Genomic DNA, 122,435 nt, shown 5'->3' with positions numbered 1-122,435 from the left:
GTATCCTTGTGATACTGGATGAAGCTGAACTCACTAAAAAATATCAAGCGCTGAACTTACAACTTACCCACCCACCACTTTGCACATTGTGTTTGATTTGTTTAACCTACTTTACAAAATTTCAGTTTTGCTTACTAATAAAACAACCATACTATTATTAATAAGATGGAATTTTCTTTGTTTGCAATTTTAACCTGAATATGAGTTACATCTTTATCTTTGGTTGCATACTATTCCTTTATACAAATGATAGGTATTGAAATGATATTTTATGTTGGTTTTCATGCCAAGATATTGCAACCAATCAGTTTTCTTGTGGCAAGAAGGCTTGTTCATATAGTTCCTCATTAAACTGATCCAGATTTGCTAAGATTTTAGTGTGCCTTTATAATTCTGTTGTGGACGAAAGTTAGAAATTGATTATGAATAAAAAGTTGGACAGTTTCTTACCTTCATTATTGATGGAACACAAAATATCTTGTCATTTTATGCAGGCTAGTCCAAGTATCAAAATAAAATAACAATGGATTTTTCAACACCAAAAGTCTGACAAATTGTTGCTTAGCGTGCAAAATAATATTGATACAATGTTGGGCCCCTGTCATCTTTATCTTACAAGAACTCAAGGCAGAATTGTGTGAGGACTGAATCATCAGAATTTTTAGTGAGGAGATTTTAGATGTACATCATTTTCAAGTCAAAGGGGTGAAAAACCAAATGAAGCAATGGAGTCATATTGGAAAAAAAAAACAAATTCCAGGTTTTAATTTATTATTGAAGACAATAATAGATGTTTTTACTGGCTAAAATCATGGAAGAAGGCTTCAAATAAGGATTGAAGTGGATCCCAAAGGAAGATGAGATGGAGGCTCGATCAGTAAAAGAAAATAGAAAGTGGACAATGCAGGCATGATAATCAAGTGTCACAGTGAATGCTTCTGAGGCAACCATGGGACCTGGAGAAACCTTGCCAACATTATGTCACAATGTAAGGCAATAGTCAAGTTGAATCCTGGTTGAAAGAATGAAAAACATAGCAAGAGTGTCTACAAAGAGTCATGTCTCTGATATATTATACAGTGTAGCTGGTTCTGAAAAACCATGTCTTTAATCACTATCAGGATAGAAGTCACCATGTTTCTTTACCACCCCACTGCAAATTATTTCATATTACTATACTTACAATCAAGGTCCGCAATCTTGGTATCAGTACCTTATTGATTTGGTATAGTACGATACCTCTATACTAAAATAACTCTCTAAGCATTTTTTTCAATTTTTATTTTAGTACGGATCAGTACGCACTTTGGTGCACCTCGGTAGAGGTTGGTACGTCTTGATATAAGCGGTCCGGAGCTTGTACCGACTTGATAACTTTCATACTTATTTTCTTCCGATATAGCTCCGTACTAGGTGGTACAGTAGACCATACTTACTACTACACTATCTCATTTTCCACTGAAATTACAGTATACACTAAGGAACTTATCGAAAGCTACAAGCACCTCTAAAAAAATTTTCATTAGATTTCCATGACACAATGAAAACTTAGATATCACTTTTCATTGTGCTGCTATCACGCTAAAATGATCTCTATACAACGGCTGTCAAAAATGCTTGAGCGAAGTGACCAAAGCATACTCTTTTGTATGCTGGGTCGTTCGCACTCTTAACACCAATATCAAATCTAAAACGTTGTTCCACATCCTGCCACTGCACCCAGTATAATAGTAATTCATCCTCCAGGAAGTATTAGTTTAAAAGTAAGCCAATTAGTGATTTCAAGTCATATGAAAACATTTGTGAGTTTTAAAGCTTCACTAGCAATAATATTTGATGCCCTGGAAGCTTCAAGCTTTATTTTCAAAATCAACATACTTCTAGCGAGGTTTTCGCCATGATTACCTTGGGTCTCAGAATTATAGGAAGCATAAACTCTTGGTGTTTTGATTTGATTCTTCTGTCTCAACAGTTCCACATACATACTTGATAATCTCATATCTGACCACATTTGCATGCTTTCCATCCTTCTGCGTCCTCATCTGTAAGTTTAAATCAGGTTCCCTCTCTTAAAGAACTCATTCAAGAAAGTTATTGAACCAGAAAATGCAGTTATAAACCCATATCTAACAACTAATTTAATAGCTTAACAGCATTCCCAATTCCTTCCATACATAATTCACCAGGCAACATGTTACAAATCACAGTATTGATTGTCAACCTTTTCTTGTCATATCTTTAAATCTACAAAACTTGTTACTAAAGAATCATAAGTGAAAAATCAGATTTAATATTTTTCCAAGATCAGGACCTTCAACCAATTAGATCCTCCATGATACCAGATTGAAAATACCATCAATCAATACCACACAGAGAATCACTGACAAAACCTGTCATATAAAGCCTATCAAAAAAAAAAAAAAAAAAAACTCACTATCTCAATTCTTTTTCTGAGCAATCTGAAAGCCTCATAGGCTTTGCCCTTGCCAGAAAGCATACTGATCAACAAATAATATGTTTAAGACATTAGGAGAGGATTTTTTATTTTCCTCAAGAAATTCCATTGTAGTAGTATATGATTCATCTTTATGATAACTCTCATGCTTGGCATGAAAATAGTTTAACATGTATTTAATTGATAATTCATTCTCATATTACATGCTCACAATCTCTGTATTTTTTCCATGCTGATTGTTTGAAAACAACTGCAATGAACCAGCCAGATGCCCAAACAGTTGCTGCTTAAACTGCTCATAAGCATAACAGGAGCAAGAACGATCATTGGTAGACTATTGAGGCATTCTGATACTAAACAAAGCCCTTGTGTAAGGTAACTTGATTGGAGGATGTGAATGATCTGAGCAGAGAAGGAAATTGTTCAGGCTTTAGTGAGAATTTGAATCAGAGAGATACCTATCATGAGGACAATCAAGCAGAAAACATACCGGCAACTAGAGTAACAGTTCGAATCTTTCGTAGTGAGCATACCTCTGCTGCTGAAGACAAACAATTCTACGTTTTTATTTCAAATGCCTCTTTAACTTTTACCACGTCCATCTTCCGATCATAAAAAAACTGCTGAAGCTGCAGCTCTTCTAAGGCAGAAATCTGCCTCTGAGGTTGTGATTTGATCATCGTGCCTAATCACTCTTATCCACCTGCAGTTTCTATTAAAAGAAAAAAATCATCAAGGTGAGCTCCTGTTATTAGGATGCAGCTTAAATTTGCACAGAGAAAAGCAAACAAAATCACTGATTGATGGCATATGAACTCTTCGCAAAATGTCATACTGCAAAAATACCAGGTTAGTCAAAGCAAGTAACAAAGTTCCATGTCATGTCACCTGTCTAACTCTGCTGTAAGATTAAATCTCTACATCAGCTTCACCATTTGATGGTAAGATTCTTTAACTACAATAGTGGGACAGTTGAGGTTTGTTATCATAGTTTGACCTTTTCTGGTAATTTTTCAAGTTTCAACAAGACTAAGCTAATCTCAGTCTGCCTAAATAGCTTGCTGACTATTAAAAAAACAAAGGATCTATCATATATTGTTTGTATAAAATGGAAACAGAGAACACTAGTCAGAAGACCTTCAAAGAGTACTGATATGCTGCATAATTTGGGCAAACCATGAAACCTATAACAGTATGTTAAATTGATAAGGTATTCTAAAATTATTAGTAGAAAAAAACTTAATGAAAAATAAGATGAAATTCTGTGATGGAAAAAACAATTAAAGACACAAAAGATGATCATTAAAAGAACGACAAGTCACCCAAAAGTTATGTCAGGATTAGTTAACTCTTCCAGTAGCAGCTAGAAATCCACCTACAATGTCCATTACTAGTCAATTAGTAACCAGTACAATATCACCTTCTAAGCATGCATCCTGAAGAGTATAACATTTGATATAGTTTTTCAGGATTTACTCAGTCCTTTAACCCATTATTCCAATCGTATTTAGCCAAACGGTCACTTGAGCACCCATGTTATATCTAGAGGGCAAAACAAGCGTTTCTTCAAAAGTTGGTACCCAGTAAATGCTCATGTTTTTCTTAGCCTACTTACCCCACTTAAAAGAAATAACTTGATCCTTGGAAAAATATAACCATCCATTCTTGAGATGCCTACTAGTGTAGTTGGTAAAGTCTTCCAGAGCTTGTACCAAGAACCTGGGTTTGAGTCCCTGACACCCTGATTTTCACTGGAATTTCTCCCATCCTACTTCTTAAAAAGGAAAGGAAAAAGTAATTTCCACACAAAAATCCCGCTAACCTGACATTTTTATTCCTGAACCAAACACAGCTGAAATGAATAAAGGCCTTGGATATTTATGTTGCACTGATCTGATAGGTCTGATTTAGTCTGAATATTTTCACTACTTTTACTCTGGTTGATGATAATAAATTGGGAGAGGAAGGAAAGAAGAATGTTTCATAGGCTGAAAACAAAAGAAAGGGCAAGCTTAAGGTAAAAAGAACCCAATCCTCCGTAAAGAAACTACTTTCAAAGTAAACCCAAAACCATACAAAAGGTTGTCACTCTTCATGCACCTCCCATTGTAGACAGCTAATCAACCATAGAATGATATCTTCTAATCTTAGGATTCCAGACCTAGTTATGATGGAACTAAGATTAATCAACTAAAAACTAAGAAATCCTACTGATGACTTGCAACTCCTTATGCCAAGAAACACAATCCTACAAAGCTCCAAGAGTACTGAAAATACATTGAAAAAGAAATCCAAAAATATATTATAGAACCAAAACTCTTCTTTCCTTTTTTCTATTTTTCTACGAAGTTCTTTGAGACCATCTAGCAATATCAGCTGCTCAAAGAAAAGATTATAACTAATCCCTTGTGCTAATTAGTTGCAACCAGCATATACAAAACAATTTTCTAATGGTGCATGAATTGGATGACTCTAATCAATATCACAACTCATTTCCCTTGTAAGTTCTAAAAGATTTCGATAATTTTGTGGAAGAACCAGGAGTTGGACCATGAAAGGGTGGACCAGAGCATCAAAGTAGATACTTCAAAAATATCGTTGAGCTTAGAAAACTTATATAGCTAAAATGTGCTAAAATGCCAATCTTATAGATACCTGCTCGAGCTTTTAAAAGCACATTACAAGAATGCCCAAAGTTTGAAACATCATGCACCTAAAATACTGAATAGTCATAGATGGAAACCAGAATCTTAATTCGGTCAAATTGGTTAACTAATCCAAAATGTGGAAGTAAGTCATTATGAGTCTGTGACAGTTGTAGGTTTACCAATCTGGTTTCATGAGAATCTCATAGAAATTTGCTAACGTTTTGGAGCTTCCGAATATTTATAAGCCCACTGGCCAAGCATACACAAGAACAGCAGGATGTTTCATGGAAATGCTGTGAGGGTCATGTAGAATGATCTGAAAATGGATGAACGGCAATCTGCAACATATCAAACTGTTAGAACTCAACTATGCTTCATAAAAAATGACTCTAGATTATGAGGATGTTTGAAAAATGCTCTGTTGATATGCTCCTAGAACTGGATTTTGATCTACAATGTAAGATGAAGGCTTCAGCCTGGAAAGAATAAAGTCTGATGTGCTTATAAAGTAGGGCAAGACCCAAAATAGGACAGTTTGTCAACTTTATTATAGTTACAATAAATGGGTTATGGTTGCATGGGAGGACACAGATAAGTGAGTCTGTTCAGATTTGTATAAGTGGTCATATCAAGAACTAGATCTGATAATTGTATATTCCACATCTGAAAGGGAATATAGACATTTTATTTTCAAACTTTATAAGATAAATAACAAAGAAGCATCTAGTTGTTCCCCAAAAGAAATGAGTTAGCATAGAGTTCAAATCTTAGGTTCCTAAGAATGTTTTGATTGGTTTCATTTTCAATGGCTTGTTAAGCCAGTATAACAACAAATCTGTTCCGACAAACAGCAACATAGGAAGGTATGAAGTAGTTTGAGTTTGAGAGATGGGGGAAAAAGAAAGAGATTCAAAGAAAAGATAAAACCTTTCTGCAGAAGCACAGCTATAATTTGAAAATTCCTATATGATAGTCTTGCCCAAGGGTTCAAATCCCAGTATTGATACCTGTCCCAATCTGGTCCTGGTTCAGCATGGTACTAGGACACTCCTATTCCAACACTCGGTGCTCTTTATATAACAATGGAATGTCCTCACTTTCTATTTCCTTTATTGCTGTATTGTTTTTTAAAGAACTTTTAAATAGTTTTAGGCCCTCAAATAGGCTTTCTCAGCCAATGGAATGTCCTCACTTTCTATTTCCTTTATTGCTCTATTGTTTTTTAAAGAACTTTTAGATAGCTTTAGGCCCTCAAATAGGCTTTCTCAGCCGATGGCTTGGATTTATGGTTCCAGTGCCACTACCCGCACCTAACATTTGAACAAAATTTTAAAAAAAATAAAATAAATGGAACCAAAAATATCAATCATACGATTAATTTGGATAATTTACATTTACATGTAAATTACACTTTTTTCAAATTTTTAAGATTTACTTTAATTTAATAATTTTAAAATAATTTTTATGCAAAAAATAATTTAAAAATTATAGAAATTTTGAAAATCAAACTTGATTCGTGCTTTTGGGGGGTACTAAGTATGTTTTCTCTAACCAAAGGAAAAGCTTTATGGTTAGGTTATTTTTACGTCTCCCAATTTGAGCACAGATTGAGGTGCTCACAAAGGTGCTCGAGTTTTATCCATATCTTGCAATAATTTAGCAATGTATGTACATTTGTAGTGCAAACATGCCACAAAATTTTCTTTCTGAAATTATTTTTTATTTTAATAAATAGTTTATTTTAAAAATATCATAATTTTATACAATAAAATACACATCAAAAAAATAAAAAAATGTGTCTTAGGTTAATACCTACCCTACAATTTATCCGAAATTTTTTCATGATTTTTCTTACTTTCTTATTTTTTGACCACATAAATGGTAAAAAAAAGTGAGCGGACAAGCTAACCAGATTTCCACAACTGTTCCAATGTTCAAGAGGCCAAATTTGAGAAAGATAAGGCTAGATCTAAGCACCTCCTCCCTCTGTTCTCGCCCTTCCTCTCTTTTCTCACATTCTCTCTTTCTCTCATTTCTTATCTCCTATACAAGAACCACAACAAAAACAAAGAGACCTCTTTATTTTTCATCATGGCCTAGCTATGTTGTTAGTTGGCAATGGTTAAAATGCTACCAAACCAGTCAATCCCCACCATTAGGAACTAGGATATGCTGTAACAACCGGATTTAGAGATACTTATGGTCCTAGATGCATCCCAAGACCCTCTCTCTTCGACCCGGCACAGTACTGCAGGATAGACCAGGCTAGACTGGGTCCTTAATCATTAGTCTTTCCCCTTTATATAATAATGGGCAAAATAACATACACAAAGGACTACAAGGAAATGAAATAACATATAAAACAACTATATTCTAATATAATGAGTCAATAACTCAAACCTCACTAAGTATATGGAATAAAAGTATATATATATTTTTAAATAATCCCAAGTCGAAACATATTCCAAAAAGCAACAGAGAAACCTCATTTGGTCTATTAGCTTAATATCCTTCAATAGGGACTTGATATTAGGTAACTCCATAATAGTGTCTCTATTTCCATTGCATGGCCAAGTGATATATATGCATGACTTTAAAATTTGTTTGGAGTATAATCACTTCCAAATACATCAGCGATAGCCTATCCGCCACAATGTTACAACAATGAGCTTTAGACACCCAAAGTTTGCTATCCACTGTATCACAACTAGACAAAAGTTTATTTGCTATATCAATAGAATACCACAAACAAGCAATATTGAGGAAGCCTAATGGACTTGGAAGAGGGTTCAGGCCCAAGTCTAAAACCTTTTGGCCGACTGTCATAGCTGGCCACACTATTTATGGAATAGGGAAGAATGATTCTTAATAAACCTAAAGTCTACTGAACAACTATTATACAGATCTAACATATTGCAGCTTGCATGTGCTACATGGATCAAGATGTGTAAAGTTCGTCCTGACCAGTAAATCAAGATAAGTTCTTTGTAGGCTTTTCTTGGAGAAAATTTCAAAATGGTTATGCTTGACAATGATATTGAATCATTTGCTAACTATTGGTAACTAATCACTTTCAAGGCTCCCATGTGTAACAACTGAACTAAACAGTCAAACTGCATAATGACCTCTAATTGCCAGAAACAGGGAAAATCTGGCAAAACCAAGCTTCTTTAAAAGCTTACTACCTTTTATTTTATTATGAGAGAGAATTTATGCCAGATATGCTTCCATCTATATAAAAGAAGGAAACTGAAGACTGGTAAGACCTGAACTAGTCCACCATGGTGGCCCACCCTGTGAGAACACGGTTAGTCTAGCAAGATCTATCCATCATGTTGGTTCGGGCCCATTATAGTTAGTAGCTCCTTAAAGTGTAAATTCAGTTTTGTTGAGCATTCTAAGAATAAATCCCATGGTACACTATTACACCAAGAAGCTTTTGCCCAAAACTTAAGATGTTCTTTGCAAATGTTTTAGAGCATCTAAGTGAATGTGTACCCATTTACTTTAGATAGATGATCTCCAATGTTTGTGGTTAACTCCTAGATCTAAATTATTATCTATAGTACCAAAAAATGTAAGTCAAGTTCTGTCTTCAGGGTATGGACTCAGAGAGAAACATGTTAATCCTCCTGATATTAATACTGTATTCCTAGGATATTATCACAGTTGTGAGTGCTTTAACTTGTAAGACTCCAAGAGTAAGAGAAATGGCATGTTCAACTGTAATGTTATAATTTAAAACATGATTTTTCTTTAGAAGGTACACAAATTCTCCATAATGCTTGACAAGTTTTTGAAGGTTGAATAGCCAATGCTTCCATCACTCTTCTGCTTATTCCCTTAAGATTTCTTGCATGTGCCAATTTATCTAATAGTTGAGACATCCATCCTTATCACCAGAGAACAAACAGGACAGCCATCAAAGGCATAGACGAGATGAAAAACCAGAAAGTTCATGAGCATCTATTCAGTATTTAGTGACAAATCAGTCAACATCATAGCTCGGGAAATCAAGCTTCCTATTGCTATGTCAGAAGTAAACATACATCTAACATCATCCTAGATCTCATTCAATAACCCGATTTCAACATGTTCATGCAATCAACATGACACTTCCAGTTGATTGTATTCTAGTTTTCCTTGCTGGTTTGGAAATGGATAAAGTGATGCAGCTCTCAGATAGGGTGAAACCTGACAGGTGTACTATTTACCATTTCAAAATTGTGGAAGCTATAACATTTATTTGACAATGATCAACTTGATGGGCATTCTGTAGCCTCTGCTGTAAAAAATTAACTTAGTAGGCTCATCGAGAGGCTGTAGAAATGGGATACAACCAGGGATTAAAAAATTAAAAATGGCTTATATGAAAAAATTTTTTCCAATTCTTGCAGACTATCTCAACCAAATGGTTATATCTATTATGCCTACTAAAAGCTGACCAATGTTACAGTAATAAATCGAAAATAACTTCTCGAAAATAATCTAAACGACAAGGAGAACAAACAAGAATACTTTGAGTTTGTCATGACGATAAGCTCTGATTCCAGACATTGTCCTAGTTGCTTTGCATATTTGCATCAGGGGAACTCTCAGGTTATTGACAGAATATGGAAAACAGCTTACTGGATAAAAAGAAAAAAAATATCTATTTTAGCAAAATATAAATCAAAGACCAAAATCTAATAGCAAAGAAGTTGCTGAGCTATTATCAGTACCCTGCTACAAATATGGTGATCAACTGGCTGGATAGTCAAAAACGATCTGGTTCAAAATCATCATGTGTCCATTTTTCCAATAATGGAAATAGTGTGACAGGAAGTCTCCATCTGACTGAATGTAAATGTGATTTATATTGGTTCATATTTCCATATTCTATGATATCGCTTTCTTGATGGATGATTCTTTTATTTTCGCGCACTTAAGCTGACGGCAGAAGTTAGAAGGGAAACTATTAGTTCTGTATTTCTTCTTCTCCTTGTTCTCTTCTTTTTCCACCTTTTCTTTTCCCACTTAAATCTCAATCAGTTTGATATTTAATGGTGCATCTCTTAGTCTTTCTTTAAAGTCGTGGCTTCTCTCTTTAACATTTTATAGCACCAAAAAGCCTCCTTGAAATTTTCTAGCTTATATGCTTGTGTGCAATAATCGCCAAGATTATAATCTACAAGGATTAAGGTACTGGCAGTACCGACAAGCCCTGCCAGAACTGTCCCATTGCACTGAGAGCACAATACATGGGAGGTGTCCAAGATATAGGTTTGGACATAAAGTAGACATTCTGCTTGTCCTGCTCGAAACTGATTGAGACAGTCTGGTTCCAAGGCCAGTTCAGTAGGTAGCAGCTAGGACCCAAGTAAGTCCCTTTGTTCCCAAAAAATAGAGCCCCCCCCCCCCCCCTCCCCCAATACTCTCTTTTCTCTGATCTTCATGGGAGGGCCTCAAGATCAAAGAGAGCAAGAGACAAAGAGAGAGAGAGAGGAAAGAAGAGAAGAAAAAAAAAGAGAGGAAGGGTCAGGTACGGCTCACTCCTATATTAGGAACAAGACATGGACGTATTCAAGGCCCAGAAATACTTCACTTGGAATTGAAATTAAGTTGGATGCTATTTCATTTAAATTCATGGTTTTATTATGCATAATATGATTGATGATTGATGTTTCACTCATATTTATTTGTAATTTCTAAATTGTTCAAACCACAAATGTTGGTACTATACCCCACCATTGACTCAAAAACCACTTTTAAGAATCTCAAAATATTTAAATATTTATTGAAATTATTAAAGATAAAAGTTAATAATTGAAAAATTTTAGAAAAAGTAAAAATAATAAAAAAAATCCCAGCACAATACCATGGTGCCAGACTAGCCCAAGAGTCAGGATGGTAGCATACTCGTACCATGCTGACCTAGGACAAAAATGGTACAGTGGTCGAAACTGGAAATTAAACCCTTAATCTCTACAACATTGTTGAACTTATTTCAATCATGGAAGGTTTTACATTCAATTTCATTAGCAAAAAAGCCCCCAAAAGCAAATCAAGGATTCATCTATCATATTTGTTCTATAAGAAATATCTTCTAAAACAAAAAAAAATCACTCTAGATCATAAGGTCAAATTTCAAGATGAAAAAGAAAAATAAATAACCATATAAAATAACATCAATTGGATAAGTCATGCATAATGTGCTTAGAGGCTTTGTGGAGTAAGTATTTGATTGGAAATAATGAACATGATTACAAACCTTCTGCAAACCACGCATATTATTCCTAATTCTACTGTTGTAACAAAGTTCTTCCTGAGAACAAATGACATCTACATTTTGCTTTCCTCTTCTGGAATCTGGATGAAACCCTAATGTCCAATATACATTTTTGAAGTTTCAGCTCATAATTTTTCTTAAAATTTTCATGGAGTCAAGACTTATTTTGCCCAACATCTTTTTGATGAAACACCCATTTCCAATTCAACTTTCTGAAGTTTTAGTTCATAAATTTTTCATCACCTTTTTTCCCTTCTAGTGTCAGAATTTTTTTCTGCTGAAAATGTATGCATCATTATTACTATCATTCAAGATTTTCTCTCAACAAAGAGTGATAGGAAATGGAACACAAGTCCATAAAAGATTTCGAGGATGTCTTAATGCCACATGCAGAATTAGAACTGCTACAAATCTAGATGGTGAAACTTGAATGAAGCTTTGTTTAGGAAAACATATATAGGCTGGATATAGAGCATGCCTTTGCACTGGCATCAACAAAGATGTCAAAGAATAGTAGTAACTCATCAAGCTAAAAGCCTGTGCAAGATTGAAGTATGAGTTGGTTCTATTATCTGGGAAATAAAACATATCTTTGAGTCTCAGAAAACATAATCCTCCAGTCATAAGATGAACTGAATGCTCAGAAAAGCTGCTGATGTAAGCTAACTTCTTGAACATATTTTGCTTAGGAAAAAATGTGGCAAGCTTCTGGTGAGTTACAAGAGATTTTGGCATTATCATAAGAAATTATATAGAAAACTAGGATAAATTTGAAGATAACATGTTATGAGCAATGCTGATTTTTTTTTCTACTGAGAAGAAAGCTTTAAGACCCATCTTCAAAGATTGATAGCAACCACTTGCACCAATAACTACGTCATAGGACTCATAGCATAGTGAAATCTCATCCAACAAGATAATATCAAACCACCCTAGAAAGTGGAGTCCAAGAATTCCAGGAACACAGGGGCAAAAGACCTTATTACTGCACCAATTTTACTAACTGTTAGATAATAATTTTGGGATTTGATTTAGCCTCAGTTTGAATACAGAACTCCTACATTCTAGAACAGTTGATCTCACTCTATCTCTAAAATTAAATTCAAAAAGTAAATATTTCATTTTCTATTATGATTGTTGAAGCAACTATTGCTCCTTCATCATGAATCCAAAGTGGAAATGTTCTCGGTCAACAACTGCATGAACCTTTCAAGGATCTTAGGTGGATATCATTCAAGTCATGGGTGCTCATTCCAAGACTGAAGATAAAGTTTCTAAAGGGCTTCCTCTCTGTCTCACCATCACCAATAAAGTTCCCTTGCAGAAAAACATGTTAAGAGAGAATTTTATTAGAAAATATTTACAAAGCCTACCAAGTGCAACAATAGCCACCTTCGGTCCAAGTTCAAAATCAGCAAAACCTCATAAAATGAGGAGACATATTAATATTACAAGACTAATCAACAAAGTGAATGCATACCTTTTTGGGTCTCGTTTGCTTAAGCTTCACCTTTACATCAACCCCATGATCGATAATAGACTGAAGCACAGTCTGAATCTTCCCTTCGATTTTTTCCCCTCTCCTCGGTGTGTAGACCACATTGTAAATATCATCCTCAATCGCACGCTTTGCCAAAACCTCTCCAATGGCAGCACAAGCTGTCGCATCCTTCTTAGATGTCAGGTCAAACTTCATGTCCTTTGAAATGGAATGCGCCACAGCGACCACCTTGCAGGTGACCCGATGAACAACACAAGCACGAACAGATCCTTTCGATATATAAATATCCAGACAGAATGGCAGATGGTAAGGATCTGTCAATTGATTAAATGTGGGCGTTCTCACCTTCTTCCCCTCCATCACTGGTGCCTCAATTCGAGCTCTTTCGCTCTCCTGGTTTAAATTTTTGGGCTTCTGCTTTGAAACCTTGGTGGCATTCATCTTCTTTTCCGATTCCTTGAATTCTTTCTTTCGATCAGCTTGTGTTGGCTTCTCACGATTCCTCTTCGTCTTCTTCGATGATGTCCTCCGATGGAAGCTGAAGTTGTTCTCTTCGAATTCCTTGGAACCCTTATCCAATTTGTAGAACAACTTCTTGCGCAGCCTCAAGTCCTCGATCTCGTCGAAATCAGGGGTGTCTTCCGTCACCATCTCCGGAGAACAATCAGAAGAACCATCATCGACCAATTCCGACATGGGATTCGCCGCTTCCGGCTTCCCATCCATTCCATTCCAAGAGTAGGCCAAGCCGAAGGACACCCCCCAAAGGTCGGAATCCACGAGATCGATATTAAATCCCTTTTCCAAGGGATTCCTACCGGTTGGAATCATCGGCGGCAGTTGGATCAAATGACGGCGGTGGTTTGTCGGCGTGCTCGAACCATCGATGTCTTCGATCGATCGAAATGCCGCTGAGCAAAGACTACGCAAACTGAAAAAGTTTGATGGGGTTGTAGGGGATCGAGAGAGGAGGATGCGCCTCGCTGATAAGAAGAATTTTGCCATTTTTTTAGTCTGGAGCAAGCTTGATTGCTCTGGAGACTGGAAAATAGGATCAGGTTCGGCTCGTCATCACGGCAACAGGAGGGTGGTTGGTGGTCGATGGAGAAGTCGTAGGGATTGGGACTGGAGGAGAAGCGCCGGGATCGAGTGGATTTCGGGAGGAAGGACGAGCGGGATGCGGGGAAAGGCCAAGCGGAGACGGAGAGGGATGAACAGGGTTGCGTTCCATCAATTAGGTCTAATTCTTTGTCTTATTTCTCAGCCAGCCTCAATCATCAACCGTTTGAGATCCATACAACGGCTGATCACAATGATTGCTCGTACATGTAAATGGCTGATATACAACCTCTGTGTATATATATATATATATATATACATTATACAATGTGTATGTATAAGTACAACAACACCTTTTTAAGCTTCAGCGAGAAATATATTGCCCTCAAAAGTTAAAAAAATTTCAATTGACCTTCATTTTTTTTTTTTAATGTCAACATGGCGCAACAGCCATCCATGTATCTGGTCCTAAGTATCATACACAGGTTAAAAATGCTAAAATACTATTAATCATTTACAGATGGAAAAATATAGTGATGCTTCTTCAAATTTGGGCGAGAAATATGTTTATCCCAAAAATTTAAAAGTTTCGATTAATTCTTAAAAGTTATTTTTCATATCAATTATGATACTTAATCCTTGAAGGGGTTACGGTTCTGTTAACTATTTTGGCAATTAAAATATTGTGATTCCAATCTAATTCTTCTTTACTATTGCGATCTTCTGGTGCACTCCATCCTAATCGACATTGCATGGCATTTTTGCAATTCTAGGAGGATTCCAACTCTAATTTTTTCACCAACTAGTGTATGGTCGTGCTCAAGCAAGAAGAGACTGCGTGGAACACAAAGCACTTTATTTTGGGTAAGTGCTCTTTATTCTAAATTTGGGATTTTTATATTTCTTCCTTGATGATGGTTTGTTTTTGACAATATGGTATTTTTTATTATTTGTTTTAAAAATGTGTATAGTTTAAGTTAGGGTTTGTAATGCGATCTTCATGTTCTTTATATTTTGGTGTTCAAAATATGTACTTCATTTAAAGGGAATTTTTGTATGTGGACAAATAGTCTTTCATATGGATTGCAAAGCCTAAAGGGGTTTAGGGCTTGGTGTTAGTTTTAGAGAGAGTTTAGGACCACAATCTTTGATGTCAATTTGATATAATCCTTATCTAATGGCCTCTTACAGCCTTCCAAGCCTTATCGGCAATCCTACATGGCCTAATGTTGGCATTAAAGGGGTTTAGGGATGCTAGGCTTTAGGTAAATCCAATGTCTTGTAAGACTATATAGTTGAAACTTGGCATGTTATTTGCTTCAGTACATTTGTTTGAAAAGGCTTTAAGGCAATTCTCCATTCAAAAAGAATTTGGCTATATAAGTACAATCAACAGGCTAGGGCCATAGGTATTTTTAAGAAGAAAAGTGGATGTAAGATTCATGCTTCCCCCTTGTAAAGAGTTGAAATATACGTGATTAAAAGAGCATTTGAGCCTACACATAAATATGATACACTTTGAGAACCATAATGTCAAATCCAAATAGTTATCTCAAACCTATGTAGAAGATAATAAGTGTGATACTAATTGGAGCATTAAAGGATTCAGGGTAAGAGTGAAGAGGGATGTGAAGGTTCAGATATCTAAGGCTTAAGTCTGTAGAGCAAATAGAGAGGCTCAAATAAAAGAGTAGACCATATGGTGGGACTAGTGCTAAAAGGGTATGACCTGGAAAGGAAACTTGAATGTGCACAAGAAATGGGACTATTTCAAGAAGGGAAAAAATCAATTTAAAATCATTTACATATATTTTAAGTTTTAACTTAATCATTTTTTTAATCTAGCTAGATTTATATCCAATTTTAGGTGATGGGTAATGCAAAAGGACAAGTTGTTGTCCCATCTAATAAATTTGATATACAGCTGCACAACTGTTAGTATTACTGCAAGCAATATATTAATAGTCTCGCCATACCCAGCATCATATTACTGCAAGCATCCCAAGGGAACCCCCTTCATAGAAGAAGTTTTTAATCTTGGTAGTATATCAATGGTATAAGCCTAGTTCTACCTATTCATGTTGTATAGAAACAAAATTATACAAGGAGGGGCAACATGTCGCCACAAGATTTGAGTTATCAAGAGTAGCCTCAACTGTAACCTCCAAGAATCAGAAGGATGCAAGTTGAGTGAGCATAACCTCAACCTCTGACCAACAATTTGAAAGACCACATTGGAAAATTTGATACATCAAATACTTTGTGTTGACGCTATGTTTCAATAGATATTGTTTTTATTATCTCATCTTTAATATAATGCACCTTTTCTGATACTTTTAATTTTATGATGGCCACAATGTTTTTTGTGATGTGATCTTTCAAGTGTTTTTGGTATTTTGAGCCGCTAAATATGAATTAAATCTAGTCTTTTTGGTATTTTCAGTAATGGTATTTTGAATTGAATGTAATATATATTGAATAGTTCAAAGTTTCTAAATGCCATGAGTTAAAATTGATTAAATTGTTGTCACAAGGAATTCTTTGAGTGATTTGATTTGTATGTGGATGGTTATGCTTGGTTTAGCATTGAGTTTAAAGTTCAATTTAGTGTTGAGTTTAGTACAGCACAGTCTGATTAAATTTTCTAAAGCTTAGTGTTTAATATAGTAGAGTTGCATATGGATGACCGGTTTAGAATTGTATATACTGCTGAGTTTGTTGTATGTGTAGAGTTTAGTATAGCTGTGATTGGTTCAAAGTTATATATACAGATTTTAGTGTAGCTGAGATTGGTTTAAAGTTGTATGTACAAAGTTTAGTATAGCTGAGTTTAAAGCCTAATTTAGTGCCACTCTTGTGCCGGTCTTTACTAACAACCCCTCAATCAATCTTCTACAAATTGGAATGTGCTTAGTGACTTTATAACAATTGTTCCATCCAAATTAAGTCTTATTCAAGTGTAGCATCCAATATGTCTTCCTCAGTTGTATGGCTAAAATATCATGGCTATCCAAATTAAGTCTTGTTAAGTATCGCTAGAGCATCCAAATCAAAATGTGTCGAGTAAATCTCATATGAATAAATTGGACTTGTTATTAGCTAAAATGTGATTCTAAGATGTGATTCTAGATTATAAACATCATAAATATAAAATTATATTCCTATGTTTTCCATGGATACAAAAATCATAAACTTCATTGATCCTGGAAAAATGCAGAGACACCCCCTCAAACTTAGTACAAAAATATTTAGAAAAAGTATAAAAATTTTCCACTCTCCTCCTATTCCGGATATTGTAACCCTTATAGCTGATAGTTAGAGAAGATAATCATGCGACTGCCTTGTGATTTTTCTTCCCTTATTGCCAAAATGCAAGCTCAATTGTAATTAGAAGGAAGGGTATTTCAGAAATAGCAGAGGTATTAAATTGTCACGCAATGATCACATAATAATGATTTCTAACAATGATGGATGACCGGACCATATTGACACAAAAAAAACAACTTTTGGAGGTCAACTGAAGTTTTTTAAACTTTTAGGTCAATGTGCTTCTCGCTCAAACTTGAAAAGGTGTCGCTATATTTTTTTCATTCTTTATTTTACTTCTCGGCTAGCCTAAATCTTTAACTTTGAACAATGGTTGATTATGCAAATAAATGGCTGATATACATAATTTGTGTGCATACATATACACACATTGTACAATATGCCTATATATAATTAAACACACATAGATATATACTAGAACAAATGTTCATAGCTTGGCTCCTTCCTAATAAATGATCATGAACAAAGTTACTGTAATATTTTTTTTCTGAGATTAGAGAGTTCATGTTGGCCTATTTTACTAGTAAAGCTTCAAAATAAGGCTTGAGCTTGTCTTTTTTGAGTTGCGGATGAACAATTTTGTTCATTTGCAGTACCAATCAGAAGGCTTGGCTTAACATGGCAACATTTCTTTTTATATCTTTATGTAATTATTCATTCTCATGATCATCCTTGCCTCCCTTTGATATTGTATGAGAAAAATACTCATGTTACTAGATATTCTAACATAATTGATCTACATCGCTCATTGATTAAAACCGCAAATATTAAAAGTAGTACATTCTGAGACAATATCAGTGCATTTAGTTGGTGCAACTTGAGGCAGAATTATCACTCTTGGTGCCAAAAGTATTTCACATAACAGCTAGAATTGAAAGAATTATGAGGATTAATAGAGATTTTTCTGCACTACCAGACCAAAGCAAGGATGACCATGCCAAAACCCTTAAGAAGTTAAAACATTGTTGAATTACACCAGCGCCGGGCATGTTCAGTGGCCCTGAAGGACGATAGCAAGAAGGGAAGGTTGATGGCTCCAGTTCTCCGTTTGATAATTGCATTGAGTTACTGCTCCCTCTTATTCTTATGCAGGAGATGGACTAATGAGAATGCGCTTTTATTAGAGGAGGGTGTAAGTATTAAGTGTCTTAACAAATTGTGGCAGTGTACAAGCAAGGATAGAGCTCAAGGACCGTAGAGGAAGGCACAAAATAATTTGCCCTGTAATAAGAGTAAAAGACCAATTTTTAACTGTCCAAAGTAAAGCATGGCATCATGGTGAAGTCAGAAATAATGAAGCCATAAACAGGCATTGACTGTAGTAGGGATTGAGGTAAGAAGGTTACAAGAAAGCAAGAATCAAACATCTAAGAGACAAGGCAAAAAGAAATCAAGAGAATGAAGGACCAAAATGATTGAAAAAGGCTGAGCCAAGAAAAGAAACAATAGGGCATGATAAATTCCAAGACAAAATGATAGGAAATAAAAGCATAAATAACCATTCAAAACCAAGATGAACTTTAGTTGATGCCCAAAACTATGAAATATAGAAGAAACAGTACTATCCTAATACATATTTTGAAAAATTTAGGGCGCATTTGGATAATTCAACAGGATTAAGCTAAATTTCTTGCTGGATTTAGGAATTAAGCCATCCAATTTAGTATGGCTCTATCAACCAAATACCTCCCAGACTAAATCCCGTGAGAAGAAAAAAAAATCTCGATTGATTTTTTTTCCTTCCTGCAGCCCATAGGTTGGGATTTAGGCTGGAACTTGGATAAGCCCTTAGAAGAGGCACTGAACGGAGTAACAGATCTGATATTGCAGAATTTTCAGCCCAAATCTTTAGGTTGCTAAGGGGAAGTCCTAGCAAAGAAATGGAGAAATATTAGCACTGGATGCCCTTTCTGTGAAAATCTAACACAGACTATCAGCCAAACTCCCCTGTTGTCCCTTTGCAAAGATGATCTGGAAATCCATTAAAGGTTACTAAGAATGGAAGGGCATTGGAGGCCAGCTTCTTTTTTTTTTTTCTTTTTTAAGACCTATGAGTCACACAAATCTAATACGAATACATCCCCAAAAATCAAAAAGTAAAATATTCCAAAAAAGGAGATGGCATGACCATCCCAAAGAGAGGAAGGACATTGGAGGCCAGCTTGGCAATGCTTTATTTCTTCTAGATTGGAAATTGTTGGGCAATTCAAGCCTCTTGCTTTTGAAGCTGCCAGATTGTTTAGTTGGAGGAAGCTGAATTCTGAAATGGAAATTATAATAAGGCTCCCATTCCAACCATTTTGCTAGAAGAAATCCTATTTTGATTCTAATTCCAGAAAAAAAATAGAAAGCCCCAATCCTCCAAAACCTAATCCCAAGTCGCTCTAATATTCAAATTCCTTCCAATTCCAAACCCAGTCACGAACCAAATACATCAAAAAATATACTTATTCCAATCCATTCCGATCCCAAATGCGAACCAAATTCACTCTAAATTAGAAGGGTTTTTTTTTTGTTTGAAATTGGCTGCCTTTTCACTTTTACTTTCCTCCTTGTAGCTCCTTTTTCCTTTCTCTTGTATTTCTTCTTCGTGACATCCTATTCTCACCTACCCTCTTTATAAAACTCGATGGGTTTAACCCTCAAAAACACAGTTAACAACCAATAACAGTAACAAATTCATGAAATCATAGAGATCCTAATTCCTAAGGGCACTGGGAGAATATGCCGGAGCACCGACAGAAATTGACAGGTTAATCTTGCATGAATTATGTGTTCATTATTGGTAGTGGTAAAGGCAGCAGCAATCTGGAAACTTTTGTAACATAACGCAAATCATCTTTTAATATCTACATTGCCTTGAGCCAACTAAAAAGCAGAACAATTATACAAAACTTTAAGAGAAAACATTAATAATAATTAGCCAATTAAAGTAGGTGTGTACTCATTGGATTAGCGAAAAAATGTTTTCGGGACACTGATTCTGATTTACATAACTTGGAACGGAAAAGGTCTTGGAATATCGCTGGAGGACCAGATGTAGTAGTTTGATGCATCAACCTCACCATAAGGTGGTTATCTAGAACCATCATTTCCAAGAGACTTCTGCAACTCTGCACAATATTCAGACTATGCTTAGCTATCCGTAGAAATATTGATATCCCCGAAAGAGTCAACAAAAGAAAAACAACAAAGATGGAAAAAAAAAAAAAACAGATGCATACTGCAAGAAAGAAGAAAACATCCTTTCGACTTTTTTCCTTTTTCCCCTTTTATAAAGCTTTATGACAAATATCTTATCCATCATAAGGCATCAATGAAGCATACCTGAGGATTTAAAACATCCATTCGATTGATAATAGCTTCCTGTCATCACCGAAAAATTAATAAAAAAATTCAGTCAGATCTAATTATGAAAAGAATTAATCTAACTGAAGTTAATGTTGTAATCGTGATATGGCAACAATTATTTTCTCCAGTAGGTAAAGAGACAAAGCTAAAGTAATTATCTGCTGTACTAGAATCATCAAAATAATCACTATCAGATGCACAACCTTTTAGCAAACCATGGTCAATTGGAAGCAGCAAACATATCAGCGACTAGTTCAGTTACACTTAAGTAGCTAGAATTAGGCTACTTTACCGGACATCATCAAAATAAATTCCAATAGACCCAACACAAAAACTCAAGAAGAGTTGTAAGAGTTCATACAGGACATGGTTTGGGAATTGCCAAGCAGCTAAATCCTTTATCACATATCCAATTCATGTTTTTCCTAAATAATGTTCTAGCTTGTTGCTTCATGGTTGTCAAAAAGGTTAAAAGTTTGTTAATGCTCTTTGATCACTATGCATGAAAATGGTTCTATACATTTAAATGATCTATTAACCGGTCAAGCTGTTAGAAAAGAAAATTATCTATCATAATGACTTGACTAATACAAAGCCTAGATAACATGGATCATTCAAATCGCATTCTGTGCAAGTATCCCACTACTTGTTGGATATAGATGGGTAAAATACATCAAAAGCTAAAATATAAAAAATAAACAAGGCTTTGAATACTTCTTGGATATATTCACAGTACTTCGAAGATAATTCAAATTGCAAATGGTGCTCATATCCAACCCGTACTTGCTACATATGAATAAGATACATGTCAAATACTTACTTTAACAATCAAAGTTAAAATAAAAAATTGGATACCTACAAGATATGCCCAGAATACTTCATTGGTACTTGTGGGGATGAGGAGAGCGCTTTCTTTTTTTTATTCTCTAAATGTTGATCCCTTGATGATTAACAGTTAATTCTAGAGTTTGTAATCTTAGTGATATCATATGGAATACTTTGGTCCATGGATTCGAATGATGAGTAAGTCCTTAGTTGGATGTCAGACACATTATCCATTGGATGGAGAGTTGAGTTGTGAAGTGCTGAAGAAATGCACTGAGGAATAGAGAAGTCGAGGTTTTAGGGAGATGGGTGCATACAGGGAAAAAGGCAACTTTTTACACTAACGTGTGAAACTGCAGCGGACTCAATGTCATGAGATATGCTCCACCCAGGCCTCCTTCAACCCCCCACCCCCCATCCCCCCCCCCCCCCCCCACCCCCCCAAAAAAAAAAGAAAAAAAAGAAAAAAAAAAAGAAAAATTGAACAAATTTCATCTTTCCTCCTACTCAAACCCAAGTCCCTGTTTCATTGGACGCAACTTGAGATTGGTTCAAGTTATGGCCAACAACACTCAAAACACAACCAATAAAATCTCAATCCATAGACCTGAAAAAATAACTACTCAAACTTGAATCCAGAGTGAGTCCAAAAGTTGTTCTGAATCCAAACTCATATTGGCAGGTCAGATTAGGTCAGGTGAGTTGAGTGTGTTTAAGCAAGAATAATCTCAGGAAGGGAGTCCTTACACTAGAGAATATAAAGCACGTTCGGGCTAAGCCTAGTTAAGTTGGTTTAAGCAAGAAGAAGGTTGGGAAGGGACTCTTCATTCTACAGAATACATGGGTTTAAGTCAGGATAGAAGATCTAGAAGTGCATTCAAACCCAAATTTTGGTTAGGTCACTTACCGAAAAATTTTGGTTACTTTGAGTTTTGGTTGTTCAAGTGAGACAAAAATTAGGTTTGCTAGGGAGTTCATATTTTATAAAAGATAAACTACATATGGGTTGGGTTGGGTTAAGATCTAGAAATATAGATTACATATGGGCTGAGTTGGTTAAAAGCTCTAGAAATGTGAGCTATTCATGGATAAAGTTAGTATCTCAGTCATCAAGAATTAGGTTCAGTTCAATGTTTGTCTAGTTTCCTAAGCAAATATAACATAACCCACCTTAAAATTTGGATTAGTTTGAGTTATGGCAAACTAAGCCCAACCCAACCAACAAGATATCCGATCCAAAATTTGACCAAACTCAACAATTAGCTAACCAAACTTGAAAGCAGCATAAGTTTAAAATGTTGAGCCTAAACTAAAGTTCATTCAAGTTATGCTAATCCACACAAGATTTGACAATGGATAGCAAGGAAGTCCATATTCCATAAACTGTGAAACACATATGTGTTTGATCAGGAAGCTCTAGAATTACGAGCTAGATATGCATGAGTTGATTAGAACCATCATTGAAAATTAAGTTTGGTTCAACATGGATCCAGTTGAATCAACATATACCCCAACTTAAAATGGAATTGACATTTTATGACCAAGTTCAAAGTCAGACATACAAGTTAGGTTGGAAAGGCAGCCCCTAATCTATAGATAGATTACCTCGGGTCAAATCAAGTTAAGAGCTTTACAAATACGGGCTCGATATAGTCAGGCTAATTAGGAGCTCTAGAAAATTGGGCTAGATAAGGGGTGGAACAGTTGTTCAAATTCAAGTCATACTAATCAAATAGGGCTCCATCTTGGGCTAGATTAATCAAAAGATTAAATTGTCAGCCCTGGTCTCAATCATGTGGAAGATGATCAAGTATGTCTTTGTTACACACAAAGGTATGTATTTACATACCCAATACAAAAAGTGACTTTCTATTGCACATAGCTCTAAATGAATGTAATGTTTCAATAATCCAAAGGAGGCATATTTAGTCCCAATAACAATAATACTTAGAGATGCATTAGCTTTTCTTCAATTTTGTTTGAATGGTTTTTATACTTGCTTACAGAAAAATAACTTACCTTTTCCTGATTATAAGATTTGCAAAAAGTCATATATTGATTATAAAATGTTGGTTTTGACTAATAAAAATTGCAAGATAATATTTTTGCTGCTATTATTTAAATTTTGCCTTCTATTTTAGTTTGGAGAGAATTTTTAAACATAAATGATTACAACCTCTTGTCTTCTATTTCTTTATTTTTTTATTTTCTCAAATTTTAATTTCCTAGAGTTTAATATTCTTTTTTCTAAAAAAATCTCCCTCACATCGCATGGGTATTTTACCTGTAGTTCCATACTTGTAAAAGGAGAAATATATTCAAGAACTATGAATGTTGAGAATTAACAATTATCTGTTTTATACTTTTTAAACACGAAGGTATGTTATGCAGAAGAATTAATAATTTTTTTTATATTGCTTCTATCTGAATTTCTATACTCATATGTTTCTTTCCTACCATCACTCATGTATTAATAACAATGTTATCTCCCATATTGATCAAAAAATACCTTGGACAAAACCTATTTAATTGTTTATTATATGTATCTACTATTTCTAAATGAATATTTGAGATTAGAATGATATAATCTTTTAGCCATTTAAATATTTAACAATTGACTTATGCAAGATATCATTTAAAGGCCCAAGGATCAGGAAGTGTTACACAACCATGTGAAAATACCTCAAGTCTGTCACCTGATATAATCCCTAAGAAATTTGTGGTGACTTAAAAAAAAAAAGAAGTCATACAAAGAACAGTCCAAACCAGTAAGAAATAATATAGAAAAAGGTAATTGAATTGCCTGAGGCCCTGACTTACTAGTACTCTGGTAAACTTCTAAGTGATCCAAAAGTTCTTGATTAAAGAATTGAAACATCACAAATTTGTAACTTATAAATTTTTTAAATAGGACTAGGTTTCTTTACCTTCAGATGCAACATGGTCGTTTGATGCATGGCGGAATCCTTATCAGTCTTAGATATTATTGATTGTGATTTATGCTTCCACAAAGATACAAAAGAGATGCTTTCAGACACCTTTTTTTTATTTATTTATTTTTAAGAATCTAGTGGGATCACATGTTCTTTCAAATCTAGCTGCTTTCCAGTCTTTCTTAACATATCACATTTCAAACAGAAAGAGAGTCTTACACATGTTATCATTTGGTTATTATCAAAAGAACATACAATAGAAACACTCCCATGCATATTGCCGGTAACAAAGAATATCAACTTACAATACCATCACAACATACAAAATAAATTGGCAATTTAACGTGAACTGGGGATTGCTACAGTAATACACGCCTTTGCTTAGAGACCATAGGTTTTGGGTTCGATGCTTGAGTGGTGCATCTATAAGAACTGAATCTGGGTAATTATAGTGTGGGTGGGTCTCCATCCCTCTCTCTCAGTGGGAACACATGAATCACGTGACTTGTGTAAGGCTGCAATAGCATATATTTAACAAGATCAGCCCACAGAAAACCTGAGTGTGGGTTCATTGTGTTGTCTGTGTTCAACTGTATGCTGTGAATATAGCACTATAAAAATAGCTAGGATTTCACCCTAATTGACCACACTATTAACTTTCCAAGAACTTGACTATTTAACAACACCAGAAAAGAATCCCCAAAGAAAAGAAGGTTTACAAAAAACTTAAAAATTAAGAATACATGTTGAGAAGATTGGTCCAATAGACATGCCATACAAGTAATCATTTGACTCAAAGCCTCATATATATTATTGCGCATCATCCTGGATATGTTTGTTGCTCATAAAATTTTCAACCTAAGACGGATACTAATACATATGCAACTAACAAAATTTTATGAGTTCATAACAAATATGTCTGAATTCATAGTTTGTTTGCAGTTGCATCATCTTGACCACACCACACTTTAACCTCTACGTAGGTGACCTGTGTGTGTATATTATGAGCATCAAAGCATTATATCATCATTCATTCTAGATATGCTAATTATAACAATAATATACAGACAAAGATTCATACCTCCATGATACCAGGATTTTGCATGACAGTGCCAAGAACTCGACGTGTAAGACCCTTGTATACGATGGAGTTTGTACTGCCATCTCCATTAATCCATGGTAATATAGGTCTAGATGCATGTGAAACACAGGTGGCAGGCCATTTGCTGTCCTCAGTGTTTTTCCTTTGCACCTGAACAGCTGCACCCTGAATGATTTCACCAACCGTGCTACTACCTTCAATGTTTTGGCCTTCAATGTGAGGTACAGCAGGCTTGCTAGGCACATCAAGAATGGTTACTTTATGCCCATCACAAAGGTTCACGCTAGTCTCCTGAGAATGATCAATACTATCTCGCTTTTCTTGCAACAATTGTCGAGATGCTTCATAACAAGCTATTTGAGACTTCATGTAAGATGACAAATCATGGACTTGATTGAGATCTGCGAGCGTGCTTATAAAATACTTTGATCTATATGAAGAATCAACTATCCGGATGCTGTCATATGCATTGACCTGTGTAGATTATGTTTTAACAAAAGATTGAAATTTATCCCAAATATTTATCTACAGTACAACTTACATAAGAGCAAGCAAAAGCAAAAGCAATTTGATATGTTCTAACCTCTCTGCCCTAAACTATCAAACCATCCATCATTCTAGGGTTGATCTATATTCTAACATGACTTGCAGCATTTGACATATTGTTCCTAGCAGGCCTATGAAAGCGCTTAGGATTGTCTTGCTTTCCCATAGGCACTGAACTTAAAGTACAGCAAACAACAAAATGAATGCAGAGATCTCTGTTTGTGAAAACAATACTCGCAATATTAGACTGAACATTTCTTCACAAAGGTATGTTTCTTTACAGTTCAACTGATAAATGGGAAGTTCACTTTAATTTTTCACATAACTACGGATGTCTACTTGCACCACATGTCATCCCATCCCATACGATGGGCAAAATCAAAAAGCAAGTTCTTTTCTGCAAAAAACTAAAATATCTTTCCTGATAACTATAAATAAATGCTAATTTTATCACTTCACTGATTAAGCATGATGATGCGACACTTCTGCCTCTGGCAGATAGCTATGAAGAACTATAAATGAGTACTAACCAGTAATCAGCTAGAATCTCCAAGTAGCTTATAGAATTTCATAATTTAAAATTCACCACGCAGATCTGCAACACTTCAGCAGTTATTGCCAGCAGACAGCTGTTATAATTTGCACAAGTGAACTACATTTGCACATACAGCCAAAGAAATGTATAACACAGATCTCTTGAAGAGATAGGCAGACAATTGTGCAGCAATTACTGCTTCCCTTAGTATGTGCTTTCATCTTAGATTTCTTATTTCAAATATCAGCAACTTAAAATGCATTCTTCATCCAAAACAAGTAGCTAGCTTGGTCTTATGACAATTCTAATTTCCTAGCCTTCATGAAGAGAAAACTGCTGGTAATATGACATGGAAATAGGGCATAACCTAATTCAAAATTTTGATTCGATAAACTGAACATTACGGACATATGGCAGCAAATGAAATAGAAATATTACTATCCAAAAGAAATCACCAGCGCAAAAGTCAGGCTATTATCTTTGGTATTGGAAAATTGTCAACCAATAGAAGAGATTTGAATCAAGGTTCACTATCTCGGTACCGGATTCCAAACCGGTACCATCCTATTATAGTGTCGCCTAGTATGAGGGGCGGTGCATACCAAGTATTGGTACGTCCTTTATACCATGTACCGGTCCAGTTCGGTACGATAAGGTCGATATGCACCGATAACGACCGGTACCGCAAACCTGATTTAAATAATAATAACATTCATGAATGCTATTAATGTTACCAACTCTAACATTCTGATCCTCTAAATATGTCCAATTTTTTGATGCAAATTGATGCAATAATTCCTTATCGAGTGAAAAATAGAATAAAGATACATAAAGCTTGGTTTATGTTACCAGAAGCCATCCCCCCACCTCTTCTCTTTCAGTAGAACCGAAAAGCCTATTAGAAGAGAATGGTAGTCATCCATGTAACTCAACTAACATCTAACTAGTCAAAAATGTTCTAAACTGAAAACTGAGCTATTAAAATATGCAAGGACCAAGTATAGGGCTTGCCACTTAGGCAAAGAGGGGCGCGAAGGATAAGCAAGCAGCTGCTCAGCAGACCAAAAAAAGAAAACAAAAGACACCTGCGGCCCCCAAAAAAAGTGCGGACGAGCCAGTTCACTCAAATTCAAAGACCAGGAGCAGCAGTTCTAGTGGTCATGGATCTGTTGGCTAGGAATGGATTAGACATAAGATCATTTATAAGACAGTCACAGAGTGGTCCTCGATTTACCGATAAGTCCCGATTTATGCATACTACATAGGATAGGGACCACGGTGCATGATCTGATAAAGCCCGCGAGGCGATTGCATATTGAAGACAAGCTTCTTAAGGTCATTCAAGAGGACACAATGCAGCTGCAGATAACCTCGCACGTGGAGTAGGATCCATAAACATATCAGGTTTCGAGTCGTATACTGAATCCTATTATTTGCAGCCACAAGTAGCCTATGACCCATATGAATATAGATATGAATATGGTGCGTCTAAGACATCGTCTTCCGATAGCTACTACTCTACGCAAACCGGAGCATCTTACGGATCAGATTTTACAGCCGGCTTATTCGGATAGGCCGCTTCACAGTCATTTTATTAGCCAGCGGATACCTCTCAAAGCTAGAGCTTCAGCAAGAGATTCGAAAGTGCTTATAACCTAGAATGCATTCTTTATGGAAAAACATACAAAACTACAGCGTCGCTTGGATAGAAGGATAGCCGATGTGCCTCCTAATTATGTTAATAATCCGAAAATCTACAAGAAGCATCACCACTCGACGAGATTTTAAATATTAATATGTATATTATACTTTATATATATATAATTGATTGTATTATTTTATATTTTTCTCCTCACTAGTTGATTTTAGGATATTTCATGTTGCTTCTTGCAGCATACAACATCTCATTAATCATTGTATATTTTTATATCACTTTACAACAATAAGATGCATCATTTAGGTTAAACCAAGATCATAAAAACATCAAAAAATATCAAAAAATATATCAAATTAGACTTAAAATCATTGAAAAAATTGAAAGAGATTGATTACCAATTAATTAAAACTCAAAAATTCAAAAAAAATAGGTGTGCCAATTCCGAACTGGTACCATATCGATCCGCCAGCCAACCAGTACGGATCTCGGTACCTGTTCGGTTGACCTTGAGCCGTAGGATATTACATGGAACCAAAAACAACTTAGGGCACCTTAGAAATCCTACACGAATTTATATATGATTATGTTGCCCACAAGGAACTTGACTGAAACACCTAATAATCCTGACTGTTTTCGTAGTAAGGATAAATTGACTATCCATTGGTGTTAAAGTATGAGATAAACTGAAGAACCTTCTAGTGCCTTGGTAGACATACAAAAACGCAAGGTATTCAGAAAATATGAAAGTGAAACCATTAAATTTTCTAGAAAAAACAAAAAAAAATAACTCTTCTAGTTGTCCATAACGATCTCCTCATTTGTTTTAACCAAGAGTCCAGACAATTTTGTTGGTCAGAAATAGCTTCCGAGAGATCTAAAGCTCATGTTTTCTAGGGAAGATCACCACTGGCTAGGAAGCATAGATGCTTCACATCACATGCTGTATCTGTATTGTATAATGATACTCTATGAGATACTTCTCAGATACATATACAATACTTGTGTTAAGTATTCTATTTTTCAAGATTAAAAAAACACTATGGTTCTTCTTGGATACATTTTAGATACTTTTGTGATACCTCAAAAAATGAGTCAATTTTGTACTCTATGATATTAATTCTAAAATATTATTTATGTATTATGGTGTTTAGAATAATGACTAAATGATGAGCTTGTAACAATTAATGCTACCATATAAAGAATGGACTCTGTTATTTTGATAGCGTACTCTACTTTATGGATGACTTTTTTTATATGCATATATTTGTGTATGCATGTGTTTTATACATGCATACATATACATACATATGTATATGTACATGTGTATTCCTTGATGTATCTTTGGCTTATTGTATCCTACTTTGTCAACATTCGTCATATTGTGTTGTATCCGTACCCTCATCCATATCCATGCTTCACAGTTGATTTCTAGCTCTAGTACCATGTAATTCAAGGATCAATTTTTAGATTGTTACAATTATGCATTGCTCTAGTCATGGACTGATAGCCCAATATAGAAGAATCAATGAATCATCATTCTCCATCAAACAAACATCTAATATAATGCAAAAGCCTTTCCATATGGCGTGCATGGCCATCACCATCATCTGCATCTACATAACTATAGTTCCACCCACTTTTAACAAATACACATTCCAGACTTCAGTTATTGCTCTAAGGGGAAGAAGCAATAGAAGTTGACCAGCTATAAGTGCGAGTGTATTTATAAGTTAAATAAATAATAGCAAAAATATTTAGTAAGATGGGGATTGCAGCCACCTGCCCAATAATGGTAGACAAGCTACGTTTTTACCTCTAAAATATATTACATCCAGTCGATCTACAAGAATATATTACATCCAGTCGATCTACAAGGCAAAACTGAAATATTTGGGTTTAAGTTCTCTATGGAAGTTTGGAAGAACATGCTCTCCGAGTGCAGATGTTCTTCATGCTCATCAAGATCTATTCATCAATTTGGTCCCTCATGGAACGTTTCTCTGGAAAAGATGATCAAAATTCTTAATTCTTCATTACTAATGAGAACTAATGAAACAATTTTAAACAAGATTCACCCTGTTTGTACCATAGGGAACTCAAGCCAATGATCGGGCTATGATTTGGATATTTATAATTGAAATATCTAGAAGTTAGGGGACTAGAGCAAAGTGTGCAATTATTGAATGTACAGAGTAGAATGATGTGAAAGCACATTATATTTTTTCCCCCACTTTTCTGCTTTGTTAAAGGAACCTGTGTTCTTCAATAATTGCAACGATCTAAGTTGCTAGAGTTATCAGTGGAAAACCATCAAATCTAACAGAGAACACTCAGAAGAAAATGCCAACTAGTTTAATTTCGTAAAGTTGCCAGGAGTTGGGTGCCAGTGACCTGGGTTCATATCCTACCTTCATCCTGATTTCGCCCAAGCTTCCTCCTGCCCTAGTTCTCAGAAAGAGAGAGAGAGAGAGAGGAGAGAGAATGCTAACATCTAACCATTTGTTCAATAAGATAACTTCCTAGAGGATTCCTTAAGCCACCCAATTGTAATAGTTAAAAATTTATTAGATTAGGTATCTCACGAACACATTTATCTTCCTCAAACAGTATAACAATTTGACAATACTAGGAGAATAGAATCAATCTAGAGGACTGAGAAAAGAACTTCAAATTAAAAAACCAAGAAAAGAAAATTTTATCTTCCTCAAACAGTGTAAATGATCAATAAGTTCATCAGGTCATCTTCGGTTTCTTAAAGAGTCATGTAATATTACCTTAATAACTAACTTGAATACTTCGAGAGTGTCCACAATTGTTTCAGCCAATTGCACCCCTATACGGGAGAAAAAAGAATCTCAATAAAGTATTCTACAAATAGAATACCCAACCGCACATCTTTGAAAATTGAAATATGAAAATTCTTGCCAGGATATAAAACAGACCTTGTACTTTCGTGATTTCAGAAATTTCTTCCATCTCTAATCCTTGTTCGCCAGATTGGCAAATAGCAGAATGCACGGACTTAAAGAGCTCGTGAGAAATGGTAATTGCTTCATCCCCACCAACAAAAACTGATGACATCTGCACAGCATACGTAGCCATAGCAGCCCAAGGAAACTCATTATGGGGCACAGCTGATTGGATGATACCAACAAAATTCTGACATGAGACTGAATTTTCTGACAAAGATGGAATACCAACTGTTTCTACAGTATGGGAGTTTCCTTGATTGTTCTCATCATATGATAAAGAACAAGCAAGGTCATGCTTATCTGTAAAGCACTGAACTGCATCACCTCTTGAAAATGTTGCACGGTTGAGAATGACTCTGATGCCAGGAAACCCTTTCTCTCGACGAGAACACAAATTAGTATCTATTCTCACTTGAGTTTTCTGTTTCTTAAACTTCTCACTAGTGCTTAATTTTACTTTATCACTTTTACGTTTTAAAACTTTTGGATCATCAACCTCATTTGTGTCCTCCATTGGAAAGGAAGATGTTGAATTGTTCGGCTCATCAGCCTCACCAACTCCTTCCTTTGGCACGACTGGTGAAACAAAGAGTTCTCCTGAAGAAACAAGAGCGAACAGGCGAAAAATTTCCCCACATTGTAAATCTTCAGTAAGATTAACCCCATTCTCCCTTAGATTTTTTTCTTGCTTAGTAAGCCAACTTGAAAAATCAGCAGCCCTTTTTCCCGAGTCAATTGGAAAGGGAGAAGAAGAAGCATCATGCCAGAACTTCCGGGATAAGACAAATGGTCGAATTCCATGCCCAGCAACCTGCTCAACAGAGTAAAAGAGATGTACAAGCAATCAATGAAAGCACAATAGTCATTTTGATAAAGCCAAAACAAAAGTACCAGCACATCATTACAAGTACTGAAACTGAAAAAATAATTGAAATAACAGAAGTTCCCAAAGTCACAAGAATATTGACGATCCTTGTCATATATCAGAACTGTAATCACATCCCCAATTGTTTCAACAACCACAACAAGGCTGACATGCAATATTCTATCCTTGCTCTATAACCAAAATATTTTAGAGAATGACACAGGTACAAAGATAAAGATTATCTGATATATTAAGCCAATGAAGATTAGTAAAATGTGACATATAAGTGCAAAGGCATCATATCAAGACACAAACCATAATCCTAAAACTGAGGGAACATTAGCTAAGTATATAATAGCATTCGTAATGTCTGATTATGGGTAGCTTTTATATTCTACAGCAAATATTACATAGAATAAGTATAGTATTCCTCAAACACAAAATGTAAGATGCAGAAGCCCAATATTTGTAATGGGGATAAGTTCATGCTTATGGTGAATTGGATCTTCAATGCATGGAAGTGTGATGAGAAATATTCTTAAATAACCTTTCAGCATTAATTTGGTCCAGTTACAAGCCTAAGTTGGACAGCTTACCATGAAGTTTCTTTCTTTGAGATAGTTAAATGCTGCAAATATATCACGCTCAGAATACAGATGCAGAGTTACTGCTAATGAGTTTTGCACTTCTGGCGCTGCAGAGGCGCTTAGAAAGACCAGTTTCAGGAGCTCAACGGCATTGGCAATTGTTAATGATTCACGCACTTTCCTTCTGATGATGCCACCTCTGCTTTTCAAAATCTTGAAAAACTTTCCTCGAAAGCAATGAGAACTTGCCCCACTTCGTTTAGTTGTTGAAATAATATTGACATTTTTACATCTATCAACGTAGTCCTGATTTCCATCGCCAGGAACTGCTGCCTGCAGCTAAAAAGATATAAATTTAGAGTCCAGAATTGGGTTCAATTTCACGAGTTAAATGATAACTTACAGGTTCTTGGACGTTTGAACTTGTCCCATCAGTCTTAGGAACATCTGGCCACTCCTTTCCATGCCTAGAACCAATCCTCGTTGCATACTCCATCTTTGCTATCCTTTTGTATCGAAGGACTTCATCAACTGCGATCTTTATGTCTGGATCTTCAAAATCATCCCAAGAGTGTTGCTGGAAATTTGTCTCAAACTTATTTTCATGAGTAGAAGATAAATTTTGAGTAAGAGATCCCTTTTCCTGTGTTCTCCGTACTGTATCAAGATAGCTCGCATACCGTTCCGCCAGAAGATTACATAATCTCATCACAGCTCTCCTAATGTTTAAGTTACTATTTAGTATAGCCATTCGTCTTGCACAAGTGCCTGGAAGTGCCGGAAGATCAGAAAGTGAAGGCCAGTCAACACGATAAAATCTTGCTCCAAGGATTGCACGTTGTCTTGCATATTGCATCACTAGCTGCCTGAAAAAAGAATATTTGCACCAAACAACAACAAAAGCTTAAATAAAAAAATAAAATATATCATATATTTTTTGAAAATATTATCTTCATTAATCTCATCTAACCAATTGAAGGCCTGCAAGATAATATGTTCAAAAACTTCTTTAGAATGAAAAAAGTATACGATTAGATACACTATACCTATCCGAACTGTCAGTCCATGAGAACCTTTTCCTACGCTTGCGCTTTCTCTTTGGAATGGTACATTGGCTGATGAAAGCACATTTTATACCATCTTCCTCATGCATCTCAGAGTCTACTGTAGCATTGACATGAATATTATTTCTACCTGCTGGCAAGTGGCAATCATGGTTTCCACTAGCATCTAAAGTAAAAGTATTTCTTCCCTTGGTTTTCTCGTCAGCGATAGATGTAACAGAAATTGTTTGTCTGCTTGATTCTGTAGTTTCATTAGCATCTTGAGTATGCTTCAGAGACACATATTTTGAAGATCTCTTTCTTTTTTGACCAGATGACCCACAATTATCTATATCCATATGGTTTTCCTGCATTTTGGATCTTGATCTACTAGGATTTCTTTGAAGTCGGGATTGTCTTTTATCATAGGAGACACGAAGCACCTGCAAGAAGCAATGTTACTAAAGAAAATCCAAGTAGCCAAAAATGTAGTAACTAATCAGATTTTGAAAGGATTTCAATGAGAGATAATGATTACAGAACAAGATATACCCCTGCAAAATGATCGTAACAAGTCATATAGACATATGACTCAATGGGCAACAAAGAATCCAGATGACAATAATATCAACCAAAGACAGTAAAGCAAAAACTTTCATTTGTGAAACCCAATAAAATTAATTGACAATTTTATAAAAAAATCCTTAACATATACCGATGACAAAAAGATATCTCAAAGAGAGAGAGAGAGCCAACTTCTCTGACGAGAAGAGAATTTTGAAGATAGTAATCGTAACAAGAATGATGTACACCATTCTACTTTCTATCCTACAAATAAACAGATATGGTGGACTTTCAGATAACATGAGAGAAAGATGACACTATATTGACCAGTTATGCAATCAAGTTCAACCAGTTTGTCTTAATGTTTGGGGGTTCAACCAATGATGACATTTCTTGCTTAAGTTAATTGATAAAAAACCTTAGAACAGGAGAAAAAAGGTAACTCAGTGAAAAAAGATAACATAGATTCTATTTACTGAGAGAAAGAGAAAACACACAACAAAACAAAGAAGAGGTGAATTCAAGGAAACAAGGCATATTACACAAACTAACAGACAGAATGAAAATTATACACCAGAAGAAAGCAGTTATACATGTGGTATTCTAGTATGGGAAAATTGGTGACTTCAAATTGTTTTCTTACATTAGGCTTGAGCATTTAGCCTCCATTCACTAGTCAAAGATGGAGTGTTTTTCATTATTAATCGGAATATATGTAAAAGTAGATGATCAACGATTAATTAACGAAATAGAGTAGATATGTTTGAACCAAGGAAGTGAGGAAATTTTAAAGGTAACAACCTAAACATTAGTTGAACCAAAACAAAGTATACAGAGAGGATGTTTTATTTTTTATCCCCATTTTTTGAGAATAAGGGAGGGACACCCGCCTGCAATGTATTTACCCAGTTGTCTGAGGGTTGTACTAGGATGGACCACACAGCTTATATGTCAACTTAAAGTGATGGAGTGATTCAAAGAGATGGCTGTTGTAGTAATTAATGGTCAAAACTCAAGCCATCACACAGCTTATATGCCAACTTACAATAATATGAAAAAGGAATGAGAAAATATATGCATAGTAGCGGATTGGGGGCTGGGCCACAGCCCTCCCAACGATTCAGAACTACTTTTAGCTTTATATGAAAATGCCCAGCTCTTACAGCAAGTCTGCTCCACCCCTCTCCTCGTGATCAGTCTTACAAGGTCCTCATCTCAGATGTAATTAATTAAGATGGAGTTTCATACAAAAACGATATATTATAAGTGCCTACTGATTTGAAATTCTGTAACTCAAATTTTGAATAAGAGCTTAGATAGCAATGGTTCATCAGTTCTCACCCATTTTATGAATTCTGTTTTGTTCTCTTTCTTCCTTTCCAAACTTAGTCAACCTAAGTAAGAACCATAAAACCCAACAACTGTTTATTCCTGCACCATACTTGGTTGGGCCTTCACATGTAAGATAACGGGCTGCAGACGGCAGCCCCAGCCGACTTCAGCCCAAAGCCCTAGTGAAGAGCCGGAATAGAGGATCGCGAGCGTGATCCTCCCCGGCTTCTTCGGGCGAGATGGGAGCAGGGGCGCCGTGGCCATTCCGCGGTCACCCCCAACTACTTGAACGACCGCCAATCCTGATCAACCGCCGCGATTCTCGCAGCGATGAACAGGCCAAAACCTACTAAAGAAAAACCCCTCTTCCTTTGCCATTGACCCACCGCCGAGCTCCTTCTCCTCCCTTCTTCTCCTCCTCCGGTGGCCGATGTGCCATCCCGGCCAAGAACCACCACCGAGATTTCTCCCCCCTATTCTTCCTTTGTTTCGAGATCCACTTGGTCGCTAGAAACCCTATTCCTCTTGTTGCTCGGATCAAAGTTGATCCAGTTTGAAGACCCTGAATCGCTCCGGTACCCGGGCAGTAGACAGGCCCATTACTTTAGCCCTAACTAGATTTGACCACTTTTGATCTTCATCTGACCCGTTGAATCCTTCTGGCTCAGACCGACCATTAGCCATCCTGGCCAATAAAGACTGTTTATGTAGTTTTGCCATTAGGTTTTACAAACCGCTCGCATGCATGAGAGAAATGGAGAGCATTTTCCTAGAAAAAAGAGTGGAAAACTGAATTGTAGGTCCGTCGAGAATGAGGTGTCTTTCTTGTTCTCTGAATTTTCTCCCTCTGTTTTAGGGTCTTATTTCATTGACTTTTTTCTCCTTCAAAATTTTAATCTGCACATGTTAATTATCTCTTAGTTTTAAACAATTGGTTGTAGATTGCTTATTGTATATGCATATCAGTAGAAGCTTGAAAATAATCCATATTTTATTAATGTAATTTTTAAAATAGTGCTTGTGAGGGTGAGTCTTGGCTTAACGACAGAATTTGTCCATTGTGACCTAAAGGTCACGGATTTGAAATATATAAACAGCCTCTCCGCACGTGGGGTTAAGGCTACATGCATCTGACCCTCCCCAGACCTTCCAATGGTTGGAGCCTTGTCCACTGGAAATCCCTTTTCTAACATAGTGCTTGTATTTCTTATGATTTTAATCATACCTTGTGATGTGCAGTGTAGCCTTTTCATTATTTAGCTCCTTTGAAAAAATTTCAAGAATAATTTAATATTTTACATAAACCAAACTGATTAATTAAGTCAAGTTAGCAATATTTCTTTTTTTAGCTGATATGTCAACTGATGACACTTTCAATCAACATTTTTATGTGTTAAAGGAAAAAGAGTGACATTACTCTGATACCCGTGCAGCAGAAGTGGCTTATGCATAAATTCAATGAACTGATATTAATAAATTTAGATGGTTGAAATTCACAAAGAAAACCAGAAGTAGCCATAATAAATGTTTCATTGGATTCCAGCCATTGATTCTGAAAGCAGAGGGAGATTATTGAAGCCCTACATGGAAGCAGTGTATCAGGATCTGAGGAGGTATCCATGACATGGCTACAAGCACATGGAAAATCATACAACTACCTAACAGGAATTATAAACTCCGGAGCTTTTCATTTTCCGATCTTTAAAGAATAAGTCAAAATATAAAGTCATGCTCCAAAATTTTATATGACCTTATCGTGCTCTTCCTATATGACTAACAGAATTATGACCAGTACTTTGTAAACAAACAACTAGTTTCATTAAACCATCAATTTGTATTTTCCTAATGCGATCCCATGTAGCTGAAATCACTTCATCACATTACTAGAGAGACAATTTTCAAGAATGAATTCAAGGTACACCATCTCAATACCGGGGCCTATACCGGTGCCACCCTATCACTTTATCGGTACGCCCTATACGGGAGCCGATTCGTCGTACCGAGTGTTGGTACACCTCTCATACCATGTAATGGTACCGAATAGGCACGGTATGATACGCCCTATACCGTCGATTCGGTATAGTATAGCATACCATGAGAATAATTAAAAAAAATATAAAGTGGAATTGTGTAAATGCATGATATCAAGCATCATCAACATATACGACTCCAATAATGTGGAGGATACGTTAAATAACAAAAAAGTTAACACTGACCTGTTCTAGCGTAAGGTTCAACTCCCGAGCAATCTTTGCACAATCTTTGAATGAAATTTTCTTCCCTGGTTCAACATCTTTTACACGCTTAAGCAACTCCATGCGTTGTTCAGCACTCATAATTCGAACTGAAGCCCATGAACGGAAATGAAACAGCTGCGATTATCAAGTATTGGTTATTTTCAAAGTTGCTAAGATCACTACTCACAAGGTATAGTTCCAAAAAGTCATAATAAGTTAACAATATGCTGATAAAATACCACATATATAGGGTTCATTTCTTAGAGATGCCAATGTATTTTGAGATGCCAATAGCATTTTGAAACACAGGTGCTCTCTATGGCATTATAGCCTAAGTGTATAGTTCCCACAGACGAATATATTTAAGGATGGATCGATGAGAGTTTGTCACCCGTATGTCATTCTTTGCTCAAGTTCAGACATAGGTGTCCAAGTCCTAGGGGCTGTTATTTTCATGTATAGCACAGTGGAGGATGCTTTGCGACAAGGAGTTCCTCAAGGATTACTTGTACACCAGGGACCTTACACAAGTATCAGTCAAGCTTTGGCACAGGGTGAAGGTTAAGCCTGTGATGGTTGTTATTGCAATAAGGCTGATGTGTTCCAATAGTTGGTATCAAAACTGGTACGAACCTTTTTTCTACAGCCAAAGCATGGTCACATGTAGGGAAAGAATCATACCAACTTCCAAGGAGGCAGTTATCAAGGATCCAAGTGAAAGGTCTGAAATCTTGCAGAATGCGGGTGCAGCAGTCATCTAACAATATGGGATGTTACAACTGTGTTAATACAAAATGTTACTAAGAATTATGGTGTGTAATGCGGGGCTGTATGACATATGGGATGTTACAATGTTAATACAGCTGTGTTAATATAAAATGTTACCAGGCATTACGGTGCGCGATGCAGAGTTGTATGATGTGCAGTATGGGGTGTTACAATCAGCATTTCAAACCTTAATGAGGAATGGATGCAAATATGAACAGATGAGCTAGTCCAAGATGTCAAGGATGAACAAGACTTCAAATTAACTTCTCACATAAGAGAGTTATGATATAGGGTCGGCATGTGGAACCCAGCATAAGGTGGCCCTGTACCAGTTGCATGCTACAATGGAGACCAACTGTATTTGTGCATATATGCATTATAAAAATTGGGGCCAGATTGCAAGTGATAATGGAGATATTCGGGGGCCCATCCACAAGCAAAGAGAAGCATCATGGCTTTGCAAAAACGTTAGGCAACAATGGTGGACTACGAAAATCTTAAGATCAAGGTTTTGTTCCTCAAGAAAGAGTGGTTCGTGGAGAGTCAATATAGCCTAAGCAAGAGGGTACTCCAGTTAGGGAATAATGGAAACACATAGGATGTCAACAAAGTGGGGAATGACTCATGGCAAGGAGAAAAATACTTCCAAACCTCAAAGATGAGAAGCAAGTAAAGCGACGAAAAATGTACCTCTTAAATATGTTATGCTATATCAGTAGTAACATATAATGCAAGCTCACCCTTTGTAGCATTGAGATATGGAGCTCAACGAGTCGAAGGACCAACTCGTTCACACCTACCTCAAGGAAAGGATAGTATTGTTGTGGCATACAGGCAAAATTCAAACAAGCATAAACAATTTCATCACTATCCTCAGCATTTCTGAAGGAATGCAATGCAACCTACATAAAATGATCATGGTGTGAAAAACCAAGCTTCAACGTTGGTAGCAACCAAGAAGTCAGCTTGAGGCCAAATGCCCACAAGTGCAAGTGCATAACACATGACCAAGTGTCATGGAAAGATAGAATGCATTTCAAAGCAAGGACAAGAAGTATCAGGGACCATTCTACCGCCATACCAGAAGAGGCCAATGATGTACTAATATCAACCATGAAAAGCAAACAACAAATGAACTCAAAAGGGTTGCACAAAAGGTTAAAGTTGAATAGGTTAAGACCCGAAACTGTGTCAGCTTAGGGCAACCATCCATGATAGGAGATCCCCTAAGTTTTCAAAATAACTAAGAATTAATGTCAGCCAAGTTTTATATTCCAGCTTAGCAGGATATAATACCAATCAACGCAGAGCCTTTGGAGAAGAGTTATTCACAAATAGGCCCCTTCATACAAACTATTCTTTTTCAATATAGTTCCTCCATCTTACTCTATCCACATACGATCCAAAAGCAAACAATGACGATATCAACCTCTAAGTAACACATTGTATATTCATCTGAACCTATAACAGTAACTTGTAAGAAATTACGTTTTTCAATCAGAAACCATATAATATTTTTTTCACATGCATAGATACATGTACTTATGGTAGGTATGCATGCTTGCACGCATGCATGCATGCATTTATGGATGCATATGAAAATGTAAAAATGTAACTCCAAAACATAACCTAGTCCAATCAATCATTTGATATCACCATATATTTCATTATAAGCACCATCCAATTGGGACTGACTTCACCAACATCAAAATGGATGGGCATGCCCACGTATCTGAAGACCACTTTGAGAAGTAAATACTAATTATGTCATAAAAATGTTTGTTTCAAGAGATAGATTCAAAATTGTTGATCACAATCTAAAACACATCCCTGTGTCAACATGAACTTCCATGGCTCACATAATAAAGGAATGGCCACTTTAGCATGTTATATCTTTTTCTTTTTCAGAAACAATGATAAACACTGTTCAGTATGACAATCATGTTAGTACATGCCCAGCCTAAGCCATTGCAAGAAGTTATCACTAATCAGTAATTCCCAAAAATAAATAAATAAACAAAATTACAGACACATCCAAGTCATCAGTATGTGATAAACATAACCAAATATGTATAATAAGATCACTAAAGCTACACAGACTGATGATCATGCAATGTATAAAGTTAACCAATCCAATGATCAAGAAAGCCTTTGAAGTCTTTGACAACAACTTTCTCAGTTTAATAAAAGAATAAACTGATTGTCTTGGCTATCTAACCCTTTGTTATGCAAATCTGAAGCCTAACTATGGCCTAGCAACTTGTTGCTCCATGAAACTATTTGCAACTGCTTGACTGCTTCCTTATGGTTACCTAATACACAAAATGCTAAAAAAAAATATGCAGCTTGATCCAAACATCTCCTTTTGGGTTATGTTGCTTAACTTGATATGAACCTCGGTCCTATTAGGTCTTGACCCTTCAATTTGCCATTTTCTTGCCATTGTCCTTATGACTGTGAGAATGTCTTCTTGTCTAACAAGATAATGATCGATATTTGAATGAAACATACATAAAGCTTAATCCTATCAACTACAAGCACTCTATGATACTATTTGATAATATATGTTAGAATTTACCAACTACATGCCCAACATGAGCATGTTGTTCATGCATTTTGGTACTCTGTTCGTAGTTATGCCCACTTAATGCAGACCAGGACCAAGCTAAAAAAAGAAAGCGGTCCCACAAGGCCAAAAATAACTTAACAGAAAGCATCCTGGTATCAAATTGCATCCAGCGGCGAAACCCATACCATCAAATAGACCTTCACAGACAGAAGGATCTGACAGGCCACAGTCTTCTAGAACCCCTCCATAAGGGCATCAACATGCCCTGATCCAACCTAGACAAGTTCGAGCCAATCTGTATGCCATCCAAAGTATTCCGACAATGCCAAGATAACTGTGTGAAGTTCAAGCATCCAAGTTCGAGCCAGACAAGGGGCCACAGGACCTTAGGGCAACCCCCTCACTGTCAAATCCCATTTGACAGGAAACTAACTACTACCCAACCCATTCCGACAGCACTAGGTCCATCATCAAATCAGAACTTATTCTAGAAGCATCGATATGGTGAGCTTACCTATTCCAATAGTCTTAGGCAAGGTCCGCAATCTCGGTACCAGATATTGCACCAGTACATTACCAATTCGGTATGGTACATACTAAGAGGTATGGTACATACTAAGACGGCACCCAATAAGGTTCATTAGGATATGGTACGCACCACAGCTTTTGGGCTATTTTTCTTTCTTTTTATCTCAGTACATCTTGGTGCGGGTTGATATGCACCCTGGTTCATCTCGGTACATTAAGTATACCTTGGTATGCCTCGGTTTTACTGTACCGACCCAAATACGATTTTTGTACTACTTCCAAACCAGTATAGTACCATCCTGAATTAAGTGGTTCAAGGCGACACAACAATCTATGGTCTTAGGATTCTATTTTCATGTTTTATTCAAACTCTAAGGACACCCACTCTCATCCTTATCAATATACGTGCTCCTGAAGCCTATAAATACACATTTTTGTACCCAAATTTTCGCAATTAATCAAGCTTGTTTTATCTTGAGTCCATGTTAACTCATGGTTGCTCAAAAATTTTGTGGTGGATTTTGCACAAGCTCTAGTGGCTTCCAGGGCATCCTGGTGGATTTTGCGAATTAACGACAACATGCTTGGTGAATTCTATCAAGTCAGCATCTCCTTTGGGGCTCGTTTGGTTCGCAGAAAAAGAAGGGGAAAAAGTGTGGTCAACAGGAAAGTAATGAGATGCCTCTTGTTTAGTTAGAGTTTTCAAAAGAGAGACGAAAAATTTGTATTCCCATGGAAATATGATTCCCACATTTCATGAAAAAGTCTTTTCCATGAGAAACATGGAAAAGTTACTTTCCCATGAGGTAGAAATCACTCCATTTTTATTTTTTTCCAAAAAAACCCTTCAGCATTAAAGAAGCATTAAAAAGGCATTAAAAACCTAATTTTTATTAAGGGTATAATAGGAATTATACATAACTTTCCCAGAAAAGTGGATGGCCAACCAAACATAAGCACTTTGGAAATCTGTCACTTTCTTATGGTCAACCAAACATGCTAAAAGTACTTTCCTAGGCATCCTCTTCCTAGGAATCTACTTTCCAGGAATCATATTCCTAGGAGAGAAAATGCTTCCTGCGAACCAAACGAGACCTTGGTGGTTGGTGGATTTCGAGAAACCGTGAAGGACTTCGGTAGCAAGGTAAGCTATTAGTTATCCCTAGGCAAACTCTAGTTCTCAGATTATCTTTTTGGCTTAGATTGAAATCCATACATGCTTTCCAACTTCTAGGATTACTTTGAATTCTTGCTTAATTAGTTCACAGTGTTGCTTTTGAAGCTCATGCTAGGCCTCCCAGCATGCAACATTACTCTACAGCTTGATGCAATTTTTATTTCAAGGGACCAATGCCAAAAAACAAATCAGGAAAGCCATCAAATCAGAATCTGAAATTTGATGCAATCTATGAAGGCATATCACATATATGCTTTCCATTCACTTCTCTTCTACAATCTCCAAGCTCTAACAAATAATAACATATTAACATTGAATAACTAGTAATCATTCAGAACCCAATTCACAAGCTGTTGATCAGAGGAAGAAGCAATCCACAGGCCATGTCTTTGATACTCCTCCATTAAATACTAAGTAATCTGGTCTTTTACGAGCATAAACAGCATATAAGTAATCATAATCAACTTTCATTACCTACACAACCTCTACTCAAATAGTAAACAAGCATACTTAGCCGCAGGTGTTATGAACTACACACACGAGTTGGGTTACAGCATGATGAAGATTGCCCAACCTCGTCATTATATCGCTCACTAGCCATGTCTTTAATACACCTCCATTAAATACTAAGGCCCCATTTGGTAAAGCTTTTGGAACTCATTGGCCCTCCAAAAGCACTTTGGATAGTTATAGTGGTATTTGATAAAATTTGTGGAAGCTGTTTTGACTTTCTCAGGAAGCTGAAAATGTCTACTTTGGAAAAGCTCTATTTTAGAGCTTATCCTCAAAAGTACTTTCTGGCAGGTATCGGAAAGCTACTTTGGCTTTATGAAATTTTATTTTCTAATCAAAATGCCTACGATAAAATCACGTACTTCAGTTGTGTCCCTTGAAAACATAACGCACGAAAATAACCCTAATCATGCAAACAAAAGGAGGAGAGTTTCGTGCCGCCCTTGCTCTTGCCTTTGCCCTTGCCGTAGGGCAGGAGATTCCTTCCTCGCTGCGGGGCCGAGAGCCCTCGCGTACCGCCGACTAAAGTGCTAGCCTCTGCCGCCGAGATGGAGAGCCGTCCCTCGCCCCTGAGTTTAAGAGTGCTCAAGACCCCCCCTCCAGCCTCCCTCATCAATGTACAGAATCCCTTCTCAATGTGAGACCCCTCCTGCCTTCACACCTACATTTTTTTGATATTTGTAGTTTTTTTTTGTAGTCGAGGTCCTTAGGGCGAGACTCCTCGAGGTAAAGACCCTCCCTCATCAAAGTACAGAATCCCCTTCTCAATGTGAGACCCCTCCTGCCTTCACACCAACATTTTTTTGACATTTGTAGTTTTTTTCTTTTTGGTGCTGATCATAACATTCTCAGGAGTTCCCAACACCTCTAGCATCCCCTTCCTGCTGGGCTCAAAAGCAATCCTTGCCGTCGGGCACAATTCACCCTATTCTTCCTTCCCCAAGGCTGCCCCTAAGCATTCCCAACACCCCAAATCTCCGGCCCCAGCTGAGATCAGGCAATGCCCATACTTCCTTCTCTTTCTCTTCAAAACTGGGTTTTGCTTCATATGAAACATGACAGGAACAGTAACTGAAATTTATTTTCAGATTTGAGAAATTTTGCCTCATATGGATCATGACTGGAACAAACAGTAAACTGAAATATATTTTCAGATTTGAGAAAGTTGTGAATTTCAGATCTAATTGCTTCAGATCTCGAACACTTTTAGATCAGATTTTCATAATGGTTCTACATCATATCCAATATCTAGAAATGCAAATTATTTTTGAATCTTTTAACAGAACTCAATAATTAGAGACTGCGACAAAAGGAAAACAGCATGGTACTCAAATCCATTCTGTGAACTATCGTTTGTGCATGTCCATGTTGTTGACAGGCCAATATTTTCAGGTATTTCTTGATATTTTATCTGTGTTCTGTGAGAGTCTGAATTACGAAAGCATTTCCTTTCTTTTCTGAGTTGTGCTTACTAAAAGCACTTGAAAACATGGGCAAGCTTAATAAAAATTCTGCACAGGCTACAGCTTCAAACCCAGTTTCTTGAATGGGTTGGATGGAAATTCTGCTGTTTTTTGGCTGCAGCTTGAACGTAGTTCTGAATTTCCATTAGAATACTTCAAGCAAACACTGGAACAAAAGAGTATTATATATGTGAATGGGTCTTGTTTTTGGTCATGCTCTTTTCTTTCCTTGTCTGTTTGCTTCTTAACCATCTGGCCTTGTCACTTTAAGTTTTGAACAAGGTACATGCATTCACTGATTTCCTGACCCAATCATATTCATAATTTTGATGCTGGTAAATGCTGCATGCATTTTTTCCACATGCTCTAAATTTTGTTTTGTTGTTCTATGTTTTAGTGGGACATGATATGATATGACAAATAACCATCCCATAAGCAGTTCAACAATTCTGTGCATTACAGTTTGATCGTGTAGAGAATGCATTTCTTGCTTTCTTATCTCTATCAAGTCTCATGTGCAGCAAAGAGTCTTCTACAAGAACCAAAGAAATAAATAAAATAATGATAGTCTTTCGCAAATATATTTGTGATAGAAACTTGGAAGCCTCAAAGTCACCCCTACATCTCATCAACCTGTAGTCTTTTGAACAGAAGCAGCAAAATAAATGACCAGTGGCTATCTTTCTCAAATTTCACTCAAATCCAAACATGCCCAAAATGATGACATTCTTTCATTCATCAAAATTAAGAAAGCTTCTTATATATTTTAATGCATGTACACGTGCAGAATAACTTTTAAAAAAAGATCTGGAGCATATCTGACTTCTCTTTAGCAAGCAAGACCCAATGCAGCGGCTACGTATAATCTTATTTATACAAGAAAAATAAGCTTTTCTTGTAATTCCTCTTTCCAGATAAACTATTTCAGCCACATCCTTGCAGTTCTGGCAACCAATGCTAGTGAATATGAAAAGGTTTGTGTCGGGGCATGGATTAAAGTTGTTGGGTGTATTAACAAGCATAGAATCCCTCTCTTGCTTAATGCTCTCCTTATTTAGCATCATAATTACCAGCATCTAATCACATACCATCCAGAAAAGCATGCTATTGTTATTCTTGGTGCATGACTTCGAACTTCTTCAACAGTTCACAACTCGTCAGATAAAAAAGTGCAAAGTGAATCCTATCATAGCCAGCTGATTAACTAGGTGTTTGACCTTGAGATGTTTTATGATAATACCGATCTCACTAATAGATTAGAAACCTTGCATAATTCTTTTGAGGTTGGTGCTAAGAAAAAAATCTTTTTATCATTTGGTTTTTCCTGTTTACGTGAACGGTCGATGCAAACATATATGAGAAATTGTGTTATACGCATGGTGGCATGCACAAAAACCAGCAGGGGAAAATACAATCTCATGTATTGTGACTACATGTATTGTGTATGTAAATTCCATGCGTATGTGCGGTAATTATTGATCATGCTTGACTTGTAATGGATGTGTATGTAAATTGTTATGTAATATATGTGTATGTCTATACAAATTGTACATATTTATGTATGCTTTACAAAGTGCCTTATGATTATGGATGAAATCATGACTCATGATTGACAAAGTGTTTCATGCCTTTGTTGTTGCAATATAAAAGGAAAGAAATGCCTAAGAGCCAAAATATCCATGCCGGTCCATCATCCAAAGATAAGAAGAAAAACAAGGCTGTTTGGAATGGCAGATTGAGTTTCAGCATTATGATGAGGAGGAGGATCTACTCCCTCATCACTGTTTAGAGATTAACGAACCTCGGTAAGAATTGAATACATAGCAAAGTCAAACAATGAGTAACCATGAGATGGATGTTCTACGTGACCGTATCACTGCTCTTCTTATGACTTGTTGACTTATTTCTTTATGTAATTGTGCATGTAACACAGATTTTATGCTTCATATCTTCATATTTTATATTTGAGTAATCAAGAATGTTGCTTCTTACATTTCTGTTGCTATTAGAATCAAGAATGTAAAATAGTTCGGTGACCTTAATGCTTCATGCATATTTGAGAATCTGTTATGGACATGGTGGCATCAAATATATACTTGATATTTTGTTAAACTTGATGTCGCATGGATGTATTTTTGGGATTCAGCGATTAACTGAAACCAACTTATAGTATTTCATTGTGTATATGAAAAGCAAGAACAAAGAAAGCATTTGAAAGAAAAGAATCCTAAAATCTCATCTTTGCAAGCGGATTGTGTGCATTTGTATTATTTCCAAAAATTAGTCCATACAAAAAATTAGTCCAAAATTAATATGTAATAATATATTATTAATAATAGTGATAACTTTGTATCAGAATATTGTATTATAATTATTAACTAATATTGGATATGTTATATTATTATATTACATTACATTATATCATATCACATCATAACATATTATTATACTAGAAATATAATATGCTATTACATTATATCATAATAATGTTGTATTATATTATGTCACATTGTATTATAATAATAAATTACATTATATTACAATAATATATTACATTATATTACAATAATATATTACATTATATTATATTATAATAATATTATAAAATGTAATAATATATAAATTTATATTACATAATATTATAATGATATTATATTACATTACAATATTATATCACATTATATTATATTATATTATAATAATATAATATTATGTAATAATATTTAATATAATAATAATATGTAATATTACAATGTATTAATCTCTACTATACAATACTATGCAATGTCTTTTATTATCATCCTGTCATCCCAAAAGTAAGTACTTTTCTAATTTGGTTACCAAACACATGTTAAAGTTCTGCAGCACTTTAGAAATGTAATTGCCATACAGTAAATAGTTTTTCGTAAAAGCTCTACTTCCCAAAAGCTTTACTTCTCAAAAACTCTATTTCCAAAAGCTCCAAAAGCTCTACTACCAACAGCAATCTCAAATAGGGCCTAAGTAATCTGGTTGTTTATGAGCATAAAAAGTATATAAGTAATCAAAATCTACTTTCAATACATACACCACCTCCACTCAAAAAATAACTAGCATACTTAGCAGCAATCATTATGGACATACATACGCAATAATCATAATCAACTTTCACTACATATATCACATCTACTTGAACAATAAACTAATATACTTAGCAGCAATCATTATGGATTATACACACATACCTACAAATATATGTATTTTCACACACATATATACTAGTTATAGAACATAATCTAACGCATGTGAAAGAAAAAATAACTTAAAAATAATAATAATTGTTGAGGGAAAAATATGTCGCCACGCTTGGGTGAGCAGACCCCTCCGAGCAGGGGCCGATCGAGCAGACCCCTCCGAGCAGGGACCGACTGAGCAGACCCCTCCGAGCAGGGGCCGACCGAGCAAACCCCTCCGACCCGCGGGCAGTCGAGCCGACCCCCCTTCGGCCTGACGACACTCGGATAGCCCTACCAACCCTAGGACGTCTGACCTGCGCGCTGTGGTTACATCCTCCCGCAGCACGACCGAAAGACTACGTTTTGTCTTCGCCAACAACTAATGTGTATGAGTCCCGCGGACATCCGGTTCACTCAAACAATCAAAGCGCATGGCCCCTGCAGGCCCTCAGCCTACTCAACAATTAAAGCGTATGGCTTCCATCGCCTACGGACATCGAGCTTCTCACGACAAACCCGCATGACTATGAATGATGGCATGACTCCACGACGACTTGAGCTTCGGCCTAATCCCCTACAGCAATAGTATTGATTCACACGATCGAGCATTAATGTCCAATTGTACGATAACCCGACCCTCTCTATAAAAGGGGGAATTTCTCCACTTTAAAGGGGGGGCTGGTTTTTCGGCTCTCTCTCTCTCTCTTCCCCCATATTGACCCCTCACTGACTTAAGCATCGGAGGGCCGGCGCCGGACAGCCCGGCCACCGGCTTCTTGCAGGTCTCCGGGAGGACGTCGCCCGTCGACAAGCCGCCACCCGCCACTCAGGCAGCGGAGCCCCTCCCTTTCGGCCGACGGTCGCCCTCGGGTCCAATTTCCAGCAACAATAATAATGAATGCAAATTACAAATATTCACTGATTGATGAAAGGTAAATGCACATGAGCAAAAATTCATGACTCACATTATTAGATAATTTTCTATTAAACTAATAAAATTTACAAAAATAGGACACGATGTACAAAAAACCCTCATGCCAAATTCAAAATCTATCAAATAAAAATGGATTGGATTTAGAGAGATCATAACACGAAATGAATGATTCAATCTACATTTACTTAAATTTATATGCACCAATATTCCATGAGTCTAATACTCTTCTTATAAACAAGACACAAGTTGATCAGAACATAATTGAAAAAGAGTTTTCAGTTTCTTCTAAATAATGGGTTTCGACACAGTATCTCATACAAGGAACACTTGAATGGTAGGATACAAAGGTTCTTCATAAGGATAGCTAAGTGACATGTCATTGACTTGAATTCAGAATACTTGAATCTTGCTTAATTTAGCCAATTGCTCTCAACATAGTACCATGGTGGGATCATATTAATTTCTCACCCAAATTCATCCAGTAGATAATCTCTTGTATACTGGGGATCATGCAATCAAATATATCAGAAATGGGTAACCAATCAAAGGTGTAAGAACATTTTCCACCAATTGCTTGATTTTAAACAGTATCTCTTGAAAACTCTCATCATCCAGTGTCATAGAAGAGGTTTATTGAAAAAATATCGTTGGTTTCTTCTGTGAGTACTTGAGGGTAGTAAGAGGAGATGTGTAGCTGGGATAAAATTAATACAATAAATTCTAAAGCTAAGTTTAGGCACATGTCATGCATGTGTATGCCATGAGTTAGGAACTCATATACAAAAAAGCCAGTTGAACAAAGGATACATGTCAACTCTGCTCTCTCTTTTTGCATCAAGCTTGAAGAGGTTCTCAGAGGCTTAAGAAGGTCAAGAGAGTTGGAGTACTACTGGATGAGAGAGTGAGTTTTGCTACGACTATATGGATCTCACTTGTTAATAACTCCTAACAATTTTTCTGATCAATTACTAATGGTCGAATGAGTTATAAATGCCAGAAAAACTAATGAAAATTTTTGGAAAAATATTGGCATCATATTGTAGCTATTTTCCCTTTCACAAGAAGGCAAAGATGAAGTTTAGAATATGAAGAAATAGATTTTTTTTAAGCCTGGAGGCAAAAACATTGACCATATTGCTCTTAGCCAGAACATCTTCCTTTGAGATTTCTCTCTTCCTAGATATGTATAATTTTAAAAACACTACTTTTTGAGGAACAGTAAACACCGTTTTTTTATTGTGATTGTTTAGTCATCATTATTTTTACTATGTCAAAGAGATGGAATTTCAGTATCTGTAATCTCAAAAGACCTTTTTTTTCATCAATCGTCATTTTTTAATTGTATTTAAGGTATGTTTTAGGATGTTAGACAATAAGCTATCATATAGTAAGTTTGCTCGGAAAGAAAAAAATCTACCATAAAAATCTAAATTATAGAAATGTGTATCAGTGACAGCAGCTATAACTATATACATTACCTTAGCAAAACTTTAATAGTGGTTCACTATTGCAAAGACTCCACATGTTCGAGTTCTATCATAAGATTACTTAAAATCATAGTATGCTATGTGTGTGTGTGAGAGAGAGAGAGAGAGAACAAACGTGCGCGCGCGTGCGAGAGAGAGAGAGAGAGAGAGAGTAGTGGGTGGAGACAACTCACAGTAAGTACAATTTCAAAGCAAACTGGTTTTCCCATGATAAGTAGGACATGGCCACAGGAAGGAGTTGGGCTGTTCGGCATAAAAAGTTGTTTTCAATAATGAAGATTTCTGTCATGGCAAAGAGTATAAATAGGAAAAGAAGAAGAGATGGTGTACTGAAACGGTGATGTCCATGCTGAAAGGAGTATTTGGAGTAAGGAGTTTAAACAATGGTGAAGTAGATTGTGCTGCTGAGTGTCGACTGCCTGTTTTCTAGGAGTTTTTTGTAAGGGGGAAAGGATCAGGTAAGGGCTGGAGTATCCTAGTTATTTCCAGCCTCTCCATGGTGAGATGTGCGAGAATTTGACATATCTTCTACATTAATCATAAAGGTATTATGGAAGGAAAAAAGAATACATTTACTTTCTCTAAGGATATTCTAGGAGAGGGCTATTTTTGATAATAGAAAAGTTTTCACATCAAATATTGGAGAGAGAGAGAGAGAGAGAGAGAGAGAGAGATTTTCAATGTATACACATCAATACCCATTCATTATATGAGGCCTAGACAGTAGGGACTATATTGGATATGTATTATTTGGTAATTGCCTCACTGGAGAATTTTTTGCATTACCACATCTCAACAATAACCGCCCAAGATTTGCTGTATAGATTTATTTCCTTCTCAAAAATTACATTTGGTTTTCGATACATATATCTACAGTTGATACAGGCCAGAGAAATCCACAAGTACAATCTTGACAACAACTTTCATAGGTCTCAAAGTTCCATAGCTCAGTGGTTCAACAAGTGGATAAGAATAGAAAAGTTTCTCACGCCAAAGTATGAGGATGAAAATGGTTTTATCTTAATAAATAAAAAGGAATTAGTGCCACAAACTACATCAGGATCTCTTAATATAAATTCTCTAGAGTGAATATATTCACAACTGATATAGCAAGACTTTACAATACAAAAATAAAAATCACAAACCTCACGAACAGAAGATCCAGGGAATGCGTGTGAAGCAACAGCTGGATCAGCTGCAGCATAGAAGTACTCCAAGGTTTCCCAATATGCATCAACAGCATCTTGCTTTGAAAGGATGAAATCATGTCGAATTCTAGGACGAAGATCAACCTTGACATGTGAAGATCGGAGGGTTGTTGACCAAGGTTCTTCAATGTAAGGTTTAAGCTCCAAAGCATGTGTAAGGATAGCATGTGCAAGGGCAGTTGCATCTTTTGCAGATTCTTCTCTCACTAGTTGAATCAACTAGAAAATAGGGAGAAAAGCCTATTAGCTTTCCTGAAATGCTGTTAAAGTAGGTAATATAATATCAATGTCACAAAGGCACTAGGTACTAGGCTTCTTCATCCCTAGGCAACCCCCATAAAAATGAATATGCATCTGATTATATGCATACCAAGTGTAGGCATAGTAGCAAACAAAAATTTCCAGAAAGAAATTTCCAGCAAAATAAACAGCAAATTATCCACCAAGGCCACAAGAAAACTATCTGAGCGTCAAGCAGCAAGCGAAGGTTCCAATACTCTAAGATTTACTTGCACAAAGGAAATTTGGCAAGCAAGCACATAGATTTGACACGTTGAAGAGAAGAAAATCACTAAGGACTAACCAAAAAAACAACAGCCAGAGAGAGAGATTTAACAATGTGGATTAAGAAAAACAGAGGCAAGTGGTAAACTAGCATATTAGTAATATAGTACAAATCATAGAAACAGTAAAAGAGTGTGACTTATGCAAATAGAATTTAAATATAGTCAAAATATTATGATACAATTTCTCCATAAATAAGCGTAAAACTATCTTGTAAGAGATTGTGGATGACTCACTCCATATAGTTTGCAGAGTGGATATTAAATGAGTGAACAACCATATTACAACTGAATTCAATAAACTAACTGATAAGTCTACAGCCTTCAATCCAGAACACCAGCTTTTGAAGTTTTACAAAATAAAGTGTGGTGTTGTAGTTACTAACAAAAAATATTTAGATGCAAAGCCAGGATATTATATGCATAAAGAAAAGCACTAAAAATAAATTGTCTTGTGAAAGCCTTTGGGAGCAGTGTACGTGAAATTATTACCTTCAACCGAAGTAAAATATTAATTATACATGAGAGACGTCCAGTTGCCTGAGTATCCATCAGGTGTCTGTACTCCTGGACAGGAAGATCTGAAATCCTTAATCCAAGTCTGCATTTCTCTACCATGTTATCAATCTCTTTTGGAGACCCAACAATCTGTAAGAACAGTTCAAGCGGCATTGTCTTTACAGCTTCATCCAGAACAAACAACTGGCATGTGCTGTGAGGATTTTTTAGATCATACCCATATTTGTTAGAATTAAAAGCATTATCCCAATCAGGTAAATCACTCAAATAACCCCACAAAAATTTATGCAAAAGTTTTGCTCGGATCATCTTTGCAGGAACAAATCCGTTAGCACGTATAGCATCAAATATCACAGGTTTGTTCTCTGCACGATTTGATGGCTTCAAACTAGTTAGTGAAATGACAGATTTACCATTCTCTGATCTAGCTGACCCTTGTCCACGAACATGCTTGTCAAAATCTCTGTGTCTCTTATGAATTCGAGCCAAAATTTCTGATGATAAATTATCTACAGAAGGGTGCAAAATAACCTCTGTTAGACGAGTTCGACTGTAGTTTGTCACCCCAGGGATACTAACTTGAACACATTTACACAGCCCTTCTTGTTGAAGTTTATTCAGAATACGGGTCAGAGTTTTCCTATCCATCCTTGTGTGCTTATTCTTCTCGAATCCCTCAAGCCACCTATACAGCTCAGACATTAAAATGAACTTCTCTTTCTGCAGGGAAGCAAAGGCAGATTAGCATTCTACCCCCAAAAAAAGCAGATTAGCAGAAAAGCCTAAAATTATATAAAAGAAGTATTGACATTATGATATAGCTATCAATATGTATTTCTGTATTTTCTTACACAGGCCACTAAAAATAAGATAATATGATACTTATTAACTTAATCTGTCGTAAGCTAGAGTTGACATGCAAATGAAAATAAAAGAGTGTTTGGTATATCTTAGTTGGGCTTCACAAGAATAAAAACCAGATTTGCATATCCAACAAAGGAAATAAAATTGAAGCTTCTGGTCGAAGTACTGCCCAAAAAGATGAGTCTAAAACCACTTTGCGTCATTTCATGTGAGGAATAAATGTTGACCATATCTGTCACAGGGGTAGTAAAAAAGGAGGAAATGATATTTGTAATTGAGCTTCATATTCTGTATCAAACCAACTTGCAGAAACAACCAAAAAGAGAGCCAAAAAAAATATATAGAAGGTTTGTTAAGACTTGAAAATATTCTGGACCAATGCCTGTGTTTAAATATAAAAAGACTTCAAAAGGAAAAGATGTTGCAGATCCTAATCAGAATCTACTAGACAATGTTTATTGAGCAAAATAAATTCCCCTGGTTCTTTCAAGTTCCATGACAAGATTCATATTTCTCTCAAACCACAAAGTGACTAAACAAAGCATACATTGCAGATGGTTCTAATACGGAACAACATTCCAATATCTTTTTGTGACTAAGTCTTGCAAATTGTTCAAAGCCACACTAGGATGGATGGATGAATGGATGGATGGATTTAATAAAGGGGAGTTTACATATGGTTAGAATCCTAAACATTTCTACCAACTGGTAGGCAAAGCTAGATGAAGCAAAGGGCTCACATACTGTTTAAGCACCATGTAATGTAATAATAAGCATAAAGCATTATGATAATAGAAAGTAAGTGGCCAATAACCTTCAATCTTTTCAGTATCCTTTGTTCCCTCCTGTTGCCAACCAAAGTTGATGTAAGGCAAGGATACCTCTTTACTGCTTTCAGCTTGGACAAAATAGATGAAACTGAAACATGTTTATCTGATTGACGACCATTTAATCTGGGTGCCATACCATGCTTTGGATCATCACCTATGATTGAAATATCAAGGATTTGATTCTCACTCTCTGTGCCATGTTTAATTACCTGGGAATTCATGGTACATCCAGAACTGATGCTAGGTGGTTCTGATAAAACTGATCTACCATCAGTTTTCTCTGAGTGCAAAAACTCATCAGTGGAGTTAGTATCTTTAAATTGGACAGTTGAAGATGATTCAGCATATGGAAAAGAATCCCTTGTTTGAATAGAAATCTCAGGCTTATGAGAAAGCGCTTCGCAGTTGCCAGGATCAGCAATAGCTGAACAGTGAGGATAATTTCTGAATGTCCAAATGCGATAAAGTGGTGTCCTATCTCGAATCTCAGCCTCCCAAGGCATTTTAAACCTTCCACGCATAGCATTAACTCGGTTATATAATTTCTTAGCATTGAACCCAAGTCGTTTGCAAATCTGCATGTAGCAAAATATTTGAAGCATATTTTAGAAATGTTCAGTAATTCAAGAAGCAACAAGCATGTGAGTCAACTTGCATAATTACTTGATTCAGTGAACAAGCCAATCAATGAGCATAATTTCTATACTGATGAGAAAGCGCTTTCCTAGAAAAATAACTACTGTTGCAATAAGGAAACAGACAACTATTATTTAGATAAATGCATTACTACATAAAAAATAATGGAATTGGATATGATTAAGATTAGAACATTCAAAATCCTTTAATTAGTAAAGCTTCACATTTGTAAAAGAACCTGTCATTTCATGACTACACAACTAAGTATAAAATTAAATGAAGTGAAATGACTAAATTATTAAAACCATCATACAAGGAATATCTGCTAATACATCCTGCAATATTCACAAACTATTTACTAATACAAGCTAATTTTTGAACTTCTGATAAAAGCCATCAGAAGTACAATCTACAATAGTTTCCTCTATGACTGCAAATCTGCAATCATACCTCAAAAATGAGGAGCAAGCTTTTACACAATTTCATCGTCTCCAGATTTCAAAAGTAACAATTTCTTTCTGTGACTTCCAAATGAAGGCGACCCGAAACATTATGCTATAATCTGAGCAGGAAAAGGATATGAAATGTAAAGGTCGATCAATGTATTACAAAGTGGAAAGTGGATAGCCGGCACATAGCAGCCGGGGTGTTTCATAGCAGATATTGAATAGGTGCTGCAGGCCATTAAAACATTTTAATAGCTTTTCTTACTAATATCGAAAATTAATACTTTACATCATCTTCATGCCAAAAAAAAAGGAAAAAGGTCAAGGACAAAGCTATAAAACATCACAAAGCTAGCATCATAAGTTATATATAATAACTTATACCTTCATATATAAACATGAATTATTCTCCATAAACTATTCATATCACATGACCAGAAGACATATCACTAACAACTAACACATTAGTAAGCTTGGGCCAAGACCTTTTTCTAATGGCCATCTGCCATCTAAATGATCTACTAGCTCTTATGTATAAGAGAATCTCCCTTGAAATTTCATCTTGCAAATTTTGATCATTAAGACAGAATTTCAAAATGCACTCAATCAACCTTTTCCATAAATTATTTTCAAGTTTATTCTTATTGGCATGGAAGAATAGGGTTTCAAGAAGTACTGTAAAATGGCCCTATAAGTTTTGCATGCCATCTCGAATGAATAATTGCCCAAATTAGAAAGTACGTCTCATCTTCATTCAAATGTATCTCCCTCTTAGCACTCGTCAAACCACCCCATATATAACTCATGGCCATGCCTAAGCATTTCTACCAAGGGCTACCACAATTTCAAAGCAAATGACACATTATTCCAAAATTTAAAGCTCAGAACTAGGCCTTGGATCTTCTTTCCTTGATCTTTGTTATACCATTTCGAATTCTCTCAATCACTAACTCCATCCTCTTACTCATCATACTCTGCAAGCTCAAAAAGAATTAAGCAAATTGAATCTTTCCTGGTCTCACCAAATCCCTTTTATTCGTGAACTTTTTCATCATGCTAAGGCTGAAGGTATGCCCATATAAACTCACTTTGGCACATAGAGCTTGCTATAACCCAAAAGTGTAGTGGCTGCTATAGCAGCTTTTTACCTGCTATATCATGCAGTATAGACCAAAATGCTATAAGAGGCAACTACAGCACATAATATAGCAGTTTAGGTCCAAAACTGCTAAAGTGGCTGCTATGGCCAGTTTTTAAATCAATGATAAAGGCATGCAGATGATGATTAAATATGATCTTTTAGCCAAAGAATTGTATTTGTATACCCTCACCAATTATCCTGATTCCACAATCCCAAGCATTAGATGTTAATGAAAGCCCCCCTAGTCCCAACCAATAAAAGAACATAATAAGTTTCTCCAACACCATTACACCAAATAATCAATCTCCTCAAATGGATACCTAATGGTTAATATAGATCAAACCTTAGAAATCAGATCTAAAAAAAAGTGCTGATCTGGTTCTTTAGATAAAGCTCAAGAACAAAGAATAAAGGAAAGATTTTACCAAATCCATGATCATAGGTGCAACTCCTTAAGCTCCTGAGTGACTAAATCTAATCACAAAACTCACAACACAAGCAATATGGAAAACAATAATAAAATAGACTGAAATTTTATCAACTTGTCTTCAATTTGTTTAGGACAATCATACTCCAATATATATACATATATATATATATATTGGTGTATACATATATATACATATGTGTGTATATATATATGTGTGTGTGTGTGTGTGTATACTAGAAACACTAGTGGCTTTGATCATTACTAGCATGAAAACACTAAGGCAGTGCTCTTACTAGTATTTGCTTATCCATTTTCATCATGAGATATCACTTGGATACAAGAACACCAAATCATGCTTAACTTACGATCAATATAAAAGTTATAGAATTTTTAACAGTGATCTGTGTCATCAAGGTACAGAAATAGTTCGCCTACAAGAGTCCATGAACAGCTGCTATATATGTATTTGGCATTTATGATTTCTAAATGCCGCTCAAGTATGGCCTTCATTCTCCAAAAACCAGAGTGGACAAATACCATGCAAAATTTTAAGACCATTACATGGTACCCTTTTCCTGCGAGGTTGCCTTCCAACATTTCTCTCCTAAATTCATTTCAATACTAACTTGGCATCTTTTTAGAGTATGACTAATGGGAAAGACAGACCACTCTGCTAAAGAGAGGACTCCCAAATTTCTTACATAGCCTAGCCAATTTTCTAATGGAGTATAACAAACAATAATCAGGCACATCATTTAGTCTTTTAGTTCCTTATCTTAAACAACAATTTCTTAGCTATATACTCAGTTGAACTCCAGTTCAATTGTTCACTAATTATTCATTTATTTAGAAGTATTTATTTAGTCTTACATGACCGGTTTTACTCATGGTACAATACTACCGAAGATTGTTAATAGCACTGTCCCTTATACTACATCCAGAAGGGGAGGGTGAAGATAAGTGAAGGACTGCATCAAGTCTTTCAACTCCAATCTTCTTTGGAAACAAGTTATTACAAGGAATACAAGTGTTGTACATGAGAAATTTACAGATTAACCACCTTGAAAGATTCCAGCTCATCAGCCAATTCCTATGTCAATTCTACATTTGAATAACAGTATTAATCAGGCTTAAGGTAGCTTCTTGATCAGTAATTAGAGGCATTATGACTTTTATGAAAAGGTATCAATCAATCCAATTAGATATTAAAAATTCAAGTTGTAATAAAACCACATATTATATATCTTGGAAGAACAACCAAACATCACATGAAAACAACAAAACACCATCACAGCATGATAAACATAACAGCAGTTGAATACAGTATGACCACCAAATGTTTTCCCTAAAATGAGTATGTATGTCCAAATTTATGCAAATTCATAATTTTGACATTCTATAATTATATGTATCCCATTGTCCAACAAAATGGGTTTTCGTGCCCATGAAATTTTATTAGTAGTCAATCTGTACAAGACTGGAATGCAAGTCAGACCAAAGAATCAAAAATAAGCAACTTCAGTAACCATGTCAACTTCAGCACAAAAATTGAGAACCAGAACTTCACCAAAAAATTAATTGGCCATTGCAAATAGAGGTTGCTAGATACCTCAGCAATGGTTATTCCTTTTTGTCCTTCAGCATCCACCATATCGTATATACGATGTTCTATGGGAAGATCCACAAACTGATCGGTAATCTGGCCTCTTTTTCCATGTTTAACCAGGTGTTCAGAGTCAAAACTATCATACCCACTCATGCTTATTTTTGGCTGAAAATCTTTAGGATCAAATTTCTTTAATAAGCGTACACAGCTGACAACCTGCAAATAGTTTAAAGCAAGAACTATATGAACAGATGAAAAGACTACATTGACATAAGGATAGTAAACATTCAAGAAAGAAGGACTGACAGATATTTAATGGTTGTGAGCGAAAAGGAGAAGGTGCTGAGGAGCAAATGCAATAGAAAACCCAAAGTTAAGCAGCAGGTATGTCTTCAGAAGTTACAGAAAAAACATAACCAATAAGCCTCATGCCACACATCTGGATTTTTGATTGAGGTCTGATACTTGTTTGAGTAACTTCTACCATTCTTCCAAAATAGGGTTAAAATTCACCAATAATACAAGTTCAAGCAACTCCCTACCCCAGATCATATCAGGTGCTTGCTGCTTTTAAACTCATCACATCAGTCACATATCCAGCATTTTATACTTCTGTTCCTCAATCAAAAGATTCTACGAAATACTCTCAGCCTAATTATGAATATCTAAAACTTAAAAGTTTATTAAAGGATCTGAAATAACAGTAAGACATCTCAAAAGAAAAATCATATTCATAATTTTCCCCTTTTGTTTGGTAACATCCTCATCTATTACCCCAATCTTCTTTATAGAGAGCCAAGAAAACTTAGACATTTACTTGGAAATCTCTTTGTCAACAATTATCAGTAGAATCTCAGCATTGTAAATATTTATGCTTATATTGTATAGAATGTGCTGATTCAATAGTTTGATTAATAGCTCTTATCCTCCAAAAGTGTTTTGTGGCGATCATAATGCACTAGCACCAAAAAAAATAGTTATATATATTTGGAATTAGCCCTGCCTTTACATCAATAAGAATTTAAATTTCCTATAAGACAAATATTCATCAATAGTTCAGTGGAGTTCAGGTTAATAATGATGAAAGAGAAGAGCTTCCCTCATGTCAATAACTCTAATTTTTATTCTCAAACTGACCATATAAGCAAAATGATCGGATCAAATGAAGGTGTGGTAACATAGGCAGGCCAAACCCAAAGCTTGCAGAGTCAGGCCGTAATAAAATTGGTTGGTTCAAGCATAATCTATAGTTACAATTTGTGGAACATACCCTGTTGTTAACTTTTGCTTGAAATTCTTCAACAAGGTGAGCATCTTTCAATCTGTTCAAGGTCTGTTAGTGCATTCATGACAAACACAAGCCAGAATAAGTTTGAAACATCAAGAATGAAACTAAGACAAATTCAACATATACATAGATGCAGAATAAAAAAACTTACACTTCTCCATGCCCTGTGCCCAGGACTTTTCCTATAACCAAGAGCCAATTTGATATCTGATGCAACAAGAACCTAAAAGAAACCAATATTACATTTATTCAGTGTTCACAAGCATATTTTTGAGAATAGATATATACTACAATTATAGTTGACCTTCCCGCTTGCTTCTTCCAGTTTATCACAAATAGCTTTCATTTCTGGTAGATAGTCTTTTATGGATACATCATCATTCACACTGTCCCCAGGAGTTCCATCTCCTTTCAAAGTACTTCCATTTGCATTATCAAGACTTCCTAAAATACCTGGCTTTGTAATCACAATTTTTTGTTGAGAATTTGAATTCAAATTTCTTGCATAACGATGTAAGTGTAGTAGATTGGTGGTCACATGTTGCGTGTTTTTTGGCCCACTTTCTCCCTCATCTGCTAATTCTTTCGCCCTTAACATAGTCGATTGCCGAATAATCAGCTGCTGATATTCCAGGTTTCTCACAACATAAAAAAAATTATTCCCTTTAATCCCAAATTCTTTAGCAAGCTCAGTCTGAGTAACACCATTAGTCCTGCAGAGATCAAAATACATTAATGAGGATGTATCATAGCCAAAAGTAAATAAAGCAAGAAGCTTATGTCTTTCTTAAGAGTCAAACCACGTAGATGACATAGCAGGAGTCAAATAACAGCCAAAAGAAAGCATGCAACAATTTCTAAAGATCCTTGCAGCAGCCATAAACATAAGAAACCAGATATTCTCATGCAATGAAAATCTCTCTCTATTATTTCTAAACATCAAGTGGGATCTCGAAAGAATTATTTACAGCATTTCGAAGCAAAAAATAACTAGCTGTAGCGGTGCATTTTGTAGAATGAGAACGGAATATCCTATTAGGGCTTATGCTAACTTATAGAGTCCCGCAGAAGGATTGGCACAGTCATCGATCGAAATCAACTGTGCCCACATAACTCACAACAGAGATAAATTTTAAAACAAAAATTAGATTATTACTACCGTTCACCAATAGCAAGAGTTGAAAAGAGAGAAATTGAGAAACAAAAGAAACCTGGCAGCAGCGACCCGCTCGAGTGTGGCCCTCTGAATCTGAGAAATGTCATGGTTAGCAGCTTTGAGATCATAGATCCCCAAAAAACTATCCCTGAGGTGCTCCTCCGCGACTATCTTTACTCCCAGCTTCTCGGCTACCTCAAACGACTGGATGGAAGGATCCTGGGAGCCAATAGAAGAGCCATCGGCTTCGAAGCGAAGCCCAGGGTGGGCGAGGAGGCGATCCCATATGGCCTTCATGACGGGCTCGCAAGGATGGAGGCCGGCGGTGGAGAGGGCGTTCCGCAAGCTCGGCCACAGGTCGGGGAGGAGGATTCCGGCCGCGGCGCGGGCGCAGATCTCCTCCAACGCCGAGCAGATGATAGAATCCATGGAGATGAGAGCATTAGAGATGGTTGGGAGCGAGGGGGGAGGGGATCTAGGGCTTTAGCGTCCGTTTCCCAGAAGGTCGGGGTGAGGTCTTAGCGACGATTATGAAGTGTGGCAGGGGTTTTCGTGATTTGGGGAGCGGAGGGAGGGAGGACATCGTAGAGTGAAGTACCATGCCTAGGGCTGGAACTGGCTTCAGGCCGGCCCGGCGAGCTGAGTCGGGTGTTTGGGTCGGCCTTGGGCTCAAAGAAAGAATCCGATATCTGGCTGGAATTCGATCCCATCCATTCATTATAAAGATCAAAGCATCTTGGAAAAATTGTTAGGTAGACTCGGTCTACCAGCTTAATTGTAGATTGGGCCAATAATAACCCACCACATCAGCTAAAATTTCTATCAAATAAAATAATGATAAAAAAGCAACAAAAACTTTAATTCGCCCAACCGCATGGTTGCCTCTTCGACAAGCTCCTCACCATGAAGGAGCTCGTTTTCATGACCCACTGCTATGGCTCCAACTATGGCTTGGCTCTTCTAAAATATTGCCATTGCTTATACCACCTAGGGTTACAAAATCTACTGTGCCAACATCTTTGACCATGGGCGCTCTAACGGCATTCGCTGCTACCTAGGTGACATGGAATCTATCATTGTTGTCTCCCTCTTCTTCCTTTCCATTTGCTACAAGCATCCGTCCCTCCTAGCCTTCCTCTTCGACAAGTCCATGGGCAGCACGGCTACCCTCCTCATATACCTCCTTGGGGTCCTCAGTTGGAGGCACAATCAACTCGCCTCCCACTAGTTCTTGAGGTCTTCCCTTGATTTCTCTCTTTTTTCCTAGGGCCCCTCCTCGATCTTATCCTCTTCTAGCTCTCCATCTCCTTCCTTCAGCTCCCACTCCTCCTTCGTGACCTCCTCTGTGATCTCGGAGATTAGCAGTATGGAAGTAGAATTTGAGAAAAATGAAAAGGAATTGAAACCCTAGCATTAAAAAATCTGAGCTTTTGAAAGCCGAGCAGATTTTGAGGGGACAAGAATTTTTTGCCCCTTCTTTCAGGAACCCTAGAGGGTGGATAGTGATCGACGGGGAATTAGGAGAATAGTGGGAGGAAGCTAAGTTAATGCAATGCTAGATTATTAGTTTGGTCTACTGCTAAGCTGGTAGACTAGGTCGACCTAATAATTTCTCAGCATCTTGGGTCAATCATGCCAAGAATTTTAGGTCCATTCAGGTCGGGCCTAGGATTTTAGCCCAAATAAGCTTATTCGGATCAAGCCTGAGTAAGCTTCGAATGGGCTCAGACGCAGGCTCGACTTCGGCCACTCAAGCCAATATTTGATAAAAAGTTTGAGACTAAACTTAACATGAAGCCAAAAAAAAAAAAATCATGGCAGCTCCGACATGCATGTGGTCTCACCTACCATGGTCTAATTCTAACCCTAATTACTGCCATGTATGGTTGTAAGTAGGCTAATGTGAATATATGTTCATTAAATGCTACTTCTCCCACTATTTTACTCAGTAATTTGGTCCCCAAAAATTATGTTGGTAAGTGTTTCTTTTCCAAAGTTGGGTTTCTATTTTTTAATGGATAATGGAGGAAATAAGGCACTTCCCTATCTTTATTAAATTGAAAAGAATGTAAACAAAAAAGTATTTAAAAGAGGAATTATTTACTGAAGAGAAGGGCTTAATACCCCCATTGGGATGTTACTAGAGCTAAGTGAAAGATAGAGTTCCATTATTTCCTACGCCTTTCCAACATTCTGCCTACACAGATTTTCGCAAAACCAGAAAGCTTGGATTGATTTTTGTTGTACATTGTTGATTGAAGATTTTCTTTGGAGGAAGACATATATGTTTCATGCCAAATTTGTCAATATAGTGCCATTATCAATTGGTCCTAAGTTCTTCATATTGAAGAGTGGATCTTCCTACACCTTCAAACTATCCAAAGAGTCTACACCTTCAAGTTGAGGCGCATCATCAATGATGTCCAAATACATTTTGTGGAAGGAACTTAATAAATACATAAATAACTATCCCCTCCCTTGCATCATATAGCGAGCATCCTAAGCTAACCCTCCAACCCTTTCTAGCAAGAACCACCTCTATGTGCAGTCCATTCTTTAAAGCAGGTCATATAAACACTTTGACTTTCTCTGGCGCCACAACAATCCCAATTGCTTTGTAATAAAGACTAAGAACACCACCATTATTAATGAATGAACTTGTAATAAGTCTACCATGAAGATGCCTTTTTGTGAGCTTTCAAATAGAGACCTTAGCTGTTCATGAGGGTCGAACAGTTGAGAGTAGGTCATGCATCATGTCAAGCTACCTTGATTTATGGAGAGTGAGAGTTCCTGGCAGTCTTATTTTCTATTTCAAAGTCCTCCAATTCCATTAAAACACTCCAGAAATGTTGGTCTTGACTACACTAAGATATTATTCAACAAGAAAAAAAGCTAAAAGTATTGATTTAATATATGATTCCTCCTAGAAAGAAATGTTATCATTGTTGCTGTTGCTGGGGGTTCAAACCAAGAACGATTGGCACAGCGGTGTGAACGGGGTTCCCTTGGAATTGCTTCGGTTGCGCTCCGCCTTCCGCCGGGAAACCTGCAAGCAAGCCTCGCACCACCACCGGGGTAGTGGGGGCCCTCCGACGATCAAGTTAGGGAAGATCGAAGGAGAAGGAGAGGTAGCAGGTAAGATGATACTCTGGAAAATCTTGCTTACCCTCCCCCTTCCCCCCCAGCCGCATATATACCAGGCTGGGGGGTTTTTTTGGGGATTGGTCATCGTGTGGCGCGATGGGGTTGCCACTGACATGGTCGTTACAGGACGTCGTGGGGCAGCGCTGGGTATGGCTATGGCAGGGCGTAGTGGAGCAGGGGGCCGCGGCGTGCCTCAGGGGAACAGTCTGTTGTTGTCAGAGATTGCCGACTCGGGGTCGGATTGCTGGATCAAGGGGCAGCCGACTCGGGGTCGGGCTGCGGAGCCGAAGATATCCGACTCGGGGTCGGATCGCTGGATCAAGGGGCAGCCGACTCGGGGTCGGGCTGCGGAGCCGAAGATATCCGACCCGAGGTCGGATTGCTGGATCAAGGGGCAGCCGACTCGGGGTCGGGCTGCGGAGCCGAAGATATCCGACCCGAGGTCGGATTGCTAGATCAAGGGGCAGCCGTAGTCTTCCTGGGCGCGCATGCCGGTCACGTGGGGCATGGTGGCTAAGTTCCCCCGTAACAGTAGCCCCCCACTTCCGAGCCTGGAACCAGGAGGGGAACGGGTGAAGGGAGTGACGCTTCGAGATTGCCGCCATCCCTCGGAAAGGCGCGCGCGCTTCGAGCTCCCCGCCTTCTTTATGGCGTATGGCGGTTGTCGCTGATCTGGCGGTCTGCGGATTTCGGCGGACATCCTTCCTTAATGGCGTCGATTCGCCTTTGGGGCGCGAACGAACCTTCGGCAGCCAGGCGTCCTCTGGCGTCACCCGCCTTTCTGCCTATTTAACCGGGGGCCCTCCCCCGTCCGCCTTTCTCTTCACAGGCATCCTCGAGTTTCTCCCTTGTGCTGCTGCCGTTGCCGTCGGACTGTTCGTTCGCTCCTCCTTTGACGCCCTCGGAGCCGTTCTTCCTTCCCTTCCGGTGAGTTGCCCCACTCTACAATTTAGGGCCCTCCGTACTTTCTCCTTTCGTATTAGTGTACCCCAGTCGTTCCGGTCTCTTCTTCCCTCTTGACCCCGTCCTGACCGTAGATTCACTGGCCGTTAGGGATGGACGAAGTAAGAGCAGACCGCATTCAGTCGGAGCTGGTCCCCGGAGACCTAGATAGGTTCGTGGCCCGGTACCACCTTCCCGAAACCTGCAACGTTACGCTCCCGGGGCCTGAGGAGAGGATGTCCCATCCTCCTCCAGGGAAGGTCGCCATCAATGAGGACATCCTTCGGGCTGGGTTCCGCTTTCCCCTCTCGGACTTAGTCGTGCAGGTGCTTCGAGGTTTAAGAGTGGCGCCGACGCAACTGGTGCCAAACTCATGGCGTACCCTGACGGCCTTCCAGGTTCTCTGCCGCATGCACGAGGTTTCCGCCACCCTGAACGTCTTTTGGGAATGCTATGGCCTGAACGGCCACCCCCGGGACAGAGGGTGGTGGTGCTTTGCGGCGCGGCGAGGGTGCGGCCTCGTCAAGGAGGCTCCTTCCTCCATTCATGGCTGGAAGGAGCGTTTCTTTTTCATCGACGTAGATCCCTCTTGGGGAATCGGAACAACCTGGGAGACGCCGATGAAGTCCCCGATCGGCCTATCGAGATTGTCGAGGGAGGAGTCCGATGGCGTCGCCGTCTTGAGGGGGTTGGTTGCCGAGGGCCGGCTCCCCCCGGTGGCTAGCCTTATTTCCGAGGATGCCTTGGTGAACGTCGGTCTGAGCTCGGTCCCCGCCGACCGTGAGCCCGCCACCACTTCTTCTTTTTTAGCTCTTTTCTCCTCTTTCCTTTCTTCTTTCCATCGGTTTCTCAGTTTCTAACCATCTCGTCCTTTTTGCAGAAATCGACGACGTCATGCAGTCGGACAAGGCAATGGCTGTTAGTAGGGCGTCCCTACTGGAAGCAGTCCGGAGGAAGAAACGGACTCCTCCGAGCGGGGTCCCACCGGCGAAGAAGCCCCGCTAGCAGGCGACTCCGACGCCGACAGACGGGTCCGGGCCCACCGATCAGGGGGACGCCGCGGGCTCGGACCGACAGTTGACGCCGTATCAGCCCTCCGGTGATGAGACTATCATTTTTCCGGAGGTGTCATCCGGGCGCGCCCGAGGCGGCCGGGTCGGACGCAGTCGGTCCCCAGCCCGACCTTCGACTCGGTCGGCTTCGGATGATACGAGCAGGAGGGGCGCGCCGAGGCCCCGGCCGAGCGGGACCCTGTCGATCTCTGGCACGGCCCCTGCCCCGCGCACGGTCGGCATGACTCTCTCCCAAGCGATGGGTAAGGATAAGGCTGCAGAACCACCGTCCGGCTCTGGGGCGAAGTCGGGGTCGGCCTTCACTTTCGCCGGCGCCCGAAACCTCGTCGAGACGGTGCTGCTGGAGAGGGACCGTAGGCAGGTCCGGCAGATGAGCATCCCTGAAGTCGGAGCTGCCAGCTGCGTCTGTCTCATGTCGGTGAGTGTTCTTTTGGTCGCTTTCGTCGTTTATTGGCTCTGTTGATCCCCGTCTGACGCTCTCATTTTTTCTATCTCTTAGCTCACCCAGTACATGATCCGCCTGGAGGAGAGCCACGAGGAACAGGCGAGGCTTCTGGCGAGGACCGAGAGCCGACTGAAAGCTGTAGAGGAGGGAGGCCAGGCTGCGGCGGGGAGGATGACCAGGGACCTCGAAACGAGGCTCCAGGTGGCCGAAGAGCGGGCACTCGGCTTCGCCGTCCTCGAGAGGCAACTGTTGGATGCTCAGGAGCAACTCAAGGTTGCCTCGGGTCTCGAAAGCGAGATCAGGAAGGCGGAGGAGCGGGCCGAAAAGCAGTCCCGGAAGGCTGCCGACTTCCGGGAGAGGTGGGAGAAGGCCCAGCAGTCGGCCGACAACGCCCGCAACCGAACCCGATCTTTTGAAGCCAAGCTGGCCGAATTGGAGTCGGCCTTGGAGGGGACTCGTGCGAGCAACCAGGAGCTTCATTCGCGCCTGGAGGAGGCTGAGGCTGCTCGCGTCGCTGCCGAGGCGAGGCACATGGAGGCTCGGGCCGATCTGCTGAGGGTCTCCTCCGAGGCGGACGACCGGATTGTGGCGAAGGTCATGGAAGCGAAAGCTCAGATTACGGAGCGAGCGGAGGCTGCGCTGGCCGAGAAGAGTGCGGGAATCGGGCGTCAGGCGGTACAGGCCTATCGTCAGTCCGCCGAGTTCATCCGTGACATGTCGGACGCGGGGTTCGACTCCTTTGCCTTAGGCTTCGATGAAGGCCTGGCAAGGGTGTCCGCTAAATACCCCGGAATTGACCTGAGTGGGGTCTCCCTCCTCGACTCCCCTCCGATGCCATTGCCTGCCGATTCTCCAACCGTCTCCCTACCCTTCGTGGACGTGCTCGCCGTTCCCGACCCAGGGGTTCCTCCAAGCTGACTCTCTGTACTTTTCTTTGTTCTTTTCTTTGTATGTTGGCGTTTTGCCATGTTGTATGGGTCTCGGCCCTGATGCAACGAAAGTTAATGCAAACAAAGTGTTTCCTCATTTCACTTTCGTCCTTCCTCTTTTTAACTCTTGGTAGCGTCTCGCCGACTCCTGACTCTTGAAGTTCTTCCGGCGCTAGGCCAGGCATCCGAGGGTTAGGCCTTAGGGAATTCTTCCGGCGCTAGGCCAGGCGTCCGAGGGTTAGGCCTCAGGAAATTCTTCCGGCGCTAGGCCAGGCATCCGAGGGTTAGGCCTCAGGAAATTCTTCCGGCGCTAGGCCAGGCATCCGAGGGTTAGGCCTCAGAAAATTCTTCCGCTGGTCGGCCAAGGCTGGCGCAAGCCAAGGCGACCGGTCGGGGCTTCAGGCTAGTCTGCTCCCGGGATGATCATCGGGTTAGCCTGGCATCCGAGGGCCGAGCCTCGGGGAATTCCGCTCGTTGGTCGGCCAAGGCTGGCGCAAGCCGAGGCGACCGGTCGGGGCTTCAGGCTAGTCTGCTCCCGGGATGATCATCGGGTTAGCCTGGCATCCGAGGGCCGAGCCTCGGGGAATTCCGCTCGTTGGTCGGCCAAGGCTGGCGCAAGCCGAGGCGACCGGTCGGGGCTTCAGGCTAGTCTGCTCCCGGGATGATCATCGGGTTAGCCTGGCATCCGAGGGCCGAGCCTCGGAGAATTCCGCTCGTTGGTCGGCCAAGGCTGGCGCAAGCCGAGGCGACCGGTCGGGGCTTCAGGCTAGTCTGCTCCCGGGATGATCATCGGGTTAGCCTAGCATCCGAGGGCCGAGCCTCGGGGAATTCCGCTCGTTGGTCGGCCAAGGCTGGCGCAAGCCGAGGCGACCGGTCGGGGCTTCAGGCTAGTCTGCTCCCGGAATGATCATCGGGTTAGCCTGACATCCGAGGGCCGAGCCTCGGGGAATTCCGCTCGTTGGTCGGCCAAGCCTGGCGCAAGCCGAGGCGACCGGTCGGGGCTTCAGGCTAGTCTGCTCCCGGGATGATCATCGGGTTAGCCTGGCATCCGAGGGCCGAGCCTCGGGGAATTCCGCTCGTTGGTCGGCCAAGGCTGGCGCAAGCCGAGGCGACCGGTCGGGGCTTCAGGCTAGTCTGCTCCCAGGATGATCATCGGGTTAGCCTGGCATCCGAGGGCCGAGCCTCGGAGAATTCCGCTCGTTGGTCGGCCAAGGCTGGCGCAAGCCGAGGCGACCGGTCGGGGCTTCAGGCTAGTCTGCTCCCGGGATGATCATCGGGTTAGCCTGGCATCCGAGGGCCGAGCCTCGGGAAATTCCGCTCGTTGGTCGGCCAAGGCTGGCGCAAGCCGAGGCGTCCGGTCGGGGCTTCAGGCTAGTCTGCTCCCGGGATGATCATCGGGTTAGCCTGGCATCCGAGGGCCGAGCCTCGGGGAATTCCGCTCGTTGGCCACGCGCCTGTCACTTGCCGCTCGACGGGGTTTCTCCGTGGCCAGCTGCGATCGTGTTTCTCCTCCTCTCGAAGCGTCGCCTGGGGAACACCAGAAGGCCATTAAATGCTAATTGAGGCGTTACCTGGGAAATCGGACCGGCCAATTGCTGCTTGCGAGGAGTGCCAGTTAAGCGGCCGCGATACGCGCATTCTTCGAGGCGGATGCGGCCTGGGCGCGTGCGGAGATACGTGGGCCGCAGGATACACGCCGTTCGGAGTGTCCTGCACGAAGAATGCAATTAAGGAGAACGACGCTTAGGAGATCGTGGGGGGATAAACCTCGAGAGCCGGAACGGCTCCGGATTCGATGTGCCCGCATTTATTGGAGCCACCCGCATCGGAACGATCGGGGGGCCACAGTTTGGCTATAAATATAAGCGCAGGTGCGGTGGAGCCTGCCAAGCCGGAGCTGTTCAGGTTGCCATGGATCGTGGACCTCCTCTCCGGCGCGTGGCTGGGAAATCCCTGCCGGAGGAACGGGAGGCGCGCCCCTCGCGACTTCCACCAACTAGCCGTTTCATCTGGGATCAACGGGAAGATTCTCCCCGGTGGAACTCCGCTCTAGGCGTTTCATCCGGGATCACATCCCCCCTCTTTTCAGCCCCACCTCCCCATGGAGCTCTGCGCTAGACGCTTCATCCGGGATCACGCCTCCTCGCGCTCTTCTCCCTTATATTCCTTTCCTCCCCTTCTCCTGGGGAGGACCGGAATATCCCTTGGAGGTGGCGTTCCTCTAGAAGCAGTGTGAACTTCTTCTTCGTCCGCGCCGGCTCTTCGTCTTTTGCGTGAGGCGTCGATGGCGCCTCCGGGGGGAAGCACCCACGGCCAGTGGGATTGCAGCTGCTTCGGGCGGAGGGTTCGGGATCCCAGATCTTCAGCTCCACGGAGTCCCCACCTCTTCCTTAGTTTCTTTACTCCCCAATCCCCCTCTGGGAATTCTTTGTAATCACACGAACACGCCATTGTAACCAGGAATTATTGAAATGAAAAGAACTATATATTTTTTTGAACTGTCTTTCTGGCTTTGTCTTTCTACTGGTAATACACCCGCAGGTTAGCGGAATTCCAGCTCCTTGGAATTTCTCGACCATCTAGTGCCTCCAACTGGTAGGAGCCAGGTCGGTTTACCCAGCGAACCCTATACGGGCCTTCCCAATTTGGCGCTAGCTTCCCACCTTCCGCGGGTTGAGATGCTTTGGCCCGCCTTAGCACCAGATCTCCGATTCTGAAAAGTTTTGGTCGGACCTTGGAGTTATAATATCGGGCCACCCTCCGCTGATACATCGCCATCCGGACCTGCGCCATTTCCCTCGCTTCTTCCAAGAGGTCCAGGTTCCCTCGGAGCTGCTCCGAATTGGCCTCGGGTCGGTGCGCGGCCACCCGGGGCGAGGGGAGTCCGAGCTCCACGGGGACGACCGCTTCCGTGCCATAGGTTAGGCCGAAAGGCGTCTCCCCGGTAGGGGTCCGATGCGTGGTCCGATACGCCCAAAGGACGTTCTCGAGTTCTTCGACCCAAGCTTGCCTCGTCCGACCGATTCGCGCCTTAATTTCTTGGAGGATTGTCCGATTTGTCACCTCGGCCTCACCGTTTGTTTGGGGATGCGACACAGATGTGAACCGATGCTCGATCCCGAACTCCTCGCAGAAGTCACGGAAATGCTTGTTGTCGAACTGTCGACCATTATCCGAGATGAGGACCCGGGGTACCCCAAATCGGACAATGATGTTTTTCTTCACGAACTTCCGGACTTGCGCCTCCGTGATAGTAGCCAGCGGCTCTGCCTCCACCCACTTGGTGAAGTAGTCGATTGCAACAATCAAGAATTTCCGCTGGGCGGAAGCGACGGGGAATGGTCCGAGGATATCCATTCCCCACTGTGCGAAGGGCCAGGGTGCGGTGATTGGTGCCAAGGGGACAGAAGGGACTCTCTGGACGTTGGCGTGGCGCTGGCAGGCGTCGCATTTCCGTACGTGATCCTTTGAGTCCTCCAACAAGGTAGACCAATAATAGCCTTGCCTCATGATCTTGTGCGCCAAGGACCTAGCCCCCGAGTGCGATCCGCAGACGCCCTCGTGGACTTTGCCGAGGACGTAGGCCGCCTCCAAGGGGCGGAGGCACCTTAAGAGGGGGGCGGTGAACGAGGTCCGATACAGCCTCCCTTCATAGAGTACGTAGTGGGCGGACTTCCTGACAAGTCGCCGAGCTTGATCTTCGTCTTCAGGGAGGATCCCTTCGGCGAGGTAGGCGACGAGCGGATCCATCCAAGACGGCTCCGGATCAATCGCCATCACCGCCCCAGCCTCGCCGATGCTCGGGGCATCCAGGGTCTCCAGGTAGATTGCCCTCGACAGGTTGTGCGCCTCTGCGCCCACCAAGCGGGACAACCTGTCGGCCCTGGCATTTTTGCTTCTGGGGACCTGCTGGAGGTCGACGCTGCCGAGGTCGGGAATGAGTGCTTGCACCTTCCGGACGTAGTTCTGCATGGTCGGGCTCCGGGCCTCGAACTCCCCACGGACCTGCCCGACCACCAGCTGGGAGTCGGTGAAGACCTTCAAACGCCGGATGCCGAGCTCCCCGGTGAGTTTGAGTCCCGCGACTAGGGCCTCGTACTCCGCCTCGTTGTTGGTCACTGGAAATCCAAACCTCAAGGCATACTCGGCTATCACTCCATCAGGACTGGTAAGGACCAGCCCGGCCCCTCCACCCTCGGGGTTCGACGACCCATCGATGTGAAGCGTCCAGGTCGGGAGGTCGAGGCTGGGCGTTTCCGGCGGTCTAGGTTCCGCCACCTGCACCGTGCACTCAGCGAGGAAGTCCGCGAGCACCTGGGCCTTGATGGCGGGTCGAGGCTGGTAGTGGATGTCGAACTCACCGAGTTCTACTGCCCACTTCACCAGCCGTCCCGCATTCTCGGGGTTGCTGAGGATCTGTCGTAGTGGTTGATCAGTTAAGAGGGTGACAGAATGGGCCTGAAAATAGGGGCGGAGCCTCCTGGTCGCGGTCAGCAGCGCGAAGGCGATCTTTTCAGCCTTCGTATACTGCGCCTCGGCATCCCGTAGGACCCGGCTGATGTAGTACACGGGCTTCTGGAGCTTTGCCTCTTCCCGAACCAGCACCGCACTGACCGCGGTTGGGGAGACCGCCAGATAGAGGTAGAGCATCTCCCCTTCTTGCGGCTTGGACAGCAGGGGAGGAGACGCCAGGTATTCCTTGAGCTGGTCGAATGCTGCTTGACATTCGGCCGTCCAGAGGAAGTCTTTCGGGCGTTTTAACACCTTGAAGAATGGTTGGCAGCGTTCGGCCGATTTTGCCACAAATCGTCCGAGCGCGGCGACCCTTCCAGCGAGCTCCTGAACCTCCTTCACTTTGGTCGGAGGGGACATACCTTGGATGGCCTTGATTTTGTCCGGGTTGGCTTCGATACCCCGCTGGTTGACAATGAAACCGAGGAACCTCCCGGCCGAAGCGCCAAAGGCGCACTTCGCTGGGTTCAGCTTCATGCGAAACTTCCGCAAGGTGGTGAAAGTCTCCTCCAGATCCACGATGTGCTGGTCTGCCTGGCGGCTCTTCACCAGCATATCGTCCACGTACACCTCCATGTTTCGGCCGATTTGCTCTTTGAAGATTTTGTTGACGAGGCGCTGGTAAGTGGCGCCAGCATTCTTCAGACCGAAGGGCATTATCTTGTAGCAGTACAGCCCCCGGTCTGTTATAAAGGCAGTTTTCTCCTCGTCCTGTGGGGCCATCATTATCTGGTTGTAACCGGAGAAGGCGTCCATGAAAGACAGCAGCTGATGTCCGGAAGTCGCGTCGACCAGTTGGTCTATCCGCGGAAGCGGAAAGCTATCCTTAGGGCATGCCTTGTTCAGGTCGGTATAGTCGACGCACATCCTCCACTTCCCGCTCGCCTTCCGGACAAGTACGACATTTGCCAGCCACTCGGGGTAACTCACCTCCCTTATGAATCCTGCCTCCAAGAGTTTGTCTACCTCCTGGTCGACCACCCGGATCCGATCCGGGGCACAGTGTCTCTTCTTCTGCTTCACTGGCCGGTGGGTCGGGTCGACGTTGAGGGCGTGAGAGATGACCTCCGGGTCGATCCCAGGTACATCGGCCGCCGACCAGGCAAATACATCGGCATTGGCTCGGAGGAATTCCACCAACCGGGCCCGAGCTCCCAGGTCGAGATTGGCGCCGACCCGGACCGCCCGGTCCCGGCGGCCTTCCTCGAGGAGAACTTCGACCACACCCTCGGCCGGCTCCCCCTGCCGCAAGGCCACCTCGTCTCTGGCATCAAGGGACTCGACGCTTAGGGCTTCTGCGGGCTTCTTCCCTTTGAGGGTCGCTAAGAAACATTGCCGTGCGGTCGGTTGGTCACCTCGGACCTCCCCGATCCCGACCGTCGTGGGGAACCGCATGAGCAAGTGGTACGTGGAGACCACCGCACGAAGGGCGTTCAGCCCGGGTCGTCCGAGGATAGCGTTGTAAGCCGAGGGAACACGGACGACCAAGAACCCGAGTCGCACCGTGGCTTCTACGGGTGCGACGCCCGCAGTCACAGGCAGCTCAACGACACCTTCCACCGGGACAGCGTCACCGGTGAATCCTACGAGGGGGGTGGACATTTTGTGCAACAATTGTCTGGACAAGCCCAGCTTTTGGAAGGCCTCGTAAAACAAGATATCAGCTGAGCTTCCACTATCCACAAGAACACGCCTTACATCATAGTTTGCCATGGTGAGGGAGATCACCATGGCGTCATCGTGGGGGGTCTGAACCCCCTTTACATCCTCATCACAAAAAGTGATTACATTGCCGACCCTCTGCCTCTTTGCGACGGCCGCCCCTGACGCCTCCGTTGAGCCCCCTGCGTTCCTCACGGGCCGGGGGCAGCCCCCAGTGATAGTGTGGATCACGCCCGCAACGGGTCGATTCTGCTCCCGAGGCCCCGGAGGAGCCGGGTCGGCCGGACGCGGGTCTGCGGGGGGACGTCGGTCGCTCACATATCGACCGAGACGCCCCCGGCGGATGAGAGCCTCGATCTCGTCCCGAAGCTGGAAGCAGTCTTCTATGTCGTGGCCGTGGTCTCGGTGGTACTCACAGTACGCCCGGGAGGGCCTCTTCCCAGGGATCTTCCGCATCTGTCTCGGGGCCGGGAGGTCCTCCCGCCCCTTGATCTCCATAAGGATCTTGGCCCGGGGAGTCAGGAGAGGGGTGTACCGGTTGAAACGTCGGGGCGGAGAACGAGGGCGTGGGGCGCCGTGGTTCTTCGCCGGCGACGGGCTTCTGCGCCGACGCTGGGGCGTCGGGCTCCTCCTCTGGCGTGCCTCTTTCCGCCTTTTCTTCCCAAGCTTTGGAGGGATCTCGGCGGCCTCCTTGCTCCGGTGGGCGGCCGCCTCCTCGGCGTCCGCATACTGGTTCGCCCGGGACAACAGCTCTGGGAAGCTCCGCGGCAGGCGTTTGTCCAGGGAGAAGGTGAGTCTGCCCTTCCGGAAGCCACGCTTCAGGGCTGAAAGAGCTACCTCCTGACTCAGGCTCCGGACCTCCAGCGTAGTCCTGTTGAAGCGGGTAAGATAATCCCGCAGGCTTTCTCCCTCATTTTGCCGGACATCAAAGAGGGAGTCGGAGACCAGTCGCCGCCGGCTACTGACGGCGAAATGAGTGACGAAGAGGCGAGTGAACTGGTCGAAGGACCGGATTGAGTCAGCCTCCAGCCCGGCGAACCACGCCCTCGCCGGGCCACGGAGGGTTGCCGGGAAAGCCTTGTAGAGAAGGGGATCTGATGCTCCGTGGAGGAGCATAAGGGTCCTGAAACTCTCGACGTGATCCCGCGGGTCCGCCGCCCCGTCATAGGGCTCGATCGCCGGCATTTTGAACCTCCGCGGATTCGGGGTCCGCAGGATCCTCGAGGCAAGCGCCGGCTGGGAGGAGATCTCTAAGTCGGCGAAGGGATCTTTGGAATGGCCCTTCAGGACCTGGAGTTGTCGGTAGAGATCGTCCACCCGCCGGTCCAGGGAGCGCGACCGGTGGGTGGGAGACAAGGAGCGGCGAGAGGGGGACCGACTGGAGCGCGGGTTCCTCGAGGACTGGGGGGTCTGGGATGCTTGTTTTAGTATATAGAAGGACCTCTGCAGTTTGCAGACCTTGTGATCACCATCACAATATCTCATAATCATATTATGCTGCAATAGCAAGCAATATTCGAATGGACTTCAGCATGGCTACAGGTGAAAAGGTATCCTGATAATTAGTGCCTTCGCACTGACTATAACCTTTCGCCATTAGCCTTGCCTTATAGGTCTCTACCTAGCCATCCGAACTTAATTTTTTCTTGTAGATCCATTTACACCCAATAGGTACTATACCTTCTGGTGAATCTACTAAGGTTCAGACTTGGTTGGAATGCATGGAGTCCATCTCTAACTTCATTGCTTCCAACTCTTGCTCGGAATCGATGTCTAACATCGCCTTGTTGTAGGTATTGGGATCCTTACCTTGATCTCTATCTCCCATGAGGAACACTTCCTCTACATCCTCTGTAAGCATACCTAAGTACCTTTCAGGGGACGGAAGATCCTACTAAATTTACGAGGTGGAGGAGGTACTACGTGTATTGGCTTAATATGAATATGTTCTATAGGCACAATGGCTCGTTGTTCTTTAGAGACTTTCTCTTCGAGCTCAATTTTCCTCCCACTGTCTCTATCAAGGATAAACTATTTTCCATTAAGATAGCATGTAGGCTCACAAACACTTTGTGATCCTTTGGGACGAAAAGTCGTATCCTAATGACTCTTTAGGATATCCTATAAAACGAGCATTAATTGTCCTATCCTCTAACTTGTCCACCTGTTGTCGCTTGAGTTGAGCTGGACATTCCCAAATCTTGAGATAACCAAGACTCGGCTTCTTACCATGTCATATCTCATATGGTGTGGTAGGAACGGACTTTAGCGGGAACTCTATTCAATAAGTAAATTGCTGAAAGTAGGGCATCTCTCTAAAGAAACCAGGATAAATCAGTGAAGCTCATCATGGACCTAACCATATCCAATAGGGTTGATTCCTCCTCTCTGACACCCCGTTGAGCTGAGGTGTACCAAGAGGGGTCCATTATGAAACTATACCATTCTCTTTGAGATAATTATGAAACTCTATATTAAGGTGTTCACCTTCTCGATCCGATCGAAGAACCTTAATGAGTTTTTCTGTTTGTTTTTCTACTTCATATCTAAACTTTTTGAACCTTTCAAAAGATTTCAGATTTGTGTCTCATACACATATCCATACCAAAAGAAATCATCGGTAAATGAAGTAAAAATTACAACCCCTAGCCTGCACATCGAATGGGCCACACACATCTGTGTGTACTAGGGTAAGTATTTCAGTGCACCTCCCCCGTGTCCTACAAAGGATAATTTGGCCATCTTTCCTTGAAGGCAGGATTCACAAATCGCTTTGGGGCCCGTTGAATATCCCACATCATCTCTTGGGCCAACATGATATTATTGGAGATACTCCTACCTTTCACAAAAGCTTCTTGCTCCTGGCAGATAATGCCGAAGAGCAAGGGTTTCATCCGTTCCACCAGTATTTTTGCTACAACTTTATATAAAGTTGTGCACAAGCTGATAGGCCTAAAGTGGCTCGGTTCCGCCGTATCCTGATGCTTTAATATCAGAATGACAAAAGTGGCCTTCCATTCATCAAGCATCCTTGCCCGACTGAAGAAACATAGGACCGCTTCGACCATAGTCGTCCGGACGATGCCCCAGTATCTCCAAAAGAAGAAGGGTGGAAACCCATCTGGACCGGGAGCCTTATCCTCTCCTAGGGCTCAGTCCACCTCCAGCACCTCTTCCTCCGTCACTAGTCGAACCAGTAACGCATTCTCTATGGTGCCAACTCCCATGTCGGCCCTCGGGAGTCAGCCGACAGTGTCATCCCCTTTGTCCTTCATCCATCGAGAATGGAAGAATCAAGCAAGATCTGGCTGACTGCCGGATCTTCCTCCGCCCGGTGACCCCCCCGTCCCGCAGAGACCGAATTATATTTCTCCGCCTTCTAATTAGAGGTGGGCATTGGGCCGGGCCGCCCATGGCCTGGCACGGCCCGCTTGATACAGTAACGGGTCGTGCTAAGCACGACTCATAAAAGAGCGCCGGGTTGGGTTAAGGATTTCTGGCCCGCGGGCCAAGCCCGACATGGCCCACAAGGGCATGGGCTAGCACGATTCGTGGGCCAAGCACGGCACGGCCCGCGGGCTAGCCCAGAACGGCCCATAAGGGCTTGAACCGGGCCCGGCACGGCCCACAAGGGCCTGGGTCGGGCCAGGCACGGCTCGTCCCCCTTAAAATAAATGGAAATAAAATTTTTTATTTATAAATTTTTTTAATAAATTAATAAATATTGGAAACTAAGAATTTATTAATATAAAGCCACCTTAATGGTGGGGGGTTTGGCATAGACCCCAACCAGTTTATTAATTTAAATCAAAATGGTACATGAAGGAAGGTTTGGACTGACCTCCAGAATATAATAAGAAAGAAGAAAAAATAGAGATGACTCACTTTAACAATTAAAAAAATAAAAATATACAATTATAAAAAATTAAGAAATAAAAATAAATGATCAAAATCTTACTAATCATCAGTATTCACGATTCAGTAGTGTTTGTATCATCATTATTAGAGGATGTTGTATCATGTCCACCTTTATCTTGAAGTCTCGCCTCAGCATCCAACCAATCTTTGAAGCAGAAAAGCATCTCAACCGTTTTGCCAGTCATCCTACTTCTCTTTTCATCAAGAACACGCCGACCTGCACTAAAAGCGGATTCCGATGCTACTGTGGACATCGGCACAGCTAAAATATCGCGTGCAATTGCAGACATAACAGGATATTGATTTTTAACACTCTACCACCAAGATAATACATCTAGACTCTCTATTTGATTTTCATCATATGCAGACTGAAGATCATTTCGTAAATAAAATTCTAGTTCACTACTTAAAGATGAAGAAGATGAAGATGAACTTGAAGCATGTGTGTGTTTTCTCTGTGCAATGGATGAAAAAATAGATGACGAACGATAACTACTAGAAGAAAAAATAGAGCTTTGTACGGAGAATCTAGATCCACGAATTTTTTCATCATATATAGCATAAATATCATAAAGAAGTTGTGTTACCTCAATTTTAGCAGGTTCAGGATTTTGAATCATATTTTCACAATATGCATCAAGTAAAATTAGTACGCCATTCTATTTAACTCTTGGATCAAATACAGCAGCTAAGTTATGCATAGGACATATCTTGTCCCAATACTCATTCCATTTAGATTCTATTTGTTTAATAATAGGCATTAAAACATCATCATATCTATGTTCCGCAAATTTTTGACTAATCATATATGCTTATTGTAAAAATGAACATGAAGTTGGATAATAAATACCAGAAAGAACATTAATAGCATTATAAAAACTAACCAAAAAATCTTTCAAAATTTTTCTTTTATTCCAATCAATTTTAGTCAATGTAAAGCCTAATCCACGATCATTAATATATGCACTTAATAAGTTTTTATATGGGTATGCATCATGTATCATGCTATATGTTGAGTTCTAACGAGTAATTACATCAAGTTTAAATTTTTTAAAATGTTTTCCGTGATTTATACATAGTTCCTTAAATTCTTGAAGTCTTGATCCTGAAGCATGAATAAAAGAAACTGCATTTCTAATTTTTGAAATGACATCTTGAATCATGCCCATGCCAGCTTGAACAGAAAGATTTAAGATATGACATGCACATATCATATGCAATAAATTTCCATTTAACATGGGATGCAATGAGTCCATTAATAATGTAACAGCAGAATTATTATTAGATGCATTATCAAAAGTAATAGACATAATTTTATTATTAATATTATATGAACATGCAGTTTGATAAATGACATTTGAAATTTGTTGCCCAGAATGTGAAAAATCAAAAGCATGAAAAGCAAGAATACGTTTATTTAATTGCCAATCATTATCAATATAATGAGCAGCAATAGCAATAAAATAATTACTACCTACAGATGCTGACCAAATATCAGAAGTTAATGAAACTTTTACATTTAAAGTAGAGAGTGTTTCAATTAAACTTTGTTTCATTGCTAAAAAGTTAGTCATAGCTACTCTTCTAAATGTATGCCTACTAGTTCTTTTCTAAGCAGGTTGTAGGTTTAATTGAACATATTCTTCAAAATTAAAAGATTCACATAAACTAAAAGGTAATTCATTCTTAACTATCCATTTTACAAGTGATTTTCTTTGATTTTCATGATTATATGCAAAATTACCTACAAGTGATTCCTTTGTATATTAAGGGTACTTTGAAGGCGAGAATCACGCATCCTATGACTCTCTTGATGTCTTTTTAAATGGCTTGTTCCCCCACTACTACTACAACTATAAAGTTTGGCATATTTTTTACATTTTGCTTTTCAGACTCCATCAACCATAATTCTATCAAATTCATTCCATACAACACTAGTCCTCTTACGAGAAGAGGTTTGATTTTCACTCGGTTCACTAGTTCTAGAGGAACTAGGAATATGGGGTTGGGGATTAGTTTCTTCTCCCTCAGAAATAGGAGGAATGCCAAAATGACTTTCATCATAAGATGGCATATCTAAATTGATGAATGCAAAAAATAAAAACTAACCACAAGAAGAAATTGAGTAGAGGACCAGAGATAGAGCCGAGATTTGTGAGCTTCCTCTTGTGCTCTCAACAAGGAGTGACTTTCTCTTTCTCTTGTACTTCTAACTTCTCAACAAGAACCTCCTCTTGTGTAGCATTTGAACACTTGCTAAATGCAAACTAAAAATTAAATTGCTAGAAGCCTAAAGCACTTGCTAAATATTGCTAGAAGAGAGAAATAGTAGTAGTAGAGAAGGAGAGAAGAGTTGGTTTGGTGTGGTGAGAATGAGAGAGGAAAGGGGTATTTATAGGACTCCATTTTTTCTCCAAAATACCCCTCAAATTAGCCGTTTTATGGCTGTTGGAAGGGAAAACATGGGTAAAAAGTCACAAATAGCCGTTATGGGCCAAAAAAATAGCCGTTATGGGCCACCCATAATGGCTGTTTTTTTTTGACAGATGGGCCATGCTAGGGCCCGTCTCATGCCTGGCACGGCCTGCCACCCCACGGGCCTAGGACCGTGCCGAGCTTAGCCTTTAGGTTAAGCGGGCCATGCCAGGCACGGCTCATTTGGTCTGTGGTCCGGTGGGCCTGCCCGGCCCGATCCGATATCCATCTCTACTTCTAATGACCATGGTCCAATGAAAGAAACTAGTATTCCGATCACCCTCTCTGACCCACTGGATTCTGGACTTCAGTCTCCAATCTCATGTTGTCGCAGGATCGAGTGGTATGTGGCAAGTAGCCCCCGGAGGCCTACATGTCTGCCTCAGGGAGCACACCCACCTGATCTTCCTTTCTTTGGAGGTCGGCAATAGCGGCCTCCACATTCTCCAACTTTCTAAAAATATCGTCCACAATCTCACGGTTGCAACGGCGCAGCCGTCTCTTGGTCAACTTCAATTTGCGCGAAACCCTCTTATGGTATCACCACGAACCTGTCGGGTTACCACTGTATGCGTTGCGACAATCGCAGCGAAAACACACGCACGGGGTCATTCATCACATGAACGTCCCAAGGAAGGTAGAATTCAAAAAAATTCTGAGTTCACAAACTCAGAAAATTATGAATTGAAAGGAAAAGATTAAAATTAAAACTTGATTAATTTAATTCTATAATAAAGAATTGTAAAGATCCTATCTTTATCTTTGAGCGGGTAGATCTTCACCGCAATTTGATGATCGAAGAATTCGATTTCGCTTGAAGCCATACAAGTATCCGGCCTCTACAGGTATCTACACAAGGTACAGATCGCTCCAAGCACCTTGATCTCACTGCGGTGCTAGCTCCCTTGCAGAGATCCTCTCTTGAAGGTTGGAACTCCTCTAAGCAATCAACTCTTGATTGCTTCCAAGAGAAGGAAGAAGGAAGAAGAAGAAGAAACACTTTCTCTTTTTCTTGGAAGAAGAAGGAAGAAGAAAAGGACTCCCTTACGGCTGAAGAAGAGGAAGAGAAGGTTAAATTCAATAATCTCTAATGCATATATAGCCCTCATGCCTCCCTCCTCTTTATATAGGCATCTCATGCCTAGTTTAAACAAGAAAAAGGATTTGGAGAAATCCTTCCTTGTTTCACCCCTCCCAATCCCTTACTTAAAAAGGATTGGAGAGAATCATGGAGAGGCAACATGGCCTCTCCTTATGCCATGTGGAAGGCCAAGAAAAGAAGGAGGGGTGGACGCCCCTCCCTTGTTTCATCCGAGGAAGGAAAGGAGGGAGAGTCCCTTCCTTTCATGCTTTAGATTTCCTAATCCAATTAGGACCCAATATGTCCTCTAATTTGATTCATGTGAATTCCAATCCAATTAGGACCCAATATGTCCTCCAATTTGATTCATGTGAATTTCAATCCAATTAGGATCCAAATTGGACTTTATGAATTAAGTTCCTTATCAAATAAGGAGTTCTAATCAATTAGTACTTTCCATCCTTATCTAATAAAGTTAAGCCTAATTGATTTAGTCCAATTGAATCAATCAAATTGCAATCCAATTGAAATTATTTCTTCTTCAACTCACTAACTCTTAGTGGTTTAAACCAATTATCAATCAAATTGATAATCATAATCTATTATGATTCCAAATCATAATTCAACCGTCGGAACGATCAAAACCTCTTATGTGGATGATTCCATAGGTTCTATTTTGTCTGGTAGTAAGATATATTATGATCTCCATCACAATATCATTCAAACTTCTTTCAATGGGTTGAAACAATTTCAACTCTTATCTTCAGGGTTCACTAATTATCAAGTGAATGCCTTCGAGTCTCACAATCTACCAGTGACACCTAGCAGCATATAGTGGCAACTCAACAGAACAAATATATGAACCTCTAGGTGCAGTTAGCATATGATACAGTCCCTCTATCGTAGATTCTGATAAGACGGAGGTCATGGATAACTCGTCAAATTTCATCGTCTGTCATATGTCAAAATTTATTTGACTCAAGTTCGAGATTGAAAAACTTCTTTTCCAAAATGCCCTGGCCAAGGTCTTTGGAACTCAGTCTCATAAATTACATAAGATCTCTCCTAATCTATCAAGATCGATAGATCCTGTTGTGGTTCAAATTTGGCCCAAGGGTGACCACGCTGGGGGAGTCGAGGGAGCTGCCGGCCAGAACGGAGAAAGGAGAGCCACCTTTCATGCGACGGCATACCTGCACAAAGCCTCACCGGTGGTTCCGGTGAGGGCTCTCTAGCGCTCAAGTTAGAGTGGATCTCAGATGGATCAAAAGTTTTCTAGGTGTTACCTGATGGGGCTATTTATAGTCCTCATAGAGGTGCCCTGGTGGCAGAGATATGATCCGTCCTCATCATAGGAGGAGATAGCTTTTAGCCAGATGGCGCGTAGCTAGAGTTCATTTGAGGCACACGGCATAGGCCGTTCTTTTGAACGGTAAGGCGTTGGTAGGTGTGGTAGGGCATGATTAGAACAGCAGGACTTGGTCCATGATTGATATGTCGTGGCGTGGCTAGCAAGCAAAGTATAGTGTGGTGAGGCTACTGCAGGGCATGACCCCAGCATGTGGACGACGAGATCGATCTTCTAAGGTCGACTCGGCCTTCTAGGCTTGGCTTGGCCTTCTGAACTCGACTTTCTAGGGTTGGCCTTCTGAGGTGGGCCTTGTAAGCTCGGCCTTCTGAGCTCGGCCTTTTGCAGTGGGCCTTCTGAGCTCGGCCTTTTGGGGTCAGCCTTCTGAGGTCGGCTCGGCCTTTTGAGGTTGGCTTTCTAGGCTTGGCTCGGCCTTCTGGGGTTGGCTTTCTGAGCTCGGCTTGGCCAAAATTGGGTGACTTCATGCCGAAAATAGGACGATCCATTTTGCCTCCCATCATTGCCCCCCGACTTTCGAGTTCGAGTGGTTTGTTGGCTCAAGCGAAGAAAGTAGCCGAGTCGTTGATCGTCCTGTAATTCAGTCAAATATTTGTGAAGATATATGTGCCGAGTAGGATGTACCTCTCGTGTCGTCGAAGTTAACTGTTTTAGGCCTAGTTTTCTGAGCCGAGCTAAGCGACTCTGCTCTGAGGTCGACTTCAGCGGTCTTTTTTAGCTTGTGGTCGACTCAGCAGGGCGTTCCCACTCTGATCGAGGCGCGTTGTCGCAGAAGGCATCGAATGGCGTTGAATGTCATCGAATTGGCATCGAAATGACATGTTGTTGAACTGGCATCGAATTGGCGTCGAAATGTCATCGAATTGGCATCTAATGTCGTCGAAATGACGTCAAATGTCATCGAAATGGCGTCAAATGTCATCGAAATGGTGTCGAATGGCATCGAATTGGGGTCGAAATGGCATCGAATTGGGGTCGAAATGGCATCGAATGGTATCGAAATGGCGTCGAATTAGCGTCGAATGTCGTCAAAATGACATCGAATTGGCGTCGAATTGTCGTCGAAATGGCGTCGAATTGTCGTCGAAATGGCGTCGAATATCGTCAAAATGACGTCGAAATGGCGTCGAAATGAATGTCAAGAATGCTTTCTTATGTGGTATTTTGATAAGAATATTTATATGTTGTAGCCTCTTGGTTTTGTTTTCTCTTCTCTTCCTGAGTTTGTTTGCAATCTTAGAAAAGCTTTGTATGGTCTCACATAGGTGCCTAAAGCATTGTATGGAAAAATTACAGAATATTTTTTATTTTGTAGTTATTCTTCATCTTATGCAAACTCTAGCTTATTTATGAATAATATTAGTAAAGGTACAATAATTTTTTACCTCTATGTTGATGATTTGATTGTTACTGGTGATGACATTGATGAGGTCTATAGTATTTGTGGTCAGCTATCTATACAGTTTGAGATGAATGAACTTGGTAAATTGAGATACTTTCTGGGCATTGAAGTAGCTAAGCTTAAGAAAGGCTATTTTATTTGCCAAAGAAAATATGCTCATGATTTATTGAATAAGTATGGATTGGCTAATCGCAAGAATTTGTGGACACCAATTGAATCAAATTTAAAGTTGACTAGAGATCATGACAAACTTCTTAATGATCCTACCATGTATAGATAGGTTGTGGGCAATTTGATCTATTTGACTATCGCAAGGCTAGATATTTCTTATGTAGTTGGCATTATCAGTTGATATATTCAATGTCCTTGGTGCCACATCTTGATATGGTTTTACGAATCCTGAAGTATATTATTAAGATTATTGATTATAGCATTTTATATATAAATAATTTTTTAGTTAAGTTAGGAGGTTTTATAGATGTAGACTATGCTAGTGATGTAGACACACATAGGTCTACCACTGGTTATCTTTTTAGCTTGGGATCTATTATTGTTTAATTGTGCAATAAGAGATAGCCTACTATTGTGTTGTCTTCTACAGAGGTAGAGTATATTGTGGCTGCGATGGCAGTTCAGGAATTGACTTGGCTCATGAGATTGCTCGATGATTTAGATCATGACCCTCACTATATTGTTCCTCTTTATTGTGATAATGAGAGTGCAATTTGCCTGGCATGGAATTTGGTATTCCATGCAAGGACAAAGCACATCGAAATTCATCATTGCTTTATTAGAAAAAAAATTGTAGATGAAGAGGTTGATTTATTTTCAGTTTTTATGAAAGACCAACTAGCGGATATCTTCACCAAAGGATTGGCGGTCGAGTAGTTTGAAGATTTGCGCATCAAGCTCGATATTGTCAACATGGACTTTATAATAGAGAAGTGTTAAGAATCATTGCTTGTCCTACTTATGTTAGAATTCTATTTCTAGTTTTATTCTATTTAGTTATTCCTTCTAAAATAGTTATCGTTATCTTTTAGTGGTATTAGGTCTTATCATTTAGTGGGTGTTGGTTTTTGAATTTAGGTAGGAATCAAATATCCCATCCATATGATGCTCTATTTAAAAGGATCTTTGGTGTCTCCTTTAGTATGGTGTGAGAAAAGAGAGAGAAGAGAGTGAGAGTTGTCCTTCTTGGTGAGGAGTGAGAGAGAGCCTTTTTGTATGGTTCAATTTTTTAATAAAATATTTTTTCTTCTCTCCTACTTTTTTTTTTTCTTTTGGTGTCCTTTTCTATTATTTTTTGTTTGGTGTTTGTTTTGAATCTTGGGCCGGAACGATCGATCTACTCCACATAGCATGTTGTTTTACAAAGTATAAATATTTAGTGATGAAAGATATTTCGTTATGAAATTTATGAATTTCTAGTGATAATAAATTTTATTATGATATAGTAGAGGTTGTTATAAAAAATAATCCTCCATATGGTGAAAATTGGTGCCAAATATTAGGTGATGCTATTATTTTTGTCCCAAAAAGCAATCATAGATATTTTTCAATTTTTGTAAATGAAACTAGAATAGATGATGAAAAATTTAGGTCGCCAAAAGGATAAATGTTTAGTGTTGAAGATTTTTTGTCACAAAATTTATGAATTTTTTGTGATAATAAATTTTGTCACGATATAGTAGAGGTCATAACAAAAAGATTTTCTCCATATGGCGGAAATTGGCACCATATATTTGGTGACATAATTTTTCAATAAAAATAATTTTTGCCATGTAAAAGTCATTAACTCTAGTTGCATGATGAAAGCTATTTTTCATCACCAAAGTTATAATTATGTTGACAAAATTTCTTTAGTCATCAAAATTTTGTCATTAATAATATCTTTTGTTGTAATGGTTTCAATGCACATGGGATCTTAAGTGAATTAGGTCTTGAACTTGAACCTTGGTATTTTATCAAGCCAAGCTCATAATACTAGGCTACAAAATCAAGATCTTTTAGGTAGCACGTTATAATCATGCGCCGGTGTCTTGGCTTTCAAGAGTGCTCTAGAGAATAGCCTTAATTTTCATAGGTTGTGATACTACAACCACACTTGAGCGCTTCAAGGGTGTTTTGTGACAGACACCCTACCCTTTAGGCCTTGAACCCATTCGGAGCATAAGCTCTTCCTTTAACTGTTTTTGTTGAGCACTGATATTCTCATGCATTAGTGCTCCTAATAGTCACATTTGCAGCTTATTATTACCTATTTAATCTATTTCATTGGATCTCCACTTAGATAGATTAGGTTGCCACAACGGATGACTAATTAATTAGGTTACCAATCAAATCTATTGAATCTATTTCATGGGATTTCCAGCCTCCTCGTAGCTTGCCTAGTAAATGGATCAACCATATTTTTGGCAGACTTAATATATTCTATGGTTTCTATATCAACTTCCCCTAGATGCTTAACATGCTTACATTTGAGTCAAAAGCTACAAAAGGGTTGGGTTCACTTGGGACCCGACCTAACCTGACTTGCTTAGACTCGACTCTGACCCGATTTAAGGATCCATGGAGTCGAGTCAGGTTCCAAATTTATACCTATTCTACATTTTGGATTAGGTTTGGGTTTATTAAGTTATAACCTGACTCGACCCAATTGTTATATGTGTCTAATTTAGATCATCCGACTTATTACCTAATCCAACACAAGTTATGTGATTCTTGTGTTAGCACATAATTGAACAAACTGCAATTACGGAATTATGTAGTAGGGAAAGTAGGTTAAAAACTAAAAACCATAAATGATAGAATCTTTAATTACCTTTATTGTTAGATTCCTTGACCGTGTTCCTTATTTTACTTAATGATTTATAAAGCACTAATCAGAGAATAGGTTATGCAAGATAATTTTAATTGATGGTTTAACCCACATACAGGTCTTAGCATGTAGAAAATCAGTGAACTACATTTATAAACTTCATTTACACACAATATGGTAGAAATGAAAGCATAGTGCTTGGAAGCAATAGGAATTGTGTGCTAGAACTTGTAGAACCATTTAATGGTGGCATCCATCATCAATTAATTGGTTTGAAATGAATGGTGTCATCATCCCACCAATCCAAGCTTCTTGATTTGATTTTTTTTTGCATGACATAGGAGAGTTGTAGACTTGTAGTAAACTAGATAGCTAAGTGATATCTTTAGATGGAAAGTTTGACATTTAGATTGCATATTGATATTGCGACTGACTTGGCATTCTATCATGCTCTATTTTAGTCTATTAGATATCTTTAAATATAATAACTTGTATAATCCATTGGGGATGGTTGACTTTTAGAACTCTTTTCAATTGCTTTTTGAGCTTTGTTGAAAATATTGTCATGCTGTATGTATTATAACATGCTTCCAAAGAGCTATTCATATTTTATGATGAAGCTAGAATTACTTTTGTTCAATTTTAACTCTTTCACTTTAGAACTCCATAAATATGATTCGAATCCAACCCGAACTTGCTTTCGACTATACGTTTTGAGTTGGGACTGGATTATACATGGATCAACTCAATCTGAATGACTAGTTGGGTTAAAAATTTTAACCATGAATTCGATCTAAGCCGATCTGATCTTCTATTAGGTTGAGTCTGGATCCAATATAAGAACCTGAACAAGAAATTAGGTCAGGTTGAGGTCATTTATGATTTGGTGCAACCCAACCCTTTGTACCCCTATCTGAGTCTAATAAATCTGCTAGTTTTGTAGTTGTCCTTCTTTCTATTAACCTTAGCTACAATAGCTTGGTTGTCATAGTTACTAGGCATTGCCAAATTTGATTTAGTTAATAAATGTGTATCAATTAGAAGATTTCATAGCTATTTCGCTTCTCTACTAGCAGTCTTAAGAGCTTTTAACTCAAATTCCAAGGTGGAATGAGTAACTAGTATCTGCTTTGAGGATTTCCAAGAGATGGTAGGTCCTCTGAGAGTGAACACATATCCACTTGTAGCCTTGGTCTTATTTAGTTTGAGATCCTATTGGCATCATTGAATCCCTCAAGAACAATAAGGAAGCCTACATAATGGTGAATATAATTAATAATTTCTTTGGGGTACCTCATCAATATCTCGAGTGTGCTCTAATGACTCTCGCTAGGCCTGCAACTATACTTAGCTAATCTACCAAAAGTATAAGAAATGCCAGGTCTTGCAGTATTTGCTAGGTAGTTGAAATACCTAACTAGTCAATAATATTTAATTTGGTTAATTCCTCCTCCTTTATTCTTACTTGACTTCACATGTCAATAGTAGTAGACTGAGATTTACAATCAAAATATTTAAATATTCTTAACAAATTGTTGAACAAAATAGATTGTTTTAAAATTATGGCATTCTCATTTTTAATCAATTTAATATTAAATATGACATTAGCTACACTTAAATTTTTTATCGTAAAATTACTCGAAAAAAACTTAGTTTTATTTGTTAGATCTAGATTTATCACAAAAAATAAGATATCATCTACATACAAATACAGGATCACCACCTCAATTTCTTTTAATTTTGTATCCCTTGTTTGTTTTATTTACTACAAAACCAACGGATAACATAGTTTGATCAAATTTTTTTATGCTATTGTATAGGGACTTATTTTACTCCATACAAGAGCTTAACAATTTTAGAGATTTTGTCTTCTCGGATAGGAACCACAAATCCCTCTGGCTGTTCCATATTGATCTCCTCTCACAACTTTCTATTAAGGAAAATAGTTTTAGCATCATTAGATGGACATCGAGTCTAAATAAGGCAGCTAGTGCAACAAGCACATGGATAGTTGAAATCCTAGCCATAAGTGCCAAAGAAATCTACCACCTCTATCCATCCATACCCCTTAGCCATGAGCTTGGTCTTAAGCTTTTCAAAAGCTCCATTAAGTCTAAGCTTCTTCTTGTAGAGCCACTTACACCCTAGGAGATAGATCAATTAGTTCCCATGTATAGTTAGAGAAGATGGAATCCATCTCACTTCTAACAGCTTGCTTTCAAAAGCTAGCATCCATTGAGGATATAGCCTCTGAGAAGGTTGCGGTGGTGTCCTCAGCAATGTGCAATGAAGTTATCATCTAGATTTTTCTTTATCCTATGTCTCTTGCTTCTTCCAGGTTATTCTAGGTGTTCAGGATGTCTAGGAATTGTCAGTCTACTAAACGGTTTACCAAATAATAGAATATCCCCTATAGTTAGTTCTCTATGTTTGAAGGAAAGTTGGATTCAAAGAAGTAGCATCATGGCATTCTATAATAATGTTGGTAGACAATTCATTAATCTCAGGCTTAATAATAAAAAACTTATAGGCCATGCTATTTTGGACACTAGAATTGTATACCCAAACCACTTAAATTATTATCTGCAAAACATGGGAGAGTTGCAGTTCTGTGAAGTGCTTGGTTGCATCGCCGGGGCCATCCGAGGTAACAGGTCCCCCTCCTTTTGCTTCCTTTTTCTCTCCATCCGCCATTTTGTTCATGCTTGGCTCCATATTACCAACTATCTTTGCCTACCCTTCAATGAAGTGAATCGCAGTGTCCTCGCCACAAACGATAGTCCAGGTTGGAAAGGATTAGCCCTCAGGGTTGCCAACATCGCACTAGTGAGTTCATAGTGTTCTCCTTTTTATTTTTATTTTTATTTTTGTTATATTATATTTAAAAAAGTATAATAGATTAGCCCGAGCGATGGTTACTAGCCTATCTAGACTGGTCTTGGTTGTTTCCTCTTGGGCTGCAATTTTAGACTCTCGTTCGGAAAAAAAAAAAAAAAAATTCTTTTCGTTGGAATGCGTTTCCTAAAAAGTTGATAAAAAAATATTATATCCAAAAGTAGCTTACGTTTGGTTGAGCATCCTTTTTTTTCAAAAATTATATAAAATATTTGTTATAATTTTAATAAAAAAAATCTAACCTCATTTTATGCTTAAAAATATTTTTTTTAAAAAAATTATCTTAATTTCTATTTGATGAAAATTATTATTATTTTTTATCTTGCATCAACTAGATTTCTCTTTTTTTCGATTAATTGTATCTTTTCTCCTCCTTTTCTTGAGGACCAAGGCCCCGTTTGGGGGAGCTTTTGGAGGGCCAAAAAGCACTTTCTGGCCTCCCAAAAGTACTTTTGGATAAAAAAAATGTTTGGTAAAAATTTTGGAAAGCTATTTTAGCTTTTCTAGAAAGCTAAAAATAACTTTTTGGGAGAAGTTATATTTTCGAGCTTTTCGAAAAAGCTGTTTTGAGCTTTGTCGGAAAGCTGTTTTTTGGACCAAAATACCCTCATTTAAAAGTCCCTTTTTTCTCTCAAAATCCTCTATCCGCCTCTTCCTCTCTCACCCATCCCCCTCCCTCTCCCACTCTATCTTCTTCTTCCTCTCAATGCCGTCGCCTATTTCTTTTTTTGTTTGTTTGTTTTGGGAGGCAACACGTGGCTCCCCATGGTGGCAGTCACCACGTGGGCCGCCACCCATGGCCGAGAACCCCTCCGTAGGTCGTTGCGACGCCACCCGTGGCACGCAACCGGCCCGTGGAGCGGCTGGGCTCGACCGTGAGGTGGCTGGGCCTCCGCTAGCCGCGGGACTGGGGAGGCGAGTCGCAGCGAAGCCCCTATGGCGGCCCCCTCTCGAGCTTCCTCCCGCAGCCAGCTGCGGCGGCCGCCTCTCGAGCCCCCTCCTGGGCCTCCTCCCACGGCTGCTGCGGCCCAGCTCCCTTCCGGCACTGCCGTCCTTGCGGGAGGAGAAGAAGGGGAGAGAAGAAGGAAGGAGAAGAAGAGAAGAAAAAAGAAAAGAAAAAGAGAAAAAAAAAAAGAAGAAAAGGTAAGAAAAAAAAAGAGAAGAAAAAAAAGAAAATAAATAAATAAATAAATGCATAAATAAATATTTATATAAATGAACGAATAAATAAATAAATAAGATAATAAAATAAATATATTTCAACGAAATAAAATATTAAATAAATAACTAAATAAAATAAATAAAAAATAAAAAGAAAAATAATGAGTGTGGCAAATAATCTGATCTAAATAAATAAATAAATAAAATATAATATTTTACTCTAATAATTATAATATTTTATATCTTTATTATTGTATTATACTATAAATATTATATTATATTATATTATATCATAATACATTAATATGTTATGTTAAATAATTTAATATTATGTTATATTATAGAAAATTAATGTGTGCTAATAATTATAATATTTTGTACCTTTATTATTGTATTATATTATAAATATAATATTATATTACATTATATCATAATATATTTATATATTATGTTAAATAATTTAATATTATACAAAATAATTATGCTATAGTATAAAATGTTATATTATTATATAATAATAATATTATATTACATTATAGTAATATTATACTATATCATATATTTATATATTAATACGTGTTATATTTTATTATACTCTGTTGTATAATACTATGCTCTGCTATGTTGTATAATACTATTTCAATGTTTTTTATGGTAATTTTGTTATACAAAATTATTTTTTCAGTTTGTTTACCAAACCAACGGTATTTTAGAAATATAATTTTTAAATAATAAATAATTTTTTATAAAAATCCTACTTTAATTTTTTTTTCTTTTAGCTGCTTTATTTTAAAAAACCCTACTTCTAAACAAGGCCAAACCAATTCTTAGGTACACCAACTTCTCCAATTGCTCGGTGTATTGTTGAGAAAGGCCACCAAAATCCTCGTGGCCTTTTAGATGTTTTCAATAAAAAACTTTACTCCGACAATGATGGCCATCTCGTAAATATAAGGTAAGAGGACGGGCCTCAAACAACCTCCATCTCCTCACAGGTCCCTATCTTCCATCCGAGTTGCTGTTTTGCTATCACTTTCGAACAGCGAGGTACCTGTTGGGATCGCGGAAACCGTCCATTGACTTTGATTGCAAAAAACGTACGTCGTGGACGGTCGTGATGGAGTCAAGTATTTCCTCGCTGTTTGAAGAATAGTAGCGAACTCGTCCTCATCTCTGGGCCCTCGCAGCCATGTATATATAAATATTAACACTACACGGGTCAACAGCACCAACTCATTCCCACTAGTCTCTCTCCCTCTCTCTAAACGTTGCTACCCGGTGACGGATGAGCTTCTCGGCGACGCCTTACGACCGGCCGCCGGCGGCGTTCTGATCTCCGACGATAGCCGCTTTTCCTCAAACCGGTGAGGTTTCTCCATTTTCTTTTTGATTTCCCATTATTCTGTTTGTTTTTTTTTTGTTACTATCTTTCTGCTATTTGCCGTTTTAATTCCAAACTCATCCTTTACAATCCGCTAAGAACTACACAAGCTTTTTTTTTTTTTAACATGTTCATCCTTTAAATTATTTTTTTACCGTCTAGTTGATGACTGGTTCAGCTCGCCGGGAAGTTTCAGGGTTACTGTTGTGCCCTCCAATTTTTATTCACTTTTACTGTGGCCATTCTGACCTCTAACGCTCCAATAACCTCACCGACGGACCGTTGATGCAGTAATTTAGTAATTTTAAGAATTTACCTCGTGGTAAATCCCTTCACCAGTTATTCCCATTTTTTTATTTTATTTTATTTTATTTTATATTCTAATTTGAAATTATAGCTACGGTAGGAATTTGAAATAACATTCTTTATCTATTTCCCCAGTTTCCTTGCTCGGTACGGTAGCTTCTTTTTTTTTTTTTTTTTGTTCCCTATTTACGTCTCACTTTCGGTGTGCTTACCCCAAACCATTCTATTCGTCCTGTGACTACCATCGACCACCGGGTAAGAGTCATTTCCCATTAGCGCGTCCTTTTTTACCGTGCTGTACACGGCTAAACGCGGTATTTGAGGCTTCGGGATTCCCGCACGAGTTATCCCTTTCCTTCCCTGGTTTTTTACTATTTACCGGCCGGAAACTTTGGCCCATATCGCGTCACGTTCAATAAATGAGCCTGCTGCGTTTTTGGATCGTTGCAGGGGGGGTACAGTGACCGCTGCCGACTCCATCCCCTCTGATACGATCGATATACATCGATCTCCGCCCGAATCTTTTCCCTACGTGTCGGCTGTGGGCTCGCTTCCGGAGATGGCGACGACCGCAACGACAACGAGCTGTCACCAGCTGTGTCGGACCATCGCGTGCCCTCCTTGGCTTCAAGCGGCTCTTGCAGGTGAGCAACAGAGCTCCTTCTCCCCTCTCTCTCTCTCTTTCAGATTCCCTTTCAGATTTCTGGACGAAATCACCTAATTTACTCTCAAATGGGAATATAATAGCTTTGTCTGTATGTTGGTGAAGGAAATATGGTTGATTTTAATGCCATTTACTGAATTTTACTTGGAGAAAATAAGCCTCTTCACAGGTGAGTTGTAATAGGATTTTTCTGTTGTTTTTAATAGGAAATAGTTGTTCATCATGCCATTTAATGAGATGCAGTCATTGATGTAGCTCCGTGGTGCCTCTCTCTATTGCGGTCCCTTGCATTCATTGTTCCGTCTTGACTGGAAAGCCCGGTTTTGCTGGTGGGTCAATTCTCCATGGGACATGTTAAAGGGAAAGAGATAAAGCTGGGTTTTGTTTTATTGTTCTTTTGTTTAAAAGAGGTTTTTGTATCTTTTAAGCTTTTATATTTGAGATTTGAAATTTGAATCTTAACGAATGGTGGCCTGGGGCGGTTGAGTTCATGTCAACGTTTTAAGCCGTTATTAGCGCAAAGAAGGATGTGATGTCGTGCAAAAAAAAAAAAAAAAAAAAAAATCATAAAGAAGTAGGAGAGGGCGTGCGAGGTTTTTTTTGACTAAATTGCCCTTTAGTACCTTGGATTGCATTCATTATTTATTATTACATCCCACTCTCGCCTTTTATTGCGTTGATAAAATTATTACACCCCATCATAATGTTCCCCCTTGATTTCAGGACATTATTTTCCTTTATATTTTTGACCAAGATATAAATGTTCCTTCCTCTTATAAAGAAAAAAAAATCTTCTTTTTGGAAAGGATTAAAACTTAATTAATCAATTCCCTTAAATTTGCCCAATTAATTTACGAACCTTACCTACGAGCTATTATTGCCCCTGCTTAAATCTCGCTCTCTCTATATAAATTCTTAGGGGTATTTTGGCCATTTTACATGAATTTCAGACATCGAGCAGAGGGTGCAGGCACTCGCGGTGAGCTTACCCGATGAGGAGGAATCGCATTCGTTCGCGGAGCGGGCGGAGAACTACTACCAGAAACGGCCCCAACTCCTCGCCCTCCTCCAAGACCTCCACAACCGCTACCTCTACCTCGCCGACCGTTACTCCCAATCCCTCCTGAAACCCCTCCACCGGCGCAAGATCTCCTCCGTCCACTCCGACTTCGACTACGATGACGACCTCCGCGCCTCCGACCCCGACTCCGCCTCCTCCGACGCCGAGAGCTCCCTCTCGTTCCAACCCCTCCGGCCGGTGCCGGCGCCGGTGCTCACCGAAGATTCGCCCTCCGCCGAGGGGGCATTGGACGTGATCGTGGCGGAGCTGGTGGTGGCGGCGGTGGAGAGGGATCTGCTGGCGGCGGAGGCGGCGGAGGTGGAGCGGCGGTGGTCGGAGTCGGCGAGGAAGATCGAGCTGCAGGGGAGCTTGCTGGAGGTGCTGGAGTCGGAGAGGATGGTGCTGCTTGGGGAGAACGCGAGGCTGGGGTTCCGGGCGGCGGCGGCAGAGGAGGAGGGGCGGGCTGTGGCGGCGGAGCTGGGGTACATGCGGCGGAAGGCGGCGGAGCTGGCGCGCCTGGTGGTGAAGCTCCGGGAGGATCACCGAGTGTGCCTTCTCGGCCGGAAGATCGAGGCCCTCCAGGGTCAGATCTTCGGTTTGGAACGGCGGAGCCGGGAGTGCTTGGAGGCGATGGCGAAGAGAGAGAAGGAGAAGGGGGACGTTATGTTCGAGCTGGACCGGCTCAGGGAGGAGAACCGCCGGCTCAGGGAGGAGGCCGAGGCGGTCCGGGCGAAGCGGAGGAGGAGGAAGAAGAAGAAGGATGGGGGTTTCGGGAAGTGGTGGGACCGGGTGTGGAAGATCGAGTGGGCCCCGTGTGCGCCGCACGTGAAGGGTGGAAAGGGGTGCTTCTATCTGTAACGGGGATTCTAGCGGTAAATTGTATAGGTAAAAGTAACGTTACCATGGATTCATGGCTACAACTACTACTTATATATAGTACTGGTTGGCAGTGGAGTCGATATAGTCTATACTGTGCAGTTGCATCAGTACGGTTTAAGAGTCTTGGTTATATGGATGGTGCTTTTTGTTAATTATCAGTTTGGGAGGTATGGATTTTGGTTAATGTTATCCTTTGAGTTTTGCTATTCTGTTGTTGTACTATGATTACCAGCTTGTATATTTTTCTCTTGACGTATGATCACCTGGTTTTGCAAACTTAGATGCATGAAACATTAGAGGATTGGAAATGAGATAACCTGGTCTCGCGGCACGAAGGCATTTTGGTTTTATTAAAGGAAAATTCCATCGGCCTAGATTACTTTGGTCATCTAATGTTGGGCATTCAAATAGTAGGGATGTTTAACTATTCAGGAGATAGATAGATTTAGATATTAGTTCAGCCACTGAATGTTGCCTGAATAATCATATTTATAGGTTTAAGCAATGTTATTATTGGTTTCGTCATTTATTCGTATCCAAATGCGGATAAAGCATGCCTTGGTGTCTCCTTTACTCAGTAAAATAGACTTGAAAAATCAAGAACATGGCATATATGTACACGACTTCGTAATCTCTTTAGCTGTCTTAAACTTTTAATCTCGTTACACAGAACATATGTTCAATACCATGTGTCCTAAATAAAACTGATAGATAGATGTATCCTCTCTCCTGAGACGTTGTATTACATGTACGAATTCTTGTTTTTGATCAAAAAAATAAAAAATAGAGGATAATCAGGATCGAATTTTGGAGAATTAGGACATTTTTTTTTTTTAATTTTTTGTGAAATCAGAATGACAATGGAGCTTCTTCCAACTATGATTAGAACAGAATTCCCTCATTCCTATTTCCATTTCAATGTTCAACTATTTTTTCAACCAAACATGCCATAAATATTGAGCACATCTGATTGAATTGATCAACGGTTTGATTCAAAAATCAAGAACATTAAGAGAGAATTACTTTGAACCCAAGTCTGGAGATGCCCTGATGGTAGTATTCAAAGTTTAAAGACCCAGGTGCCGCCCAAGCTTGAGGCAGCAATGGGCTGGAACTCGCCACCACCTGCATTTCTACTCATGTAGGCAACCCATAAGTTGTCACAACTAGCCTTTGTCGGCGGGAGGAGCATCACCAACAATGTTATGATCATCCAAGAGATGATTTAGGATTTGCACCGCGCTCTGAGGCGACATTGCTTTATGGCGGTTATGCTCGACATGGAACGAGTATATGATAGAGTTAGGTAGTGTTTTCTCAGGCGGGACGCTCGGGCCCTTAAAAGGGTCCTGGAGGTGTACTGCGAGACATCTAGTCAGAGGGTGAACTTCCACAAATTGGCAACCTACTTCAGTCTAAGTATGGAGTTGCGGGTTTAGCAGGAGATCTGAGTGTTCAGCAGGAGCTGCGGGTTCAGCAGGAGGGGCCTTTGTCCTATCCATCACCGGGTGAAGACTATGGGTGTCCGAGTGTCTCTATATGGTGTAGCATGTGCAGGAGCAGCTGGAGGACTGGAGAGCGGCCTCACTCTCCATGATGGGCAGAGTGACCCTGGTTAGGTCAGTCTTGTGGTTGATGCCGGTTTACCTCATGTCTCATACCGTTATCCCGAAGACGGTACTAGTGAGGCTCGAGTGGCTTCTCTGAGGATTCCTCTGGGGTCTCCCGGGGTGGGAGGGCGGAGGGTAAATCTCGTGGCTTGGGAGTCAGTCTGCTAGCCGACCCGTACCAGTGGATTGGGGGTTTAGTCTCTCTTGACGCGGAGGGAGGCTCTAATTGCCCGACATGTGGCCCGATTCATCCTAGAGTCCCAGTGTTTTTGGAGTCAAGAAATGGCAGCTCGGTACGGTCCTGCTCGGATGAGTGAGATATCGGTGAGGAGACGGAGGTGCTCCCCTATGTGGTGGGAGATCAACAGGTATGTGCCTCTTGTGGTGTCTACTTGCATGTGGTTAATCAACAACGGGCAGAGCATGGATGTGGGGAAAGACCCTTGGGTTGATTCGCTCCCGATGAGGTGCTAGCCGACCATGGTCAATGTCGATATCCCAAGAGGTCTGCAGGTATGTGACCTCCTTTAGCCCGAAGGGGCAGGATGGGACACTACCCACTTAGCCCAGATGTTTGGAGACTAGCTTGCTGAGAGGTTGCAGTCAGTGCCAGTTTCAGGGTGTGACGGTCCTGATGTGAGGGTGTGGAGCTCGACTTGCAGATCTAAGGTCAGGGTAGACGACCTCTATGGCCTCTTACAGAGTGTGAGTCGCCCGGAGGTTAAGTGTGCTTGGGTCTGGAGATTTGGCGTGCATCCGAGGGTGGCCTTATTTCTCTGGAAGATCGTTTAGGGCCGGCTCCCAACGAGACTTGTCCTGAGTGATAGGGGCCTAGATATCCATCCCCAGTGCCCCTTGTGCTAGGTGGTTGAGTTCGTGGACTATGCATTGTTCCATTGCTAGCGTGCGAGAAGGATTTGGGAGCTGGCCATAATCCCATCCGGGGTTTAGCGTGACTCGACATCTTTTTTACGGGTGACCAGACTGTGGGCGATCACCTTCTCCGTTCTAGGTAGGAGGCCACTATGGTGACCTGTGTAGCGTATTAGATCTGGCTATCTAGGAATGCTTGGAAATTTTGAGAGAGTTGCCCCCCCACCCCCGAGGTTTGTTGTGGAGAGAGCCCGATGGGAGGCAAGATAGATGTACCTTTGACAGCTTGGGACACCTGAGGCTCCCTCTTTGCTCATGGAGCATCTTGCACGGTGTCCTTCACCTGGGAGCCTCCACCCCCGAGCTTCCTCAAGATAAACTTCGATGGACGTGTACTGGATGGAGAGAGTATGGAAAGGGCTAGCTTCATCATTAGAGGTCCGGACTCGAGGGTGATAGCAGCTGGAGGTTGCCAAATCTTCGACATTTCGGTTCTCGGGACGGAATACGAGCAACCTGGACTAGCGTGTGCTATGCGTGGCATGAGGTGCGAGCCCATGCTGTCGTGTTCAGGACGATTCAGCCATAGTTATTAGTTGGATTCAGTAGGGTGTGGGGGGTGGGCGTGTACCACCCACTACTCAGGGACATCCAGGCTATGATCAGTGGTGGGATGGGCTTGCAAGCAAAGTGCATGTATTGTGAGGCCAATAAAGTAACAGATTGGGTAGCCTTATATGTGGCTAACTACTCTGGGGAGACCCTATGGCTAGGAGAGGGGGGATTACCCGGTGTACTCCCGAACTTGTTATCTTTTGACTTTTTTTAGTGAATTTGCACCCGATATGTATGATACATCCACTTCAGCAAAAAAAATAAAAAAAAACCACAACTAGCCTGGGCTGTCTCATCATTTGGATCGAAGGGACCGGCAATGTTCACTGCTGATCAATTATTGAGGGTGTGGGGCCCAAGCAACAAAATTAGGCTTGTGAGAATTGGAAACCTTTTCATTGAGGCTTTCCCATATAACTAGGGGCGGCAAAATATGATCCGACCCGCCAACCTGACCCGTGTTCGACCCGCCGTAAACAAGTTAGGGTTTGGCTTAAACAGGTTCGGGTCGTAAACAGGTTGACCCGTTTAACTTGTTTATTAGTTGGGTCGGATATAGATTTTAAATTCTTGACCCGTTTAACCTGTTTAATTGTTGGGTTGATAGATAAGGGCCAGCCCAACTCCCTGCCTCGGCCCGCTTTCACCGCCTCGGCCCAACTCCCTACTTCGGCCCGCATTCACCGCGAGGTCCACCGTCTGCTTTCAGCCTTTCACCGCGAGGTTGATTGGATCGTAAAGGCATCGCTAAGGCGTTACTTCTCCTTCGGTTTAGCCGTTTAGGGTTTGTGTCTTCTCCACGACGACGACCTCCACCTATCGCCTATCCATGCGTTCTTTCCCCTTCTCCGCTAGTAGTATAGTCATGCTATCTCTGATTTCCTTCCGCCATCTATCTCTATTTCTTGATCTTGGGGATCTTGGATCTCAAAGCGGCGGAGGACGTGAGTGCGCTCTATCAACTTCCAACTGTATGATGTTACTGTGGCCGTACGATGATATTGTGAGTCGGCATCAATGATTGCGGTTGGAAGTTGGAACTGGAAGGCCAAGCTTGCTGCGCCAATCCCCAGAATGTCACGCTTCCAAACCCATATTAACTGGGGCAGAGTTCCTAGGACAAAAGAATATTACAAATACAATGTTTGACCGCAGGGCCTGGTCATCCCAGCTGCCCTGCATCAAAACCGGCCAACAAAAGCAGGGTTTTTCAACTACCTAGAAAGGTTGAGGGACGGAACGGCTAGTTTTAGAGCGAGAAGCTCTGGTTCTTGAGAGAGAGACAACAGCTAGTTTGGCCGGCGGAAAGTCTGTTCCGGCTGTCCGGTGTGTGACGCGTGACCGCGGCGGCCTGGGCAGTGTGATAGCATTACGGTTGGGGAGGATCCTCGGTGCAGTCGGCGATTAGCTCGGGTGCACGGAGGAGGTAAGAGGCGGGGCACCTGGCTCTGAAGCCGGAGGGCAGGGGGTCGGTTTCTCCGGCAGCTTGCGTCCCGGTGGTGTGAGCAGGAGACATCCCGTGGCCGGCGAGGTTAACTCTGAGCAGCTCTGTTTGGCTAACCCCCTTTCTTACAGGTGCTATGGACCGGAAGGGAAAGCTACCGATGGGGAAGACACCGGAGGGAGCGGCGAGAGGATCTGGTAAGGTTCCCGACCATGGTCGAGGGGAGCGCACTGGCGCTTGGTCGCGGCCGGGGCCGTGGGTGACTCAATGGCCCACGGCCGCGGAGGTGGAACGGCTGAGCCGCCGCTTCCCGGACGTCCTCCGACTACCGGAGGAACCGATAGCGGCGGCCCGGCGTGAATGGCAAGGGCGGGCGTTGCTGGCTCGGAGTTTTGGCCGCCGCGTCCCGGCGGAGTGGGTGGCCAAAGACGTGGCGGCCCGGGCTAAGCTGAAGGATGTGGTGGCCGTCCCGCTCGCGGACGACCACCTTGCACTGCGATTCCGGTCGACGGAGGACCGGGATCGAGCCCTGAGCGAGGGTCCGTGGGTGGTGGCGGGGCAGCTCCTCGCCATGAGCCCATGGGTCCCCGACTTCGAGCCCGACGACGGCACTGTGAAGACGGCCCTGATCTGGCTTCGGTTGCCCCGGTTGCCGCCGGAGTACTGGTCGACCTCGACCATTCTCCAGATTGCGGCTCGGGCGGGCCGGCCGATAGCGGTTGACGGGGTCACCGAGCAACGGGAGTCCATGGGGTTTGCCCGGATCAAAGTGGAGGTCGATGTCAACGAACCTTTGCTACCGGGGGTTCTGATTCAAGGGGAGACGAAGGTGCGTTGGCAGCCCTTCGTCTTCGAAAATATAGCCGCGCTTTGTTCTCGCTGCGGGCGGATGGGCCACGGGGAGGTGACCTGTCGCTTTCCGGTGGCCGGCCGTGCTGCGGAAGGCCCGGCTTCGGGGGCTGCGGCCCCGGGGGGCGGGTCGGATCAGTCGCCACCAACTGGTCCGGTGGAGAACCAAGGGCCAATTTTTGGCCCTTGGATGGTGGCGACGCGGAGGAAAATCCCGCGGGAGAACCGTCCGCCGCGGCCGGGGGAGATGAACGGCACCGATCCGGGTTCTGGGTCATCTTTGCCTCAGCCGCCCCCCCCGGCGGCCCGCCCGACCTCGCCGGCATCCCCGGCGGACACTGATGGCTGGCAGAAGCCGATGAAGGTCGCGCGCCGCCGGTCGCCGCTGGCCGGAGGAGGGGAAGGGCTGCCCCCGGAACTCCCCATGAGCCACCATCGTTTTGCCCTGGTCGATGAATCGGGAGATGAACCGGGAGTCGGCTCGGCCGAGTCCGGGGACCCGGAGCTAACCCAGCGAGGTGACTCACCCCCCCCGCGGGCCGACCCGGGGCCTAGTGGGGTGGGCAAGGCCCGTGGCCCAACTCAAAAAAGGCCCAGGCCCCCAGCGGGCCTTGGCCCACAAGGGGGCCCGGGCGCGGTGACCCAATTGGCCCAGCAGGCCAATCGCACTCTGGCCCAGCGCGGCCGGGCCCAGAGGGCCGGGCGGCGGGGCCGTGGGCCGGCTGGTGCAGCCCAGGGCGCGCCTCGAGCCGGTGGCGCGCCACGCACGGACGGCGCGCTCCGAGCCGGTGGCGCGCCACTCGCGGCCGGCGCGCTCCAAGCCGGTGAGGCGCCACGCGCTGAGGAGGCGAGCGGAGGAGCGCCTCAGACTTGCGTCGGGGGCGTGCGTGAGGATGGGCCCGCGCATTGCGACCGGGCGGGGGGGCTTTCGGATGCGCGGGGCCAACAGGCCCATTCGGCGACGGGGCAGCCTCTTGACCCTGTATTGGGCCAAGGGGACAGCCTGCGAGCCCAGATCCCTCTGGTCCACACTACTGGGGGTCTACAGGGCCAGGGCGCGTGCAGCCTGGGTCCTCCTGAGCTGGACACTTTGGCCCAGGGCGAGCGCACTTTGGTCAGGGGCCCTGAGACACTCACAGGGCCTTTCCAGTACAGCCCACCCTGTCGGGAGCTGGATTCGCGGCTGGGGGTTCCCTTGGCCGCTAGCCAGGACCTGCCTATGCTGGGTGCGGGCCTAGATGGGGTCGTTCGTTTTGGCCTTACATCCCTGACCCCGGGTGTGCTGGAGGACACCACCCCAGGTAGATGTGTGGGGGACCACCCCACCCCACACCTGGAGGAGAGTACGGCAGCTGCGGGAGGGGGCATGGATCACTCTACTGCCCTGCAGCATGCTAGGGCGGCAGTTATGGGGGTTATACCCACGACTGGCGATGTGGAGGAGCGAGACACCCTGGGCGCCGAGCCCGCGGATGTTTCCGCGACTCTAGGAGAGGAGGAGTCTGAGGCCGACTATGTGGACTGTGACCCATGATGATTCTCGCTTGGAATTGTAGGGGGGCGGCTAAGCCGTCCTTCATGACTTCCTTCAAACGGTTAGTGCAGGTCCATTGTCCAGAGATCTGTTTTCTATGTGAGACCCGATTATCTGGCGAGGGGCTCGGACGATTGAGGCGGCGCCTTGAGAGGGACTGGCAGACCTATGCGATCGACTCTCGGGGGCTGTCGGGAGGTATTTTGGTCCTGTGGAGGCGTGGGGTGACGACAGTTGATGTTTTTCACAACTGCCCCCAACAGGTAGTCATGGTTGTGTCGAGACCTGATGTTCCCCCGTGGGTGCTGTGCGGTGTGTACGCGAGCACGGACCACAGGGTAAGGAGAGTCCTTTGGCGGGAGATCACCAACCTGGCTGCTCAGGGTATCCCGACGGTTGTGGTTGGTGATTTCAATTGCATCCTGAGTGAGAATGAGAAGCGGGGGGGCACTGTCTTTACTGACAGAGTGGACAGGAGGGAGTTCCGTGATTTTGTGTCACGAAATGGCCTGGTAGACTTAGGTTTTTCGGGACCACAGTTTACTTGGTGTAATAATCAGCGTGGTAGTGCTAGGGTCTGGGAGAGATTAGATAGGGCCTTTGCGTCCCCAGATTGGATCCTTCGTTTCCCCACTAGTAGGGTCACTCACCTCCCTCGGATTGCCTCGGACCACTGCCCTCTGCTACTTTCTACCTCATCGAGTCCCACCCACCACAGCCCCTTCCGCTTTGAGAAGGTTTGGTTGTCATACCCCCAGTCTTGGGATATTGTCCGCGACGTGTGGCGGATCTCGGTGCACGGGGATGCCATGCAGCAGGTCTCACGCAAACTTGAGTTGACCAAGCGGCGCTTGCGCCGTTGGAATCGTGAAGTTGTGGGTAATATTTTCCGGCGTTTGGAGGGGATAGAGACCTCGATCGCTGAGCTGCAAAGGAAGGAAGACCTAGGGGGCGTGCTTCCGGAGGACGATATGGTTGACCTTCGGGGCCTACTTGCGACTCACCATTCGCTGCTACGGCAACATGAGGTCTTCTGGAGACAGAAATCTCGTGTGCAGTGGGTAAGCGAGGGTGATCGTAATACTAGCTTCTTCCATCGGACGACAGTCATCCGTAGACGACGGAGTTTGATCCATTCCCTGCGCGATGGGTCCGGCCATTCGGTGGAGGGTGAGCCTGCCATTCGGCAGGTTTTGCTTGATTTCTTCCGCGCCAGATGGACAGAGGATGAGGAGGCCCATGATGGTCACTACCCCCTCAGGGTGGACGTGGGTATTGGTGAGGTTGAGTGTGCCTCCTTGATCCGGCCGGTCATGGCACAGGAGGTGCATGAGGCGGTCTGGGCCTTGGCAGCTGACAAGGCCCCGGGACCCGATGGTTTTCCCCCTTTCTTCTTCCGGCGGTATTGGGGTATTATCCGACCAGCAGTGGTGGAGGCCATCCAGTGCTTTTTCACCCAGGCAGCGATGCCTGAAGACTGGAAGGCCACCTTCATCACGCTCATACCTAAGCGCCAGGATGCGGCTGAGCCTTGTCATTTTAGGCCCATTAGCCTATGCACAACCTTATACAAGGTTGTGGCGAGGATTCTGGTGGGCAGGATGAAGCCCCTCTTACCTGGCATCATTAGTCAGGAACAGGGGGCCTTTGTTGCAGGTAGAAATATTTCTCATAATGTTATGTTAGCCCAGGAAATGATGTGGGATCTTCGGCGGGCTTCGAAGCGGCACAGCTTGATGGCAGTCAAGCTGGACATGGAGCGGGCTTACAACAGGATCAGGTGGAGTTTTCTCCAGCAGGTACTGGAGGTGCACGGCTTCCCCAGGCAGTGGATTGGGTGGATTATGGGGTGTGTCCGGGGGCCAAAGTTCTCTATCTTGGTCAACGGTACTCCATCAACTTTTTTCGAGTCCACGATGGGATTACGACAGGGATGTCCCTTATCCCCTTATTTGTTTATTATTTGTGCTGATATTTTATCCCGTGCTTTGCAGAGAGCGTGTGCCAGCCGGGAGCTGGAGGCCTATGTGCCAGCCCCGGGGGCCCGCCCTATCTCCCATTTACTCTTTGCTGACGACTGTCTTCTTTTGGCCAGGGCACGGATTCCAGAGGCACGGGTCCTACGCAGGGTGGTGGCAGACTACTGCGTGGCATCTGGTCAAAGAGTGAATTTCCTTAAGTCTGCCGTCTTCTTCAGCCCCAGTACAGAGAGCGGAGTCAGACAGGAGATCAGAGGGATACTGCAGGTACCGGAGCAGGAGGGGACGCTGACCTACCTTGGCGTCCCTATCACTGGTCGGAGGCTACGGGTGGCCGAGTGCTTGGGCTTGGTGCAGCGGGTTCAGAGCAGGCTGGAGGGATGGAGGGCATCCTCCTTATCCATGATGGGGAGAGTGACCTTGGTCAGAGCAGTGCTGGGGTCTATTCCGGTGTACCTTATGGCCAACACAGTAGTACCGAAGACGATTCTGCTGAGGATCGAGCGCCTTCTTCGGTGCTTTCTGTGGGGGTCATATGGTGGAGGCCATGGAGTGCACCTGGTAGCTTGGGAGCAGGTTTGCCTTCCCACTAGCGAGGGTGGTCTAGGGGTGCAGTCCCTCATGGAGAGGCGAGAGGCACTTATTGCCCGGCACGCGGCCCAGTTCATGTTAGTACCACACAGCTTCTGGAGTCAGGTGATGGCAGCTAGATATGGTCAGGGGGCTTCAGCAGCAGCACGGACCGGTCGTCGAGTCTCTTTCATGTGGCGCGAGATCGGGAGGTACCTGCCATCAGTTGCAGCACATACCAGGTGGTTGATCGGCGACGGTCGGAGTATTGATGTGACCAGGGACTCGTGGGTGGACACCCTCCCTCTGAGTCGCTGGCCGACCATGGTTGATACAGAGGCAGTGGAGGGGCTACGGGTGTGCGATCTCCTAGCACCAGGAGGGGCCGAGTGGGATGAGGCCCGGTTACGACTGCTCTTCGGGGTACACCTAGCTGTGAGGATTCAGTCCCTCCCGCTTCCAGGATGTGGGGGGCCGGATGTTAGAGTTTGGGGCACTTCGAGCAGGGCCGGTGTTAGACTGGGAGACCTCTCCCGCGCCATTCAGCCAGAGCACGAGCCGGGGCCAGATTGTGCTTGGATCTGGAGATCCGGTCTCCACCCGAGGGCAGCTCTCTTTTTGTGGAAGGTGTTCTGGGACCGCCTTCCGACGAGAGCAGTGTTGAGTAGGCGTGGCTGGGGGATCCCTGCGGAGTGCGGGACGTGTGGAGCTGAGGAGACAGTGGACCACGTGCTCTTTCAGTGTACTTGGGCGATGTCGACATGGCAGTGGACAGGGATCCCGCAGGGGGCCCGATGTGCGCGGACACAGTTCCTTGGTGCGACGCGGCAGTGGCTAGCTAGTCCGCAGACTCATGAGGAGGGCATCCGAGCGACCTGCACAGCCCTTCAGATTTGGCTGGCAAGGAATGCTCGTACCATCGGCCAGCGCAGGGTATCACCGAGGTTTGCAGCAGAGTCTGCTCGAGCACAGGCCACGGAGATCAGCCATATCCCTTCCTCAGTTAGACCTTTGATAGCTCGGGACACCTGGGGCTCCCCCCTTGCTCCGGCAGCTCCTCGGATGGTGTTCTTCACCTGGGAGCCCCCACCCCCGAGTTTCCTCAAGGTCAACTTTGATGGGTCTGTGTTGGATGGCGGCTCGCGAGGGGGTGCAGGTTTTGTTATACGGGACATGCATTCCAGGGTTGTGGCCGCAGGTGGTTGCCAGCTGTTTGCTACATCAGTCCCGGGAGCAGAGCTGCGCGCTGCCTGGGCGGGGCTGCGACTTGCACGGATGATGACGCGGACCAGTCCGATTATTTTGGAGGGCGACTCAGCTACTGTTATTGGATGGATTCAGAAGGGGTTGAGGGGTGCGAGCTCAGACCACCCCTTAATCCGTGATATAGTCAGGATGATGAGAGATGGGGGGGCCATCCAGGCCAAGCATGTATTCCGGGAGGCCAATGGGGCGGCTGATTGGGTGGCCGCCTATGCGGCCCACCATTCGGGTTACGCCCTTTGGTCAGGGGAGGGGGAGTTGCCACTGGCACTCCGAGAGATATTGTATTTTGACTTTATTGGGTGTATTCACACACGGTTTGTATGAAGCACCCGTTTCAGCAAAAAAAAAAAAAAAAAAAAAAAAAAAAAAAAAAAGCAGGGTTTTTCTGCACTACTCCTAAAGGCTATTTAGTTCTTGTCACCTCTACAAAATCCTGGTCGTCCGATCTGACCTGGACAGCTTTGATTTATCAACCGGTAACCGGGTGTAGCTGGTTATATGCGTGGTTGGTGCGGCAAAGCCTTTGAACATGGAGACTATTTTGGAATTGAAAACAGTAGCTGGTACGGTAAAGCTTCTGAAACCCTGGGGCATGCGGTGGGTGGCGGCAGCGCCGGAGAGGGAGCAGAGGTGGCGGAGGAGGGAGCGAGAAGGAGGATGGAAACAAGGAAGGTCTTCTCGGGTGGGAGAGCTGCTTGGTGCCATGGCATCTATTTTTCTGCTCTTCTCCCGCACCACCACCTCCACTACCCCATCTTGGTCGCCTTGGTGGCTGCGGCGGCCACACTTACCTTCCTCGCCCACGCCACTAATGTGCTGGTCTTGTATCGTCGCCTCACCTGCGGTGGGTTCGTCTCCGTCTTTTACGATGCCCTCCTCTTTGGCCAAGAGATAAAGCTCATGGATTTCTTCCTCGCCGCCTCCATCTACGCTGCTTCCTCTCGCTCTGCAGCCGCAAGTCTGACGTCGTCCCCGAGATCATCCTCACCCTCAGCTCCCACCAGCTGCCCTCGCCTGCCTCCTCCTTTGCCTTCGAGGAAGAAAAGGTTTTAGAAAAAAATATTAAAATATTTTCCTTTCAAAAATAACAAAAAAACGGAGGCTGGGAAGAGAAAAGGTTGAGCCAGCTCTCCTCTAACTTGGTTCAGCCAAGTCGGAATAGAAAATAATAAAATATTCTTTTTTAGAAAAATAATAAAATAGTGGGGAATCCGGTAACTTATAGCTAACATGCTCTTAACCTGTTAAGAAGAAAATACCCTAATCTATATTACATAGTCCAGATATCTCCTAATTTTTTATAAAATATTACAAAGAAGTACCATAGCATCCATATTTATATTAATGTATGTGGGTATATAGGTGATAGAGACATTAATTGCTAATGCTGCAAATCGGTCAGGTTGACCCGTGACCCAATTCGATCCGATCCGAATACCAAGCAAACCATGATAGGTCAAATCTAAAACTTATAATGATTATGCAACACAACAACGACATGAGCCAAAGCAAACTTAGCGATTTGGGATCTCTAATAGCTAGAGACACCTTATGGCACACTTCACGTCTTTGTATATGATATCCCAAAATATGGGCTTCCACTAAATTATGCATATCCATGCTAGATTTGCATCCCCATCCCTCGGGCACTTTAGAAGGTTGTGAAAGTCTTCTGATAGCAGCTCTTCGCCATTAAAACATCGCTGTTGCACTCCTAGACTTGAGTCTTCTATTGGCAGGATTCTTCCATCAAAACTTTCTGATTATAGAATTTTACTGTGAAAGCCTTTTAATGGTGGTTCCTTGTCAATAGAATTGTTGGAAGAAGAAAATAGACGGTACAGAACTTATAGAAGAATAAATTTGCTAACTTGAAGGATTTTATTCAAATATCAGTAGAATATATAATTTTCTGACCATAGGACTCCATATGGCCCTACTTATTTGCAAACAACCAAAAAAGATACCACTCTTTCAATGAGACACTGATAAGTGCTAAATAATGCATAAATTAATATCTTATTCATAGCACTTATCATTATTTTAATTCACATATTTGTAAATTCAACTAAAAAATATATTACCTTCACCAGTGCATTTTAATGAATTATCAAAGGTAATTCAAGTTTGATTTGATTATTTATCGATTAAATTTAATGCATGCAGGTCAAGTCAAACTCAATTGGGTAAAGCCTAAACGGACACTACATCATTTCACAATTTTATATTTTCCAGAGTCGACTCTAAGAGTTCTTTTCCAAAATTCAGTGCTTTTCAAAGTTCACATAAATTTCTTCCCACTCGTTCCAACTCTTTTTCCACATAACCCAATTTCCCTATTTTAATCTCAAAAAAACCAATAAAATCCTTTCAATTATTTGTCTCATGGATCCCAAAGCATACCAACATATTTGCACAAATCCTAAAGCTCCATTCACTCCTCAACTAAAATCCCATGCTCCAACCATCTCCCCAGCTTCCGTATTCCGTAACTAAACCAAACCATCAAGCTTATCCTCTCATCCTCTTCCCGCTATCAATCTTCATCCTCATCCTGTGAGCATTTCAAACGTTCTCCTCCCAGCCAAAACCGTTCCCTCCATCTTCACGGCTTCCTCTGTTCCGGAATCACTGCCAGCCAATCCCGTTCACGAACAGATCCCAGCTTCATCCCCTATTTTCCAGCTATGCCGAGCATCACGGAAGAGTTTTTTTTTATTTTTTTTCTGTTCCCAAGCTTCATTCTTCCGGATTTCTCTCACCCGAAGCCCCTGCATCCCAAACCGACCAATCCCAAAGAGATTCACATCTCCCTATTATCAACCGTATCCACCGATTCTAAGCTTCAACAACGTCTTCCCCTGTTCCGAATCTAACCTTCCATTATCCACGGAACTGAGCAAAGTCCAGCTCATCTCCTCCATGTTGATTCTCCCATATCCAGCTTCTACTCCACGTTCCGGATTAGATCACGATCTCCCAGCACTCCGAATCACCTCCCCTGTTCCGCGTCCAAGACAAGCATTCCATCCGCGTGTCTTCTCTCCCGTCCGCGATTCAAGGATGATCTCCCAGCCATTTCCTTCTTTCCATGAGCCAATCCATATCTTTTCCAACTCATCCCATTGAGATCTTCTTCAGCCCGAATTAGCTCCAATTTCAGCGGTCTGCAAGGTGTCCACGAGTCCCAACTTCTTCCCGTTCGCAATGGCTCTGCATCCTTATCTCTTCTTCGGAACAGAATCCCAGCATCCCGAGATTCCCCTGTTTTGGAACAGAAGCTCAGATAGGTTCCATCTATCCTCCCATTCGCGAAGACTTCATCAGCTACAGATATTCCGCATCCCAGCCGGATTCTCAAGCCTCCCAGCATACGGATTAACAGCAATATCTTCCGAGCTTAAGCATCCATTCACCGTCCACGTGGATCCAACCTTCATCTCCTCCATGCGTCTCTCGTTCACGGTTTGATTCCAACCTCCAGAATCCCAGCAGCTTTGATTCGAAGTTATCCTCTGCTTGAAATCAGGGATGGAGCAGTGAGGAAGAGTGGCTATAAAAGGCCATCAGCCTTTGGCATAAAGAGGCATCGAAGGTTCAGCAAACTTCTTCCATCCAGTGCTCCCACTGTCATCATGCCATCTTCTTCTCCTTTCTCACACTAAGTTCCCACGGTAGCCAGAGGAAGGGATGATCCGAGATCCTGAGAAGTTTCCACCGAAGCGAGAGAGGGGAGAATAAAACAGGAGAAAGGAGGCTGCAGTGATGGATGTCCTCTGTTTTGCCGTTGCTACCTGTATCTGCCACTGCATGGAAGCTTAAATTTCCAACTAGGGCTGGATGAAGCCCTAACAAAGGCGACAACGGTTCTTGTATTTTTATTTTGTTTTTGGGATTGTATGAACTCAATTGATCTTATTGAATATCCTTTTACCTCATACTTAGGGTCTGTGATTTTAAATATGACGTTTATACAACTGTTCTTCATGATCACTAAGTTAATAGAAGATAATCCATGCTAAAAAAAGATGCAGTGTCCTTCCACCTTATTTTAGGGTAGACATTTCATACCTACTGAAGATGGGTTTTCTTAAAATTACTTTAGTAAAATTTTATTCAAATGCTTATTAGGCTTGTAGCCAATTTGCATAATAATCCAAGAATAAATTAAAAATACAATTAACCCTTGTTTTGATGTTAGTGGTGAATTCCTTGCCCTAGGTTTCCTTAAACTGATATCCCTTTAATTGCATTTTCTTTTATTAAATTGCTTAGTTTAATAGTCTTCACAAACTCATCCTTTTAAATATTTTTATTTTTAAGAAAACAACTATACCCCAATCCCTGTGGATCGATACCCGTAATCACTATCCTACTAGATACGTGCTATTGCGTGGTCTTTAAAGTTGACTATCAATTTTTGGCGCCGTTGCCGGGGATTGTTAGCATAGTTGTTTTTCTCTTCATAAAAAAAAATTTCAAAAAAAAATAATAATATATATATATATCTCTAAAATAAAATAAAAATATTTTCTATTTTTGATACTTTAATTATCCCCTTTCTTCTTTCTTACTAATTCTTGATTTTTATTTTGGTATTATTTGATCAGGAATCGAAGAGAAAATCTGGGGCGATCAAAAAAAGGAACTATTGGAAAAGGAATACGGTAAAGGTTTGCTTTAAAAATTGCTGGAAAAATTTCCTTTGGTAACATCTGAACCTTTCTTATTTAAATTGATTCCCAATTAGCCTGAAATATTGTGGTGATTGTTTGATTTTAATTTCAATAAAAGTGTGAATGCATGCTTGATACACATACGCCAATTAATCCGCACATAGTAAGGGCAATCACCCCAACAAGATAAGAACTGAATTTCATCACCAGATTCTTGCCCAAATTAGGTGAATCAATTTTCACATAGTTATCACTTTGACTAAAATCAATTAGACGTTGGCCCCTAGGGACATTCGAGCTCAATAGGACGAAGATCACCGAAAGTTGCACCAATTTCGCTCTGTGGCTCAGTTGATGTCTAGGCAAGCTTTGTCCCAAGGGAGACAGTTCATCTGTTCGAGGCAAGTGGTTTTTAAGTGGGACCTTTGCAACGCATCGTGACCCCCCCATTTACCTGGGAGCTTACCTGGTCAACTCAGTTCATTAGACCGGATTGGAGGCTTAGGTGCCCTCTTCAAACCAGTTAGGAGCTGTCTAGTGATTTTAGGGTAAACACAAGGATTTGATTTGTTTTTTCTTTAGTGCATGCTTGACTGTACTTGACTGATCCAACAAGCTTTAGTGTATGCTAGGGTGTCGTTCCAGATCTCCTGAATTAGTACCTTTTGATTCTGAAATAGAGCGTTCTATTGGGGCGCTTCGAGCCGAAATCCGCACCTATAGAACCATATGATCTACACCACCTGTCGAGATGGCTGAAGAACAACCCAAACTGCTAAAGGAGTACTTTACTCCTTCCATTTATACCTCTCCATCTTGTATTCGACTACCTGATACCACCCCTGCTGCACATTTTGAGTTCCTTGAAATCTGCACTACTGTCAAAATTCAGAACTTCATTGACGATGCTCTGAAACTTAGGCTATTCCCTTTTTCTCTTAAGGATAGAGCTAAGCAGTGGCTTCATTCATTAGAAGCCAATTCCATTCTTTCATGGGCTCAAATGCAACATGAATTTCTAAAAAAATATTTTTCCATAGGAAGAACAAACCAATTTAGGCGTGCTATCACGAGCTTCTCCCAATCTGACGGGAAAGAATTTCATGAAACTTGGAAAAAATTTAGAGACTTACTCCGAAAATGTCCGCATCATCAAATACCCAAATGGCAATTAGTGCAATGTTTCTATGACGGATTGACTGAACGAAACCGTCAGATGATCGATGCCGCATGCGGGGGTACTTTCATGCTTAAAAGCGACCATGAGGCATGGCAATTATTTGAAAACCTTAATGAAAATTCTCTCCACCATGCTTCCTCTGCTCGTCAAGCACCCCCGAGTTCTCAAAGAAAAGGAACCATATATGAAGTTAGCCAGTCCATAGACATATATTATAAACTGATGGGGAGAAAAGTGAGCCCCCCAACGCACGTGACTGAGGAACCCAAATCCGACGACGCACGTGATCTCAATAGACATGGTCTCGGTAGCCATGGGCTTGGCGAGCACGAGTTCGACAAACGCGACCTCGGCAGAACCGACCTCAGGAAGCCTGATTTCAGCATACATGGCCTCGGCAACCATGAGCTCGTCAAATGTGAGCTCGGCAAGCGCACTCCAACCGAGCATAGCCCGCTCGACCTCGAGGCTAGAAAGGACCTAGTCAAAGCCCACAGCCGACTCCACCAAAAATCAAGTTGATCTCCGAATCGAAACGGCTACCACGTTCTCCATATCTGGGATCAACCCCCGCAATCTACGCCGTGACAGCTATCGAATTCAAATCCTTCTGTTCTCCACCGAGGGCCAGCTAATTCAAATTCCCAGGCCAATTAAGGTAACGTATCTCAGTCCGACATTTTCGCCATAACGCCTGATAGCGTGTAACTACCACACCACCTCCTATAAAGAGGAAAACTTCAAGAAGGCAGGGATAAGGTCGGGAGCTTATAAGCAAATTTTTAGAGGTGCATTCATGGTCAGTTCAAACCCTTTCCCTTACTTATAGTCAAATTTATGTCGGTGGGTCATGCGCACTTTATTGTTTCTTTGTAGTTTGGCCTCCGATCTTGGTACCTTGTTCCCTCGACTGAAGAGGCAGGTTATCCAAACCTCTGAGTATTTGGTCGGAGCTCAAAAACATTCAACCTGGATGCTCTGATACCACTGATAGTGCGTGCTAGTTTTTGCATGCATGATTTTTTTTTTAAAATGCAGCAAAAATATAGAATTACACTATTTAATTCTAAGCATGCAAGAGATTATATCTCGAAATAAACAAGTCCAGAAATTTTAAACAACATTATGTAAAACAACTTGCGCATGATTTATTACATGATCTGAAAATTCTGCCCTAGTCAAGTTCTAAACCTAACTAAGAATGAAAAAGAGATCGAATCTCTTACCTTTCGAATTTGAAGACTTTGTGTATCTGTGTTTCGCAGCCGCACACGTGTCCGGCTTCTATGGATCGTCCATGCGAAGCTCCGGGTTGATCTGATTTCGCGGAAGTACTAGCTTGCACAGAACCCTGCTATGACTGAATTCTTTCCTTCTTTCTTGGATTGATCAACCTTTGATCAGACCAAGACAAGAGGTGAATGGAGGATGAAGAGGAGGAGAAGAGCTTTCTGATTTTCACAAAATCAGAGATGCCTTTGGACGCCTTAAAGGAATGACTATTAAACCCTAGGCGTGAGAATGAAAAAGGAATGAAGAGAGGCGTGTGGGCTGATTTCAATCTAATTGAAATCTCATCAAGATACCTTCTTTATTCACACCATCTTCTGATGTCTTTTTATGCTTGGGCGTATGAGAGGATGAAGCAAAATGATAAGATCAAATCCCAAAAGATTGATCATATCCTTTGATCAAATCTCAATCGACCAAATCTTCTTCATACCACCTCATTTGGTTAGTTCACAATTTAGGAAATTTGGCACACAATAAATTTTGAATAATTCCTTCATATGGCGCCCCATCTTTGAGGCTTGCCACGTGTCACCATGCACCATCAGCATTTGAATTTTAAATCCTATCTAAATTAGGATCAAACCAATCCATGATGCCATGCAAGGAGAAAATGACATGTGTCATCCAATCCTTGATTCAAGGGATCCACTCTAATATGATTAGAGCCCTTCTTATGGTGCATGAAAGGATGCATCACGTGCTTCCTTTTTCTCATAATCACATCAGTAAACATCCCAATTAATTTCGAATTGATCAGGGATTAATTTTGATCAAATCAGAATTAGTTATGGCGCCAAGATGAAGTGGTGACATGTGGTCTTTGTGATTCACATAATGTGATTACAACTAAAGGAATATTCTCTAAGTTAATTCCTTGATCTAATCAGGGTATGAACCAATCATAAGCCTAAATTAACTTAGGTTGAACCTAATCTAATTAGGTCAAACCATGATTGAAGCCTAAATTGATTTAGGTTGAGCTTAATCCAATTAGGTCAAACCCTGATGAAATCCAAATTAAATCTTAATAATTTGGCTCATCCCAAGCTCAATCACTCAATCAAATTGAGTCAATCAGCAATCTAATTGTCAATTAATCCTTCAATAATTCTTTAATTATTTTTTAGCAACTTTTACTCATGATAATTTGTCAATCGAATTGACCAAATTATCCTTGGATGATTCTTAATCGTCCATCAGCCTTTATGATCAACCTAGAAAACTTCTATGCATATGACCCCATAGATTCTGACCTAAGCCAGAGCATATGAACAATTTTCTGTACTAATCGATGTGACCATCTAACAATGGTACCTGACATTCGAATAGGCCGAATATATGCCAAGCAATATTCTGGAATCTTTGATTATGGTTACCGTATAATTCATCCCTATGACTTCTAATGCCTGGATGACATTAGAGTTCTATCAACTCTGTAATAATACATCCACTCTGTAATTTAACTTTAGAAATCCTGTAACTTCTCACAAGGATTACCCGGGCTAAGATTTTGCTAAATTGAACACAAAGGCATTATCTTCTGTCATCAAGAGGGGTCAATTTCATCTTGACTCATACACCGACTTTGCAAGTACTTGACTGTACCCAGTGACCTTCCATCCCTGAATTAGAAATTCAGTTGGTCCGGTACCGAAGTACAGTAAGTTGCTTGCTAATCACCATGGTGATCTTAGGTCTTAGGGACATATATATCCATATCCACTCAAAACATCTCTTGACAGCAGAGCATTTCGGAATGGTCATGTTTAGTGAAGTGTACTCCTATACTTCACCTGTGTGACATATCAGTGTCTCCACACTTCTTGGTTAAGAGAACAACCAACATATATGGCACACAACGACCTAATCTTGATAATGTTGTTGTCCTAGTAACAGCATATCATTTGGTCGTGAACTATTTTAAGGACTCGTAGATAAATCCTTCTTTATCATAAAGGAGTCCTAAGAACTTCATCTCATAATAAGAGTTCATTTGAAGATGTACAAATAAAATGATGAATAATACCAAATAATATTTTATTAATTAATCAATTTATATACAAATTCAATTATCAACAAGATGACGATTGACTTTTAGGATACAATTTCTAACATAATAATCCTCCTAATTAGTTTCCGGGCCACCTTTGGATCGATCAAAATAGGTACAGAACTTCATGATCTAGACAGAGTGGTGGACCTCCTCCTGAGAGGTAGGGAACGAGGGAGGTGGCAGTGCCTCAATAGGGATGGACTGAGGAGTCAGTACGATCTCCACTTTAGGGTTCATTAAGGAGGCTCCGTCTGTAGCCCGATTGGCGTAAGAGGCCATACCTCAACCCAAGCGAGAAGGTGAGGCCTCATGCGGCCTCTTAGGGAATGTCGACGAAACATCCTCCATTGCCGCCTTATACTTGGCGATGACTGTCGTTCTCACCAGATACTTGTCCACCATGTCTGCAAAGTCAAAAATGAAGTTAGAAAAGGTTACTAGCAATTTGAAGAATCGAAAAATGGAAGAACTTTTATTCTGAGGTTGAACAAGGTTTATCTCAGTATTGATCAAAATCTACTCGTCCAACAACTTCCGAATAGGAGGAGACTTGATGTTACACAAGGACTCCAAGATCTGCTACTTGGCGACGGAGAGAGTGGGGAGTTGGTTTAAAGTTTTATTGGGGGTGCCTCAGAAGGTGTTAAACCACCAATGCTACTTAGATAAAACAAAAAAGAAGTGGCCCTTTCAGCGATGCACTGAAGAAGGACAATCTTGGATTAGCCAAAATTCCTTCTAAGATGAGATGTACCACAAGCCTTGCTCCGTAGGGTATTCCCTGGGGATGTAATATGGATGCAATAGCTCATCAGTGGGCTATATACTGTACAGAGGAAGAAGAGACAAAAAACCAATGATAATCTGCCACATATTGGGAACCAACTAGGCAGGTACTAATTGGAAACTATTAAGAACAACAAAAGGAGGAAGAGAAAGCCTCAACCCATCCTTTAAAGCATCCTCACGAAGGCTAACCTGAACTCTAGATGATAGGCATTAGCCCTCTCCTCACCCTAGGAAGCTTAAAGGAGAAGCCGGTCAAGACATAGTAATCTTTCTAGAATCAGTCTAAGTCATCTTGGTCCAAAATGCACTCCTCAGTGCTAAAATTGAAGGTCTCCGATCCAGCACTTCTAGAGCCATTAGAATATAGGGATGAAGTTGCCTGGGTCGATTGGCTGGTAGGAAGTTCACTTTCAGATGAAGCAACTGTAGGAGACCTAACAGATCTGATCCCAATCTTGAGAAGATAAATTGCCTCACACCACAACACCTGAAGACTTCCTTTCACTGTTAGAGGCGTGGATCACTGGTTCTTTGATGGTGGAGGAGAACAAGAGCCAAGCGAAAATTGGCTCTTCTTCCTTATGGCCTAGGGTTCTTAGGGACGGCGGCTTACGTGCATGAGAGGAAGAGAAGAGAAGAGAATAGGATTTTCAGGAAGAAAGAAGTATCATCTGATTTCATTCCTTCCATACACAATATACGTGAGTGTATATATACATAGTTAATTATGACCCAAATCCAAAAAACTTTTCTAGGCTAAACCATGTGAGAAAGCACTCAACCCAAGCCCATGTACACCCATGACTTGCATGCTCTCTCTCCCTTTGAGCCTCAACCTAGCCCAATAATGGTTAGCCCCCTCAAGACCCAAATACTTGAGTCTCAAGCAGGTAGAAGACCAAATTCTGTCTCTACCTAAATCTGAAACAGATCAGGGGTCGACTCTTTAACAGCATGAGTCGACCTTTACTCTTCAGGGGTCGACTCATTAACAGCATGAGTTGACCCTTGCTCTTCAGGAGTCGACTCATGAACAGCATGAGTCGACCCTTACACTGTTTCCACTGCAGTGTCTTGCATTCCTTGCTTTAGATGCACCACACTTATGCCCACAATCTCCACCTTGGTGCTCCAAAGCCTCTGCAAGCTCCACCTGGTTCGTCAACCCCATTAACCCCACACAAGAGAAAAAACTATCCCGTGGAAGAATCTTTGTAAGTGCATCCGACTGGTTCTTCTTTGTATGAACTTTCACCAGCATCACTTCACCATCCTCCACTAACTCTCTGATCATGTAGTACCTCACGTCTATATGCTTCGTGCGAGCATGATAGACTGGATTCTGAACCAATTGCAGTGCACTTTGACTGTTGCTATGCAGCACTATTGTACTCTGCTTCACCCTCATCTCCTGAATGAGTCTTTTCAACCAAAGAGCCTCCTTGACAGCCTCTGTGATTCCTATGTACTCGGCCTCTGTGGTGGACAAGGCCGTGATAGGTTAAAGGGTTGATCTCCACGAAACCGGTCCACTAAACATGCTGAACACATAACCTGTAGTAGACCTCCTCGTATCCAGATCACCTGCAAAATTTGCATCCACAAACCCTTCCAGTGGACCTGAAAACTCCCTTGAGGCATTGGAGTTCCTCCTATGTCCATCTTGCTGCTCAAAAGTTGGACCAAGCTTCCGAGTTCCTTGTAGATACCGCAAAATCCACTCCAGTGCCTGCCAGTGCTCCTTCCCCGGGTTTGCCATGTATTTGCTTACCTGGCTCACTGCATGTGCTATGTCGGGCCTACAGCACACCATAGCATACATCACGCTGCCCACGACACTGGCATATGGAACTCTATCCATGTACTCTTTCTCTTCATCTGTCTGGGGGCATTGCAACTTCGAAAGAGATATGTGGCTTGCAAGCGGTGTTCCAACCTGTTTGGATTTATCCATCCCAAACCTCATCAAGACCTTCTGAATGTATCCTCCCCATGACAAGTGGAGGACACCCTTGCTTCTATCTCCGCAAATCTCCATTCCAAGAATTTTCTTGGAAGGACCCAAATCCTTCATCTCAAATTCTTCGGACAATGCAGATTTCAGCTCATTCACTGCATTGATACTCCTGCTGGCAATGAACATATCATCCACATATAGAAGCAAATATAGAGCATTCTCCTCATCCACATCCTTCACATAGACACAATTATTATGCTCACATCTGGAAAATCCAAGACGAAGAACAAAGGTATCAAACCTCTTGTACCACTGTCAAGGTGACTGCTTCAAACCATAGAGAGATCTCTTCAGTAGACACACCTTTTCTTCCAACCCCGGCTGCCTGAAACCAGTTGGTTGCTGCATGTATATCCTCTCCTCTAGGCTCCCATGTAAGAATGCCGTCTTCACATCTATCTGCTCCAATTTCATATCATACTGTGCTACCAAAGACAGCAACACCCGAATTGAAGCATGTCGCACTACCGAAGAAAATACTTCTGTGTAGTCCACTCCCTCTCTCTGTGAATACCCCTTGGCTACTAGCCTTGCCTTGTTCCTAACTCCAACTTGCTCTGAAGGCACCTCTTTCTTTGTGAAGACCCATTTAGAACCAATGGCTCGAGCACCTCCCGGTAGATCCACAAGCTGCCATGTCCTATTCTTCTCAAGAGACTGCATCTCTTCCATCATGGCTTGAATCCATGACTCCCTTTCTGAGCTCTCCATGGCCTCTTCAAATGTCTCTGGATCTCCATTGGCAGTGATGAGAGCATAGGAGATGGTCTCATCAATGCCATACCTGACAGGCTTAAAGATGATGCACTTTTACCTGTGCGGTGCAACTCCCCTGACAAGGTCCCTCAAACTGGAACTCTGTGGCTCTATCTGCACCTCTTCCTGGACTAATGGCCCTCCTAGCTGGTCTCCACTCGTGTGGGAACATGCTTACCAAATTCCATCTCAAAAGAAATATGTTTCGAGGTAGAATTTGAAGGAATATCACTTGCTAGTGAGTGCTGTCCACTGCTGCCCTGTCCAGCTTTTTGCACTTCATCTACTATTTCCGGCCTCTTCAGGATGCTTTCTTCATCAAAAATAACATTTCTACTGATGGTACACTTTTGTGAATAAGGATCCCACAACAAATAACCTTGATCCCTTGTGGATATCCGATGAAGACCATCTTCTGCGATTTCGGATTAAGTTTGCTTCTTTCTGTTACCTCCACTAATGCATAGGCCGGGCAACCGAATACCTTTAGGTGGCCAAGCTCTACATTCTTCCCACTCCAGATCTCCTTTGGAATGCCTCCATCAACCTTTCTATTGGGGGACCTGTTAACAAGAAAACAAGAAAAAGTTATCGCATCACCCCAAAAGGTTTTGGGAAGTGATGTCTGCAGCCTCAAACTCCTGGCCTTCTCTGTCAATGTACGGCTCATCCTCTCGGCCACATCATTTTGTTGGGGAGTCATTCTCATTGTGAAATGGCATTTGATTCCATTCTTCTCACAGTAACTTTTGAACTCAGAGCTTGTGTACTCCCCTCCATCGACCTTAGGCACCTCATTGACTGCTCTATTTTCTTTTCAACTTCAGCCCTCTAGGATTTAAACCGAGCAAACACCTTTGATTTTTTTCTAATCAGATAGACCCATACCTTCCTAGAGAAGTCATCAATGAAGGTCAAAAAATACCTTGCTCCACCTCTAGCTGAAACAGGTGCCGGTCCCCAAACATCCAAGTGAACTAGCTGCAGAATGCCTTCACTCCACTTGAAACTGTTGGTAAATTTTATCCTATGCTGTTTGCCATAAGGCAAGGCTTACATATGTCATTTTCTTCCTTTTTCACAACTAGAATCAAACCTCTCTTACTAAGTTCCGTGAGCCTCCTGTCGCTCATATGACCCATCCGATAGTACCACAGTTTGTAAACCAACTGCTTCTCATGTGCTGCTGCCAACACCTCTGCACCATTTGTCACCACTGAGCCTTCCATCTCATAGAGATAATTGGCTATCCTTCTGCCCTTCATCACCACCAAGGCCCCCTTGGTGATCCTTAAACAGCCACTGCCCGGTTGGCTACCAAAAGCACACTCATGCTTCTCCAAGTAGCCCAATAAAATCAAATTCTTCTTCAACTCTAGGACATGCTTGACATTGGTCAATGTTCTGATGACTCCATCATACATCCTCACTTTAATGGTGCCTACCCCAGCAACCTTGCAAGGATGATCATCACCTAAACTCACACTCCCTCCATTGATTTTCTCATAGGTATCGAACCACTCCCGATGTGAAGTGTAGTGATGCGAACATGCTGAATCCAATGTCCACAGAATGTCTTCCTTCATGTGACCATCTGAAACAACTAGGATATCATCTCCACTATCTTCAGATGTAAAAGCACCACCATGACTGGGCGAACCAACCTTGGAAGAGTTCTTTTTCTTTTCAGATTTTAACAAAGGACAATTTCTCCTTATGTGACCAATCTGATGACACTTGTAGCACTTCTAAGACTTCTGCTTGCCCTGAGCCTTAGATCTGCCCTTGGACTTCTCTCTAATCCTTTTTCGAGGCCTTCTTGCCTCTCATTAACAGAAGAACCTCTGAGTTAGAACTCTCCTTGCAAATCTTCTCTCTTTGCTCATTAGATCGCAGAACACCAATCACCTCTTCATAATTCAGGGGTCTTTTCCATACACCAAGGTAGTGATCAACCCATCATATGATAATGGGAGAGAACATAGCAGTAGAAGGGTCCTATCTTCTTCCTCAATCTTCACATCAAGGCTCATGACTTCCGAGCAAACTTGATTGAACTTATGAATATAAGAAATCAGATCTCTTCTCTCTGGCATCCGCAGACTATACAACTGTTTCTTCAACCACAGTTTATTAGTCATACTCTTTTCCATATAGGTGTTCTCTAACCTCTCCCATAGCCCTTTGGCCGTTGTCTCTGAGCAAATCTCAGCTAGCACCTGATCAGCCAAGCACATACGAATCGTGCTAAAAACAATCTCTTCTAATTCCTCCTAGTCTTCCAAACTGATCCTTTCCGTCTTTCCCTAACCAAGACCTTATAGATCCGCTATTGCACCAGCAAATCCTTCACCCTTTGCTGCCATAGGGTGAAGTTTTTCTTGCCATCAAACTTCTCAAAATCTGCTTTGAGATTTTTCGAAGCCATAACACCAAATAGAGATTTAATGAACATAGAAAATTCTATTTTGAAGACTTACCACAGATTTTGATTTTTTCCACCGAATCAGCAACCAATGACTCTGATACCAATTGTAGGAGACCTTACGGATCTGATCTCAATCTTGAGAAGATGAATCGCCTCAAACCATAGCACCTGGAGACTTTCTTTCGCTGTTAGAGGCGTGGATCACTGGTTCTTTGATGGTGGAGGAGAACAAGAGCCAAGCGGAAATTGACTCTTCTTTCTTATGGCCTAGGGTTCTTAGGGACGGCAGCTTACGTGCATGAGAGAAAGAAAAGAGAAGAGAATAGGATTTTCAGTGAGAAAGGAGTATCATCTGATTTCATTCCTTTCATACACAATATACATGAGTGTATATATACATAGTTAATCATGACCCAAATCCAAAAAACTCTCCTAGGCTAAACCACGTGAGAAAGCAATCAACCCAAGCCCATTTACACCAATGACTTGCATGCTCTCTCTGCCTTTGAGCCTCAACCTAGCCCAATAATGGTTAGCTCCCTCAAGACCCAAATAAGTCTCAAGCAGATGGAAGACCATTTCTCGTTTCTACCTAAATCTGAAACAGACCAGAGGTTGACTCTTTAACAGCATGAGTCGACCTTTGCTCTTTAGGAGTCGATTATTTTATAGCATGAGTCGACCCTTGCTCTTCAGGGGTCGACTCTTTAATAGCATGAGTCGACTCTTGTTCTTTAGGAGTTGACTCATGAACAGCATGAGTCGATCCTTACACTGTTTTCACTGCAGTTTCTTGCATTCCTTGCTTTGGATGCACCACACTTGTGCCCACAACAACAATGGCAACTGAAGAAAATGGAGAAGAAAGAAAAAAAGAAGAAGCCAACCTATAGAGGTTCATCGGAAAGAGAGACCAACAGAAGGATGAAACTGATGTAAGGATGTTGGAGAAAGGAAAGAAGAAAAAGAGTTGAAGCTTTTACCGGACAAAGAACTCTAAGAGACGGAAAATCACTTGCCAAGTGGAAGAAACTGATTCAAGCTTCCGCCCCTTGTATATAGCCTCTAATAGTGTGATCTCATCATCCATTTGATCATTTATCTATCGGCCACCATGAGCAAGCTCAGCATTTGGAGGTTGTGGGCTTTCATGAATCGATCCTTTTCAGCACCACAAGAAGAAATAATTGCAGTAGAAAAATTCTGTTTGTCTACATGATGCTTCAAAAATGGAAC

The 122,435-nt window shown here is 41.6% G+C and overlaps 3 protein-coding genes across 16 annotated transcripts; 1 reads left to right on the top strand and 2 right to left on the bottom strand.

The window, feature by feature from the left end:
* Positions 1-1,752: 1,752 nt before the first annotated feature.
* Positions 1,753-14,119, bottom strand: LOC103719132 (Ribosomal L18p/L5e family protein). 5 transcript variants are annotated; one of them, XM_026809266.4, is made up of 4 exons: positions 12,852-14,119; positions 5,283-5,441; positions 2,989-3,167; positions 1,753-2,042 (listed from the first exon to the last, which is right to left on the bottom strand). In XM_026809266.4, the coding sequence occupies exons 1-2, from the start codon at positions 13,875-13,877 to the stop codon at positions 5,406-5,408; spliced, it is 1,062 nt and encodes a 353-aa protein (XP_026665067.4). In that variant the 5' UTR covers positions 13,878-14,119; the 3' UTR covers positions 1,753-2,042; positions 2,989-3,167; positions 5,283-5,405. The 5 variants fall into 5 exon arrangements, with proteins under 5 accessions (XP_026665067.4, XP_038979613.3, XP_088573998.2 ...); XM_039123685.3 differs by lacking the exon at positions 1,753-2,042 and adding an exon at positions 2,516-2,857 and having other exon boundaries at positions 2,946-3,167; XM_088717872.2 differs by lacking the exon at positions 1,753-2,042 and adding an exon at positions 2,516-2,857.
* Positions 14,120-20,067: 5,948 nt separating this feature from the next.
* LOC103719131 (B-block binding subunit of TFIIIC) lies at positions 20,068-61,807 on the bottom strand. Of its 9 annotated transcripts, none has more exons than XM_008808217.6 (17): positions 61,204-61,807; positions 60,297-60,705; positions 60,144-60,215; positions 59,975-60,037; positions 58,708-58,920; positions 54,430-55,020; positions 52,725-53,471; positions 51,607-51,888; positions 37,787-37,942; positions 33,678-34,117; positions 33,035-33,497; positions 32,641-32,970; positions 31,150-31,990; positions 30,982-31,040; positions 25,449-25,943; positions 20,586-20,624; positions 20,068-20,371 (listed from the first exon to the last, which is right to left on the bottom strand). In XM_008808217.6, the coding sequence occupies exons 1-17, from the start codon at positions 61,575-61,577 to the stop codon at positions 20,186-20,188; spliced, it is 5,760 nt and encodes a 1,919-aa protein (XP_008806439.4). In that variant the 5' UTR covers positions 61,578-61,807; the 3' UTR covers positions 20,068-20,185. The 9 variants fall into 9 exon arrangements, with proteins under 9 accessions (XP_008806439.4, XP_008806440.4, XP_088573990.2 ...); XM_008808218.6 differs by having other exon boundaries at positions 32,641-32,964; XM_088717864.2 differs by lacking the exon at positions 37,787-37,942.
* A 30,382-nt stretch (positions 61,808-92,189) lies between these two features.
* LOC103719130 (kinase-interacting family protein-like) lies at positions 92,190-95,473 on the top strand. Of its 2 annotated transcripts, XM_039121092.3 has the most exons (3): positions 92,190-92,341; positions 93,115-93,308; positions 94,279-95,473. In XM_039121092.3, the coding sequence occupies exons 2-3, from the start codon at positions 93,224-93,226 to the stop codon at positions 95,244-95,246; spliced, it is 1,053 nt and encodes a 350-aa protein (XP_038977020.3). In that variant the 5' UTR covers positions 92,190-92,341; positions 93,115-93,223; the 3' UTR covers positions 95,247-95,473. The 2 variants fall into 2 exon arrangements, with proteins under 2 accessions (XP_038977020.3, XP_088573988.2); XM_088717862.2 differs by lacking the exons at positions 92,190-92,341; positions 93,115-93,308 and adding an exon at positions 93,317-93,497.
* The last annotated feature ends 26,962 nt before the right edge of the window (positions 95,474-122,435 follow it).

Source organism: Phoenix dactylifera, chromosome 3 (assembly GCF_051530095.1).
Source record: "Phoenix dactylifera cultivar Ajwa chromosome 3, Ajwa_hap1_PhDact_Kaust_v1.1, whole genome shotgun sequence".
Classification (NCBI taxonomy): domain Eukaryota; kingdom Viridiplantae; phylum Streptophyta; class Magnoliopsida; order Arecales; family Arecaceae; genus Phoenix; species Phoenix dactylifera.
This window is presented reverse-complemented; position numbering and strand designations above follow the sequence as displayed.

Coding starts and splice junctions, on each gene's coding strand:
- LOC103719130 (XM_039121092.3), top strand. CDS start 93,224: ATGGCGACGACCGCAACGACAACGAGCTGTCACCAGCTGTGTCGGACC. Junction 93,309..94,278: donor GCTTCAAGCGGCTCTTGCAG/GTGAGCAACAGA, acceptor CATGAATTTCAG/ACATCGAGCAGAGGGTGCAG.
- LOC103719132 (XM_026809266.4), bottom strand. CDS start 13,877: ATGGCAAAATTCTTCTTATCAGCGAGGCGCATCCTCCTCTCTCGATCC. Junction 5,442..12,851: donor AGCAAACGAGACCCAAAAAG/GTATGCATTCAC, acceptor GATATGTTGCAG/ATTGCCGTTCATCCATTTTC.
- LOC103719131 (XM_008808217.6), bottom strand. CDS start 61,577: ATGGATTCTATCATCTGCTCGGCGTTGGAGGAGATCTGCGCCCGCGCC. Junction 55,021..58,707: donor AAGGAATAACCATTGCTGAG/GTATCTAGCAAC, acceptor TGCTACATGCAG/ATTTGCAAACGACTTGGGTT. Junction 53,472..54,429: donor GGATACTGAAAAGATTGAAG/GTTATTGGCCAC, acceptor GCTTCCCTGCAG/AAAGAGAAGTTCATTTTAAT.